At 43.3% G+C, this 144,179-nt stretch overlaps 2 protein-coding genes across 2 annotated transcripts in view; one reads left to right on the forward strand and one right to left on the reverse strand.

Moving 5' to 3' along the window:
• Nucleotides 1-4,270: 4,270 nt before the first annotated feature.
• On the forward strand, nucleotides 4,271-73,435 carry psap (prosaposin). Its single transcript, XM_072282385.1, has 14 exons — nucleotides 4,271-4,378; nucleotides 18,732-18,865; nucleotides 29,072-29,146; nucleotides 31,394-31,519; nucleotides 34,486-34,662; nucleotides 40,935-41,075; nucleotides 42,522-42,578; nucleotides 49,596-49,691; nucleotides 56,933-57,028; nucleotides 57,181-57,364; nucleotides 63,005-63,174; nucleotides 69,464-69,544; nucleotides 70,137-70,244; nucleotides 72,925-73,435. The coding sequence occupies exons 1-14, from the start codon at nucleotides 4,339-4,341 to the stop codon at nucleotides 72,958-72,960; spliced, it is 1,521 nt and encodes a 506-aa protein (XP_072138486.1). The 5' UTR covers nucleotides 4,271-4,338; the 3' UTR covers nucleotides 72,961-73,435.
• Nucleotides 73,436-92,913: 19,478 nt separating this feature from the next.
• Nucleotides 92,914-144,179, reverse strand: part of LOC140212016 (tetraspanin-14-like) — a 56,893-nt gene continuing 5,627 nt past the window's right edge. The window contains exons 2-8 of the mRNA XM_072282377.1: nucleotides 126,476-126,526; nucleotides 125,573-125,716; nucleotides 120,047-120,217; nucleotides 115,856-115,981; nucleotides 108,868-108,918; nucleotides 108,161-108,280; nucleotides 92,914-94,140 (exon numbers count right to left, since the gene is read on the reverse strand). Of these exons, the coding sequence (XP_072138478.1) occupies nucleotides 94,069-94,140; nucleotides 108,161-108,280; nucleotides 108,868-108,918; nucleotides 115,856-115,981; nucleotides 120,047-120,217; nucleotides 125,573-125,716; nucleotides 126,476-126,526 (735 nt within the window). The 3' untranslated portion in view covers nucleotides 92,914-94,068. The remainder of the gene's footprint in view (nucleotides 94,141-108,160; nucleotides 108,281-108,867; nucleotides 108,919-115,855; nucleotides 115,982-120,046; nucleotides 120,218-125,572; nucleotides 125,717-126,475; nucleotides 126,527-144,179) is intronic.

The raw sequence follows: 144,179 nt of genomic DNA on the forward strand, positions 1-144,179 counted from the left end.
AAAAATGGTACAAACCGTGCAGTTTAAATATAAAATAACAAGGTAATATGATAGTATACTAATTTTCCATACATATCAATAAAGAGAAGAAAAAACCCAAAAAAACCCCACTGTGCAACTAATCTAAAAAGCAAAGCAAAGCAATGGGCTAACTAGGTATCAAGTAGACTTAAACAACTTAAAACAATCATGTCCTCAAACCCGACCTCCATTAAAAACAGTTAAAGAGCAAGAAGGGAATGTAAATATGGGCAAAGAGAGAAAAAAAAATTACATTAAATGAAAATGTTAAATAAAAGATCTCCAGGTCTGTTCAAATTTAACTGAAGTATCATAAAGATTACTTCTGATTTTCTCCAAATTTAAACATAGTATCGTCTGAGAAAACCAAAAGAACGTAGTTGGGGCATTAATCTCCTTCCAATGTTGTAAAATACATCTTTTCGCCATTAAAGTAAGAAATGCAATCATTCTATGGGCTGAAGGGGAAAGATTACTGGAAATTTTGGGTAATCCAAAGATAGCAGTAATAGGATGGGGAGAAATATCTGTATTCAATACCTTTGAGATAATATTAAAAATGTCTTTCCAAAAAGTTTCCAAAGTAGGACAGGACCAAAATATATGAGTTAAGGAAGCTATCTCCCCATGACATCTGTCACAAAGAAGGTTAATATGAGAATAAAAATGAGCTAATTTATCTTTAGACATATGTGCTCTATGAACAACTTTAAATTGAATTAGGGAATGTTTGGAACAGATAGAGGAAGTATTGACTAGTTGTAAAATACGCGCCCAGTCATCCGGCGAGATAGTAAAGCCCAATTCCTTTTCCCAATCTGACCTAATCTTATTGAATGGAGCTTTCCTAAGTTTCATGATAGTATTATAAATAATAGCCATTACACCTTTCTGACATGGGTTAAGGTTAATTATAGTATCTAAAATATATGTAGGGGGTAATGTTGGAAGGGAAGAAAGTATGGTACTTAGGAAATTTCTAACATGGAGATATCTAAAAAAATGTATTCTTGGTACGTTATATTTGTTAGATAGTTGTTCAAAAGACATAAGGGAGCCATCTAAAAATAAATCCAAAAACCGTGATATACCATTAGTCTTCCAAATTTGAAAGGCGTGGTCTGTAGAAGAGGGGGGAAAGAATATGTTACCTAAAATAGGAATCGCAAGCCCAAATTGGTTAAGATTGAAAAATTTTCGGAATTGAAACCAAATACGTAAGGTATATTTAACTATCGGGTTACAAACCTGTTTATGGTATTTCAAATCGAAAGGAAGAGAAGAACCTAAAATGGAGCCAAGTGCATAACCTTGAGCAGATTATAATTCCAATACTACCCATTTAGGAATGGATAGTGTATCTTGGTCAAGTAACCAAAATTTCATGTGTCGAATATTAATTGCCCAATAATAGAATCTAAAATTAGGTAATGCCAAACCTCCATCTCTCTTAGCTTTCTGTAGATGTATTCTACCCAGTCTCGGGTTTTTATTTTGCCAAATAAATGAAGAAATTTTAGAGTCAACTTTGTCAAAAAAGGATTTTGGAACAAAAATCGGTAATGCCTGAAATACATATAAATATTTTGGCAGAATAAACATCTTAACAGCATTAATATGACCCATCAAAGTTAAATAAAGTGGAGACCATTTAAATGAAAGTTGTGTAATGTGATCAATTAAGGGTAGGAAATTAGTCTTAAATAAATCCTTATGTTTACAGGTAATTTTAATCCCAAGATATGAAAAATGATTATTAACCAATTTAAATGGGAGGTTCTCATTAGAAATTCTCATAAATCCCTTCCAGCAAACTCTTCGTGGTCTTGGTGACTATCATCCAGTAGCACATAGATCCACTGTGATGAAATGCTTTTGAGAGGTTGGCGATTAAGCATATCAACTTCCGCCTGAGGAACGAATTGGATCCACTCAAATTTGCCTACCAACACAACAGGTCAACAGCAGATGCTATTTCATTGGTACTCCACTGAGCTCTGGAGTATCTGGACAGTGAAGATGCATGCATCAGGATGCTCTTCATCGACCGCAGCTCTGCATACAATACTATCAACCCCTCATAGCTAATCAATAAACTTCAATACCTCCCTGTGCAACTGGATCTTAGATTTAATTTCAGATCAGTCAGTTCGGATTGGCACATTTCCTCCACAATTACCATCAGCACAGATGCACCACAAGGCTGTGGGTTTAGCCCCCTGTTCTACTCATGACAGTGAGGGTACGTAGAGCACCAATGCCACACTTAAGTTTGCTGACAACACCATGATTGTGGGCCAAATCAAAGGTGGTGATGAATCAGCGTATGGAAGGGAGACTGAGAATCTAGCTGAATGATGCCACAACAACCACCTCTCACTCAATGTCAACAAAACCAAAGGGTTGACTATTTACTACAGGAGGAGGAAAACAGAGGTCCATGAGCCAGTCCTCATCAGGGGATCAGAGGTGGAGAGCGTCAGAAACTTTAAATTCCTCGACGTTATCATTTCAGAGGATCTGGTCCGGCAGGTAACTTCCATTATGTAGACAACACAGCAATGCCTCTACTTTCTTAGAAGTTTGTTCAGATTCAGCATCTCACCTAAAACTCTGACAAACGTTTATAGATGTTCAGTGGAGTGTATACTGACTGGTTGCATCATGGCCTGGTATGAGTACACCAATGCCCTTGAACAGAAAGAAACAACAAAAAAGTAGCGATACAGCCCAGTCCATCATAGGTAAAGCCCTCCCCACCATTGAGCACATCTACAAGGTGGGTTGTCGCAGGAATACAGCATCTATCATTGAGGACCTCCATCATCCAGGCCATGCTCTCTTCTCACTGCTGTTTTCAGGAAGAAGGTATGGAAGTCTCAAGTCCACGCCACCAGATTCAGGAAATTATTCCCCGTCAACTATCAGGCTTGAACCAGTGGGGATAACTTCACTCACCCCAACACTGAACTGATTCCACAACCTATGGACTCACTTTTAAGGACTTTTGCTTGTTTGGTTGTTTGTCTATCTCTGTCATTTGTCATTTTTCATTGATTCTATTGTGTTTCTTTCCATTTACTATGAATGCCTGCAAGAAATGAACCTCATGGTTGTATATGGTGACATATATGCACTTGGATAATAAATTTACTTGGAACTTTGATCTTCTGGTTGTTTTTCAGACTGGAGTCCTGTTAATACAGAATGGAATTAACACAGAATAGAATCAGAATGGATTATGAAAGGAGGATCACTTTTGACCAATCTACTGGAGTTACCCAAGGACGGGATTCCAATAGATGAAAGGGATTTGGATTTGGAGGCCCATTTGAATTTTTGTGAGGCTTTCAAATTGGTCCTCCACAGCATGTTGGTCAAGAAGGTTAGAGCATGTGGACTTGGAAGTAATGCACTGAGAATAATTGAGAATTGGTTGTTGGACAGAAAACAAAGAGTGGGAGCAAACAGATTCTTCTCAGGTTGGAGAAACAGGAGACTGCAGATGTTGAAATTGGAAGAAAAACCATTTTGCTGGGGGAAGTCTGAGGGTTAGGCAGTATATGTGGGGGAAAAGAATTGTTGGTATTTTGTGAAAGGGTCTGTAGTAAGACAACCTCCTTATAGCTAACTATTATAACTATTAGTAGCTATATCAGTGGCATGACTGAGAGGAACAAATTACACCAAACTGACACTAAACTTCAATGGAGGAAGATGTAAAGAGGCTCTAGGTGGGTGTATAATATGAGTGAGTGAGGACCCGCCAACTGTAGTTGTAACAGGAATGGTGTGGTCAATTTATGAGCATTCGTGCATTAAGATAGCAATACCACAGTTAGCAGCAAATGTTGAAAAGATGTCCGGAATTCTCCCTAGATCACTGGAATATTTGAATAAGTACATATATTTTTGAAAGCTCAGGCTACAAGGGAACTGGCACAGAGGGATAGATGAGGTCCGGGACAGAGCAATCATGCCACAGTGAGTGGTGGGGCGGAGTTTACTTCTGCCCCCTTTTTCTTATTCTCTGCGGTTCCTACAGTTCTGCTGACCGAAGCAATGTGGAATCAGCAGTCCCCGTCTCCCAAAAATACCCACCTACCTGCCCCTTTGTGAGTGAGTTTGCAATTCCCAGAATAGGCCACCTTGATCCCACGGAAGTGAAAGAAGGGAGGGTAAAGAGAGTCTACTCCGGGGAGCGGGACGGCCCGCTCCGCCTGCACTGGGAGGCGGGTCTGTGGGCGGTCTGCCCCGCCGGAAGGGGCGCTGCCGTGGCTCAGCTGATCATCACACTATCGGGACTCGGGCGGAGAGATGGCGGCGCTTCTGATTGCAGTCCTCTGTCTTGGCGCAGGTCAGAGTGGGAATGGAAATCGAGACCGCGGAATTGGATCGGGATCGGGATCGGGAGTGGGTGGGGGTGCAGGGAGACCGGAGTGGGTAGTGGGAGTAGGGACCGGGGCGATGCGGGTGCGTGATCGGTGGAACTGGGGCAAAACCCTTCGCCGCGTCACCCTGAGGGCGAAGCTCCTGGTCGCTGTTGCCGCAGTGGAGGAACAGCGATAATGACGGGCCCACCGGTCGCTCGCTTGCTCCCCCGCTCCCCACCCTCCTTCCCGGCAGCTGCTCTGCCGCAGTGTGTGGCCTTCCCGAATGGTTCTCCTAAACTCCACCTGCCGCTGGTTCACGGCGCTCATCCGCCCGTTTCCCACTCCCTGCCCACTTCTCCCAATACTTGTTGATTCGGCTCAAGTGATTTTGCTGGATTTCGGCCGTATGAGTGACCTATCTCGGTCTGCTTGCTCATGCCACCTCGTAGGAAGCAATTGGTTTGTCTGCCGGTGTTGCCGAGAGCAAGCGCGAATGTGTTCAGTTCTGTTGGCAAGCTGGCACCTCAGCATTTTACATGTATACAAAGGAATTGAGTGAGGACAGTAACGGTGGAGGTTGTTAAAGTCACTGATTAATGAGTTCTGAGGAGACTAGAATGGGATGGCTCAGTGAGTGACGAGTAAATGGAGAGTAACGTGAGGAAGTGTGAACACAAAATAACCTGCAGATGCTGGGGTCAAAGCAACACTCACAACACGCCGGAGGAACTCAGCAGGTCGGGCAGCATCCGTGGAAAAGATCGGTCGACCAATCTTTTCCACGGATGCTGCCGGACCTGCTGAGTTCCTCCAGCGTGTTGTCAGTGAGGAAGTGTGAACTGTCCTTGACTGGAAAAGTGGGAATCCAAATGCTGAGAAATTGGTGAAGCATTTGGGTGTCTATTTGCATGATCTATTTGGATACCAACACTGTTATTGTAGGGGATTGAATACAAAGCTATTACTTAAATTGCACAGGATATTTGTTGGACCACATTTTGAGTCCTGATGTACAGTTTCCTTATGTTAGGAAGGATATTAATAGATATTGGATGTTGTCCAAAGAAGGTTTGCTAAATTTAAACTGATTTGCTGTTTATTGAACAGGAAATGAGGGAGTGGATATGGGGCATTATAATAGAATTATTAAGAACCACTTGAACCTCCTCAGATGGTCCTGAAGATCAAAGATGACAGGGTTCCACTCTAATTCTGTGATTGTGAGATAGCTGATGAGATCAGAATCACAAACTACCACAAATGGCGATGATGACAGTGTGGGAGATGATAGGCTTCTTCTGCCATTTATTGACCATTTATGCTCCAATAAAAACATACCCCAGGCACTGCTCTATTTTGAGCAGTCTTGGGTCAAGGATTCTCATGTTGGTGAAGATGCTTCATTTTCTCAAGGATACTTTGAGAACATCCTTGAATAGATTCTTCTGTCCTCGTGTTAAGATCTTCCTGTGACAGAGTCAGCCGTAGGATCATAGAGCACGAAAACAGGCCCTTTCCTAAATACGTAGCTGTCCAAATGTCTCTTAAATGGGGTTAATCGACCTGTCTCAGCTACTTTCTCCAGCATCTCCTTCCATATACTGATAACCCACGGAGTGAAAAGGTTGCCCCTCAAGTTCCTGTCAAGTCCTTATTACACCTATGCCTTCTAATTATTGATTTCCCAACCCTAGAAAAAAGACTGTTCACGTTGACCCTCAAGATTTTCTACAACTTGATAAACCACTCATCCTTCTCCAACACTCCACTGAGAAAAGTCCCAATCTAAACAAGCTATCCCCATAACTCATTCCCTTGCATCCCACCGTCATCCTTGCAATCTCCTCTGCTCTCTTTTCAGCTGAATGGTATCTTTCCTATAGCAGGAACACTAATGTGGCCTCACCAATGTTTAATACAACTGCAACATAACATCCCAGCTTCTATACTCAATATCCTGACTGATTAAGGTCATTATGCTGGAAGCCTTCAAAAGCCTTACTCCCTACTATGTCTACCTGCGATGTCACGTTCAGGGAACACCTCGGTCCCCCTGTTCTACAACACTCTTCAGGGATGTACCATTCACTGTGAAAGTCTGACCTCCTTTGTCTTCACAAACTACAACATTTATCTGAATTTAATTCAATTTGTCATTCATTGCCCCATATACCCAGTTGACCAAGATCCCTCTGTAGATCTTGAGAACCATCATCATTGTCAATGCCACTGCTATGCCATGTGCAAATTTACCACATCTTTGATATAGATGACAAACGATAGGCCTGGCACCAAAACCATGGAACACTCCAGACTAAAAAAAAATTATGTAACACTATCACACTCTTCTTCCAGCCATGTAGCCATTTGTCAATCCAGTTAGCTAGCTCTCCTTAGAGGCCATGTGATCTTACAGCAGCCTATCATGCATGGTGTTATTAAAGGCCTTACCGAAATCCATATGACAACATCTACTGCTCTGCACCCCCCCCACCCCCCCCCATCAACCACTATGGTTACTTCTTCAAAAAAGCTCAGTGAAGTTCATGACATACGATTTCGTAACCATAAAGCCATGCTGACTATTCTGATCAACTTCTGCCTTTCCAAATGGTTGTAGTCTAATAATTTAGCTACCACAGATGTAAGGCTTACTGGTCTATAGTTCCCAGGTCCCTTCTTACATAAGAACACATTAGCTTTCTATGGCGTTCTTGGATGTACCTGATAAGGCCCTGGAGATTTACTTACCTTCATACCTTTTAAGACATCCAGCACCTCCTCTGCTGTAATGCAAATTATACCCTAGACATTCCCAATAACTCTTTAAAGTTTTCATATCCTTCTCATTATTTAAAAAAAGGAGAAATATTCATCCAGGACCTTGCCCACCTCCTATGGCTCCACACATAAATGTCCTCGTCTCTCTAATTGTTCTTTTTCACTGAATATACATAAAATCCTTTGGATCTACCTTAATCTTTGCCAAAGTAATCTCATGCACCCTTTCACCTTTCTGATTTCCTCCTTCCACCTGCATCAATTATATTCCTCAGGAATTCACTAGATCCCAGTTGCCTAACCTATCGTTCTCTCTCTCCCTCCCCTATCCTAGCCTCCATCTACATGCCATTCTCTCCCCCTCCCTCAACTCTCCCTTACCCTCCTCCCTCACCCTGACCCCTTTCTCATCTCTCCCCTCTTCAGCCATCCCCACTGTCCCACCTACCTCTCCTCTCCACATGATCTACCACACCTACACTTCCCCCACCCCATCTCGCTACCCACCCCCTCCTCTCCAGCTCTACCCTCTTGCAACCCCGGTTCCACCCTCCCACGCCCCCGGCTTCCCCTTCTCCCCTCACCCCTCTCCCTCCCTCTCCCCTCTCCCTCCCTCCCCCCTCCCCCCCTCTCCCTCCCCCTCCCCCCCCTCTCCCTCCCCCTCCCCCCCCTCCCTCCGCCTCCCCCCTCTCCCTCCCTCCCCCCCTCCCCCTCCCCCTCTCCCTCTCTCCCCCTCCCCCTCTCCCTCCCTCCCTCCCCCCTCTCCCTCCCTCCCTCCCCCTCTCCCTCCCTCCCCCTCTCACTCTCTCCCTCCCCCCTCTCACTCTCTCCCTCCCTCCCCCCTCTCACTCTCTCCCTCCCTCCCCCCTCTCACTCTCTCCCTCCCTCCCTCCCCCCTCTTCCTCCCTCCCTCCCTCCCCCCTCTTCCTCCCTCCCTCCCGCTCTCCCTCCCTCCCTCCCCCCCTCTCCCTCCCCCCCTCTCCCTCCCCCCTCCCCCTCCTCTCCCTCCCCCCTCCCCCTCCTCTCCCTCCCCCTCCCTCTCCCTCCCCCTCCCTCTCCCTCCTCTCCCTCCCTCCCCCTCTCCCTCCTCTCCCTCCCTCCCCCTCTCCCTCCTCTCCCTCCCTCCCCCTCTCCCTCCTCTCCCTCTCCCTCCCTCTCCCTCCCTCCCCCTCTCCCTCCTCTCCCTCTCCCTCCTCTCCCTCCCCCTCTCCCTCCTCTCCCTCCCCCTCTCCCTCCTCTCCCTCCCCCTCTCCCTCCCCTTCCCCCTCCCCCCTTCCCCCCCTTCCCCCTCCCTCCCCTTCCCCCTCCCCCTCCCTCCCCTTCCCCCTCCCCCTCCCTCCCCTTCCCCCTCCCCCCTCCCTCCCCTTCCCCCTCCCCCCTCCCTCCCCTTCCCCCTCCCTCCCCTTCCCCCTCCCTCCCCTTCCCCCTCCCCCTCCCTCCCCTTCCCCCTCCCCTCCCTCCCCTTCCCCCTCCCCTTCCCCCTCCCCCTCCCTCCCCCCCTCCCCCCCTCCCCCTCCCCCTCCCCTCCCCCTCCCCCCTCCCCCTCCCCCTCCCCCTCCCCCTCCCCTCTCCCCCTCCCCCTCCCCTCTCCCCCTCCCCTCTCCCCCTCCCCTCTCCCCCTCCCCTCTCCCCCTCCCCTCTCCCCCTCCCCTCTCCCCCTCTCCCCCTCTCCCCCTCTCCTCCTCCCCCCTCCCCTCCTCCCCCCTCCCCTCCCTCTCCTCCCCCCTCCCCTCCCTCTCCTCCTCCCCCCTCCCCTCCCTCTCCTCCTCCCCCCTCCCCCTCCCTCTCCTCCTCCCCCCTCCCCTCCCTCTCCTCCTCCCCCCTCCCCTCCCTCTCCTCCTCCCCCCCCTCCCTCTCCTCCTCCCCCCCTCCCTCTCCTCCTCCCCTCCTCCCCTCTCCTCTCCTCCTCTCCCCTCTCCTCTCCTCCTCTCCTCCTCTCTCCTCTCCTCCTCTCCTCCTCTCCTCCTCCCCATCCCCCCCTCCTCCCCATCCCCCTCTCCCCCCTCTCCCCCTTTCCCCCCTCTCTCCCTCCCTCTCTCCCCCCCTCTCAGATTGAAATGCTTAAAATAGCCAAGTCAACAATTTCAGTTCCAATCTGAAACTACTGCATCAGCAATTGCTCCACATCCATAACTAAATTTATCAACCACTGGTGATCTCTAACACCTTATACTTGTTTGGTGGCGCAATTGCTTAAAACTTAAAATGCTGAGAGAGTGTGTGTGAGTGTGCAAGATAGAGGGGGAAAGGGAGAAGTGGGGAGGGGGGAGGAGGGGGGAGGGGGGAACCTCTCTGAAATGCTTAAAATAGCCAAGTCAACAATTTCAGTTCCAGAGAGGTTGGAGAGAGTTTCAAAACTCTTGCAAGTAGATTAAATCCCGAACTATATGTAATCCTGCCACATGATGTTGGATGCTGCTTTGTCTAATCATGTGAATGTGCGGTCACCACCATGTGACTGATTTTCAGAGTGCGAGCTAGTTCCAGTTTTCTGTTCCAAATTCTTGTAATTGTTCTTTGTGCTGAATCAGCATGGTACAAGTAAATCATTCATTGTGTGGGTTTAAGCATTATGTGTAAGCTTTTCACAGGCCTTTCCCAACATTTCATATTTACTAAATCATTTTAAGGATGCTAGTGGAGGATGCACTGTGAAAGCATGCTGAATTCTATTCACTAGGGTTGGAAATTTTTCCCTTGTTCCCACCACTGTCTCTAGCAACATATTACAGATTACATCCACACTCTGTTTTGGGGTGAGGGCAAGAAACCTTTCCCCTCAAAGCTGCTTCTCACCTTAAACCTATATGCTCTTTGTTTTTGATATCCCTACCAAGGAAACATTTTCTACCTTAGCCCATGTATACCTCTTATAATTTTATATTTCCTTATCAGACCATCCCTAAACCTCCTTCACTCAAGGGAAAATACACCTCAGTCTATCTAATCTCTCCCCATAACCAATGCACTACCGTGGCTAATTTCCTCTGCACTTTCTCCAGTGTAATCACATCCTTCCACAAGTGGGGTGACCGAAACTATGCACAGTACTCCAAATGTGGTTTAACCAGCGATTCTTAAAGTTCCCATAAAACGCAGGAGCAGAATTAGGCCATTCAGCCCATTGAGTCTGCTCCACCATTCAAACATGGCTGATTTATTTTCGCTCTCAAACACACTTTCCTGCCTTCTCCACATAATCCTTGATGCCCTTACTAAACAAGAACCTATCAATCTTTAAAAATACTCAACTGTTTGGCCTCCACAGCCTCTGCAGCATTGAATGCCACAGATTCACTGCCCTTTGCCTAGAGAAATTTTTCCCCATCTAAAATGACGTCCTTTGATTCTGAAGCAGTGCCCTCTGGCCCTAGACTCTCCCACTGTTAGAAACATCTTCTCCAAGTCTGTTCTATCTAGGCCCCCCCACCCCATTTTTAAACTCTAGTGAGTATAGACCCAGAGCTGTCAAACACTCATTAACCCTTTTATTTCTGGGGTCATTCTTGAAACTACCTCTGGATCCTTTCCAATGGTAGCACATCCCTTCTGAGATAGGGGGTCAAAAGTACTCAAAATACTCCAAATGTAGTCTGACCAATGCCTTATAAAACCTTGGCAGTACACCCTTGTTTTTATATTGTAGCGAACATTTCTTATGGCTTCCTTACTACAAACTTAACCTGCAAGTTGGACTTAAGGGAATCTTGCACTAGAGTTCCCAAGTACTTCTGCACATATGATTTCTGAATTTGCTCCCTATTTGGAAATTCGCGTCCACCTTTATTCCTTCTACATGAGTACCCTTTTTCCCTACGTTGTATTCCATCTGCAACTTTTTTTGCCCATTCTCGTAACCTGTCCAAATCCTTCTGCAGACTCCCTGCTTTCTCAAGAAGACTTGCCCCTCCACCTATTCTTTTCCAACATAACATCCCAACTTTATATTGGATAACCCAACCTATGAAGGCAACATACCATATCCTGCCTGATTGCATTGTCAGCATCAGGGAACTGTGGACTTGAAGCCTAAACTCCCCCTGTTCATCAAAATAGTGTTAACGGTAGGACATTAAGGAATATGCCCTATCTTTATGAATTCCCGGAACACACCACTTTGCATTATTTGAGATTAAATTCCTTTTGTGAGTACACTGCCAATCTGATCTTTGTCCTACTATATCTTTAGACAACATTTCTCGCAATCCACAACACCAACTGTTGTGTCATTTTCAAACTTATCAATCATACCTCATACATTCACATCTAAATTATTAATGCGCACACACACACTCACTCACTCACTCCTGTGCCTAATAGAGAGTGACCACTGAGAGTGCATGTTTGTGATCTGCTGCTGCTGTGGATGCTCTTCTGCACACCACTATTGTGTGCATTTGTTGGTCAGCATTGACCATGGATTTTGTTCCTAGCTGTCTATATGATATGCAACCAGTACACGAGCAAAAGTGGTAGGATATGGAGAGCAAACTACTGCTCATGCAGCAGGCTCCCCTGATGAATCCAAAGGAACGGCAGAGACCAATACAGTTTGACATCAGAGGTGTCACAGGAGTTGCCAGTCAGCATAGAACTCAATATAGGATTGCCTTAGGGACTCCAGTTTCAGATTTTTCCTCAGAATTTACTCCCAAAGCCTTCCCCATGACTGGGTATAGCCACAAGGCAGCAGAGGATGAGATCAGAGTTTTCCTCCTCCAAGATGAGTTGCCAACAACAGATAACAAGCCCCATCTGTCCGAAGTGACTGATTTTAAGGTGCCAGCAACTTGCCTTTGCCCCTTCTCCTGTCAGTAGAAATAGTTCTGCCGGGCTTAGTAACTAAACCACACATGAAAGCCAGGAGCTGGGCTTAGTTGTTAGAAGCTATTGGAGATGCACTCCATTGGAAGCATTTAATAAGTAGTGGGAGCTCATCCCCACTGTTTCCCCTGGCTGTTGTAACCCATCGTTATTTGAGTTACTGTCACTTTCTTGTCAGCTTGAACCAGTATGGTCATTATTAACAAAGTATTTTTTACCCATAGAACTGCCACTCACTGGGTATTGTTTTGGTTTTTGCTTCATTCTCTGTGAACTCCACAAACTGTTGTGTGTGAAAATCCCAGATAAGCAGTTTCTGAGATACTCAAACCACCCCATCTGACACTAACAATTATTCATCTGTCAAACTCATTTAGATCACATTTCTCACCCATTCTGATGTTTGGCCTGAACAACAGCTGAACCTCTTGACCATGTCTGCATGCTTTTATGCATTGAGTTGTATTGGTGTACCTAATAAAGTGGCCACTGAGTGAGGGTGAGGGTGTGTGTGTTATATATAACATCAAAAGTCCCTGCACTGATCCCTGTGGTACATCACAGGTCATAGGATTCCAATGAGAAAAACCTCCTTTCAACAATGCCTTATCTTATCAGGTCAATTTTGAATCCGGTAAGCTAGCTCACCTTGGACCACAGAGTCCTTAATTGTCTGGACCAGCCTACCATGCGAGATCTTGTCAACTATCTTACCAAAGTCCTTTTTGACAATGTTTTCTGCCCTGCCTTCATTTATGTTCTTAGTTACTGGTCAAATCAAAGTATATTTATTATCAAAGTATTTATACATGATACAACCATGAGATATGTCTCATTACAGGTGGCCACAAAACAAAGAACCCATTAAAAAAAAAGACCGTTAAACGTCCAATGTGCAGGAAGAGAGAAAAAGATCATGCAAACAATAAATGCAAGCAAAAAGTGTTCTGAGCTGAGTCCACAAAGACAGTCCATCCACAGAGCCAAGTAAACGTTGCAGAGTAGCGAGGTGAACAAGCCTTCCCCTCGCCTCGGGCCCCAGCACCCTGACCTGGCACCCAAATGGTTGACCAAACATCAGGTTCAGTCGCTTCAATACGTTCTGGGGCTTGGACCCTGACACCTTGGTTTGACCTGTAATGACCTTTCCAATTCAGCCCAGCGCTGAAATCAGTTCAAGTAGGGTTAAACTCACCTCAACATGTCTTTTACAGTTAGGGTTGCCAACTTTCTCACTCCTAAATAAGGGACAAAAGTAGCAGTCAAATCCCGAGACACTTGTGTTTACCCCAGGAAAGATTACCATGACCATGAAGCCTTCTGTGGGCACCTGTGTGCGCATGCGTGATGTGCTCATGCGCGTATGTGCCGATTTTTTTCCCTGCAAATCAGTTTTGCCTTCATCTTCCCGACTACACTGTACATATATTATTTCTACTTTATACAGGCTGTGTATTAATCGTATCATTCCTGCTTTTACTATATGTTAGTGTTATTTATTTTCGGTTTTATGTGTTATTTGGTATGATTTGTTAGGTTATTTTTTGGGTCTGGGAATGCTCAAAAATTTTCCCATATGAATTAATGATAATTGCTTCTTCACTTTACGCCATTTCAGCACGAAAGGTTTTATAGGAACGCTCTACCTTAGCAGGGGAAATATGGGACAAACCAATTTAGCCCAATATATGGGATGTCCCGGCAAATATGGGACAGTTGGCAACCCTATGTTCAAGTTCAACAGTGCGTGACAGGGAATGAGGAAAGGTGCAGCTGGCTCATCTTGTTTCCTCACGGCCGGATAGCACATGCTTTGCGGCCCGGTGGTTGGAGACCGCTGCTCTAGTAGCACTAGGTACTTACTGTCTTAAGCATTCCTTTGGATGCACTTAACAAATTACAGCCCACCAAGGCAATCCTGGTAATGTTGGAAAATTTTATCTTTGCTCCTGCTGACTGTTGTATCATTTAACAAGTATTTGGATAGGTACACAGAGGAGCAGAGCTCGGAGAATAATGGCTGAATGCAGAAAATTGAGAATAGCTGGGTGGGCATCTTGTTTGGCATGGATTCATTGGGGTGAAGGGCCTGTATCAGTGCTGTATTGCTCTGTTACTCTACCATGATTGGGAAGCCTGTAATATAACGCAGCACAGTGACCACTAGTGTCTTATTCCTAATTTCTCATATGGTCTCACTCTGCATTTCCTGACTAAGTATTATGTGCTGTTCTGATTACCCTGTTGTAAGAGAGATCTGCAGAGAGCACAGAAGAGTTTGCAAAATGCTGTCTGAGGGCATGACCTGTTAGGAAAGGTTGGACAAACTTGGGTTGTTCTTCCTGAAACGTCGGAGACTTTAAGGAGATCTGATCGAGGTTATTAATATTATGAGAGGTATAGATATAGTGGAGACAGAATTTTTTCCCCGTGCAGAAGTGTACCAGAGGTCGTGCTTGTAAGATCGGGGTGGGGGGGGGGTGCAGTTTAAAGGTGACTGAGGGGCAGGTTTTAAGCAGAGAGCAGTAGGAGCCTGGAATAGGTTACTTGGGTGGTAAGTGAGAGCAAGTAGTTTGCTGGAGTTTAAGAGGCTTTGAGATGGACACATAAATACGAAGGGAATAGAGGTATATCGATGATGCACAGGAGGAGAACATTTAGTATAAATTTGCATCAAGATCGGCACAACATCATGAGTCAAATAGCCCATCCAGTTCTGAGTACTGCCATTATGTTTTCTCTATTAAGTAGGACAACAAACCCAATCCCCCGCATCCCCTTTCCATTATTTCTGTGAATGTAGCAATATCTTAAGTCCAAGTGGTGATCCGTACTCTGCGCTCATTTAGTTTACCTGTGGGACTTCTTGCATTAAAGTAAATGCAGTGGAACTTTTCTGCTCTCCCTAACCTGCATCTGCTGCTCTGCCCACTAGATTTGCTTGATATATCCTCTTTGTTTCAGCCGGTGCACAGCCACAATGCTTCCCGCTCAATGGCTGGGTTGGTTTAAACCAGTGGCTCCCAAATTTTTTGTGCTACTGCCCCTTTGGCTCCCAGACCAGACCAGCAGCCCTCTCCCTTTCCCGCCATTACATAAAAACTATGAAACTCTAAAGAATTTTCATTTTTGATGGAAAATGAAAGAAAATAAGAACTGCAAATTCAAAGCAGTGATAAATAATTGCAAAAATTGTTCAAGTCTACTCAAAACTACAATTATTTGTCATCAACTTTAGAGCATACGTGAGTACTCCAGCTATTGACTTCTTCACCTTTCAATGAGAGGGAAGAGCTTGGTGCAGTGATATACAGGCTGAATGTCACTCAGGAGTTTCGGATCCCCATGTTTTATAATTTGCAGCCTGTTCCGTTGCTTTAAAGGAAATTGGGTGACTGCACTGAAACCGCACTCCACTAAATGTGATGTCGGAAAGGCAATAAAGAACATCTTGACCTTTTTCCACAGCACAGGATATCATTCAGAGATTTCTTTCTGCAACCAAAAGTCTTGTTGTGATTTTTTTTGCACCTTGGCTTCAGCTCAATCATTTTGCTGTGAGATCAGTTCTTCTTCCAACTTTATTGTTAATTCCTTATTACAAGTATTCAGGAATGGATTTATTACCCACTCTGTAATTTGGATCGAGAGAAGATCCTGAAATCTCTCTGACATGCAGCTCACCCAGGTGGGCACACTATACTTGTAGATCGTCATCTGGTATTCTTTCTTTTTCTTCTAACTCAGAGAGGCTTGGAAACTGGAAAAGGTCACGATGGCCAATGTTGCACTTAAACTTGGATAGAAATGTGGAGCTGACTGATTTGGCTTTGAAAACATTCACATATTTCCTTGAAATTGAAGATTGATTTCATTAACCTTTGCAAATAATTCTGACAAATAAGCAATGTAATGTCTAATATTCTTCAGTTGATTACTGAATGAAGCATTTGAGATTTTATTTAAATGTGATGTCGGATAAAATTATTTAATTTTATCGCTGTTCATAAAAGCTGTTATTGATGCCCATAAAAGCATTGATAACTTCCTTCGAGAGACATCTGATTTCTGTGTGCAATAGCAAGTGTTCAAATTATTCATCATTCCCAATACAAAGCTCTTAAAATAGTCGAGAATTGACTGCATGGGATTTGATTTTATATACTGCTGTGGTAACAGTACTTAATGATTTGTGCAGCCCATCACTTGGGTGTTTTGTGACAAGATATCTGTGAATTACATAATGAATGGTATATACGTTAGGTACAGCTTTTTTCAAGAAAATAATAACCCCACATTGATGTCCTGTCATTGATAGTGCCCCATCTGTTACAGAAGCAAGAATGTTAGTGAGTAGAATGCCCTTCTCTTTGGAAAACTTGCTCAACAACCCGAAAAATTGACTCTCCCTTCATATCTTTTTCTAGTCCCCCTGCAAATAACAACTCTTGAACCATGCTTTCATCACTTATGAAGCGGACATAACCAAGAAGCAAAGTTTTGTTTCCTGGCAAAGTTGGCACACCCAAATGCAGAGCAAATTCTGTTGTCCTAAATAAGTTACACAACGTGTCTTTCACATTCTTAAACATTTCATCTATTTGTCTTTGAACAGAGTTGTCGCTGAGCGGGATCGATTTAATTGTTTGGTCTGGTGACATGCAAAACTATACTCAGAACCTCCCTTACTGCTGGCAGAATTAGTTCTTTTCCAACTGAATGGGCTTTCCATATATGGCAATGAGCAAGAAAATGTATGAAACACGCAAAACATCACTGTTTTGTTGTGAAGTGCTGGCAAGCATGTTTTGAAGTGATTTCCGTTTCTGAAAGTTTTCACAAAGTGACTGAAAATAAGCCAAGTTCTTGTTTGCTTTATTTTGTTTCCTGTGTTCGCTTCGAATGTTCAAGGAGTCTGAGCTGCTTCACTGCCTCATTTGAAAAGACTTTTTTACACAACAGGCACATTAGTTGCTTGGTGCTCGAATAAATTCATATTTCAGATACTCCACACTACACTATCTACACTTAGTTTTGTTTTGCCTATTTCTGCCATTTTCATTATGAATTAATGACCACAGTCAATCACTTATTGTTCAAGTCCAACCTCAAGTGCTGCAATCAATAAAGGGGAAAGTTATGACAGCTCAGGCAAAACCTGACTCTGCCTGAAGGTACATAAAGTGGACAGCGATATTCCTGTTGGGCCAAGTGTTAGAGAAATGTGGTCTAGACTATTTGAAAGGGCAGATTCTGAACCCATTGAACACCATACTCTAATTAACAGAAAATGTGTCACTGTGTGATTAGAGTATGGAAATTGTATTAACTAATGCTGTACTACAGTAGTGAATAGCAGTGTTACACAGGCTGGGCCCGGAAATAACACGATTTGTTCAGTCCAGATATCTCATGATATGCCAAATATAGATGTGTCACATTACTTTTCAACAACTATAAAACACTTCGAGCATAGTCTGAAGATAATGGTGGGTTAGCAATAGGGGAGGTGATTACATGATCATTGTTATCAATTATGAGGCCCTAATGATCAAATGTTTATAATAAGTAATTCATTTCCTAAATTAAGCCTGTTATCCCTCAACTGCACCATCCTCGCTACAGAGCACCCCCTCACCGCCCCCTTTATCTTTCTTACTCCCTAAAAACTCCCACTACCCCTGGGGGCAGGGGTGAGATCGCTGAGTTTGGGATCTACTGGTTTAAACCTTATCGAGCAGAGTGAAAAAAACACCTTGCCAGGATATTGGTCCCTTCCAATTTACCTGCAACCCCTCCTTGTACAAGTGCTACCAATCCCAGAAGCAATACCAATGATACAAGTATCTAAAGCTCTCCCTCCTGAGCCTGGGCTTTCTACCCCCATTTTCATACTTTCTACCCTCAATAGCACATGATTAGAGTAATTGTGAAGACTGAGACATCCTGCTGTTTTATAAAACCTACCCAACTCTCTTGAGGCATTGCCTCCTCTAAATACTACCAATGGTGGGGACGGATGTTTCCATGATGTATTGGGCAGAGTCCACTACACTCTGCAGCTTCTTACTTGCCAGCAGGTTCAAATTGCTGTGCCAGACCATGATGCGACTGGTTAGGATACTTTGTAAAATACATCTGAGCAAGTTTGATGACCTGGCTTCAATTCCGCTGCCATCTGTAAAGAGTTTGTATGTTCTCCCCTTGAATGCGTAGGTTTCCTCCAGGTGCTCCGGTTCCCTACCACGTTCCAAAGACGCATAATTTAGTAGTTTAATTGGTCACATGGGTATAATTGGGAAGGGCTCATTGAGCAGAAGGGCCTGTTACCATGCAGTATGTACAAAAAAAATTCATGTATAACTTATGTTCTTTGTGTGGTTTGAGTCTACATATCAGTGATGCTGCCCCAAACAAGTTTTTCGTTCTTACCGTATCTCACTATACTTGTGTATGAGACAATATACTTAACTTGAAAGTGAGTGAAAAATTCAGGAAAATTATCACAAGGACTGTTGTAGTTGTAGGCTGATAAGAGGGCCGCATATACTTCATCCTAGGATCTTAAAGCAAGTGTCCAGTGAGGTGATTGATGCATTGGTTTTAATTTTACAACATTCCTCAGTTTCAGAAGGTTTCATTGGATTAAAACTTCCACACCTCAAGCTTTGAAAATGTTAGACTGAACACTGATTACAAAATGAACTCCAAATTATTTTTTTCCCTTGGCAGCTGTGGCCAAACCTTTCTCAGGACAGGAACGATGTGTGGAAGGGCCACCATTTTGGTGTCAGGATATAAAAACTGCTTCAGAGTGTGGAGCTGTAAAGCACTGTCAGCAGAATGTTTGGAGACAACCAACTGCGGTAAGTTGATGAGAAAATTTGCTGCTGTTACCTTATCAGTCACAAGTTTTGCATGCTGTTTGATCATGTGCTTTAATCAACAATATTGTTAATTAATAAATGGTTCTGGTGAAATTTGTTTTCAGTTAATGATGGTATCAACTAATAAATTAGTCTGCAGTGTATCTGTTGATCTAGATTCGAAAGACCTCTGCCTAATCAGAAATCTGTACTGGGACAAACTGCCGCTGTAAGGATAGATGGAGAATTGAGTCAGTTTACGAAAATCAAGAGAAGTGTTAGACAAGGGTGTGTTTTCTCCCCTGATTTATTTAGTGTGTACAGTGAAACAATATTACAAAAAGTAAGAGACATCTTGGGAATCAAAGTTGGCAGTGAAAACATCAATAATTTCAGATATGCAGATGACACTGTGTTAATTGCAAGTACAGAGGAAGAACTACAAAACTTAACTGATATAATTGTTGAAGAAAGTGCAAAAATGGGTCTATTTGTCATCTGCAAAAAGACAGAATATATGGTGATATGCAAAAAGAAGGAGAATCCTATCTGCAGGCTGAGAATAAACGGGGAAGACATAAAACAAGCAAAGAACTTTTGCTACTTAGGAAGCTGGGTGACATCAGATGGCAGGTGCGACTTGGACATCAAAAGAAGGATAGGGATGGCAAAAGACACCTTTATGAGAATGAAGAGTATACTGACCAATACTAAACTAGGCATGACAACCAGCCTCAGAGCACTGAAATGTTATGTTTATCCAGTTATGTTATATGGCTCAGAATGTTGGACAATATCTAGTAACATGAGGAAACGAATTGTAGCAGCAGAGATGTGGTTTTTGAGGAGGATGCAAAGAATATCATGGATGAAACGAATATCTAATGAGGATGTCATCAACAGAGCAAACACAAAAAGAGAAATAATGTATGATATCATGAAAAGGCAACGTGACTTCATTGGACATGTGATTAGGAAAGAGGAGTTAGAATGCATGTTAATTATGGGAAAGATTGAAGGGAATAAAGCAAGAGGAAGACAAAGACAAATGATGATGGAGATAGCAGCCAGAGAATTGGAAATGAATACCAATGAATTGATCCACTTGACCCGAAACAGGAGTGTGTGGGCCGTGGCAGTCAAAGGTCAAACTAGGCATGGCACCTGATGATAATGATGATGTATCTGTTGTCAATTTAGATAATAATCAAAAGCTGGAGTAATTAGAGATCTGTTGCAAAATATTGACTATTTTCCTATAATTTGCTTGAAGTGGTGTTGAATGATTTGTCACATCACAAATGGATTGCAAAATGCAATATAATAATGATTTTCTCAAGTAATTCCTTGTCTAAATGTGCCAGGTGGCCTCACAATGGAATAGTTGGTCTATTGGAATATCTGGAATTTTGTGTTTTCCTTACCCTTAAAGTTCAAAGTAAATTTATTATCAAAGCACATTTATGTCACCATATACAACCCTGAGATTCGTTTTCTTGCAGCCATACACAGTAAATCCAAGGAATACAATAGAATAAGAGAAAGACCATACCCGTCACAACGGACAAACAACCTTTTGATTCAAGAGCTTGATGATTGAGGGGTGATAACTGTTCCTGTGTAAAACTTGAGGCTCCTGTACCTTCTTTCAGATGGCAGTAGTGAGAAGAGAGCATGGCTTGTGTGGTGGGTGTCCTTGATGGTGAATGCTTTTATCTTGCGACAGCTGTGTGTAGATGTGCTCAATGGTGGGGAGGGCTTTACCCGTGACAGACTGGCCTGCATCCACTACTTATTGTAGGATTTTCCATTCGAGGCCTTTGGTGTTTCCATACCAGGCCAAGATGCAACCCGTTAATATACTCTCCGGCACATGTCTATAGAAGTTTGTCAAAGTTTTAGATATCAACCCAAATCTTTGCACCTTCTAAGGAAGTAGCAGCACTTTCTTCGTAATGGCACTTACGTGTTGGGCCCAGGACAGATCCCCTGAAATGACAATACTGAAGAATTTAAAGTGGCTGACCCTCTCCTTTCCTCTTCGCCCAATGAGGACTGGCTCATGGACCTCTGGTTTCCTCTTCCTGATATCAATAATCTTGGTCTTGCTGACATTAAGTGAGAGGTTGTTATGGCACCACTCAGCCAGATTTTGCAGTGCATTGTATATCACAGGTGGTGTAATGTGTGACGTTGTGGAGGTGAACGGATGAGCCCAGTGATGATAGCATTATGAAATCTTAAACTCAACTTGCAATAACACAGAGGTTGCTTGTAGACTCGTTCACTTTCAAGCCATTCAAAAGTAGAGCAATAATGTTTGTCGTATGGATAGAAGACAGTGCCGTCAGTTTTCCTCATAGTTAGGGCATGTTTACTCATCCTCTGCTACATGTCAGGTAGTGGAAGAACAGAGCTGGATGAAGTGAAGTTAGGAGACATTACCCTGCTCATGGAAAAATTCATTTTTTCCGATGTTGCTTCATAAATCAGGTGAATTGATCATGGAGATCAAGGACATGGCAGACCAATTGAATAACTACTTTGGTTCTGTCTTCACTAAGGAGGACATAAATAATCTTCCGGAAATAGTAGGGGACCGAGGGTCTAGTGAGTTGGAGGAACTGAGGGAAATACATGTTAGTAGGGGAGTGGTGTTAGGTAAATTGAAGGGATTGAAGGCTGATAAATCCCCTGGGCCAGATGGTCTGCATCCCAGAGTGCTTAAGGAAGTAGCCCAAGAAATAGTGGATGCATTAGTGATAATTTTTCAAAACTCTTTAGATTCTGGATTAGTTCCTGAGGATTGGAGGGTAGCTAATGTAACCCCACTTTTTAAAAAAGGAGGGAGAGAGAAACCGGGGAATTATAGAGCAGTAAGCCTGATATCGATGGTGGGGAAAATGCTAGAGTCAGTTATCAAGGATGTGATAACAGCACATTTGGAAAGCGGTGAAATCATCAGACGAAGTCAGCATGGATTTGTGAAAGGAAAATCATGTCTGACGAATCTCATAGAATTTTTTGAGGATGTAACTAGTAATGTGGATAGGGGACAACCAGTGGATGTGATATATTTGGATTTTCAAAAGGCTTTTGACAAGGTCCCACACAGGAGATAAGTGTGCAAACTTAAAGCACATGATATTGGGGGTATAGTATTGATGTGGATAGAGAATTGGTTGGCAGACAGGAAGCAAAGAGTGGGAATAAACGGGACCTTTTCAGAATGGCAGGCACTGACTAGTGGGGTACCGCAAGGCTCAGTGCTGGGACCCCAATTGTTTACAATATATATTAATTAATGACTTAGATGAGGGAATTAGATGCAGCATCTCCAAGTTTGCGGATGACACGAAGCTGGGCGGCAGTGTTAGCTGTGAGGAGGATGCTAAGTGGATGCAGGGTGACTTGGATAGGTTAGGTGAGTGGGCAAATTCATGGCAGATGCAATTTAATGTAGATAAATGTGAGGTTATCCACTTTGGTGGCAAGAACAGGAAAACAGATTATTATCTGAATGGTGGTCGATTAGGAAAAGGGGAGGTGCAACGAGACCTGGGTGTCATTGTACACCAGTCATTGAAAGTGGGCATGCAGGTACAGCAGGCGGTGAATGGTATGCTGGCATTCATAGCAAGAGGATTTGAGTACAGGAGCAGGAAGGTACTATTGCAGTTGTACAAGGCCTTGGTGAGACCACATCTGGAGTATTGTGTGCAGTTTTGGTCCCCTAATCTGAGGAAAGACATTCTTGCCATAGAGGGAGTACAAAGAAGGTTCACCAGATTGATTCCTGGGATGGCAGGACTTTCATATGATGAAAGACTGGATCGACTAGGCTTATACTCTCTGGAATTTAGAAGATTGAGGGGAGATCTGATTGAAACGTATAAAATTCTAAAGGGATTGGACAGGCTAGATGCAGGAAGATTGTTCCCGATGTTGGGGAAGTCCAGAACGAGGGGTCACAGTTTGAGGATAAAGGGGAAGCCTTTTAGGACTGAGATTAGGAAAAACTTCTTCACACAGAGTGGTGAATCTGTGGAATTCTCTGCCACAGGAAACAGTTGAGGCCAGTTCATTGGCTATATTTAAGAGGGAGTTAGATATGGCCCTTGTGGCTAAAGGGATCAGGGGGTATGGAGAGAACGCAGGTACAGGGTTCTGAGTTGGATGATCAGCCATGAGCGTACTGAATGGCAGTGCAGGCTCGAAGGGCCGAATGGCCTACTCCTGCACCTATTTTCTATGTTTCTATAAAAAAATGAAAAATGAAAGGGTCTTAAGGAGAAACCCTTCTGAGGTACCAACAATAATGGTACCTGAATGGTAAAAGAGGGGTTGTTGTTGGTGACTTAGTTGCTAAGGTGAGGAAGAACCTTTCTGCAACCTTCAACAAAATATCTGCCAAAATCAGGTTGTTTCTGTGAAAAATTGAGGCAGGAGTCCACGAGGACAATGTGGTGCCTTTCTGTGAAGCCCTGTCAGCTGAGTGACCGGAAAGCTGCATTGAGGAACTTCGTCATTTGAATGATACGTGTCTATCATCAGTTTCTCAGCATGTCAGAATCACATGCTAGCTTCCTTGAGAGGTTCCCCAGGGTGTTGCTTAGACAGGGGTGCATTAGCTATAAGGAGAAGTTGCATACACTTGGATTATTTTCTCTGGAACATTGGATACTGCAACCTGATAGAAGTTTCTAGAAATATGAGAGGGTAGATAGTGAGAATTTTTTCCCAAGATGGAACTGTCAAATACTAGATGGCATAGCTTTAGGGTTGGGAGGAAGGTTTTTAAAGGATGTTTACGAAGCAAGTTGATAGTTGCCAGGAATGCACATATAACCGCAATGTTTAAGAGGTGTTTAGACATGCACATGAACAGGCGGGGAATAGAGGGATACAGGTCCAGTACAGGCAGAGGGGATTATTTGCCTTCAGGGCTGGCACAGACTCTGTGAGCCAAAGAGTCTGTGCTGTACTGTTCAATCATCACTTGGTCGGCCAAATCAAATTGGCAAGTATAGCCTTGAGATATATTCATCACTATTTGAAATGGTTCCATGGATCAAATCATTTCGGAACCAACCAATGTTGTAACTACTTTAGATTTGAATTTTGTAGTAAAAATAGATTAATTAGCGACAGATGACAGAATTTCAAATTCACTTTGAGGGTGAATAACAGAGGTCTGAAACTAATGTCCTAAACTTGAAGAAATTGCAATAGAATGAGAGCACAGTTGGTTGAACTTGGTTGGGTAGATAGATTCAGAGGTAACACACTGGAACAGCAGTGGCAGGCATTTAAAAGATATTTGTGGTCAGAATAAGATTAGCATGCCTTTATTAAATGATGGAGCAGGTTTGAACAACTTATCAAGAAAGATTTTGACTGAAACACGGGATTTTTTTTCCCATGGCAATGGACTTTAAAACTAGAGTGTGCCAGTCTAAGGTGAGAAGAGAGAAATTTAAAAGAAATCTGAGGAGTAAATTTTTCATACAGAGTGTTAATGAATATTTGGAAGGAGCTGCCAGAGAAGATAGAAGGTAGCAATTACTATACAAAGTTTAAAAGGCATTTGGATAGTAAAGTAGTAGAGGGATCTGGCCCGAAGCTGAGCAAATGGGATTGGAATAGACAGACATCAGTGTGCTTACAATTCTGTGAGGATTTTACTGAAATTATCTATCATGTTTAAACTGAATATAATTTTGTGTTGTGTTTGATCAAGCCTTATCATGGGAATGTTGCTTATATAAGGTCGGCATGTGTTCACTGAGAAGCCTACCATCATTTCAGGGTAATAGCAGATATGCCAAGAATATAAGGTAGCATCAACAACAATCTGCAATTAAATATTACAGTAGCTCATTTATATTAGGTGATATAATGGCCTGTATTCTGAAGAAACTGTTTAATTCGGGATTCAAGATTGTTTTCTGTCATTTCCAGTGTAAAGGAGATTAAAATAATTGTTACTCGGGATCTGATGCAGCACAAAAAAAAACAATAAGATAAAGAACATAATAATAAAAAACAATAAATATAAATGCATAAGACAGCTTATATACATAGATTGTATGTCCAGAGCAATCTGATCCTATTGCCTTTGTCTCTGTAATCCAAAACCAAGTTAATTTTAAACTGAGCTATAAAACTTAATTTGGTATAACCAGCTCCTGTTGGCAAACTTAAAATGAACAGTTATGTAATAGTTCTCATTTTACCTAGAAGCACTTTCTCAATTGGACTGAAGAAATTCTGAAAGTGTGTTACATTATGGAAACAGTTCCTTCGATCTAACTCGTCAGTGCTGTCTGTGTTGTCTAGCAAGCTAGCCCCATCTGTCTTCATAAGGGATGTAGCTTTCTAAACTTCTGTTACCCATGTACTTATCTTTTAGACATTTCTAATGTGCCCGACTCAACCACTGGTTCTGGCAGCTCATTCCAAATATGCAACACTCTTTTGCATGAAGAAGTTGCTATGAATGTCCCTTCTAAATTTTTCACCTCTGATCTTAAACCTATGCCCTCTTGTTTTTAGCAGCTCATCTCTATGAAAAAGACAATGTGCTTTCACTCTGTCTATGCTCGTCATGGTCCCATTAGGTCACCCCTTAATCTCCTACGTCCCAGGGACTACATGCAACATTCTGGTAAACCTTCTCTGCACTTAACAGGTAGTAACAGATTGACCAAAACTGTACACAGTACTCCATGAGGCCTTACCAATGTCTCATATAAAATAACATAATTTACCAGCACTACTCAATAACCTGACTAATGAAGGCCAGCGTAACAAGCATCTTCATCATCCGGTCTACCTGTGTGATGCCACTTTCAACGAACTATGTACTTGCACTCCTAATTCCTTCTGCTCCATAACACACACCAAGTTCCGAGCATTCATTGCGTTAAGTCCTATCCTGGTTTGAGCTCCCAAAATACACTACATCACATTTAGGGAGGTTAAGACAGAGTTGCGGTATGCAGATATGAGTTCAGTGGGGCAGGAACAAGTTGAAGCAATGTGCATTCCTGGACAAGGGAGTTTTACTTCATTCCTCTCCCTTCTGCTTTCACCTATCACCGTGTGTTTATCTCTCCCCTTCCCCCACCTTTTGAATCTGCTCCCATCTTTTTTTCCCCAGTCCTGCCGAAGGGTCTCGGCCCTAAACGTCGATTGTACTTTTTTCCATAGATGCTGCCTAGCCTACTGAGTTCCTTCAGCATTTTGTGTGTGTTGCTTAGATTTCCAGCATCTGCCAATTTCCCTTTGATCTAATTCCTCATGTTTATCTAGATGGAATGCCACTTGCCAATCTTCAGCCCACATACCAAGCTGATTTAGATTTCCCCTGTAATGTAACATAACTTTTGACACTATCTACAATAACATCTATAATATTGTCATCTGCAAACTTAAGAATGGTGCTTTTTACCTTTTCATCCAAATTATTTATATAAATTACAAGAAACAGATGTCGCAGCACCGACCCTGGTTGCACACCATAAAATACAAGCCTCCAGTCTGAGTAACAGCCCTCAACCATCACCCACTGCTTCCTACCATTGGGCCAATTATCAATCCCGTCTGCTTTCTCCTATAAACATGTCTCCTGCTATCAGCAATATTTCTTCGAAATATTTCTCTTTTCATTGGAAAATTATTGGCTGTGACTAAGTTCAAGGCAATTCATTTTGCATTCTTACAAGTGTTAAGCTGCTGTGTCAGCAGGCTTAATGGTGCTGTGCCTCAGAAAGGTTTGGGCAGCCTTGAGAGATCTGTAAATGACTAACCATGAAAGAAATTGACGTTGCTCCAGACTGAGGTCTTTGTGCCAATATGCCCCAAATCATCTTGGAACCATTTTTTTAAGAAAGAAGAAACTACCACAGTCATTGCATTTGTGTCACCTGTGGGAAACCGATTCTGTGATAGAGCAACTTTTACACCTCTCGGGCTAGTAAAATTCTAATTATTTGTAGTAACTTCAATACAAACGGAAAAAGTAATTTTAACATTAAATATTTGGGCATCTTTTTTTTAAACTAAGTGGTGGGAGTCTGAAAGGTGATGCCAGTGGTAGAGGCAAATGCCATAAAGGCTCTTGGATAACTACGTAAATATGCAGAGAGTTGAGGAGATGGACCATGTGTAGGCAGAATGGATTAGGTACCATTAGCTTAATTAGTTCAGTATAAAATGGTGGACTGAAGGGCCTGTTTCTGTGCTGTCCCACTCTCTGTCCTTCTATGTTGTATGAGAAATGTATGACCTTAGTTATAACTCAAATTACCAGTGAAAATTATGCTCTCCAAGTTTCACTCTTTAAAATTTCAAAGTAAATTGAACTACTTACGGGCAAGTGAAATTGAGTGAAGTTATCTTCTCTGGCTGAAGACCCTGATGGATGAAGGGTAATAACTGTTCCTGAACCTGGTGGTGTGAGTCCTGGGGCTCCTTAACTTCTTCCTGATGGCAGCAGTGAGAAGGGACCCTGATGACGGATGCTACTTTCCAGCAACAATGTTCCATGTAGATGTGCTCAGTGATGGGGAGGGCTTTACCCATGGTGGACTAGGCCTTATCCACTATTTTTTGTAGGACTTTCCTTTCAAGGACATTGGTATTTCCATATCAGGCTGTGATGCAGCTAGTCAATATACTGTCCACCACACAAAATTTTGGATGTCATGCTGAATCTTCACAAACTTCTAAATAAGTGTCGAGGTGTTGCTGTGCTTTCATAATCCCTCATAATGATCACCTAACCATTTATTCTGCTGTATACATTAGTCCAACTAGTCTCATACCTGGTAACTGAAGTCTTACAGTCCTGCCAAAAGACATTGCAAGACTGTACTGTACCTATGCATTGTTTTCAGTTCCATCCTGTTATTAGGTATCCAAAACTGGCACTATTCTAGCAGCTACCAGAGATGAATTGGCCTTGTGAGATTGTTGCTTTTACTGATCACCATCTATACTGAATATTTTTCTATAAACAGTCACTGTCTCATGAGTCTCTTATAATCAATTTTACCCAATCTATTATAACTGGGATGATCAAAGCAGATCTTGACTCTACAGTAAATTGCGGTCTGAAATTAAATTTCTACTCCTCATTCTCTAAAGTAAGCCCATTATGTCTGCTTGAACAAGCTAATAGGATAATATGTCTGGAAATGTTGAAAATTACTTGTAGTTGGGCTTCTCTGGAAGGACCAAAACATAGTTAGAGATTTAATATGGCTAGCATTGTGGGTCTTCAAGTGGGAAGTGTAAAGGTTGATGTTGGAAGTATGAAATTAAATAGTTATTGCTAACCTTTTTGGTGCGGTGAACGCACTGAGGATAGGATGACAGGAGACTTTGACAGAGAATGGGTTTGTGGTAGGTAGGTGCTGCATTTTTTTTTACTTTGAATCGTTATGTGCCAGTTACCCACAGCAATTACCTGTACCAGCTTGGCTAACTGATAAGAGCTTGAAGGCGTTGGAAACTTTAGATCATGGTAAAGAATTCGGAGTGTTGTCTACAGGTACCAGGGTAGTGGAGCAGTGATTGCATGCTGTGGTCAACCAGAAGTCAGCTGGTGGGGCTGGAGGAACGCAGATGATGAACACCTAATACAATCTGTTGCAAAAGCTTGTGCCATGGATAGCAACTCCCTGAAACATGTCAGTGGCATTTATATGCACAATTGTCCTAATGGCAGTAACCTCTCTGATGGAGAATTTGATTCTTCAATGACTAATACAACTGGAGTAGAAAATATATGCAATCCACCACATAAAGTTTTGATATTAGATGCAAGGTCATATGCAGCAGCTGTAGCTAACAGGGCAAAGGGTGGTGGAAAAAAAAACAAAAAAAAAATGGAGCTTAGAAAAATAGAGGGCCATGGGTAAGCCTAGTAATTTCTAGGGTAGGGACATGTTTGGCACAACTTTGTGGGCCCAAGGGCCTGTATTGTTCTGTAGGTTTTCTATGTTTCTATGTATTACCTTTTAGAACAATTTCATACAGAAGTATAAACTCATTAATCTGGTTCTGAAAGCCATTTCTAATTCTGTATTTAATCTCTTGGTGATTTTGCTTTGTGTCTCTGTTCTGGAATGTGGAATTAAATGTCTAAAAAAGATCTTTTCTGGGACTTACTGGTACATAACTGTAATTATTTCTTTTCAGAAAAGTGCCGCTTGTGATCTGTGCAAGGATGTTATGACTGTGTTGGGAGATCTTCTGAAGGACAACACTACTGAGGTACTTGTATGGGATTGTTCTGCACATAGTTCCTCTTTTAGAAGGGCAGCTCGATTTAAAAGTAGATGAGGTGAGGAACGTCGACTCAGACCATGAGAGGCCTGCGTTGGGCATTTTCATGCCTTGCAAGGTGCAGATTGGAAGTCTATGTGGGGCGCCACTCCTCGCACAGACTAGAGCAATGTGTGATTAAGTGCCTTGCTCAAGGACACAAACACGCTGCCACAGCTGAGGCTCGAACTAGTGACCTTGAGGTAACTAGACGAATGCCTTAACCATTTGGCCACGTGCCCAACACTAGATGAGGTGACTCAAGACATAATGCCCCCATATCAAGATCTTTTTGATACTTAAAAACCACTGGCACCAGAAGCAAATTGTACTTTCTGACGCATATCCACTGAGGCCAGATTCCTTGCCAGGTTATGTGCATCCACGACAAAACTGTTGTGCTGCAAGAAGGAATTTCTTGCATGAATCCATCAAACATAAATGTGATCTTGGGCAAACAATTTGATATGATGAAAGCAATTGAGTAATTGATTATTGACCAGGGTACCAAGAATAGATCACTCCTCTTTTCTGCAAAGGTAGTGGCATGTCACCTTTTACATCCAGGTGAGGGAGCCACCTTCATTGCTTTTGGTAATCTCAGTTTAATGTGCTCTCAATCCACATTCAAACAGGGAGTACGATTGGAATTTTACTCCAATAACAGTACACTGCAGAGCTTTCCACTTCATGGAACTTGAGATTTTTCAGGTGACGAAGGTTATTGATAAAGATGGAACTATCGATGTTGTCTACATGAAAAAATAAAGCATTTGACAAGGTCCCTTATCGTTGGCTCATCCAGAAAATTAAGGTGAATAGGGTCCATGATAACATAGCTGTTTGCTTTCAGAATCAACTTGCCTATAGAAAGCATGGGGTAGTGTTCAATGGATCTTATTCTGGCTGGTAATCTGTAACTAGTAATGTTCTGCAGGGATCCATACCAGAAGCTCTGCCATTTGTGATTGTAGAAAAGACTTGGATGAAATGTGTTAGTAAGTTGGCTGAAGACACAGAGATTGGTGGTGTTGTATATAGATCAGTTGCAGATATGGGTAGAGAAATGGTACATGGAATTTTATCCAGCCAAATGTTCAGTGTTGCAGTTTTGCAGACCAGATGCAAAGGGGAAAGTACAAATTTAATGCTAGGACTCTTGATGCACAGGGGGATTTGGGGGTCAAAGTCAATAGCTCAGTGCAAATGGCAGCACAAGTTGATAGGGTGGTGAAGCAGGCATGGGGCATGATGACCATTATTAGTCAAGGCATTGAGTTCAAAAGTCAGGAAATTATGTAGCAACTTTATAAAACTCTGTTTAGGCTGCATCTGGAATATTGTATTCAGTTCAGGGTGCTCCATTACAGAAGAAGGATGTAAAGGCTTTGGAGAGGGTGCAGAAGAGGTTTACCAGAATGTTGCTGAGTTTGGAGGGCATCTGCTATAAGGAGACATTAGACTAGGTTATTTTCTTTAGAGCAGTGGAGACTGAGGAGCGGCCTGATATAAAAAGGATCTAGTGCTTTCCTGGAACAAAAGCCATTGGCACGTCGTGATAGTTTTGTGCCATCGAAGTCATTACAAATGTCGAGCCAATGGATTTTGGGACTGTCTGGTGAAGGAAGCCATTGAAAACTAAAGGAAAAGAATTTTAACAAAGACAGAAGTCTCGCTCTAAGTACGAACTGGAATTCAATTGTAAACCAGATTGGACAGCGGAAACTTGATTGGATGAGGATAACCAATCAGGAGGGATGGACGATGGGGCTAGGTATACCTGCAAACTAGGCATGCCCAAGCATCATCCCTGATGAAAATGGCGGAGATTGTCAGCAAAACATCAGTGATGATCGGTACCTGTACCTGATTGGAAACCCGAGAAGAGTTTATTCAGCCTGATAGAAGTTTATAAAATTTTAAGAGGCATAGATAGATAGGCAGCTGATATCTTGCTCTCAGAATCGATGTGGATTCAGAGGGGATGTGCATGGGAGGGATAAGTTCAAAGGGATGTGCAGGGCAATTTTTGGTGGTAGATGTCTGGAATGTACTGCCAGAGCATATAGAGATATGTATGATAATGTATTTAAAAGGCTCTTAAACACATGACTGTGCAGAGAATGGAGGGATATGGACATTATGCAGGCAGAAGGAATTGAAGGTTTGGTTTAATGTGCCCGTTTTATCTTCCAGTCGGAAGTGCGAAGTTACCTTGCCAAAGCCTGTGGCATGATTCCAGATGCACCCATGAAAACACGTTGCAATGAATTAGTAGATGACTATTTACCAATCATCTTGGATATCCTCAATGAAGAACTGGTAATGCAAGCTTTTGTTTTTGTTTAGAATTTGAATTAAACGGTCCATGATTGAAATGAAAACTCTCTCTGTTCTGGTTAGCCTTCATCTTCTTCCCACTCTACTCAATCAACTTGAAAATGAGAAGGAAACTTCTTTCTCTCACACCAAGTAATGTGGATGCATATAGGGCAAGCTACCAGACAGAGCACATTGATAAGTAACGTGGATGCATGTAGGGCAAGCTACCAGACAGAGCACATTGATAAGTAACGTGGATGCATGTAGGGCAAGCTACCAGACAGAGCACATTGATAAGTAATGTGGATGCATGTAGAACAAGCTACCAGACAGAGCACGTTGATAAGTAATGTGGATGCATATAGAACAAGCTACCAGACAGAGCACGTTGATAAGTAATGTGGATGCATATAGAACAAGCTACCAGACAGAGCACGTTGATAAGTAATGTGGATGCATGTAGGGCAAGCTACCAGACAGAGCACGTTGATAAGTAATGTGGATGCATATAGAACAAGCTACCAGACAGAGCACGTTGATAAGTAATGTGGATGCATATAGAACAAGCTACCAGACAGAGCACGTTGATAAGTAATGTGGATGCATGTAGGGCAAGCTACCAGACAGAGCACATTGATAAGCAGAATCTGAATCGGGTTTATTATCACCACCATGTGATGTGAAATTTGTTAACTTAGGAGCAACAGTTCAATGCAATACATAATATAGAAAAATAATAATAAAAAAGTAAATCTTATTTTGTGTACTTTATACAGTATATGTATATTGAATAGATTAAAAATCGTGCAAAAAACAGAAATGCTATATACTTTTTAAAAAACTGAGGTAGCGTCCAAGAGTTCAATGTCCATTTAGGAATCGGATGGCAGAGAGGCAGAAGCTATTCCTGGATCGCTGAGTGTGTGCCTTCCGGCTTCTATACCTCCTACCTGATAGTAACAGTGTATTTGTTGACATACCAAATCTCTTCAAACTCCTAATAAAGTATAGCCGCTGTCTTGCCTTCTTTATAACTGCATCAATACGTTGGGACCAGGTTAGATCCTCAAAAGTCTTGATACCTAGGAACCTGAAACTGCTCACTCTCTTGACTTCCAATCCCTCTGTGAGGATTGGTTTGTGTTCCTTTGTCTTACCCTTCCTGAAGTCCACAATCAGCTCTTTCATCTTAGTGATGTTGAGTGGCAGGTTGTTGCTGCAACACCATTCCACTAGTTGGCATATCTCACTCCTGTACGCCCTCTCGTCACCACCTGCAATTCTACCAACAATGGTGGTATCGTCAGCAAATTTATAGATGGTATTTGAGCTATGCCTAGCCACACAGTCATGGGTATAGAGAGAGTAGAGCAGTGGGCTAAGCACACACCCCTGAGGTGCGCCAGTGTTGATCATCAGTGAGGAGGAGATGTTATCACCAATCTGCACAGATTGTGGTCTTCCGGTTAGAAAGCCAAGGATCCAATTGCAGAGGGAGGTACAGAGGTCCAGGTTCTGCAACTTCTTAATCAGGATTGTGGGAACGATGGTGTTAAATGCTGAGCTATAGCTGAGCATACGTAACCTGAGTAGATGGATCTTTCAATGATGGCATCAGTTGGTAACTAATGCACAGTCATTATAGGGACAAAGTCCTGTCATTACATCAACAACCCTCCAGTGAGGTACTACAAATGTGCTAAATGGGAATGAATCAGAACAGATCAGTCAGTTCAAAACTGGACATTTACAATTTTCTGTAAACCATTGGCAGCAGCAGAAAGAAGCATAGTCTCTAACCTCGTGGATTGTCTAACGGAAAGTGGGGGCTCTATTAATATCGCCATCTCTAAAGGTGACGTCCCTAATGTCAATGCTACAGAAAGGCTGAAACATCTGCAACCACTTCTCAGGTTCCTCGTAGCAGTGGCCTTGTCTTAACCATTTTCATCTGCTTCATAAAAGGCTTTCCATTACAAGGTCAGGTGGCGATGTTCAATTCTGCACACAACTCATTAGCAAATGAAGCAGCACATGCCCGTGTATATGAAAACAAAAACCCAGTCAACATTAAGGCATGGGTTGATAAGTGACAAGAGACATTTGCCCTCCTGCTCTTGATATTGTGGCATTTCAGTTACTGAATCAAAGCACTCAACAGGATTCAGGACCAAGCTTCCAATTTCACGGACTCCATCCATGACTCTAAATATTAATTCCCCCTATCACTGGAGGACAGAGTGTATATCTATAAAGTGAACTGCATTTACTCTTTCAGGCCAGTTTGATGTCACCTCCAACCCTTTATCATCTGCCACCAAGAAAGATGTGGATGGCGTACATGAGCTTCACTTCTGCAGGTTCCCCTTCGAGTCACTTACCAAGTTGACTTGGAAATATATTGCCAGTTGTTTTCTCATGATTTGGTCTAAATCCTGGAACCCTTTGCCCAACAATAACTCTCTAGAACAGAGGTTCCCAGACTTTTTTATGCCATCAAGCCTTACCATTAACCAAGGTGTGTGTGCACCTCAGGTTAGGAACCCTTGCTTTAGGACTACTTTCACCAGAAGGACTACAGTGTTTCAAAAAGATGACTCCCTTCCATCTCTCTAAGCACCATTTGGAGTTGTCAATAAATTGTGGCCTTGCCAGCAAAAGCCAGATCCCAAAATGATTTGAGAAAAATGCCAAATAAGGTGCAAAAAGATAGGGTTAGATGAGCTTCATTAGAAACACTGGTATTAACTATTGAGCTATTGACCAAAAGTCTTTCTATGGTAACATTTTATAACAGAAGTTATAATCTGTGGTTAATAATGTAGCCTATATTTCAGCTGATTTGTAAGTAGTGGGATTTTTTGGAACTCTATCCCAGAACCTTGAAGGATAATCTTGTGCAGTTGCCTGTTTGTTTAAAAAAATGCAGACCCACTGTTGTATATCTCATATTTCTTCTTTAATAGGAAAATCCCGAAGTCGTTTGCACTGCTTTACACTTGTGTCAGACGCTCCAAGCAACACTTAATGGAAAGGATATTATCTCCAATGAAATTCCAGAGGTGGACATGTCCAAAATAGTCTCTCCTTTCATTGCAAATGTTCCTCTACTACTTTACCCGCAGCAGACTGTCAAACCAAAGGTAATCAGCACTGAAGCATTAATGTAGGTTCAATTCATTTGTTTTGAGTAAGAAATAAGCCGCTTCCCTCCTACACTGTTCCATTGAAACCCAGTGCAAACTTGTGGAGGAGCACCACAGAGGTGATGCAAGCTGCTGATAATCAGATGTTTATTCATCTCTTTACACTTACTGCAGGGCTTCCTTTTGTTAACTCAATGCTTTTGTCAATCGTGTTTTTACCCAGTTCCATAACCCTTATTGTCAATAGACTTCTCCTTTTGTCTAGCTCACACAGGTAGAACATACAACAGTACAGTACAGAACAGTCAGTTTGGCCTGTAATTCCCGTGCTGACTTAGATGCCATCTGCTTGTATGTGGTCTATATTCCTTCATTCCCTGCCTGTTCATTCATGTACCTGCTTAAATACCTTTGAATCGTTACTATCCTATCTGCTTTCACCAGCTCCCCTGACAGTGTGTTCCAGGAACTTACTGTTCTGTGCTTTTATAAATAAACCTGACTACCAAATCTCCATTGAAATTTATTTTTCTCATTTTAAGCCCATGTCTTAGTATTTGACATTTCACCCTGACGCGGAGGGTGGGAAAAGACTCCCATTGAAACTCCATCACCAGGCTATTCCCAATCCAAGGTCAAGTATGCTCCCTTTTCTGGTTGTGTTACCTGCATATTGTGTCAAGAAACCCACCTGGATGCACCTAATAAATTCTGCTCCGTCTAAGATCTGTAGGACCGAGGGAGTCCTTGATAATGTTCAGGAAATTAAAGTCACCCACTACAACAATCCTGTTGCTTTTGCATCTTTCCATAATACCTATTTATCTGTCCTCCATTTCCTGCTTTCCAGAATGACCTTTGCAAGTGCTGCTGTGACTTCCTTCCTTATTAGGTGTCCAATTCCCGCCCTCTTTTTTTGTGTCTAAAATATGGAACCTGAATTGCCAGTCCTGTCTTCTCATCAAGTTCCTGATGGCTACAACATCAAAGATACTTGCACTAATCCTGTTCCTAAGTTAATCTGCCTTACCTGTAATACTCTGTCCATTGAAATAAATACAACGTAGCCCACTGTGTTCATTAACTGCTACTGCTTATACTTCCTTTCACACCTTACTTGACCTAGCCTTTACCTTACCTCAATCTGTCCTCTTACTGATCTTCTGATCTGGTTTCCAACCCCTCTGCCACACTAGTTTAAACCTTTTCAAGTAACATTGGCAAACTTCTCTGTGAATATATAGGTGCCTTACCAGTTTAAGTGCAATCTCTACTTCCTGTACAGGCCCCACCTACTTTTGAAGAGAGACCAATGATCCATATACCGGAAGCTATCCTCCTGCACCAGCTCATCAGCAACGCATTGAACTATACTGTCTTCATAGTTCTTGCCCCACTAGCACATGAAACAAAGAGTAACCCTGAGATAACACTAGATTCTTAAATTTCTTCCTAACTTTCTTTTCAGGACCTCATTTTCCTTCTTGCTTATGTCATTTATAACATGATTCCTGGCCTCACACTTAATTCAGCGCAAGGTTGTGGGCCGAAGTACCTGGAGTTGTATTGTTTATTTACTGGAGCATAGTGGCTGCAGTGTGTATCATCTACAAAATGCACTGCCCAAACTATTCAAAGTGCAGCTTACAAAACTGCAGCTTCTGCCAACAGGATGAGAATGCCACCACCTACAGGTTCATCTCCCAAGTTGCACGCCATCCATATTTGGAATTTCTCCTCCACCGTCATTTCTATACCCTGGAACTTCCTCCCTGGTGGCGACGTAGAAGATCTTAAGAGGTTTAAAGAAAGCAGATCACTGATACTTTTTGGCAATTGCAGATGAACAGAAAACATGACCTTGCCAGTGATATCCAAAGAGAGGGGAAAAATAAATAAAGGTACCACCGTCATCTTTTGAGGCTGTGATCTTGGCTGCTGAAACCCCAGCCTTGGAACCATGGTCTCGATTCACCAATTTCCAAAAGCAGGTTCCATTGCACAGTTGAAACTGTGAACTAAGGCCTAGAGGACCTGCCTTCTCAAGAACAAGCCTGCAGTCTCAAGGCTGCTACACCAACCAGTATCCCTTGATTCCTTTTGTATCCTAACATTCATTGATCTTGATCTTAAACTCATGACAGAGCCTCTGCAGCCAATGTGGCTCCTAACCTTATTGCTTGTTAGTTGCATATGTGAATCTCATCATCTCAGTTCAAAAGCCCATTGCTGTATTGGTGATAAATAAAGAGGAAATGTTCAGCCAGTCTGGAACCATGTGTGGAGAGGGGAACTATTCATATTTCAGTTAATCTTTCATTCTGATAATCTTTCATCTCCCACTCTTAGAGAGTCAGTCCGTTCCCTCTTAACAATATAGCAATCTACCAGTTCAAGCACATTTTTAAGATGATAGCTGATAGTACTTTTTGTGTTGCTGAACTAAGGAAATAGGCTTTTCTAGAAAACATAATTAGACCATAGACAGAAGCAGATTTGGGCCACCGGGCTCACTGGGTCTGCTCTGCCATTTGATCCTGGCTGATTTATTATCCCTCTCAACTCCATTCTGCATTCTCCCTGTAACCCTTGATGCCGTAAATAATCAAGAATCTATTTAAACATACCCAATGGACTCCACAGATTCACCACTGTCTGGCTCAAGAAATTCCTCCTCATCTTTGTTCTAAAGCGACATCCTTGTATTCTAAGGCAGTGCCATCTGTCCTAGACTCGCCCACTGAAGGAAACATCCTCTCAAAGTCTGCTCCATCTAGGCTCTTCAATGTTTGATAGGTTTCGGTGAGATCTCCCCTAATTCTTTTAAACTCCAGAGCCATCAAATGCTCTTCATAAGTTAACCCTTTCATTCCTGGGGTCATTCACAGAAACCTCTAGGTCCTCTTTGCCTTCCTTATTACTGACTCAACCTACATGTTAGCCTTTAGGGGATCCTGCATGAGGATTCAAGATTCAAAATTGTTTCAGCAATGCACACAAAATGCTGGTGAACGCAGCAGGCCAGGCAGCATCTATAGGAAGAGGTACAGTCGATATTTCAGGCCGAGACCCTTCATCAGGGCTAAGTGAAAGAAGGGATAGTAAGAAATTTGAAAGGGGGAGGGGGAGATCCAAAATGATAGGAGAAGACAGGAGGGGGAGGGACGGAGCTAAGAGCTGGAAAGTTGATTGGCAAAAGGGATACAAGGCTGGAGAAGGGAGAGGATCATGGGACAGGAGGTCCGGGAAGAAAGACAAGGGGGGGGGGGGACCCAGAGGATGGGCAAGAGGTATATTCAGAGGGACAGAGGGAGAAAAAGGAGAGCGAGAGAAAGAATGTGTGCATAAAAATAAGTAACAGATGGGGTACGAGGGGGAAGTGGGGCCTTAGCGGAAGTTAGAGAAGTCGATGTTCATGCCATCAGGTTGGAGGCTACCCAGACGGAATATAAGGTGTTGTTCCTCCAACCTGAGCGTGGCTTCATTTTGACAGAGGAGGCCGTGGATGGGCATATCGGAATGGTATGTGGAAATAAAATATGTGGCCACTGGCAGATCCTGCTTTCTCTGGTGGACAGTGCGTAGGTGTTCAGCGAAACGGTTTCCCAGTCTGTGTCAGGTTCTCACCAATATATAGAAGGCCGACCGGGAGCACCGGACGCAGTATATAACTTCTCTTCAAAATTGTTTATTGACATTCATCAGTATGCAAGTACAAAAGAGAACAAAATGATTGCTACTCTGGTACCAATGCAGCATTAAATAAAACACAAACATAAAGGATACAATAAAATAAATATAACTACTTAAGATTAGTTTATATACATAGACTGATTCTGTGCTCATAAATTGACACCAGGTATAGGAGTATCTGGACATAAGATGATGCTTGCACTTGTGACCTTTGAATTTGCTCCCCATTTAGAAAAAAGTCTATGCCTTTATTCCTTCTACCAAAGTGCATGACTATACACTTCTGTACACAATATTCATTCTGCCACTTCTTTGCCTATTCTCACCTGTCCAAGATAAAGTCATCAATTCTGTTGGCCAGATCATTGACATATAAAATGAAAAGATGCTGTTTCAACACTGACCCCTGCGGAACACCACTAGTCACCAGTAGCCAACCAGAAAAGGCCCTCTTTATTCCTATTCCTTGCCTCTTGCCAGTCAGTCAATATTATGAACATACTAGTATCTTTCCTGTAATACCATGGGCTCTTGTTAGCAGCCTCATGTATGGCATCTTGTCAAAGACCTTGTGAAAATTTAGCTTCCCAGTACTTTTTGCTCTCTTATATGCCCTCTTTTTTGCTTTTACTTGCCAGTAATACTGCTTTGTCCATCTTGTACATTAATTTTCCAAAAAATTTTAAACAGATTTGTCAGTCAAGATTTCCCCTGAACAAAACTATGCTAACTTCAGCTTATTTTCTTGTGTGTCTCCAAGTACCCTGAAAACTCATCCTTAATAGTGGACTCTCTAACATCTAGCTAATCACTAAAGTCAGGATGAGCGGCCTATAATTTCCTGTCTTTTGCCTCCCACCTTTCTTAAAGAGTAGAGTGACATTTGCAATTCTCCAGTTCTATGGAACCATTCCAGTATCTAGTGATTCTTATCTATCTTCAGACCTTTCGGCTTTCCAAGCACCTTCTCATTAGTAATAGGAACTACACTCACTTCTGCTCCCTAATAGTGTCAAAATTCTAGCATACTGCTGGTGCCTTCCATAGTGAAGACTGACACAAAATACTTATTGAGTTAATTGGCCATTTCTATGTCTCTTACCCCCCCCCACCCCCATTACTACCTCTCCAGCATCATTTTTCAGCAGTCTGATATCCATTCTCGCCTCTCTTTTACTCTTTATATATCTGAAAAACCTTTTGGTATCCTCTTCTCTATTATTGGCAAGCATATTTCTTTTCACTCCCTATTGCTTTTTTAGTTGCCTTCAGTTAGTTTTTAAATGTTTCCCAACCCTCTAGCTTCCCACAATTTTTTGCTATATTATGTGCCTTCTCTTGTTTTTATGCTGTCCTTGACTTCCCTGGTTGGCCATGGTTGCATCATTCTCCTTTTAGAATGCATCTTCATCTTTGGAATGTATCTATCCGGCAGCATCCAAATTGCTGTCAGAAATCCTTGCTATTAGCTGTTCTGCAGTCATCACTGCTAGTGTCCTCGTACAAACAACTTCGGTCAGCCTCTCTCTCATGCCTCTGGTTCTCATTACTCCATTGTAATACCGGTACTTCAGATTTTAGCTTCTCCTTCTCAAACAGCAGGGTGAATTCTATGTTGTTATGATCACTGCCTCCTGAGGAATCCTTTACTTTATGTCCCCTAATCAAATCTGGTTCAATACACAATACCCAATCCAGATCTGCTTTTTCCCTAGTGAGCTCAACCACAAGCTGCTGTAAAAAGCCTTTTCTTAGGTATTCTACAAATTCCGTCCTTTGGGATCCAGCACAAACCTGATTTTCCCAATCTGCCTGCACTTTGAAGACTTAAAGAGTGTTTAATGTCATTTCCAGTACACAAATGTTAGAAGAAAACTAAATAATTGTTACTCTAGATCCAATACAGCACAAAAGAAAGCACAATAAGACTTCCGGTTAAGATGGCACTACCGAATGTATGCGACAGCTCACTGGTAGTCCATGAGCAATGTGGGTGGGATCCTTCATGGTGTTCCTGGTGCCGGTGATATATTGGACTGTTTTGACTACCCATTGTAGAGCTTTCCTATCCGCCACAGTGCAGCTTCTGTGCCATGCAGTGATGCAGCTTGTTAGGGTGCCCTCTACTATGCATCTACAGAAGGATATGAGTATGTGTATAGTCCAGCTCTCTTCTGCCTCCTGAGAAAGTAGAGACATTGATGAGTTTTGCTGATTGTGTAGGATGTGTTCTGGAACCATAAGAGGTTGTGCGAGATGTACACCCCCAGGAGTTTGAAGCTGCTTGCAGTTTCCGCTGCTACGCTGACAATGTAAAGAGATGTATGGGTGGGCGAGTTCCCCTGAAGTTGGTAACCATCTTCCTTTGTGTAGTTGTCATTGAGGAAGAGGTTATTTGCCTGGCAACATGACCATCATAACATTACCTTTTTTACATGCCTTTTCTATCTCCCATTGTAATTTGTGCTCTTCAGTTCTGATCATTTTCATTGATGGTGTCAGTAATCTGCAATTATAATGGGTCACATGTTTTAATTTCCTCTGATTTGTATCTCATTTTGGTCAATTACTTCCAGAGCAATGATGACGTCTGTCTCAACTGTAATCAGTTCATCAGCAATATTCAAACTACTATGAAAGAGAATGTGGACTTCCAGAATGAACTCATTACTCACATAAAGAAACAGTGTAACATGGGACCTGGTTTAACAGAACTGGTGAGTATCTGGGCATGTCTGTTCATGGCTATCATTGCATTTGTCAAGTACATAGCTGCAGAGATTAGTTGCCTTTGTTACACACTCAGTTCAGTATAGTTCTGTGTATTCTTCATACAATATTCTTTCATTAAAAGTGTAACAGTATATCTGAAGGTATCATGCTTATTGTAACTGAGTATAATTGAATCTGTTTCATGCACAATTCAGTAACATTGGTTATATCGTAGGAACAAATACTACCATTGGGCCAATCACTCACGGCTGAGCATCATTGCACGTAGCACATTATAATTGTGTTTCATTATTTTTTATGCACAGCTTCATATCTATGAGTGTGTTACACACAGCCAGAATTCCTCAGTTCCTTAATACTCCCAATGGTTCTACCATTCATTCTGTGATCTTCTAATCTGCATCGCTTCAGCAATATTAAATTTCGTCTGCCATTCATACCGATTCATTATCGTTTTGTAACCTGAGGCTACTCAATTTACTATCAACAACACCACCATTTTACATGTCATCTGCATATTTAATAATACATTGCATTTCCTAAATTTGCACCCAAATCCAACTATTTATTACAAGCATTGAAGGTCCCAGCACCATTCCCCTCCTCAGGAAACACAAGTCACAGACTTCCATGAATAAAATAAGCTTCTATCTTCAGCCCATTTTGGATCAAAATACTCTCTTGCCCAAGGACCTGTTCTGTCAAATCTTTAGGGTATTATCAAGCACTCTTCTGAAATCCATGGGAACTACATGAAAGCTGGTGACTTTAATGGGGATATCCTTCATGGGCATAAAGTTTTCAATTGCAACATATAGTTTCAAGTTAGAAAGTAAACAGGACATCTTGAGTGGAGACCTGTTTTCTATTGAGGTCCATTACTTTAAGCCGACTAGACTAGCATATGTATGAAAAGGCAGGGAAACTACAGCATTTTTTTTATTCTACGGCGCTGTTTAGAAAGTAGCTGCAATTGACTATTAGGTGGCCTGTAATGTTTCGCAGTAAAGTGATTTCCCACCCCTCTCCTCTACCTCCTTGTTTCTAAATTCTACCTATGTGTCATCATTTGAAGAACCTTCTAAGAAATCCTCCTTCACTACCATTATCTTATATCTTTGCCTTTAATGATTCCAACCAAGGATTTGCTTGTGTTTCAGAATAACTAAAGCAGTATTTTGTCCAGGGTAAATTCCAGGTCCATTAAATTACAATTTCACTTTGATTAACATTATCCCTTATTCATGTCATTATCTGGTATAAACTTCTTACAAATGGCCCTTCCATCTGCAACCCCTCCTAAATGTTGGTCCTTATTATAACCTTGTGAAAGAATTCTAATTCCATTCAGCTATATCTCCTTGTCCGGAAGTCCCTGATTAAACGCAAATGTATTGCAATGTCCTAACCGTATTAACTTGTGATTTCAGTGTGAGAAGTACATCGCCTTGCAAGGGCCACAAATGGCTGAGATATTAATGCAGAGAGTGAGTATTAAAACGTGTTGAAAGTATTGTATTACCTGACACGCTTGTACATGTTTAATTGCAGCTACAGAACCTGGGACATTAAGTTCAACAAACTGAGGTTTAAAAAGTGGTATCGGTAATAGGAATCATGAAATTAATGGTCTTTTGAAAGATTGTAGTTAGTTTTTGAAGTCTGTCAGGGAAAGAAATCTTCCAGCCCTGCCCTGCCCTGCTTGACCTAAGTATGACTAAACAGAAATGAGATTGACTCTTTGTCATCTTCTGTTTATTTTTCATGTCAAACTTCATTCCAGCATAATAAAAATAAACAGTGATTCAAGTCTTCCAAATGCTGGAAGTCCTTAATAAAATCAGAAAATGTTAGGGCAGCCTATCAGAGAGCAGCCATAGACAAACATAATTGGTGTTGCTAGTTGATCTTTCATTACAACCAAATATTTTTCCCACAAATTCTGACTAATGTGCTGAGGAAAAAGTCAAAGTGGAGCTTTATTATCATCTGCACAGGTATGTACAAGGGGACTTAGGAGTCCTTGTACAAGACTCCCAGAAGGTTAATTTGCAGGTTAAGTCTGTGATAAAGAAGGCAAATGCAATGTTGGCATTTATTTCAAGGGAATGGAATATAAAAGTATGGAGATAATTCTGAGGCTTTATAAGACTCTAGTCAGGCCACTCTTAGAGTATTGTCAACAGCTTTGGCCCCATATCTCAGAAAGAGTATGGTGTAATTGGAGAGAATCCAGAGGAGTTTCACAAGGATGATTCCAGGAATGAAGGCGGCAGGGGTGGGTGGGCGGCTGGTGGTCTCATTGAAACCTACCAGATGTTGAAATGACTAGATAGGGTGAATGTGGAGAGGATGTTTCCTATTGTGGGGTATCCACAACTAGAGGAGACAGCCTGAAAATGAGGGTCAACCTTTTAGAACAGAGGTAAAGAGGATTTTTTTTTTAGCCAGAGAGTAGTGAATCTGTGGAATGCTCTACACAGACTGTAGTGGAGGCCAAGGTAGAAGTTGATAGTTCCTGATCAGTTGGGGCATCAAAGGATATGGTGAGAATGCAGGTGTATCTGTGTGAGTGGGATCTGGGATCGGCCATGATGGAATGGCAGAGCAGGCTCGATGGGCTGAATGGCATTCTGCTCCTATGCCTTATAGTCTTATATACAGTGATATGTAAATGTTCGGGTACCCCTGGTCAAAATTTCTGTTACTGTGAATAGCTAAGTGAGAAAAAGATGAACTGATTTCCAAAAGGCATAAAGTTAAAGATGACACATTTCTTTAATATTTTAAGCAAGAAAACTTTTTTATTTCCATCTTTTACAGTTTCAAAATAACAAAAAAGGAAAAGGGCCCGAAGCAAAAGTTCGGGCACCCTGCATGGTCAGTACTTAGTAACGTCCCCTTTGGTAAGTATCACAGCTTGTAAACGCTTTCGGTAGCCAGCTAAGAGTCTTTCAATTCTTGTTTGGGGGATTTTCGCCCATTCTTCCTTGCAAAAGTCTCCTAGTTCTGTGAGATTCTTGGGCCGTCTTGCATGCAGTGCTCTTTTGAGGTCTATCCACAGATACTCGTTGATGTTTAGGTCAAGGGACTGTGATGGCCATGGCAAAACCTTCAGCTTGCGCCTCTTGAGGTAGTCCACTGTGGATTTTGAGGTGTGTCTAGGGTCATTATCATGTTGAAGAAACCATCCTCTTTTCATCTTCGGCTTTTTTACAGATGGTGTGATGTTTGCTTCCAGAATTTGCCGGTGTTTAATTGAATTCATTCTTCCCTCTACCAGTGAAATGTTCCCCGTGCCACTGGCTGCAACACAAGCCCAAAGCATGATCGATCCACCCCCGTGCTTAACAGTTAGAGAGGTGTTCTTTTCATGAAATTCTGCACCCATTTTTTCTCCAAACATATCTTTGCTCATTGCGGCCAAAAAGTTCTGTTTTAACTTCATCAGTCCACAGGACTTGTTTCCAAAATGCATCAGGATTGTTTTGATATTCCTTTGAACTTTTTGAATAGAACTTTTTGGCCGATCATGCTTTGGGCTTTTTAATCCACAATGGACTACCTCAAGAGGCGCAAGCTGAAGATTTTGCCATGGCCCTCACAGTCCACTGACGTAAACATCGAGAATCTGTGGATAGACCTCAAAAGAGCACTGCATGCAAGACGGCCCAAGAATCTCACAGAACTAGGAGCCTTTTGTGAGGAAGAATGGGTGAAAATCCCCCAAACAAGAATTGAAAGACTCTTAGCTGGCTACAGAAAGCGTTTACAAGCTGTGATACTTGCCAAAGAGGGTGTTACTAAGTACTGACCATGCAGGGTGCCCAAACTTTTGCTTCAGGCCCTTTTACTTTTTTGTTATTTTGAAACTGTAAAAGATGGAAATAAAAAAGTTTTCTTGCTTAATATATTAAAGAAATGTGTCATCTATAGCTTTATGCCTTTTGGAAATCAGTTCCTCTTTTACTCGCATAGCTATTCACGGTAACAGAAATTTTGACCAGGGGTGCCCAAACTTTTGCATGCCACTGTATGCATATGTGCAATGAAAAACTTATTTGCAGCAGCATTACAGGCACTTACCATTAGTGACACAATATTTATAGGAAAAAACAGGAAAAAAAAGTCTACTGTAGTGCAAAGTGGTACGTGTTCTCAGTATGACTACTATGTCCATAATATATCACACAAAATGTTAGATGAACTCAGTAGGTCAGCCAGCATCTATGCAGGGTAATAAACAGTTGATGTTTTGGGCTGATACGCTTCATCAGGACTATTAAAGGAAGGGAGCAGAAGTCAGAAAAAGAAATTGAGTGGAGGGGTGTGGAGTATGAACTGGCAGGTGATAGTTGAGAACAGATGAGGGGGAAGGTGGGTAGGTTTCGTAATTAGTTTGAGAGTGCTTGAGAGAGTCTTTCTCAGTTTCCATATCCCTTATCTTACATCCATATTATTCCTGTTCTGTAGACTTTTGTTTCTTCATCTGCATTACAACTATTTATAATTTGGATTATAAATAACTAACATAAATGTTTTTTTTTGGTCCTTTTCTAATTCTTAGGCTCATCCAGATTAGTTCTATTTCTATAGCATGGCCTGTTGAGTCAAGACTAGCTGTTAATGCTGTGCAGTATTTATTAATGACGCACCCCAACGCTTTTTCCATAAGACCATAAGACAAAGGAGCAGAAGTAGGCCATTCGGCCCATCGAGTCTGCTCCGCCATTTTATCATGAGCTGATCCATTTTCTCCTATTTAGTCCCACTCCCCCGCCTTCTCACCATAACCTTTGATGCCCTGGCTACTCAGATACCTATCAATCTCTGCCTTAAATACACCCAATGACTTGGCCTCCACTGCTGCCCGTGGCAACAAATTCCATAGATTCACCACCCCCTGACTAAAAATATTTCTTCGCATTTCTGTTCTGAATGGGCGCCCTTCAATCCTTAACTTGTTCTTCCTAAATCCTAAATACTAAATGTGTGAGCGTTCAGCTCCCAGATTTGGTTACCATATTGTGATGGTAGTTGGCTCATTCTCATGTGGATAGGAAGGGTTTTGAGGGATATCAGCCAGACATGTATGCTCATGCAAAGGATGAGTTTGGTTAGCACCATGGTTGTGTATGTTCAAATGAACCAAAGGCTGTCTACCTTTGTTTGCTTCTGTTTGTGCAGTTTAGCTTTCAAATAATGATAAATATCTTTATTTTCATCTTTTTAATGTTTCTATCATACTTTTATCCCATTGGTTGCTTGCCTTTGATTTTCTCTACCTATTTATTTTTCGCACTGCTTTTCTAATATCCATATTCTTTCTCTTTCCAAAATTCCCTTTAAGCTTCATGTCATCCTACCAAACTAGCTTAAAGCCTCTGCAATAGCCCCAAAACAATCTTAACCTGAGGTGTGACTCATACAACTCACAAAGGCACTGGAGGGACTGACCAGTCCAGGTAAAGGGTCCTAACCCTAAAGGTCAGCTGTCCACTGGCCTCCATAGATGCGGCTTGACCTGGTGAGCTCCTGCATTGCCTTTGTGTGTTGCTCTAGATCTGTGTTGTCTGCAATCTCATATCTTTGTAACTCATCCAGTTTGTTTAATCCTTTCTGCTTCAGATATGGTTCACGTGTCTCAAATCTGAATACTTCCTTCCTACTAGATCTGTCCAGCCATATTTTCAGTGTGTGCCCTCCTCTGATTTCTGCTCTTCTTGGAATTACTGTCGATGCTATACACTGAGAGTAGTACTTTTTGTGGTCTTGATCCATATTCTTCCAAGCTTCCTAAAACTGCTCTCAGGACCTCATCGTTTTCTATATCCATGTCGTTGGTACCATTGTGAACAGTAGCCAGGATGTAGGATATAACTTCCAATGGGAAATAGAAAAGGCATGTAGTAAGGGCAATGTTCGGATAATAATAGGGGATTGCAATATGCAGGTAGGTTGGAAAAATCCAGTTGATACTGGATTCCAAAGGGTTGCCTACAAGGTGGCTTTTAGTTGTTGAGCCCAGTAGGAGAAAGGCAAATCTGGATTGGGTGTTTTGTAATGAACCAGATTTGATTAGGGAGACAGTGCTTTTAATATGATAGAATTTACCCTACAGTTTGAGAGGGAGAAGATAAAGTCAAATATGTCAATATTACAGTAGAGTAAAGGGAATTACAGAGAGAGGAGCTGGCCAAAGTTTATTGGAAAGGGACACTATTAGGGATGATGTAGAACTGCAGTGGCTGGAATTTCTGTGGGCAATTCGGAAGGTGCAGGATAGATAGATCTCAAAAATGAAGAAGTATTCTAAAGCGAGGATGAGGCACCCATGGGAAGTGAAAGACAGCATATAAGAAAGGTAAATTAGAGGATTGGGAAGCTTTTTAAAAAGCAATGGAAAGCAACTAAAATTACATTAGGAGAGAAAAGATTAAATATGAAGGTAAGCCAGCCAAAGTATCAAAGAGGATACCAAAAGTTTTTCAGATATATAAAGAGTAAAAGGGAGCTAAGAGTGGATATCGGTCTGCGGGAAAATGATGCTAGAGATAGTAATGGGGGACAAAGAAATGGCAGACGAACTTAATAATTACCTTGTATCTGTCTTCACTGTGGAAGACTCTAGCAGAATGCCAAAAAGTCAAGAGTGTCAGGGGGCAAAAGTGAGTGTAGTTGCTATTACTAAGAAAAGATGCTTAGGAAGCTGAAACATCTGAAGGAAGAAGAGTCACCTGAACCAGATGGACTACATCCCAGGGTTTGAAAGAGAACTGAAGAGATTGTGAAGGCTTTGAAAATGATCTTCAAAGTATCACAAGATTCTGCAATGGTTCCGGAGCACTGGAAAATTGAAAATGTTACTCCACTCTTTAAGAAGGGAAGGAGGCAGAAGAAAAGAAATTATAGGCCAAGTTCACCTGACTTCAGTGTTTGAAAGATGTTGGAGTCCACTATAAAGGATGAGATTTTGGGATACTTGGAAGTGCATGACAAAGTAGGCCAAAAGCAGGATGGTTTCCTTAAGGGGAAACATTGCCTGACAAACCTGTTGGAATTCTTTGAGAAAATAACAGGCAGGATAGACAAAAGACTCAGTGGATGTTATGTATGTAGATTTTCAGAAGGCTTTTAACAAGGTGCCAAACGTTCAAGAATAGAAATCTTCTGTTACCTCAGAATTTTCCCAATAACTTCCTTAGTTGCTAATTGGCCTGTAATTGCCGGAAATATTTCTGTTGCCTGTCTTGAATAAAGGATCCACATATGCTGACCTCCGGTTATCTTGCATCTCACCTCTGGCTAGAAAAGATTTCACAACAAATCTTTTAGAATCTAAAATTTAGGGCCTCTGCAATCTCCCATAGTAGTTTGGAATTTTTGGGATTTACTGTTTTTAATGGTGACTTGTGGACACTGCCCAGGTTGTATAGGTCTCCAGACGTGGTTTTGGTGAACCATAAATCTACACCCTTCCCTCCAGTGGCAACTTCTCATTCACATACTCATCCAATCTATCCTCCATTTTGTATGCCACTACTGTTCTCCCATTTTCCTTTTGACCATTCTGTGCAGCCGAGCCACTTGTACACCCATTTATCCTGGCCATCACCCTCACTGGTATCCATTGGTGAGCCAGATGGATTCGGGTGACTCCTGGAATTACCTGCCTGCATACTGTTTTTGCTACTGTTTGATCACCCTTCTTAAATGTGCTGTCCATGAAGTTTTGGGTCTAATAATCATGCCTCGGTGACTCCAGCTATCGCTTCTGCTCAGAAGTCGCACTGCTGCAGCTGGAAGTACATCTACTCATGAGGAGGTCTGGGTCACTGAAACCGTCAGCTTTTCATCTGCATGTTCTACTCAGCCGTACTACCCTGTCATTCCTTAACTTCACAGCTTATTTATAACACATAAATTCAATGTGATAAGTATTCCACAGCTCTAGCTCTAACTATCAGTGTTTGTTGGTCACTTCTACATTATATAACCATATAACAATTACAGCACGGAACAGGTCATCTCGGCCCTTCTAGTCCGTGCCGAACTCTTACTCTCACCTAGTCCCACTGACCTGCACTTAGCCCATAACCCTCCATTCCTTTCCTGTCGGGGGGGGGGCGGACGGGAGGCATCGGTGCTGAGGGAGCATTGGGTGCCTCGGCACCTTGATTGGTGTGCTGAGGGGAGCGTGAACAGGAAGGCAACTGTCGAACCTATCGAAGAATTAGGTTAACTCATTAGCCCGTTCAAGGCTGCATTTCCAAGCTCTACAGCTAGGCTGATTGAAGCCAGTGATGTTTTTCATCTCCCAAGAGCTACTCTGCCCAAGCACACATCCCTACAACTATGACTTTAAAGCAGCTGGTGGTTTTATAACTTTGATAGCTTTAGACCCAAGGGCCTTTCCCTTTGTTTTTCAAATATTGTTTGGATTTAAATTTGTTTTAAAGTAATTTTTAAGGAGTTGTATTTATGTTTTTTTTTCTTTCTTCCAGAGTGCAGAAGAGATTTGTACTGCAACTAGATTCTGTGACAAAGCAACCACAGTTCCAATGCAGGTCCTTCAGGAACCTATTGTTCACCCTGTGCAGGTGAGGCATCATTCCTATAATTACGAGTCAAAGAAGTAGCTATAAATAATTTCTACCATGCCCAGATACCCCATCAACCTTCTGAATCATTAGCAAAGGGTTAGGTGCAAAAGCAAGAAGTTAGGATGATCCATAGCAAATTGGTAGTTTGATTCATATTTTAGCAAGGATAAAATGGCTTATGGGGATGCAATGCCAAGGAAGAGATGAAATGGAACTGGTCACTGACTGCTTCTGGACTCTGGTCCAATTTCATTCCTTTGTGCTTCATCAAAACTATCGAGTACTCTTCTCCTGTTCAGTGTTTTTGTTACTTAGTAGCAAGTGTAAGTAAAGTTATTGAATTTCTCATTGGATCTATTCATGATTCTTTTATATTTAAGGTCTTTGGTTTTGAACTCTGTTGTAGGTGGAAACATTGCCACATCCACCTTACAAAAAGACTTCCTGAGCTGATTTTCAAATGGAAGGTCCTACACAATATTTCATGATATTTATCTGTGGTTGTACAATATCATCTTTGAAAATAATTTACCAAAATAATACTTTATTTATATGGAGAGTCTGGAAAAGCTGAGATTCTTTTCTGTAAAGCAGAGAACTAATGCTAAAGGGTGATGTTTTAGACTGTAAGAGTGCAAGACATTGGAGCAGAAGTAGGCCATTCAGCCCATGGAATCTGCTCCACCATTCCATCATGGCTGATTTATTATCCCTCTCACCCCATTCTCCTGTTTTTTCCCCATATCCTTTGATGCCATTACTAATCAAGAACCTATTAACCTCCAGTTTAAATATACTGAATGACTTGGCCTCCACAACCATCTGTGGCAATGAATTCCACAGATTCACCAGCCTCTAGATAAAGAAATTCCTCCTTATCTCTTTTCTAAAGGAATTTTCTTCTATTCTGGGGCTGTGCCCTCTGGTCCTAGCCTCCCCCACTATAGGAAACATCCTCTTCACATCTACTGTATCTGGGCCTTTCAATATTTGATATGTTTCAATGAGTTCCCTCCATACTCCTAAACTTGAGAAAATATAGCCCAGAGCCATCAAATGCTCATCATACATTAACCCTTTCATCCCCAGAATCATTCTCGTGAACTTCCTCTGGACCCTCCCTTTTCTTAGATCAGGGATCCCCAACCTTTTTTGCACTGCGGACCGGTTTAATATTGACAATATTCTTGCGGACCGGCCGACCAGGAGGGGGCTGGGGGTTAGGGTTGCCAACGGACAAGAGTAGCAGTCAAATACGTCATGTTTACCCAAAAGACTACAATGACCATGAAGCCTTGCGTGGGCACCAGTGCGCATGCGTGTACCTGCCGATTTTCTTCTGCAAATCGTTTTTGGCGATTCTGTTCGGGGGGGGGGGTGCGGGTGTGTTAATTACGACCGGAATGTAGGTGATAAGTGGCTAATATGCTCAATTTCGTTTCTAAATGGGTTTATCTAACGAATTTAATATTAAACACACAGTGCATATTTTCCTCGTATGAATATAATGATAAGTCAATTATCAGGGGAGGACAGGGGAGCTTGAAGTAAGTGTTGAAAAAACTTCCAGTAGAAGTGGTAGAGGCAGGTTCGATATTATCATTTAAAGTAAAATTGGATAGGTGTATGGACAGGAAAGGAATGGAGGGTTATGGGCTGAGTGCAGGTCGGTGGGACTAGGTGAGAGTAGCGTTCGGCACGGACTAGAAGGGGCGAAATCGCCTATTTCCGTGCTGTAATTGTTATATGGTTAGATAGGTCACTTATAAGTTAATAGCATCATAATATTTTAATTAACATTTGAATATTAAACACACAGCCAATATTTTCCTCGTATGAACATATAAAATCATTGCAACACACCAATATCGCTGAATCAGTAGGAGCCCTGGGCTTGTTTCCCTGCAACAAGACGGTCCTATCGAGGGGTGATGGGAGACAGCGATACTCGAAGGGGGTTCCTTATGTCCAGTCTATTCCGCAATTTAGTTTTCGTTGCATTCATTGCAGAAAACTCCGCTTCGCAGAAAAATGTTGGAAATGAAAGCAATGTTTTCAGTGCTTTCATGGCTATCTCAAGATATATTTATCCTTGACTTTGATCCAGAATGCCGGCAGAGATGTTATGTACTTTTCAGCCTGCCGTCATTTGCAAGCTCAAGGAGTTGATCTCCTTCCCGCGCTGACATGGATGACGTGCGGGTAATGCCTCGCATGCGTAATGGCTCAACAGTGGGTGACAGGGAATGAGGAAAGGTGCAGCTGACTCATATCGCCAAATCATATCGTTTCCTCGCGGCCCAGTAGCATATGCTTTGTGGCCCAGTGGTTGGGGACCGCTGTCTTAGATAAGTGACCCAATACTGCTCACAATAGTCCAAGTGTGGTCTGACCAATCCCTTATAAAGCCTCAGCATAGCATCCTTGCATTTATATTCTAGTCCTCTCAATGAATGCTTACATTGCATTTTCCTTCCTCACCACTAACCCAATCTGCAGGTTAACTTTTAGAGAATCCTGCACGAGGACTGGCAAGTTCCCCTGCACTTCTGATTTCTGAATTTTCGCCCCTTTTTGTAAATAGTGATGTCTTTATTCCTTCTGCCAAGTGTTTCAATGGTAGGCAAATTGCAGTGGATTGAGGTTTTTTGGAAAGTTGGAGTTGATGCATGCCATGATATTTGTTACCAATGTAATAAATATCATATTGGTTAAAAAAAAAGGTCTGCAAATATCCCTGTCAACTGATCTGCACCAGGATCTAAGGACATAGCCAGGGTTGGTGCTTTCCTCAGGTTCATTCACCGAAAGACCGATCTTGCATCAGTGATGGTGACTGTAGATTTAGTTGCACTGGAGACTGTCAGCATGGGTGGTGATATAGCTGTTCCCTTCTGTTCAAAATGTGCACAGAACGTAAGAGATTTGCTGTTGGTAGCAATGCTGTCCGACTTCCTTTTGTAACCTATTATTGTATGCCACAGCTGGTGGCTGGACTGCTGCTAGATTTTAGACTGGTGCTGTCTGTTAGCATCCCTGATAGCTTTACAGAGGTCATATCTTGATTTCTTACAAAAGTCAAGGTCACCTGATTTAAATGCTGCAGACCAAGACTTGAAAAGTGAGTTGATCTTCCTGTTCCTACATGGTTTCTGGCTTGCAAACACCTGGACTGGACACTTTGATACACAGTTCTGCAACACACTTGCTGATAAAGTCTGAGATGGAAGTGACATACTCATCCAGGCTGGCAGCTGAATGTTTGATTAAGTTGATACCAACTTGAAACAGTCACATAGAATCTCAACTGTTTCCACAGACAAGGGCTGTGTGACTTTGTGTTCTGAATTCTACAGTTTCAGTTTCTGTTTAATCACGTCAAAAGTTGAGTCACATTCAGATGTGTAAATACAAGCAGGCATTCAGAACTTTGAAAACCAATATCCAGATAAGTCATCTTAATTAACCATAGCAGAGTACTTACTTGAAAATATGTACACCCGCCCAGAATGCTGGATGTCTATTGCACTCTGAACTGAATCTAAATGCTGGATTTCTTTCAGAATTTTACTTCACAGAAGTTAAACTTCATGACTTTAATGGTGGTCATCCCCACTCAATATTTAAACGTTGAACTAAATTGCATGTTAATCCCTGACTTTCAAACAGCACAATGTTAATGCAACTATGATAAATATGCTAGTTTGTGTAGGCGGCTTGAACTTAACCCTGGACCTTGCATATTTTTCATATCACAAATTTTTCTTCATGTGTCTGAGCAGTGCTAATTTTAATCTCCTTAATCCTATGATTATCTACTTTATGCGGAACATTCCTCAACTATTCAGTTCCAAGAGCAACTTAATATTTGTCACTTTATCTTTACTGGGCAAGCCAATTTCAAACAGATTATTTTCTAATTTTGCAGCCATTGTTCCCATTTCTGAATCAGAGTATATTATCACTGGTTTATGATGAGAAATATGTTATTTTGTGGCAGCAGTAGTGTACAGAGATAGAAGAAGAAGAAGAAAGCCCTTAACTCCAAGTGGAGTCATTGGGACGCCGTCGTGACGGCATTTTTTTTTTTAAGCAGGCTTTCTTATTTTTATGAAGCCAAGTTGCTAGTTCAACACTCAACCCAGCACGGATGGAGCAAGGGAGCCGGCTGGATTCGAACTCGGGAGCCTTCACTCCGAAGTCCGGCGCTGATGCCACTACGCCACCAACCAGCAGTGTGCAGAGATAAGATTACTATAAATTTCAAAATGCAAAAAAGAAGCAGGGGGTAGTGTTCATTGCTTCATTGTCCATTTAAAAATCTGGACAGTCCTTGAATATCTTTGGTGTTCATGTGCTTTTTTATATTACTGACTTAAGATTCAAAATATGTTGAAAATCTCAAATGAAAACCGAAAATGCTGGGAACTCTCAGCAAGTTGGCAGTATTTATAGAGCAATAACAAATTGTTTCTGATTGATGTCCATTCAGAAGTACGAATAGTTAAAAAAAAATCAAATACCATTTCAGCAATGAGTAAGGAGATGGGGCAGAGAACAAAGGGAATATCTACAAAAAGTTAGTGATTGAATAGCACAAAGGATGTTGACATTTTGACATTCAGGATGAGGTAATAAATAGGATTAGACATTGGCTTAGAGGGAGAAACCTGAGGGTGGTAGTAGATGGTTGCCTGTGACTGGAGGCTGGTGACTAGCGGTGTGCCACAGGTATCAGTGCCTTGTCTGTTGTTGTTTGTTTTCTATATCAACAATTTAGATGATAATGTTGTAAACTGGATCAGCAAATTTGCAGATCACACCAAGATTAGGGTAGTGGACAGGGACGAAGGTTCAAAGGTCAAATTTAATGTCAGAGAAACATACAATATACATCCTGAAATGCTTTTTCTTTGCAAACATTCACAAAAACAGAGAAGTGCCCCAAAGAATGAACGACAGTTAAACGTGAGAACCCCAAATTTTGCCCCCCCCCAGCTCCCCCCCGCGTGTAAGCAGCCGCAAGCAACAATACCCCCTCCCCTCACTGGCAAAACAAAAAGCGCACCCACTACCGAGCACAAGCGTGAGCTAAGCGATAGCAAAGGCTATGAAAACTTAACAGCGAGATCTGGACCAGCTGGAAAAACGGGCTGAAAAATGGCAGGTGGAATTTAATGCTGACAGGTGTGAGATGTTGCACTTTGGGTGGAGAAACCAGGTTAGGACTTGCACAGTGAGCAGTAGGTCACTGAAGAGTGCTGTAGAACAGAGGGATCTGGGAATACAGGATTGTAATTCCTTGTAAGTGCTATCACAGGTAGATAGGGTCATAAAGAGTACTTTTGGCACATTGACCTTCATAAATTAAAGTAATGAGTACAAAAGTTGAGATGTTATGTTGAAGTTGTATAGGATATTGTTGAGGTCTAATTTGGATTTCTGTCTGCAATTCTGGTCACCTATGTACAGGAAAGATATCAATGAGATTGAAGGAGTCCAGAGAAAATTTACAAGCATGTTGTTGGGACTTGAGGTCCTAAGAAAGGCTGATTAAGCCAGGACTTTACTCCCTAGAGCTTAGGAGAATGAGGAGAGAATCGGTGGAGAATGAGGAGAGAATCAGTGGAGAATGAGGAGAGAATCGGTGGAGAATGAGGAGAGAATCGGTGGAGATTACAAATTTATGAGGGGGATAGATACAAGCAGGCTTATTCCATTGAAGTTCAGCAAGACTAGAACTAAAGGTCATGTTTAAGGGTGAAAGATGAAAAATTTAAGGGGAACATGAGGGGGGACGACTTCACTCAGAGTGTGGAATGAGCTGCCGGTGGAAGAGGTGGGTTTGATTATAATATTTAAGAGAAATTTAGATCGGTTCATTGATGAGAGGGGTATTGAGTGCTATGGTCTGGGTGCCGATCGATTAGACTAGGCAGGTTAATAGTTCAACACAGAATGAATGGGCCAAAGGGCCTGTTTCTGTGCAGTAGTGTTCTAATTAGTAAATTGCTGGGCCAGTTACTATTCACTTGGCTCTGCTTAAAATTTTTCTTCTGGTGTTTGTCAGAGAACACTGGATATTCGATGATAATAACAGGAAATACTATATGTAGTTTAGAGCTTTCATGACTATTCATGTGAGTTATTACTTTCAGTGATGAATTTAGTTGAGTCTAATTATAGTTGACATACTGATGAAACTAGAGCTGAGTGAATCAATGTCAAAACAACTAAGTACAAGCCAGATATAAAATATTTGTCACTGTCAGGGCAGCAACATAGAGAGTAAAGTATGTTTATTTTCCTCTCCATGATCTTCTATGAATATAAAGAATTTTTGTTATCTATGAGGTACAATAATGATACTACTTAGAAATGATGTTATCTTTAATTGTCTTTTAAAGATTAATAGTAATTTTTGAACAATAATTTCTAAGATGCCTCATTTAGTTCAGTCTGTTATACTTTTAATAACAGTAAAAAAAAATATAAATAATCACCTTTTCTTTAAAAAGAAAGTCCATAATTATTGTTAATAATTCATTAATCAATGATAACCTCCGCTTAAAATTACGATGGTGTGTGAAAGAATATTTTACAAGATCATAGCCAACTTAGACACATGCTTTCCAAAAGGTTTTCCATTCCTGGGCTCGGGTTTGACACGCCTTTATGTGGCAATGGTTGTTGGGCCATAGTTACACAGCACAGAAATGGGCCCTTTGGCTCACCGTATCCAAGATTACCTTTGTGGAATCTACACTAATCCATTTTCCCATCTTCTTCCATGCCCTGGTATTTTGTGTGTCTGACTAAATGACTCTTAAACATGTATTTGTCTCCTTTGGCAGTGAGTTCCAGATATCAACCACACTGTTTACTTTTAAAACTTAAAAAAAAGTACCCCTCAGATCCACTGTAAAACTGCATCTTCTCATCTTAAACCTCTGCCCTCTTATTTTTGATACCCCTACCCTGGAAGAAAGATTTTTACCATCTTACTTATCTACACCTTTCATCATCTTGTACACTTTTATCCGATCAACCTGCCACATCCTTTTCTCTAGGGAAAACAAACCCAGCCTGTCCAACCTCTCCTCGTAATCCCATTGAATCTCCCTTGCATTCTCTCCACTGCAATCATGTCTTTAGCTTTGCTACCCTACTGTGTGAAATGCACAGTAATTCAAAATCTTTGATTATTTCTTCACGTTGTGTTTTTTGTTTATCTTTAGAAGAATGAAGGGCTGGAAGCAGGATCACCTGGCTGTGCAATCTGTGAATTTGCCATGACTGAAATCAAGAAACTTCTCCAGGAGAATACAACTGAGGTGAGATAGAAACCCAGACCAGGATGTGAGAATAGCAACAGTTTCTCACTTGGATTTAGTTGGCAGTTGGGAATGGTGAAGCATAGGGAAATCTCACTGCAGGTTAGATGATTCCTCATGCTGGTTAATTGATGGCATGTTTCTCACCGCAGGAGGCGATCACTGATGCTCTGATAAAAGTATGCTCCGTTCTGCCAGTCACTGTTAAAAGTGAATGCGAAGACTTTGTCAATGTTTACGGGAAAGCTGTGGAGGAACTTCTTTTGCAGGAATTGGACCCTGCTCTTGTATGCAGAGCCGTTGGTCTGTGCAAGCAGGCGGAAGAGACAGCTCTGGGTATGTGGAATTTCTTTTTTGGGGTTGTGATTTGGTGGTAGTTCAGTCAGTAATCATATAGTTGTAGTTCTACATCCTTAATAGAATAGAGTTCATTGTGGCAATTGCAAAGGTCAAACTCAAGTAATCCAATCAGCCTGGAATTAAAGTTGGTTTCATTGTGAAGCTATCAGGTTGCCATGAAACCCCATTCGATTCATTATGTCCTTCAGGTAATGGATTCTGCTATTCTTATTCATTATAGTCTTTATGGATCTGCAGACTGGTTGATGACGAAGACCCTTAACTATTTTCTCCATCACAGAGCCGTAGCTACAGCACGAAACAACTCTACCATGCTGACCAGGTTGCTTTACTAAGCTAGTCCCAATTACGTTTATCCGGTGCTTAACTTCTGGTAAGATGGCGGCATGCCCAGACCCTCCAGCCTAGTCCCTCACTCTAACAGGAACACATTGCCCTGAACGGCCATCTCACTTTCAAAAGCTTCTCACTTGCCAAAGGTCCATTTACCTGCAAACAACCTCTCCTAAACAGCCTTTGCACAAATCTGTCTAATGTCATCAAAACTGGCTTGCCTCCACTTTGGTCTTTAACTGTGGACCAGTCCTATCTTTTTTCCATAACTACAGTACTATGCAAAAGTCTTAAGCACATGTTAAAACAAAATGCTGTAAAGTGAAGATGCTGCCAAAAATAATGAAAAGTTTCTAAATATCAAAAAAAATGCTAGTAAATGCTAGAGCAGTAAACCGTAAATACTAAATCAAATCAATATTTGATGTGACCATCCTGTGCCTTTAAAACTGTATCAATTCTCTTATGTACACTGTCATGCAGTTTGTTAAGAAAATGAGCTGGTAGGTTGCTCCAAGTACTTTGGAGAACCTGACACTTTTCTTCTGCAGACTATCGCTGTCTCGCTTGCTTCTATCTCTCGAGGTAATCCTAGGCAGCCTTGATGATGTTGAGATCAGGGCTTTGTTGAGGCCATACCATCTTTTGTTGAAATCCTTGTTCTTTATGACCTTGGCCGTGTGTTTCGTGTCATTCTCCTGCTGCAGATAGAAGATGGGGCAGATCAAACGCCTCCCTGATGGCATTGCATGGTGGATGAGAATCTGCTTGTACTTCTCAGCATTGAGAATTCCATTAATTCAGACCAGATCGACTCCATTTGCAGAAATAAACCTCAAGCCTGCAGGGAACCTCCGCTATGCTTTACTGTTGGCTGCAGACACACATTTATGCAGTGCTTTCCAACCCTTTTGCAGACAAACTACTTCCTGTTAGAGCCAAAAATTTTGACTCATCAGTCCAGAGCACTTGTGGCCACTGTTTAACTCCCCAGTCCTTGTGATTTTGTGTGTAGGTGCATCACTTGGCTTTGCTCCCACTTCGGAAGAATGGCTTTTTGGCAGCAACTCTTCCGTGAAGACCTCTTCTGACAAGACTTCTCTGAGCTGTGGAGGGGTGTACTTGGGTTCCAGTAGTTTCTGAGTTCTGCGCTGAGTTGGATTTCTTCTGATAGGGGCATCGGTTTGATGTAGCTCTCATCTGCTGCACTCACTCTCCGTGGCCAACCACTGTGTTTCTGGTCCTCAACCTTACTGTTTGTTGCTTTCTGCTTCTTCAAAAGAGCTCAGACAGCACATCTTGAAACTTCAGTCTGCTGCAAAATTTCTGCTTGGGAGCGACCTTGCTGATGCAGGATGACTACCTTGTGTCTTGTTGCTATGCTCACTCTTGCCATGGTGTAAGAATTGAGGATTAGAAGATTAAACTGTCACATCTGCCACACCCTCACCTTTTAGTTTGACTGTCCCTCACCTGGCTTGATTCCTCTATACCTGTTTCGATTTCAGTTAATGAATTTAGTTCATTCAACTCGTTATGTCACTGATCATTAGCACCTGTTTGTTATCTTCTTTTAATCATGCACTGGGCTACATACCTACAAGGTAATCAAGTTTTTATTTGAAAAAAATGATCCATTACCCTAATACGAGGAAATCTGCTATCCACGGCCTCCTCTACTGTAAAGGTGAAGCCACACTCAGGTTGCAGGAACAACACCTTATATTCCATCTGGGTAGCCTCCAAACTGATGGCATTGACATTGACTTCTCAAACTTCTGCTAATGCCCCACCTCCCCCTCATACTCCATCCGTGATTTATTTATATACACACGTTCTTTTTCTCCCTCTGTCCCCCTCACTATACCCCTTGCCCATCCTCTGTTTCCCCCCCTCCCCCTTTTCCTTCTCCCTGGGCCTCCTGTCCCATGATCCTCTCATATCCTTTTTGCCAATCACCTGTCCAGCTCTTGGCTCCATCCCTCCCCCTCCTGTCTTCTCCTATCATTTCGGATCTCCCTCTCCCCCTCCCCCTCCCACTTTCAAATCTCTTACTAGCTCTTCTTTCAGTTAGTCCTGACGAAGGGTCTCAGCCCAAATCGTTAACTGTACCTCTTCCTAGAGATGCTGCCTGGCCTGCTATGTTCACCAGCAACTTTTATGTCCATTACCCTAATATGTTACTTTCTTTTAACAAAATACAATAATTTTGCTGTAACATTTAATTTTTTTGGAATAGATGTTTGGAAATCTCAAATTTGCTCCTTTCTACTGACACATGAATACAGAAGACAAAAAAAAAGCAACTAAAACTAAATGTATATAAAAAATCTGGGGTGCCTAAGACTTTTGCACAGTACTGTTTTTAGAATGGATAGTACAGTGATCACTGTTCCAGAGAGGTCTCACATTGATGCCTGTGTCACTTGCCCTGCTTCATTTCTCAACAGCAGCTCTATTGTTGCATCCACATACTACTTGTGAAAATCTAAAAAAAAATTTGCTCCATACAAGTCCATAACACAATGACAGCCCCGGTCAATACTAGGGAAATTAAGGTCGCATATTATTCTGACTTTTGTTATTGTATTTATTATTGTATAATGCTATTCTGACATTTGACTCTGACCTCCTGTACATTTGTTCCTCTTAATTCCCACTGACAATTGGGGTGGACAGTGCTATAGTATCGTATCAGAGTGAGCAATTCCACTCATTCCTGAGTCCCATCCTTGTAGCCTTATTGGATAATCCATCAGGAATATCATCTCCAAGTACTACCGTTCTTTCGTAATCAGAAGAGCAACTCCTCACATCTCTATCACACCTGTTGCATCTGTACTCTGGAGCATTGAGCTGCCAGTGCCATCCATCCCTTAATCATGTTCAGGGCAATTCCAATAATCCATTACCTGGCTATTCCGAAGCCGTGACATATTGGGAATTTGGTTCACCAGTTGCCAATTTCAGCACTCCCTTTAACACAATGAAACTTTGATTCCTGTTCCCTCTCTTGTTGGGGCCTTTGATAAATAATATTTATCTTAGGAGTGAATTAAAATTGGTATTAATATTTGATATCCAGTGATCTGGAAAATCTGCATGTCCAGTGTCACCAAATGCCAGATTAACAGAGTTTAACTGTAAATGGTGACGTCAGTAAGGTACGTCAGTGAATGAATGGGGGAAAATGATTTGTGTTCAAGTAGCTTTCAGTAGCCAGAAGTTGTGGTTCTCATTAGTACCAATGCAGGAAGGGTGTCGAGATCCAGAAGAGTGAGTTCAGAGAGTTAGGAGTTAAGTTAAAGGGCAGGATCTCCAAGGTGGTGATTTCAGCTCTGTTACCCATACCACATGCTAGTGAGGCTAGAAAAGGTGGATAATACAGTTTTAACATGTGACTTAGGAGATGGTGCGGGATGGAGAGCTTCAGAGTTTTGGATCATTGGTCTCTCTCCCAGGGAAGCAGATTCTGTACAAGCAGATGGTATGCTCATTCTGCTGTAGGGGGCTTAATCTATAGTATGCCAGCACTACTAGTGGAGTGGTTGCGAGGAAAAAATATGGTGATCCTGCATACAAAGACAAATCAAAAGGTTGAGCATGGTGGGACTAATGTTCTGAGTTGTGTATATTTTAATGCGAGGAGTATTGTAGGTAAGGCTGATGATCATAGAGCATGGATCAATTCATGGAATTATGATATTGTAACCATTAGTCAGACTTGGTTGTGGGAGGACCAGGACTGGCAGCTTAATCTTTTGGGGTTCTGTTGTTTTAGGCATGATGGAGGGAGAGGTTTTAAAGGGGAAGGAGTGACATTATTAGTCAGGGAAAAATATCATTTCAGTGCTTAGACAGAACAGAATGGAGGGCTTGTCTACTGAGGCTATGTGAGTAGGACCATGGAATAAGAAAGGGATGACCACGTTAAGGGATTATACTATCGACCAGCCAATAGTCAACAGGATTTAGTGCAGCAAATTTTTAGAGAAATAGCAGGCAGTTGCTATTTCACCTACTGAAATAAGGTTGTGATAGTAGGGATTCTAACTTTCCACGTATTGTCTGAAGCTCCCATATTGTAAAAGGACTGAATGAGATAGAAGCAACAGACAAAACGCTGCAGGAACTCAGCAGGCCAGGCAGTATCGATGGAAAAAGAGTACAGTTGACGTTTCGAGCCAAGACCCTTCAGCAGGACTGATGAGGAGTAGAGTTAAAAGGTGGGGGGAGGGCAGGGAGAAACACAAGGTGATAGATGAAACTGGGAGGGGGTATGAGTGGTCACACTCAGGTTGGAGGAATAACACCTTGTATTCCATCTCGGTATCCTTCAACCCAATGACATGAACATTGATTTCTTGAACTTCTGGTAATGATCCCCATCCTCTTTTCCTGCTCTCATCTTATCTCGTTACCTGCCCATCATCTCTGTCTGGTGCTTCTCCCCCCTTTTCTTTCTTCCATAGCCTACTGTCCTCTCCCTTCTCCAACCCTGTATCTCTTTTACAAATCAACTTCCCAGCTCATTACTTCTACCTTTTAGCTCTGCTCCTCATCTCTTCTTCTTTCTTTCTCCTGCTGAAAGGTCTCGGCCTGAAACGTTGACTATACTCTTTTCCATAGATGTTTAATCAATAAGTAGAGGTCCTAACTAAAGAGACCATAAGGCATAAGACCAGAATTAAGCCAATTGGCCCATTGATTCTGCTCTACCAATATAGCTGATATTTTATCCTCCTCACCCCTTTCTCCTTCTTTTTCCCCATAACATTTGACGCCATGACTCACCAAGAACCTATAAACCTCTGCTTTAAATATACCCACTGACTTAGCTTCCACGTTCGTTCTGTGGCAATAAATCCCACAGATTCACCAGCCAGTGGCTTGTGAAATTCCTCCTCAACTCTGTTCTAAATGGACGTCCTTCTATTCTGAGGCTGTGCTGTCCTAATCTCCACCACTGCAAGAAACATCCTTTCTATGTCAACTCTGTCGTTTCACTATTCAATAGGTTTCAATGAGATCACTTAACCTGAGTGATTCCAGCATTTTTTGTTTCTGCTGAATCTTGCCAGCTGGATTCTTGCAGCTCCAACCATTTTTATCATTTCTCTGTTGCAAATTAATTTGTTTTGTCAGGATCCACAGCAAAATTAGACACTGAGGCTGCCAAGTTAATCATAGGATACTCTGTTGTGTGATAACTCTTCTTGCGTTTTTGATGGCACCGTCTCCAGTAATGTGCTCAGTTTGTGTTCCGCTATGTAATCCTTTCAGGCTCTCAGAAAGCCAAACCAGAACAACTGCAATCAGGCGCTTTGTGTAAAATCTGCAAGACTATGGTACAAATGTTGGATACTTTGCTGGAAAAGAAAAGGACAGTGGAAGAGATCGAGGCTGCGCTGGACAAAGTCTGTTCCTTGCTCCCAGAACCGATGCAGGATGAGGTAACACACAAGCAAGGTTCCTAGTTTTACAGACTAAGCAAAAAAATTACAGGGTCCTAGGCATCATGGAGCAAACAGTGGCCTCCAGCACCATGCATTTTTTGAGGGAGAGTGGAGACATGTTCTTCAGGGACATGATGTGATTGTATGAATGAGCAGATGGGGCTACTTCAGGGTGGGTTGAGAATCCAATCTTCCAATGGTAGCAACCCACTAATAACCAGCATTTTTTTTCTGGGGGGTTCTTGGAGTACCAACTAGGAGATGAGCCAGTTTCCAACTCTGCATACCGCCCCTCCAATTCCGTTCTGATATAGATCAGTACAGCACACAGACTGGTCTTTTGCCACACAATGCCTGTGCCAACCATGATGCCACTTTAAAACTGTACGTCTCTCTGCACATGCTGTGTATACTTCCATTAATTTTATTTAGGGATACAGCATGGTAACAGGCTCTTCGAGCCAACAGTCCACACTGCCCAATTACATCCATGTACCCAATTAACCTACTAGCCCATGTGTCTTTGACATGTGGGAGGAAGTCGGAGCACCCGAAGGAAATTCACGCAGTCACAGGAGAGTGTACAAACTCCATAGAAGCAGCAATGGAATTGAACATGGATTTGTCGCATAATAGCATTACCCTAACCACTACGCACCCTGTCAGTCTAAAATGTAAGATCTCAAATGGTGCTGTTGTATTTGCTTTTTACCACTTCCCCAGTAGTGCACACTTGACTCCTACCACTCAGTGTGTTTTGAAAAACAAGAGGGTAGCAGAGTGATAGGGCTTTGGCTCAACGGGCTTGGGCAGTAACGGGATGAGACGAGGTAGGTTTACCTGTGTTAATTGCGGAAAGGAAGTATGTGTGTGAGGCCGGTGTTCTGTGCCCGGTGTCAGATGTGGGAAGTCCTGGAGTCTCCCAGCCTCCCGGATGGCCATATCTGCACCCAGTGTGTTGAGCTGCAGCTCCTAAGGGACCGCGTTAGGGAACTGGAGTTGCAGCTCGACGATCTTCGTCTGGTCAGGGAGAGCGAGGAGGTGATAGAAAGGAGTTATAGACAGGTGGTCACACCGGGGCCACGGGAGACAGACAAGTGGGTAACAGTCAGGAGAGGGAAGGGGAAGAGTCAGGTACTAGAGACTACCCCTGTGGCTGTCCCCCTGAATAATAAGTACTCCTGTTTGAGTACTGTTGGGGGGGGGTGGGGGACAGCCTACCTGGGGGAAGCAACAGTGGCCGTGCCTCTGCCTGTGGCTCAAAAGGGTAGGAAAAGGAAGTGAAAAGTAGTAGTGATAGGGGACTCTATAGTTAGGGGATCAAACAGGCAATTCTGTGGACGCAGAAACAGGCAATTTCTGTGGTCTGGGATGTTTCAGATCGTGTCCACGATATCCTGCAGTGGGAGGGAGGACAGCCAGAGGTAGTGGTACATATTGGTACCAACGACATAGGTAGGAAAAGGGAAGAGGTCCTGAAAACAGACTACAGGGAGTTAGGAAGGAAGTTGAGAAGCAGGACCGCAAAGGTAGTAATCTCGGGATTACTGCCTGTGCCACATGACAGTCAGTATAGGAATAGAATGAAGTGGAGGATAATTGTGTGGCTGAGGGATTGGAGCGGGGGGCAGGAATTCAGATTTCTGGATCATTGGGACCTCTTCGGGGCAGGTGTGACCTGCACAAAAAGGACGGGTTGCACTTGAATCCCAGGGGGAACAATATCCTGGCGGGGAGGTTTGCTAAGGCTACTGGAGAGAGTTTAAACTAGAATTGTTGGTGGGTGAGAACCGAACTGAAGAGACTGGGGAAGGGGGCGGTTGGCTCACAAATAGAGAAAGCTTGGAGACAGTGTGTGAGGGAGGATAGGCAGGTGATAGAGAAGGGACGCGCTCAGACCGACGGGTTGAGATGTGTCTATTTTAACGCAAAGAGTATTGTGAACAAAGCGGATGAGCTTAGAGCGTGGATCAATACTTGGAGCCATTACAGAGACTTGGATGGCTCAGGGACAGGAATGGTTACTTCAAATGCCGGTTTTTAGATGATTCAGAAAGGACAGAGAGGGAGGCAAAAGAGGTGGGGTCGTGGCACTATCGATCAGAGATAGTGTCACGGCTGCAGAAAAGGTGGACGTCATGGAGGGATTGTCTACGGAGTCTCCGTGGGCAGATGTTAGGAACAGGAAGGGGCCAATAACTCTACTGGGTGTTCTTTATAGGCCGCCCAATAGTAACAGGGATATCGAGGAGCAGATAGGGAAACAGATCCTGGAAAGGTATAATAATAACAGAGTTGTCGTGGTGGGAGATTTTAATTTCCCAAATATCGATTGGCATCTCCGTAGAGCAAGGAGTTTAGATGGGGTGGAGTTTGTTAGGTGTATTCAGGAAGGTTTCTTGACACAATATGTATATAAGTCTACGAGAGGAGAGACTGTACCTGATGTGGTATTGGGAAATGAACCTGGTCAGGTGTCAGGTCTCTCAGTGGGAGAGCATTTAAGAGATAGTGATCATAATTCTATCTCCTTTACAAAAGCATTGGAGAGAGATAGGAACAGACAAGTTAGAAAAGCGTTTAATTGGAGTAAGGGGAATTATGAGGCTGTCAGGCAAGAACTTGGAAGCTTAAATTGGAAACAGATGTTCTCAGGGAAAGGTACGGAAGAAATACAGCAAATGTTCAGGGGATATTTGTGTGGAGTTCTGCATAGGTACGTTCCAATGAGACAGGGACTTCATGGTAGGGTACAGGAACCATGGTGTACAAAGGCTGTAGTAAATCTAGACAAGAAGAAAAGAAAAGCTTTCGAAAGGTTCAGAGAGCTAGGTAATGTTAGAGATCTAGAAGATCATAAGGCTAACAGGAAGGAGCTTAAGAAAGAAATTGGAAGAGCCAGAAGGGGCAATGAGAAGGCCTTGGTGGGCAGGATTAAGGAAGACCCCAAAGCATTCTACAAGTATGTGAAGAGCAAGAGGATAAGACGTGAAAGAATAGGACCAATGAAGTGTGACAGTGGGAAAGTGTGTATGGAACTGGAGGAAATAGCAGAGGTACTTAATGACTACTTCAGTATTCACTATGGAAAAGGATCTTGGTGATTGTAGTGATGACTTGCAGCGGACTGAAAAGCTTGAGCATGTAGATGTTAAGAAAGAGGATGTGCTGGAGCTTTTGGAAAGCATTAAGTTGGATAAGTTGCCGGGACAGAAGAGATGTACTCCAGGCTACTGTGGGAGGCAAGGGAGGAGATTACTGAGCCTCTGGCAATGATCTTTGCATCATCAATGGGGACAGAAGAGGTTCTGGAGGATTGGAGGGTTGCGGATGTTGTCCCCTCATTCAAGAAAGGGAGCAGAGAGAGCAGGAAATTATAGACCAGTGAGTCTTACTTCAGTGGTTGGTAAGTTGATGGAGAAGATCATGAGAGGCAGGATTTATGAACATTTGGAGAGGTATAATATGATTAGGAATAGTCAGCATGGCTTTGTCAAGGGCAGGTCGTGCCTTATGAGCCTGATTGAATTTTTGAGGATGTGACTAAACACATTGATGAAGGAAGGGCAGTAGATGTAGTGTATATAGATTTCAGCAAGGCATTTGATAAGGTACCTACCCCATGCAAGGCTTTTTGAGAAAGTAAGGAAGCATGGGATCCAAGGAGACATTGCTTTGTGGATCCAGAACCGGCTTGGCCACAGAATGCAAAGAGTGGTTGTAGATGGGAAAATATTCTGCATGGAGGTCGGTGACCAGTGGTGTGCCTCAGGGATCTGTTCTGGGACCCTTACTCTTCGTGATTTTTATAAATGACCTGGATGAGGAAGTGGAAGGATGGGTTAGTAAGTTTGCTGGTGACACAAAGGTTGGGGGTGTTGTGGATAGTGTGGAGGGCTGTCAGAGGTTACAGCGGGACATTGATAGGATGCAAAACTGGGCTGAGAAGTGGCAGATGGAGTTCAACCCAGATAAGTGTGGAGTGGTTCATTTTGGTAAGTCAAATATGATGGCACAATATAATAGGATATAGTAAGACTTTTGGCAGTATGGAGGATCAGAGGGATCTTAGGGTCTGAGTCCATAGGATGCTCAAAGCAGCTGTGCAGGTTGACTCTGTGGTTAAGAAGGCATATGGTGTATTGGCCTTCATCAATCGTGGAATTGAATTTAGGAGCCGAGAGGTAATGTTGCAGCTATATAGGACCCTGGTCAGACCCCACTTGGAGCTCAGTTCTGGTCATCTCACTACAGGAAGGATGTGGAAACCATAGAAAGGGTGCAGAGGAGATTTACAGGGATATTGCCTGGATTGGGGAGCATGCCTTATGAAAACAGGTTGAGTGAACTCGGCCATTTCTCCTTGGAGCGAAGGAGGATGAGAGGTGACCTGATAGAGATGTATAAGATGATGAGAGGCATTGATCGTGTGGATAGTCAGAGGCTTTTTCCCAGGGCTGAAATGGCTGCCACAAGAGGGCACAGTTTTAAGGTGCTTGGGAGTAAGTACAGAGGAGATGTCAGGGATAAGTTTTTTTTTGCAGAGAGTGGTGAGTGTGGAATGGGCTGCCAGCAACGGTGGTGGAGGCGGATACTGTAGGGTCTTTTAAGAGACTTTTGGATAGGTACATGGAGCTTAGAAAAATAGAGGGCTGTAGGTAACCCTAGTAATTTTTAAGGTAGGGACATGTTGGGCACAACTTTGTGGGCCGAAGGGCCTGTATCGCACTGTAGGTTTTCTATGTTTCTATGACTTCTTTCATAAATCTTTTAAATCATTCTCCCTACTTACTCTCACCTTAAACCCTTTTGTATTTGGCTCCTAGCGCAGGAAAGACTATAGCATCCATGCCTCTCTTAATTTTTAAAATTTCTGTCAAGTGACCTGGCAGCCTCTGACACTCCAGAGAAAAGAATCCAAATTTAGTCAACCTCTTTTTATTCAGTATTGTTTAATGGTCATTTCCAGTACACAAATATAAAGAAGAGTAAAATAATTGTTACTCGAGATCCGATACACACAAAAAAAGCACAATAAGATAAAGAACATGATAATAATAACACAATAAATATAAATACATAAGATGGCTTATATGCATTGATTATTTGTATGTCCATAGAGTGACGCGAGGTACAGGAGTGTCTGGACGTAAGAAAATGATAAAATAGTGGTGGCGGTGATGTGAAGCAGTGGGTTAGTAGTTGGAGGTAATATAAGTTAATCAGCCTTACTGCTTGGGAAAAATAACGAATATGCAATCCAGGCAACCTCCCCACGAATCTCTTCTGCACCCTCACCAAAGGTTCCACATCTTTCCAATAATGTGGCAACCAGAACTACACACAGCACTCCAAATGTGACCTTACCAAAGCTTTTTTACATGGCTTCCTGACTTTTATAAGCAGTGTCCTGACCAATGATGCCTTCTTCACCAGCACTTGGACCACTTTCAGGAAGCTATGGACTTGCATCCAAACATCCTTCTGTACATCAGTGCTTTTAAGGGCCCTGCCATTAACTGTATATTTTTCCCTTACCTCCCAGAATTTATCACCTTGTACTTGTATAGGCTAAACTCCATATGATATTTCTCTGTGCATATCTCTAACTGATCTATATCCTTCTGTATCCTTTGACAACTTATCTCATTGCCCACAACTGTTGCCAATTACTTGTGTCTTCTGCAAATACTCAAGAGACCCCAGCGCTGATCCTTGTGGAACACCACTGATTATATACCTCCAGTGGTTTTGTTTTTTTAACATCCTGCCTAACTCCCTGAGTTCTCTTTGCAGGGCCTCATCTCCCTGCCTGCCGTTAGTATCCTGCCACTAGTATCCTCATCTCCCTGCCCCCTTGTCATTAGTATCAATGTGGCTGCTTACCCATTCCTTTCAAAATCTCCGGTGCCTGCTTAGAAACATCTTTAATTCTGGCAACATGCCTTCCTGGATCTTTGCTGGGGCCTCAGAAGCCCCTGACTAAAGAGTCCCTATCATTATTGCTCTCCTAACCTTTGACCAATGGTGCTGTACAACAGAGGCAGCGTTGGTGCTACTGATCTGTTGCTGCTGTTGTTTTTCCCTGAGAGGTCAACCCCCTCACCCCCACCCTGTGCACTACCTGCTCGCCTGTCCTGGCAGTCAGCCATGTATAGCTGCACCTCCCTGAATTTGTACATGACGCTCGCTGCCTCCTATATGTTATCAAGGAATTTGGAACTGTAAGTACACTCTGAAGTGTCTAAATGATTACTAATTATATGTAACTACTTTTGTGTTGTAGTGTGATGATCTAATAGCTCAGTATGGAGCAATTTTAATTCAAGTCCTGCTGCAGAGTTTGGATCCAGACTTTGTCTGCAAAGTGAGTATGATTTGCTTTCTGCCGACGATCACAATTAATTTCTCGTGCACATTTGTGTGTTAACTGAACCTTGTCTGGTGTTTCAACTGCGGTAACCTATAGGCACCATATGAAATGCTACATGTTTAGCTTATCTTAGCTGCCTCACCTGGCGTTCACAGGAATGTCCCTGATCTCCGCAATACTTTATCAGCCTGTACCGTCAGCTACCTTCTGATCCAGCCAGGACTTCTATCAACATTTGACTGGGAACAAAATTCATTTCCTCAGAATTGTAGAGCACTAAATGGGTTCTTTCATCCGTGCCAGCTATAATGCCTCTCTTATTTCCCAACATTTGTCATGTATCCCTGTACACCTTTTCTATTGAAGGTCCAAGTTCCTTTTGAGTTTACTGTAAGCAGCACAATCAGGGCAGGGAGTGGCTCCTAACAGGAGATAAACTGAACTACATCAATAGCTCTAAATTCAGCAAACAGTTCAATTAGAGAACAAAGCAGAGTTTTACAATGGCTTTAACAGCACTGCAGCTTTTAGAAATCTCTGGGATGAAATGATTTGCCTAATAATTTCATCCCCCTTTCACAAACAGAATATCGGAGCTTGCACAGAAGCAAAAGAACATCTCTTAGGAGCAAATAAATGTATCTGGGGCCCATCCTATTGGTGTAAGAATATGGAAACTGCAAACCAGTGCAATGTAAGTACCCACATACTACCAGTATAGGAAAAGCTTCTACGCATTTGGGTGTGCTTTGGACATATTGAAGTTAAATTATACTGACTTCCCAGTGGTTCAAAGGGTTTTAAGTCTGTGTTGTGAGCATGATGATTTTCCTGTAAACTCCTGTACAAATTAGCGGCTTTCCAGTCTGTCACTGCTGCTGAGAGGTATGCCCTAAACAGGACTGAATTTCCTCTTATATATCTTCCCATGGTGTTGAAGGGTGGTTAGAGATCGAAACTTACGACCACAGATCATAACAACATAAGGGAATAGGTTATTTGGCCCTTCCAGTTTGCTCTGTCATTCAATAATTATACTTAATTATTCAAACCAAGTAGCTTTTAGAAGGTTTCTTATCATATTAGGGTCATAAGTAATAGGAGCAGAATTAGACCATTTGGCCCATTGAGTCTGCCCTGCCATTTCAGCATGGCTGACGTATTATCCCTCTCAACCCAATTCTCCTGCCTTCTCCCCGTAACCTTCACCTTAAATATACCCAATAACTTGGCCTAAACAGCCGTCCGTGGCAGTTAATTCTACAAATTTACTATCCTCTGGCAAAAGATATTCCTCCTTATTCTCTGTTCTAAGTGGATGTCCCTCTATTCTGAAGCTGTGCCTTTTGGTCCTAGACTCACCCACAAGAGGAAACATCCTGTTCACTTCCATTCTATCTAGACCTTTTAATATCTAAGACCGTAAGATATAGGAGCAAAATTAGGCCACTTGGCCCATCGAGTCTGCTTTGCCATTTTTATCATGAATGATCCACTTTCCCTCTCAGCCCTCAGCCCCCATCTCCTGCCTTCTCCCCATATCCCTTCATTCCCCTCTATTCTGAAGCTGTGTCCTTTTGTCTTAGACTCACCTATCATAGGAAACTTCCTCTCCCTATCCATTTTATCAAGGCCTTTCAGCATTTGATGTTTCAATGAAGTCACTCCTCATTCTTCTGAATTCCAGTGAGTACAGGCCCAGAGCCATCAAACGCTGTTCATATGACAAGCCCTTCAATCCCGGAACCATTTTCGTGAACCTCCTCTGGACCTTCTCCAATGCCAGCACAGCCTTTCATAGACAGGGGGCCCAAAACTGCTCACAATATTCCAAAGTGTGATCTTACCACTGTCTTATAAAGCCTCAGCATTGCGTACTTGCTTTTACATTCTAGTCCCCTAGCATTGCATTTGCCTTCTTTACCACCAACTCAACCTGCAAGTTAACCTTTAGGAAATCCTGCATGAGGACACCCAAGTCCCTTTGCATCTTTGATTATGGAATTTTCTCCCCTTTTAGTAGATAGTCTACACCTTTATTCCTTCTGCCAAGGTGCATAACCATACACTTCCCTTCACTATATTCCATCTGCCACTTCTTTGCTTATTTTCCCAGTCAGAGTCCCTAGGCCACTTCACATCTGACTTGTGGAAGTACGATTTTACACAAGTTCTCCATTAACATTTAAAAGAATTCTTTGACAGTATTTTTAAAATATAATACTGGATGTAACACATGTTCCATTAGTTTGATTATGGCTTTCATTAGAAGGCATTCCTTGAAATGGAAAAATTTGCAGTAAGTGTACGCAGAGCAATATGAAGTGTGTATAGCTCTAGAAAACAGGCTTTTTGATTTAAGGAAGAATTAATTCATGGGCAATTCTTGGGACTAGCACCTTCACGTAGCTTTTGCATTTAGTTCCCTCAATTATTAATATGTTGTGAATCCAACAAACCCCACATTGGTTAGAGGGGATAAGAGGAGGATCTTCTTCACTCAGAGAATGGTAAGTAATTAGAATACACAGCTGGAGAATGAGGTGGAAGCTGGGTTCCTGACTGCCTTTAACAAGTGTCCAGATGCACACTTGAATTGCCATGCTGTAGAAAACTATGGGCCAACTCCTAGGAGATGGGATTAATACAGTAGGGTTCCCATTAGCCGGTGATAAAATGAGTTTAAAGGGCCTGTTTCAATTCTGCACTTGACTTAGAAAGTCATAGAGTAATACAACAAAGAAATAGGCCCTTCAGCCCAACTCATCTATGCTGACAAAGTTGCCTACCTAAACTAATTCCACTTGCCTACGTCTTCTAAACGTTGTGATTGTACGCACCTCCACCACGTCATTCGATAGACACATCACTCTCTTTGTGGAATAAGTTACCAATGAGCTCCCCTTTTATTTCCTTCCCTGCTCATTTTAAACTTGTACCCTCTAGTTTTAGACCTCAATACCTCTTATGATTTTATAAACTTCGATAAGGTCGCCCCTCAACTGTTGGGAAAACTTAATAGAGTCATCTTTAAAATGACGGATCAGATAGTCCTACCTCTCTGAACAATCAAAAGCAAACTATTGGCATCCTGCATGTGCACTGACACCTGTCCTTGCTCTTCCTTTGGGCTTCACCCTATTTTCCTCATTGTTAAAGCCATGGCAAATAGTTTCTTCAATATGTTGCTGCCCTCAAGCATTGACCAACGAACTACTCAAGTCTCTAAAAAAAAAATCCTCTGAAAGAGACTGAAGGGTCGCTGAAAATACCTGCCCAGAAATTTGGTGGCTTCACAACCATGTAAGTTGTCATGTGAACCATCTTTAATCACTGAACATTTCTGATGGTTATTTTTCCCATCTTTCTGACAGGCGGTTGAACACTGCAAGCGTCATATCTGGAACTGAAAGGGATGAATTGCTGGATAAACGCAGTGATGATTTTAAACAAATTTTTTCAGTTTAGTTTGCAATATATGCTTGAGCATTACGTAGAAATATGTTTGTTGTAACAATCTCAAAGTTTGCTTAATCCATGTTTCTCTCTGGTGAATGGTTGTATCTGTGAGGTCTATCTGACTTCGAACATTAGTTATGTATTGCACTGCAGGAGATGGAGGAATAAAGTTAATTCCTCACCTGGGCTTGAGTCTACAGGAGAAGCTACAGCAAAGGTTGTCCCTCAGCTGTAAGAATTAATGTAAACATTTTTGGTGTTCAATTCAGGTAATGCTAATAATGAAGTGACTGCTGGATTTTGCTTCAATTAATACGCAAGTACTGTAGTCTGAAGGACCTAATGTTTGCTAATCATTAGTTTGTTGTAAAATATTTGATAAATATGTACAAATCGGTTTGTCAATAAATCCTGTTTTAATTTTCATGTTTGTGCTCACTTTCTTTGAGCTCCAATTTACTCTAATTATTCAATGAAAGTACATATTTTACTAATTATTTAACTTCATGCACAGTACGTTCCTTTGGTAGGTTTAAATAATCAATGTGCATCAATATCAAGCCCTTTATGTCTTTGCAAGTAATAATTAAACATTTGATTTCAAAATGTAGATCAAGAATGTGGATAACATTGTTGGACTCCAGATTGTTGGTTACCTTAATTTCTTTTCCTGCTTTTCTGTTTACTCTCTCTGCTTAAAATATTTGAGCATTGTGTCCAGGCACTTTTTATTATGTGAGGACTAGGGCCTGTTGTATTTCAGTCTTTGTTTTCCCGTGTTATATCTTGGGTTCTATTTTCTGTTTTGTCCTCTGGCTACTGTGCTCTGCCTAGTCCAGGGTCACTGCTTGTCTCAAATTTCCTTTCTAGTTCCCATTTTGTGCTGCTACTGTCTCACTATTCTGAAATATCATTGCTGCCCACATTGCTGTCCCATTCCGTGTAATCCCTACATTCTGCTCATGTTATTAGTCCAAGCATATGTTAAGCACCTCCAATCCATCTTCCAAAAGTGAAACTTCCGATAGCTAAACATTTTAATTTCATTTCCCATTACCATTCCAACATATTGGTCCATGGTCTCCTCTTGTGTCAAGATTAGGCCACCCACAAGGTGGAGGGGAAGCACCTTGTATTCCGTTTGGACATGAATATCGATTACTCCTTCTGGTAAAAACAATTTTCCCTACCCTTCACCTCTTCTCGTCCCCACTCTGGTCTTTTACCTCTTCTCACCTGCCTATCACCTCTTCCTTCCCTTGCTCCTATGGTCTACTCTGCTGTCGTTATCAGATTCCTTCCTCTCCAGCCCTTTATCTTTCCTGCCCACTTGGCCTATCACCTTCTAGCTCTCCTCCTTATATTCCCCCCACCCTTTTATTCTGGCATCATCTCCCTTCCTTTCCAGTGCTGAAGAAGGGTCTCGGACAAAAATGTCAACTGCTATTCATTTCCATAGATGCTACCTGACCTGCTGAGTTCCTGTGGCATTTTGTGTGTATTGCTCATGTTATTTGATGTGTTTGAAGTCTTCCACTTGTTTAGCATGTTGGCTACCCTAGTCTCTGTGGCAGAGAATTGCAAGATTCACCACCCTCTATGTGAAGAAGTTTCTCCTCTCAATCTTAAATGCCTTAGCTCATGTCCTGATACAGAAAAGCCCAGTTCTGGATACATTGGAGGGGAGACCTTCGCCCCACGTCCAATCTGCCAAGCCCTGCCAAAGTGAGTTCTCCTTTCATTCTCACAAACTCTGAAGGAATACAGGCCTAGTTGCTCCAGTCACGTACATCAGTCTGGTGAACCTTTGTTGCTCTCCCTCAATGACAAGTATATCACAGGTCAGGCAACCTCTCTTCAAGCAACACTTACGATGTGGTCTCACCAAAGTCATGGACTCAGAACCTCTTGCACTGAAGATCAAAATACCATTTGCCTTCTTAACTTCTTCCTGCGTCTGCATATTTGCTTTCAGTGACTGGAATACGAGGTCTCCCATATTCCCTAGTGTATCACCATCTCCCAATCCATCACTATTGATGTACTGCATTACTCCACCAGGTTCTGGTTTTCTTCCCCAAGTGGATAAATTCTGATTCAGACATCCTGTATAAAATCTGCCATTATTTCCTAATTCACTCAGCTTAATCTAAATAGTCAGAAATCTTTTACGTCTCCTTATAACTTGCAACCACCTGTTTTCAGGTCACTAGCAAACTATTTTTGGATTTAGTTCCCCATCCAAATCATTCCCTTTGGAGGATAGCTGAACCCAGGGACTCATTCTTATGGTAGCCCACGTGTCTCTCCCTGCCATCCTGAGAAAGATCTGTGTATTCCTACTTTTTTCCAATTAACCTAATTTCAGATCATGCTAGTATAATGCCATAATCTCTTGAACTCAGTTTTGTACACCTAGATCTTAGAAACATAGAAAACCTACAGCATAATACAGGCCCTTCAGCCCACAAAGCTGTGCTGAACATGTCCTTACCTTAGAAATTACCTACGGTTACCCATAGCCCTCTATTTTTCTAAGCTCCATGTACCTGTCCAGGAGTTTCTTAAAAGACCGTATCGTATCTGCCTCCACCACTGCTGCCCGGCAGCCCATTCCACGCACTCACCGTTCTCTGTGTTAAAAAAAAAAACAACTTACCCCTGACATCTCCCCTGTACCTACTTCCAAGCACCTTAAAACTGTGCCTTCTCATGCTAGCCACTTCAGCCCTGGGAAAAAGCCTCTGAATATCCACATGATCAATGCCTCTCATCATCTTATACACCTCTATCAGGTCACCTCTCATCCTCCGTCATTCCAAGGAGAAAAGGCTGAGTTCACTCAGCCTATTCTCATAAGGCATGCTCCCCAATCCAGGCAACATCCTTGTAAATCTTCTCTGCACCCTTTCTATGGTTTCCACATCTTGTGCAGGACTTTGTCAAAGGCTTACTTAATAAGTCAAATACGCACATCTAATAGATCTCATCTATCCAGTTAATTCCTCCTCTTAAAAACATCAATAAGTCAGTCACATTTCATTTTCTGAAATCAAAGTCACCTTTGTCTAATCCCATTTATATTTTCTTAAGTGTCCTGTTACCTTCGTCATAACAGACTCCAGTATTTTCCCTGCTTCTGACAGAGACTAACCACATTGTAGTTACCTTTTAAAAGGAAAAAACAAGGTTACCTTTGCCACACTTCCACTTGCAGGAACCTTTCTTTATAATGTTGGGTGATATATCCACTCTTTCCATGGCTCCCTTTGGGATGCAAGTTGGTCTGCACAGTTAGAGGTATGATACTGACAACTGGTCAAAGGTATATCTTGACTATTCCAACTCCCGTTTGCAAGACAAGGTACTTGCAAAAACTTGTTCAATGTTCTAGCTGTCAAGACACAAGGTATCTCACACTTGTTCTGAGTCCCTTACTCATGGCTCGTCCTTTATGAATGTTGGTCTAAGGCTCTCAAACTATCCTGAGGATTGATCAGCAGTTGGATCCTGTCTCCAGGACCCATTTTCCTCCTATTCTCTAGTGAGAAGATATCATGTTGGATCAGACCCAGCCTGGATCACCATTTTTCTGTCTTTGTCCCATAAGCTCTAGAATGTTGGTTGTTACACTTGTAGCTCCAATTTCCACTTCAGTAACTGTGCAGCATCCTACCTGTTGGTTCTAGGCCAAGTAAGTATGTTTGTACACAAGTGCACAAAATTTATTTCTCCCTCTTCTTCTGACAAAGATCTCACACAGGTTTGATGACAAGTCTCAGCTCACAGGTGTTTTACCGTCATTCAGGTCCATAGTTACCTCTTGTTACTCTGTCTTAGACTGGATCTCACCTTGCTTGTTCTTTCCCCCACTATAACTAGACAGCCAATGGCGTATTCGCTTTTATCTCATGCCAGGTTCATTCATGTTAGTACCTCTAGAAGTTGTTATAAAGTTGTCTTACTGATATTTTCTTAGCATTCTCAGGGAACTTAATGTACCATAAGGCACCTTTATGCCACAGCCTTCGACTGTTAATTCAGGCAAAAGACACTGTCTTCTTTTGTCTGTGATTATTTGAACCCTTTGCCTCCTCCAATGCGGATTTTTCAGCTTTCCCATTAATTTCTCCAAGAGTATCTATTTATTGATTCTTCCTTTAATTTATCTTTTTTAAGTGGCTACATTGCACAAAAACATATGCTTATTCCCAACACCTGTTCTGTAGCTGATAAATTAGTGACTCTTGTTATCACCCAGATGCTTCTGAAGTCAGAGTAATATACCACGGTTTATTGGTTCATTATTGTCACATGTACATCCATGCACATAATTACATCACATCTGTGTGCTGAGGTCGTAGAGGGAAAAAGGAAAAGCGTTCCCTCCCCACTGATCTCCCTCCTGGCTCCTATCTCTGCAAGCATGACAAATGCCACACCAGACTCTAGACGACCTCCTCCTTCACCATTCAGGGCCCCAAACAGTCCTTTCTGGTGAGGCTTGCAATTCTTTCAGGGTCATCTATTGTATCCAGTGCTCCCGGTATGACATCTGCTGCATCAGTGAGACCCAGTACAGATTCAGAGACCATGCCATTAAGCACCTTCACTCTGCCTCAAAATGCATGATCTGGTGGCTACCCATTTCAATTCCGCTTTCCATTCCCATTCTGACATACCTGTCCGTGGCTTCGTCTGCTACCACAATGAGGCCAAGCTCAGGTTGGAGGAGTAACACAACATATTCCATCTGGGTAGCAGCCAACTGGAAATCAATGCATTAACATTGGTTTTAATAACTTATGGTAATTTCTCTTCCCCTCCCTCCTACTCTCTTTTTCCATCCCCCATTTTGGTTCGCCTCTCACCCCTTTCCCTCACGTGACAGTCACCTCCCTTTTTGTTCCCCTCCACCCCATCAGATTGCTTCTTCAGCCCTTCACCTCTTCCATCTACCCCCTCCCAGCTTCTTACTTCGTTCTTCTCCCTCAACCCACCCACCTTCCCACTCCCCCAGTCTCCCCCATCATCTTTTTCTGCCCCCTATCCTTTCCAGTCCCATTAAAGGGTCTTGGCCCAAAATGTAGATTATTTATTCCCCTCCATAGATGCTGCCTCACTTGCTGAGTTCCTGGAATTTGCCTGTGTTGCAGAATAAAGTGTTACAGTTACAGGGACAGTGCAGTGCAGGCAGACAATAAGGTGCAAGAGCTCTAACCAGGTTCAGAGTCCACTGTATCATACTAACCAGGTTAAGAGTACATCTTATCAAATTAACCAGGTTAAAAGTCCACCGTATCATACTAGGGAACTGCTCAGTAGTGTGATAACAGCAGTATAGAAGCAGTCCGTTCAGCCTGATGCTTTCAAGCTTTTACATCTTCTACCTGATAGGAGGTGGGAGAAGAGACAATGACCAGGGTGGGCGAGATATTTGATTAGGGTGGCCGTTTTATCAAGGTAGCGAGAAGCGCGGACAAAGGCCATGGAGGGGTGTGCTGGTTTTCGTGATGTGCTGAGCTGTGTCCACAACTACAATTTATTGCATTCAGGGGCAGAGCAGTGGCCATACCAATCTGTGATGCATCCAGATTGAATGCTTTCTACAGTGCGTTGATAAAAAAAATTGATGAGGGTCAAAGGTGACAGGCCAAATTTCTATATTCTGACTCATTGTTATTTGAGATTTGGCCCACTACAGTGGTATCACCTGTAAACTTGTAGATAGAGTTAGAACAGGGCATTTGTGAATGAATAGGGAGCTGAGTATGCAGCCTTGTGGGATTACAGCATTAAGGATAACCATGGTGGAGATATTGCTGTCTATCCCTACTGATTGTGGTCTGTTGGTCAGGAAGTCAAGGATCCAGGGAGGAGATTCGCCTGAAGTCTAGGAGTTTGGAGATGAGTTTACTTGGAATTACCGTATTGAAGGTGGAGCTGTAAGCAATAAACAATAGTCTAACATGGACGTCTTCACCGTCCAGATGCTCCAGAGATAGAGACGAGTGTTCGGCCCAGAGATGGCATCTGCTGCAGACCACTTTACTAGGTAGACCAATTGCAGCAGGTTGTGGTTGTCAGGGAGACTGAAGCTGATGCCCAGCACCAGCCTCTTGAAGCTCTTCATGGCGGTGAATGTCAGACCCAAAAGGTTGTAGTCATTAAGGCACATTATTTTTCTAAAGTACAAGGGTTATAGTGGTCTTCCTAAAGAAGGTTGGATCCTCATATTGAAGCAGGGAGAGGTTAAATTGTCTGGAAATACAGTACCTATTGCAGTGGGTCTGCACAGAACCGGCCAGGAACACCAGCTGGGCCAGATGCTTTTTACAAGTTCACTCTCCAGAAGACTGATCTTAGGCCTGCAGTGGTGACTTTGGATTCAGGTGCATTGGAGGCTACAGAGACACTCCAGTCCCCATCTGTTCAAAATCTATATGTCTACTGACTCGTATTCAAATGTTTTGCTTATTTCCCCACATTGTGAAGTCAAAGCTTGATTTAATCATCTTTCTGCATGGCTTGAGATTGAGATTTAAAAAGCAAGCAGGGTTTGTCAGAACTTTTTGCAGAGGTTGAGAACATTTGGGTTATTAGGCACTTGGCAAGGACCAATACAAATAAGTTAGGTTTAAATAGAGCAACTTTTGTGGAAATTGCCATTTCTGGAATGGGCCAAGATTAGAGTACGGAACTGGGGCTTTGGTGAGAAGAGGCAGAAGCTTGCAAAGTTTCTAGTAAGTTTTGTTCTTTTTTATTGCATAGTTTATATTTATACTTTATTGTCGCCAAACAATTGATACTAGAACATACAATCATCACAGCGATATTTGATTCTGCACTTTCTGCTCCCTGGATTACAAATATTAAATATAAAAATATTAAAAATAGTAAAAATTAGTAAATATTAAAAATTAAATTATAAATCATAAATAGAAAATAGAAAAATGGAAAGTAAGGTAGTGCAAAAAAACCGAGAGGCAGGTCCGGATATTTGGAGGGTACAGTCCAGATACAGGTCAGGATCCGTTCAGCAGTCTCATCACAGTTGGAAAGAAGCTGTTCCCAAATCCGGCCACGAGTCTTTAAGCTCCTGAGCCTTCTCCCGGAGGGAAGAGGGATAAAAGTGTGTTGGCTGCGTGGGTCGTGTCCTTGATTATCCTGGCAGCACTGCTCTGACAGCATGTGGTGTAAAGTGAGTCCAAGAGAGTTAGAGCAATGGGAGTGACTGTAGGACAATGATGTGCTCCTCTTCCAGTATGCGGGATGACAGGGAGACCTCTTGTATCTCTGACGGATGACTACACCAGCAAGAAGTGCATCTAGCTGTAGCTTCTTATAGACCATATTAAAGAAATGGACCTGAAGCTGGATGAACTCAGGATCATTCGGGAGACAGAGGAATTGACTGACAGAAGTAATATCTTCGAGAGGGAAGGAGGTTGGGTACATGGTGTACCTGGTGCTGTTCCCCCCAATAACAAGTATATTGTTTTGGATTCTAATGGGGAGGGACAACCTGGCAAAGAAAAGCCACAGCTCTCAGGTCTCTGGGACTGAGTCTGGCTCTGTGACTCAGAAGAGAAGTGGAGAGAAGAGGTGAACAGTAGTGATAAGGGATTCATTAATTAGGGGAACAGATAGGAGGTTCTGTGGATGAAAACAACTCTCCCGGATAGCGAATTGGATCCTAGGTTCCAGGGTCAGTGACAGCTCAAATCGAGTCCATAGCATTCTTAAGAGGGAGGGCAAACAGCTGGAGGTCATGGTCCACATCAGTACCAATGACATAGGCAGGAAGGGTGATGAGGTCCTGCAAAGTAAGTTCAGGAAATTAGGTGCGAAGTTAAAGGACAGGGCCTCCAGAATGGTGATCTCAGGATTGCTGCCCATGCCCTGTGCTAGTGAGGCCAGAAGTAGGAAGATCATATAACTTGACAGGAGATGGTGTAGGAGGAGAGGTTTCAGATTTTTGGATCATTGGGCCCTCTTCCAGAAAAGGTGGGACTTGTACAAACAGGACGGTGTGCACTTAAACCGAAGAGGTGAAGGTCAATATTCTTGCGGAAAGGTTTGCAAATGCTGCCCCAGATGGTTTAAACTGTAGTTGTGAGGAGAACCAGAATGCCAGGGCAACTAGTGGAGTGGTTGCGGGAAAAGTAGATATTAGCTTACATACAAAGACACAAGAACTGAAATTTTGAGCATGGTGGGACTAATATTCTGAGTTGCATCTATTTCAATGCAAAGGCAGAGGAGCTTAGAGCATGGATCAGTATATGGAATTGAGATATTGTAGCCATTAGTGAGACCTGGCTGCAGTTGGGGCAGAAATGGCAGCTCAGTGTTTGGGGTTCCATTGTTAGAAGGCAAGGAAGGAGGAGATAAAATGCCATGGCAGTGCTGAGACAGAAAAGACTGGAGGGCTTGTCTACAGAGGCTATATGAGCAGAACTGAGGAATAATAAAGGGATGACCATATAAATGGGATGTTATAGACCTCCCAATAGACAGTGGGATTTAGAGGAACAAACTTGTAGCAAACAGTTGCAAGAAAAAAAAGTTAGCAATTTTAACTTGCTACATATTGACTGGGACTCATACTATAAAAGGACTGTGTGGGATAGAGTTTGTCAAACATGTTCAGGAAAGTTTCCTTAATCAATAAATAAAGGTCCCAACTAGAGAGAATGAGTTACTGAAGCTCCTTATAGGAAATAAGACAGGACAGGTGACAGAAGTGTGTGTATGGAAACACTTTAGATCCAGTGATCATAATTCCATTGGTTTCAAGATAATTATGGAGAAAGATAGGACCAGTCTTTGGGTTGACAGGCCAGTTTTGATGGTATCAGAAAGGATCTGGCTGGTCTGGATTGGGATGGGTTATTTTCAGGCAGAGGGATGCTTGATAAGTGAGAGGTCTTCAAAATGATATTGAGTACGAAGTCTATATGTTCCTGTTAGAATAAAAGGCAAGGCTAATAGGTATAGGGAAATTTGGTTTTAAGGGGATATTGAGGTCCTGGTTAAGAAGTTGGAGGTGCAGACCGGGTACAGGAAGCAAGGTACAAATGAGGCAATTGAGGAATATAAGAAATGCAAGGGAACATTTTAGAAGGAAATCAGGAGGGCTAAAAGAAGGGATGAGGTTTATGTGGCAGACAAGGTGAGTGAGAATATCAAAGGCTTCTACAAATATATTAAGAGCAAAAAGACAAAATTTTCCACTTGAAGATCATAAACTCAGGAGATTCTGCAGATTCAGGAAATCCAAAGTAACACACAAAATGCTGGAGGAATTCGGCAGGTCTGACAGTTTCTATGGAGAGAAATAGAGTCAACGTTTTGGGCGAGATCCTTTCTCAGGACTTGAGAGGAAGGGAGATTAAGCCAGAATGAGAAGGTGTGGGAAGGGGGAATACAAGCTGGAAGGTGATTGGTGAAAGCAGGTGAGGAGGAAAGTCGGTATGAGGGAGGGAGGGATGAAGTGAGAAGCTGGTAGGTGATAGGTGGGAAAGGTAAAGGGTTGAAGATCAGCATGGTCATCAATGCATAGAACCAAAAGAGGTGGGGGAGATCTTAAATGGATTTTCTTTTTGCATCTGTGCTTACTCAGGAGATGGTCACAGAGTCTGTAGAACTGGAGCAAGATAGTAGTGAGGTCATGGACCGTATCCAGATTACAGAAGAAGAGGTGCTTGCTATCTTGAGGCAAATTATGGTGGAATAATCCCCAGAGCATGACAAGGTGTCCCCTTGGGCTTTATGAAGCTAGAGCAGAAATTGCAGGGGTCCTGGCAAAGACATTTCAAAAATCCTTAGCCGTGGGTGAAGAGCCAGAGGACTGGAGCATGGCTAATGTTCCTCTGTTCAAGAAACGTTCGAAGAACAAGCAAGAAATTATAGGCCAGTGAGCCTAATGTCAGTAGTGGGTAAATTATTGGAAGATATTATAAGGAACTGTAAGTAAACATAAGTACTTGAAGTGGCAGGGCCTGATTAGGGATGGTCAACATGACTTTGTACATCCTCAAACAAGAGAAAATCTGCAGATGCTGGAGATCAAAGTAATACACACAAAATGCTGGAGGAACTCACGAGGCCAGGCAGCATCTGTGGAAAATGTAAACCGTCAACATTTCGGGCCAAGACCCTTCATCAAGACATGTTAGGTTATGTCCGTAAGACCATAAGACCCAGGACCAGAATTAGGCCATTCAGCCCATTGAGTCTGCTCCGCCATTCCATCATGGCTGATCCCAGATCCCACTCAACCAATGTTATAGAGTTTTTCAAGAAGGTTGCCATGAAAGTCGAAGGAAAGGCTTTTGACAAAGTCCAGTTTGGGAGGCTGGTACAGAACATTCAGCTGCTTGGCATCCAGAATGAAGCAGTAAATAGAATTCAACACTGTATTAGAGAGAGCAGTAGTAGTAGATGGATGCCTCTCTGACTGGAGGCCTGTGACTACTGGTGTTCCACAAGGATCGGAGCTGGCTCCGTGACTGCTTGACATCTATATCAATGATCAGGATAATAATGTGGTAAACTGAATCAGCAAATTTGTGGATGACACCAAGATAGCGGACAGCGAGGAAGACTAAGCTTGCAGCAGGATCTGCACCATCTGGGAAAATGAGCTGTAAAATGGCACATGCAGACAAGAGTGAGCTGTTGCACTATAGGAGGACGGACCAGGGTAGAACTTGCACAATGAATGGTAGGGCACTAGGGAGTGTATCACAACCGAGACCTTGGAATACAGATCCATAATTCCTTAAAAGTAGTGTCACAGATAGATAGAATCATAATGTGAGCTTTTGGTACATTGGCTTTCATAAATCAAAGTATTGAGTACTGGAGGCGGGTTGGTATGTTGAGGTTGTATAAGATGGTGAGGCCAAATTTGGAATATTGTGTGCAGTTCTGGTCACGTACTTACAGGAAAGATACTTACAGCCCTCCGGTGAAAAATGATATTGTATCTGTTAAATAGGGGCCGTTGACAATTCTGATTTGATGGAAATGGACGTGAAAGCACAGAGGAACATCTGGAAAAATTTCTGAAACGCCAGTTCACTGCTGTTGTTACTGCATGATCGGGACTCTTTCGGAGGGAAGGCCTCAAAATCCCCGGCTTTGCCTGCTGTTGGCCACCGAGATGGAGGTCGAATCGTTTGGATAGAGATGGCACTCAGTACTCGGTGTCGGAGAGCTGATCAGAGCTCGAAGTTTTCGGATGACTCAGAGTCGGACCATGGTCGGGTATGGCAGGGAGAGTTTTTCTTCCTTCTCCCGTCTGCGTGAGATGTGGGACATTTGAGAGACTTCGAACTTTTACTGTGCTCATGGACTTCTTCATCAAGTTATGGTATTGTTGCACTGTTGTAACTATATGTTATAATCACATGGTTTTGTTAGTTTTTCAGTCTTGGTCTGTCCTGTGTTTTGTGATATCACACCGGAGGAAATATTGTATCATTTTTTAATGCATGCATTACTAAATGACAATAAGAGAGGACTGCATGTCTTCAAAATCTTCATAATCTAATAAGATGGACAGAGTACAGAGAAAATCTACAAGGATGTTGCCCATACTTGAGAATAATAGAGAAATGTTGAATAAGTTAGGACTTCATTTCCTGAAGTGTAAGAGAATGAAAGGAAATTTGATAGGGTATACAAAATTATGAGGGGTATAGATAGGGTTAATGCAAGGAAGCTTTTTCCATTGAGGTTGGGTGGGACTAGAATGAGAGGTCATAGGAACCTAAATTGGAACTTCTTCACTCAGAGGGTGGTGTGAGTGTGAAACGAACCACCGGCAGAAGAGGTGGATGCAGGTTCACTTGCAATATTTAAGAGAAGTTTGGATGGATATTTAGGGCTATGGTCCAGGTGTGGTTCAAAGGGAATAACAGATCAGTACAGACTCGATGGGCCGAGTATTTGCTCCCATGCTATATTAGTCTATGAGATAAATTTATCGGCACTGAAACATGTGGCTGCATAAGTCACTGGTGAAGCTACACTTGAAGTACTGTGTACAGCTTTTGTAACCCTGCTGTAGGAAAGATTTCATTAACCTGGAAAGAGTGCAGAAAAGTTTTACGACTACTGTATGTTGCCAGCACTAGAGGGCCTGAGGCATAGGGAGAGGTTTGCTAGGACAGGTCTTTATTCGTAGCAGAATAAGGAGTGACCTTACGGAAGTGTTGAAAATTATGAGAAGCATAGATGAGGTGAACAATAACAGTCTTTTCCCCAGGGTAGGGGAGTCCAAAATGTGGGGTGGGTTTATGGTGACAGGGAAAGATTGTGGAAGGGAACTTCAATCACAAAAGGTTGATTTGCAGGTACAGCAGGCTGTCAAGAAGGCAAATGGAATGTTGGCCTACATTGCTAGAGGGATTGAATTTAAGAGCAGGAAGATTGTGCTGCAACTGTACAGGGTACTGGTGAGGCCACATCTGGAGTACCGCGTGCAGTTCTGGTCTCCTTACTTGAGGAAGGATATACTGGCTTTGGAGGAGGTTCACCAGGTTGATTCCAGAGACGAGGGGGCTAGACTATGAGGAGAAATTGATTCACCTGGGATTGTACTCACTGGAATTCAGAAGGTTGAGAGGAGATCTTACGGAAACATATAAAATTATAAAAGGGATAAATAAGATAGAAGCAGGAAAGTTTGTTTCCACTGGTAGGTGAAACTGGAACTAGGGGACATAGGGGGAGTAAATTTAGGATGGTGATGAGGAACTGCTGTTCCCAAAGAGTGGTGAATCTGTGGAATTCTCTGCCCAATGATGCAGTGGAGACTACCTCAGTAAATATATTTAAGACAAGGTTGGATAGATTTTTGCGTAGTGGGGGAATTAAAGGTTATGGGGAAAAGGTAGGTAGGTGGAGATGAGTCCATGGTCAGATTAACCACGATCTTATTGAATGGCAGAACAGGCTTGACAGGCCATATGGCCAACTCCTGCTCCTATTTCTTATGTCTGATGAACATTTTGTTGCAGATGGTGGAGAAGGAATGAGTTGTGAGAATAAGTAGTTGATTCAATCATGATAGTATCCTTAAGGAAGAACTTAGTACATGGAGGGGCGGGGGTTAAGGGGATATGGGCTGATTACAGAAAATGAAAATAGCTGGGTGGACTCTGTGGTCAGCATGGTCTGGTTGGGCTGAAGGGCCTTTATCTGTGCTACAACTCTAATGTGTTACCTTCATCAGCAAGATGATACCGAGCCTGTTAGAGCATGTAAACTTGCCACAACTAGTGACTGGTCTGGGACTCAATTTGGCCTGGTATTACCTCTTAGCAACCCTGATAGTTTTATGGACGTCGATAATCAATTTCTTATAAAAGTCAGGGTCACCTGATTTGAATGCCACAGCCCTGGACTTCAGTAGGGAGTGGATCTCTCAGTTCATCTATGGTTTCCAGTTTGGGAACACCAGGATTGTCCTCTTTGGCACAGAGCCCTCAAAACGTTTGTTGATAAAGTCCATGATGGTACTCATAATCTCCCAGCTCTGCTTTGAACATGGCCCACTCTACTGACCCAAAGTGCCTCTACTTCCTCAGAGCAGCACTGCACGGCTCTCTGTACTGGATGCTCATGTTGCTGCTTCTGTTTGTATGCAGGGAGAAGGAGCACAGCCTGTCGTCTCGTGTAACAAACTGTGTGGGGGAGTGGGGGGTTATGACTCACTAGGGAAGTGTGAAACACCCCAGTTTTCTTGGCTGCGTAAGTCTAGGAAAGACAACCTTGGGCCCCGCCAAACTTTAGAGATTGCGGTGCACTGGATCCCACCCCAAACCTTGGTTTGTGTGGATGCTGTGTCATTTTCTACCCTGTTACAAATTAATGCCGCGAAATAACAGACAGTGTACTGCATATGATTAAAGGAATTATATTTATGAATTGTAACTGAAGAGTTAGTAAAGAATAACAAAAAGAAAAGGGCCCATCCTAATTAAACTATCAAATGTGCACACGTTGGGGTTCATCTTGAACTTCTCTGTCACTCACTCGTTGGGTCCTCGGTCAGCAGGAATGCCTACACCACCTTCCAAACGTCGTTTGCAATCCATCTTGAACAAACGGGTCTCCGACTAGATCATATGCTATGACCAATTCTCCCCAGCATCTTCTCTCTTCATCTCCTCTCAAACAAAAGCCCAAGACCAACCTTATTGTCCCTCACTGAGAAAAACCTCCTGCTAATTGGATGGCACACATTCCACATCATCCCTTATCTTCAGCCAAGCAGGTTGAAAGCAGAACAGACTGCTCTTACAGAGCATCTAAATGAAATACCTACAGCATAACAGTAAAGATGTGAACCAGGGCATTGCATGTATTTGACAGTTGTGCAGCAATGGTCAACAGTGTTTGGGTCGCTGGAGGGACAGGAGATATGTTGGTGGTATTTTGTAACACACTCTTGAAGTTGGCATGCTAGAAGTTACAGGCAATGATAAAGAAGCCTCAGGTATCCTTTTTCAAGTTAAATTTTGATTCACTGGCTGAGCCATAGGAGGCCACATTGAACTCCAAACGCCACTTCTCTATACACATTTCCAATTGGACTGTATCCCACCCTTTGTGGTGGATGGGTGTTATTCTGTTGGAGGTCTGTGACCAGTGGTGTTCTGCAGAGATTAGTGCTGGGACCTCTGTTACGTGATGTAAATGACTTGAATGAATATGTAGGTATTCTGATTAGTAAACTTGCAGGTGACACAAATACTGATAGATTTGTGGATAGTGAGGAAGGTTGTCAAATGATTCAGCAGGATATAAGAAATGTGGACAGAGAATGGCAGATGGAGTTTAATGTGGACAAGTATGAGATGTTGCACTTTGGGAGGTCAAATATAAGGGGTAAGTAAATGGCTTTGGAGCACTGATGTACAGGGATATCTTGAGGTGCATGTCCTTAGATTCCTTAAAGTGGCCACACAAGTAGTTAGGATAGTCCGAGTGATGTGTGGTTTCCTTGCCTTGAATAGAAAAGTTGGTAGGTCATGCTGCAGCTTCACAAAACTTTTGATTTAGTTTTGAGTTTTGAGTGGATGTAGTGTACATGGATTTCAGTAAGGCATTTGATAAGGTTCCCCATGCAAGGCTCATTCAGAAAGTAATGAGGCATGGGATCCAAGGAGACCTTGCTTTGTGGATCCAGAATTGGCTTGCCAATAGACAATAGACAATAGGTGCAAGAGTAGGCCACTCGGCCCTTCGAGCCAGCACTGCCATTCACTGATCATGGCTGATCATCCACAATCAGTATCCAGTTCCTGTCTTATCCCCATAACCTTTAATTCTGCTATCTTTAAGAGCTCTATTCATCTCCTTTTTGAAAGCCTCCAGAGACTTGGCCTCCACAGCCTTCTGGGGCAGAGCATTCCATATATCCACCACTCTCTAGGTGAAAAAGTTTTTCCTCAACTCCGTTCTAAATGGCCTACCCCTAATTCTTAAACTGTGGCCTCTGGTTCTGGACTCACCCATCAGCGAGAACATGCTTCCTGCCTGCAGTGTGTGCAATCCCTTAATAATCTTATATGTTTCAATATGATCCCCTCTCAGCCTTCTAAATTCCAGAGTATACAAGCCCAGTCACTCCAATCTTTCAACATATGACAGTCCCACCATCCCGGGAATTAACCTTGTGAATCTACGCTACACTCCCTCAATAGCAAGAATGTCCTTCCCCAAATTTGGAGACCAAAACTGCACACAGTATTCCAGGTGTGGTCTCACCAGGGCCCTGTACAGCTGCAGAAGGACCTCTTTGCTCTTATAATCAATTCCCCTTGTTATGAAGGCCAGCATGCCATTAGCTTTCTTCACTGCCTGCTGTACTTGCATGCTTGCTTTCATTGACTGATGTACAAGAACACCAAGATCTCGTTGTGCTTCCCCTTTTCCTAACTTGACTCCATTTACATAATAATCTGCCTTCCCGTTCTTACCACCAAAGTGGATAACCTCACATTTATCCACATGAAACTGCATCTGCCATGCATCTGCCCACTCACCTAGCCTGTCCAAGTCACCCTGCATTCTCATAACATCCTCCTCACATTTCACACTGCCACCCAGCTTTGTGTCATCAGCAAATTTGCTAATGTTACTTTTAATTCCCTCATCTAAATCATTAATATATATTGTAAACAGCTGCGGTCCCAACACCGAACTCTGCAGTACCCCACTGGTCACCACCTGCCATTCCAAAAGGGGCCCGTTAATCGCTACTCTTTGTTTTCTGTCAGCCAGCCAATTTTCAATCCATGTCAGTACTCTGCCCCCAATACCATGTGTCCTAATTTTGCCCACTAATCTCCTATGTGTACTTTATCAAAGGCTTTCTGAAAGTCTAGGCACACTACATCCACTGGCTCTCCCTTGTCCATTTTCATAGTTACATCCTCAAAAAATTCCAGAAGATTAGTCAGGCATGATTTCCCCTTCGTAAATCCATGCTGACTCGGACCAATCCTGTTACTACTAACCAGATGTGTCGTAATTTCATCTTTTATAATTGACTCCAGCATCTTTCCCACCACCGACGTCAGACTAACCGGTCTATAATTCCCTGTTTTCTCTCTTCCTCCCTTCTTGAAGAGAGGGACAACATTAGCCACCCTCCAATCCACAGGAACTGATCCTGAATCTATAGAACATTGGAAGATGATTACCAATGCGTCCACGATTTCTAAAGCCACCTCCTTAAGTACCCTGGGATGCAGACCATCAGGTCCCGGGGACTTATCAGCCTTCAGACCCAACAGCCTATCCAACACCATTTCCTGCCTAATATATCATCCATTACCCTAGGTCCTTTGGCCACTGTTACATCTGGGAAATTGTTTGTATCTTCCCTAGTGAAGACAGATCCAAAGCACCTGTTCAACTCGTCTGCCATTTCCTTGTTCCCCATAATAAATTCACCCGCTTCTGTCTGTCTTCAAGGGCTCAATTTTGGTCTTAACTATTTTTTTCCTTTTCACATACCTAAAGAAGCTTTTACTATCCTTCTTTATATTCTTGGCTAGTTTACCTTCGTACCTCATTTTTTCTCCGCGTATTGCCTTTTTAGTTACCTTGCTCTTTAAAAGTTTCCCAATCCTCCGGCTTCCCACTCGTCCTTGCTATGCTATGCTTCTTCTCTTTTATTTTTATACTGTCCATTACTTCCCTTGTCAGCCACGACCTCCCCTTACTCCCCTTAGGATCTTTCTTCCTCTTTGGAACAAACTGATCCTGCACCTTCCGCATTGTTCCCAGAAACACTTGCCATTGCTGTTCCACTGTCATCCCTGCTAGGGTATTGTTCCATTGAACTTTGGCCAGCTCCTCCCTCATAGCACCATAGTTCCCTTTGTTCAACTCTAATACTGACACTTCCGAGTTTCCCTTCTCCCTCTCAAATTGTAGATTAAAACTTATCATATTATGGTCACTACCTCCTAATGGTTCCTTTACCTTGAGGTCCCTGATCAAATCTGGTTCATTGCACAACACTAAATCTAGAAATGTGTTCTCTCTGGTAGACTCCAGTACAAGCTGTTCTAAGAATCCATCTTGGAATCCATCTTGAATCCATCTTGGGAACGGGATCCATTCTTGGGGTCCAGTACCAGCCTGATTCCTCCAGTCTACCTGCATGTTGAAGTCCCCCATAACAACTGTAGCATTACCTTTGCGACATGCCAATTTTAACTCTTGATTCAACTTACACCCTACATCCAGACTACAGAAGACAAAGTGTGGTTGTAGGTGGTTTGTGTTCTGCACGGAGGATGGTGACCAGTGGTGTTCTGGGACCCCTCCTCTTTGTGATTTTTATAGATGACCTGAGTGAGGAAGTTGAAGAGTGGGTTAGAAAGTTTGCTGATGACACAAAAGTTGGGGGCATTGCAGATAGTCTGGAGGGTTGTCAGAGGTTATAGTGCCACAGTGATAGGATGCAAAACTGGGCTGAGAAGTGGCAGATGGAGTTCAACCTAGATAAGTGTGAAGTGGTTCATTTCGGTAGGTCAAATTTGAAGACAGAATATACTATTAATTGTAAGACTCTTGGCAGTGTGGAGGATCAGTGTTGGGGTCCATTCCATAGGACACTCTAAGCTGCTGTGCAGGTTGTCAGTGTTGTTAAGAAGGCGTATGGTGTGTTGGCATTCATCAACCGTGGGATTGAGTTCAAGAGCTGTGAGGTAATGTTACAGCTATATAAGACCTTGGTCAGACCCCACTTGGAGTATTGTGATCAGTTCTGCTCACTTCACTACAGGAAGGATGTGGATACTATAGAGAGAGTGCAGAGGAGATTTGCAAAGATGTTGCCTGGATTGGAGAGCATATCTTATGAGAATAGGTTGAATGAACTTGGCCTTTATCTCCTTGGAGTGACAGGGGATGAGGGGTGACCCGATAGAGGTGTATAAGATGACGAGCGGCATTTATCATGTGGATAGCCAGAGGCTTTATCCCAGGGCTGAAATGGCTAACATGAGGGGCCATAGTTTTAAGATGCTTGGAAGTAGGGATGTCAGAGATAAGTTTTTTCCACACAGAGGAGAGTGCTGGGTGCGTGGAATGCACTGCCAGCAAAGGTGGTAGAGGTGAATACAATAGGGTATTTTAAGAGACTTAGATAGGTACATGGAGCTTAGAAAAATAGAGGGCTATGAGGTGGATAAATTCTAGGGAGTTTCTGGAGTATGTTTACATGGTTGGCACAACATTGTGGGCCGAAGGGCCTGTAATGTGCTGTAGATTTCTATGTTCTAATCGATCACATTTAGAGAATTGTGGTGGCTTAGGGGAAGTTGCAGCAGAGGTGTATTACAATGCTGCCTGGACTTGAGGGCAAATGGACAAACTTGGGGTTGATTTCACTGGTGATTCAAAGGCTGACCGGAGACGGTTAGACATTTATAAAATTATGAGAAACATAGAAAAGGTAGAGGGTCACGGTTGTTTTTTGTCTTGGCGTCATGGTTGACACAGGCATCCCGTTCCTGTGACCTATTTTTGTCATACTTGTTTTATATTCTGCGTGTATGCACACGTGCAATGTGGTAAGCAGGTAGCGTGCCTATGACTGCACTGCATGCAGCGTTTGTGCAGGGAATGCGGTTGCATGCATGGCAACATGGTGCGTTTATCGTGGATGCGGAAACGCATTTTGCGTGCATGCAGTGAGTGGGGGGATGTGTCTAAGAGTACACACCGTGTGTATGTGAGTGTGAGCATATGAGCGCGCGCGCTATGCGCAGTGACTGCGAATATGTAGCGATTGCGTGTGCGTGTGAACAGGGAATGTGCACACCCAAGTGTGTGTGAGCGCGCTGTGCCGTGGGCGGAAACCTGCAGACTTTATGTGATCTCAATCACATAACAGAGAGGTTGCTTGTTGACGAAGAAGGGGACGCAATTACTCATTGAAACAATGAATATGGTTAAACGGTTCTCAGGGTGACTGCTGCAGAAATCAGTCAGAGTCAGGTAAATAGCATTTTAACTGTCGCTGAGGCACCTTGGAAGAGAGACGTTCACCCTTCACCCCAACTGAAGCAAACCTTATCAGAGACCGAGTCTCCCCCCAGCTCTCAGTGCTAAACGCTGGAGATATGCAGCAGCATCGGCCGGAAACGCTGCCTTGCGAATGCCGCCGAGAGGCTCCTGTTAACAGGCCATCATCCCCCGGGATAGCAGCGGCAGGAAACATTCCGCAGCTGAATACAGTGAACAGTCCCAGCAGCATCAAATTCCTCACTCCCGGCACAGCGTGCGCACCGCTAAGGCGGGGCTTTGCGGACCTGCAATCGGTGCGGATTTTGCCAGTCCAGAACGCCCACTACTCATTCCAATGTTCTGTTTTGCTTTAATAATATTTTATTTTTTTAAAAAAACAAGGCTGATAAAGCTGAAGCTTTCCATTACAATTTGAAAGCTTTCAGCACGAGGATACACACAAACGCTAAGCTTGTTTAATATAATTTCTTAAAACACTTAAAATATTCAGATATTAAACCGACCAAGAAGTTCTGCTAGAATGAAACTCTTTGTAAGATCAGATGTAAAAACTCTTCCCGCTGTACCTCCACGGGATGATTCCCGAATCCATCGGCATTACACTGCAAAGGGCACGCTCACTCTTTCCCTCCGACCTTAACAGCTTTGTTGATTCTCACATTATCAACAGACTTTGTGTAACAGCCCACATACAAGAGAGAGCCGCCCTCCACCAGCAGCTCATGGTGAAATCCTCCCCTGTTTGTCTGTTGTGGGAGCTAACGTGAGCCGTATCACTAAAGTCACATTGCAGAGACCAGTACTGAATTCACTGATGCTGGGGGAATAATATCACTTGCTCCATCTTGTCAGCTGTTCCCGACTGTTTATACATCGCACAGTAGTGCTCATCCGCGCAGGCGGTTACTGATTCTTGGAGTAATTGAGTATTTTTGAGTACTGGTGACCCTTGGTTTTCCAGACTTGCCCAATGTTCAACGTCTGATAATATGTGGTTTGTACAAACGTGACCTCTCAAATATCTGCAAATTGCAGTAAGGCACAAGGTGATTAATGAACACACACTCCGACTACAGTGAATAGTTTTTTTAAAAAATAGTTTGGAGTAGTCTTTGGGGTACTGCAAGCTTGTATCTTTGGGGGGGGGAACGCCGATGCTTTTTTTGCTGGTGGGGGCGTCGTTGCTTTACTGCTGCTTGTGCGTAGGAGGGGGGAGCTGGGAGGACTTTGGGCGTTATAACATTTACCTGTCATTCATTCTTTAGGGCATTCCTGTTTTCGTGAATGTTTGCGAAGAAAAAGCATTTCACGATGTATATTGTATACATTTCTCTGACATTAAATGTATCAATTGAAACCTATTGAATGCACAATAGAACCATCCAAAACCTCAGTAAGGCAATAAAGTGACGCCCACATCTTCCTTTGGCACAAAAAAATACTTGGTTTGCAAAGTTGAGCCGTTCCTGGATCCTGTTGGTTTCTGTGTGGCCTCAGTAACGCCATCCAGCCTTTATCGCTTTGATTTCACTGATCAGCGATCGCGCAAGGTAAATCGAAAACATCTGGAAGAAAGAGAGTGAATTAACAGCGCACTTTGTACTTTAAAAGCAAAGCAGGCAGCCGCAGGACGCGAGCACAGTGGACTCGGCGGGTGCAAAGCTGCAACCCTGCCAAACCGAAGCGAAGCGAACGCCCGAACCATCCAGTTCTTGCTCAAAGCTGTACTGGGTCCTAGCACAACGGTTCAAAACATCGGCTGTGTATCGAGAGGTCAAACCAGCGCCGCTTCTACATCACCGCCTGGAATGGTGGTGAGGGGTCGGGGGAGCAGGGCTACCGCACAGGATCGAAGTAAACTGCAGGAAGTTGTAAAATTAGTCAGCTCCATCCTGAGCACTAGCCTCCATAGTATCCGAGACGCTTTCAAGGAGCGATGCCTCTGAAAGGCAGCGTCCATCATTAAGGATCCCCACCACCCAGGGCATGCCCTCTTCTCACTGTTACCATCAAGTGGAGGTACAGAAGCCTGAAGGCACACACTCAGCGATTCAGCAACAGCCCCTCTCCCTCTGCCATCCGGTTACTAAATGGACATTGAACCCATGAATATCACTGCTTTTAATTTATGTTTTTACACCACTTATTTTAATCTAGCTATTTATTATACATGTATACACTTACTATAACTCAGCTTTTTTCCATATTTATCTTGTATTGCATTGTACTGCTACCGCAAAGTTAACAAATTTCACGACATACGCCGGTGATGTTAAGCCCGATTCTGATTCTGACTATAACCCGCTGTGCAGAGCACAAGGCCGGTGCTGGTGATCCCAATACAGCCTCTGGCTGTTGACAAACTCGGGAAGCGCAGCAGCAGCAGGCACACAGAGCAGGGGTTTGTTATTTTAATAATCAGCATTTCAGAATCAGGTTTACTATCACTGTTTTGTATGACACGAAACTTTTTATAACAGCACAAAAATATCAAATCACCATAAATTACAAAATAAGTAAATAGTGAAAAAAAATGAATAACGAAGTATGGATCGTTCAATTAATAAACCAGTGCAGCCCTTAATTTGTAGAAGTGTGAACGTTGGGAAGTGTGATCAATTGGAAAAGAAATATGACTTATAGCATTTATGTCTCTCTGGAGCAGAGCTTCAGCAGTTATCTGCATGGATACATGGTCTGCGCAGCACAGGCATCTACCCCAGGCCAGGCCTGGTTCTGACCGACAGGCAGCTTAATTTCACACATTTCCCAAACCCCGGGGCCCAGTTAAAACTCTCCGTGGCTCGCCTCTCCAATGGCTGCTGGCGCTATACTTTCCACTGATCTTTTTTTTTCCTCTGAAATTGCACCAAAGCAGGATGCTGCACACGGCCAGCGTTTCCTTGTCGTTCAAGACAATTTATGTGTTTCGCTCAGATTAATGGTTTTCTTTTCAAATCTGCCACAACATTCTATTTCAATCATGCAATCACAGCATTTAAAGGTAGTTTGGACTGTCTCTAGGGAAGGTATAGAGGGCTAAGAAATTAATGCAGGCAAACGGGATTAGTGTAGAGCAGAATCTCAGTCGGCGTGGACAAAGTGGGCAGCGCCCTGTGTTTCTGTGCTCCACCATTCAACATTCCACGAAATCCCCGCCTAGCCTCCTACCCCAACTATAAATCTCTACACCAATTTCTAGGGTTTTTTTTAGGGGAAAGGTTTCCTGTTATCCTATGAAGTCCAGCCTCAGCCTCCTCCAGAACAAACCGAACCCTCCTGAACATGGTGGGGGTGGGGGGAACTGTCCATTCTGGTAATGAACTCTGCTTGTTTTGTTTCCTCTCTTTTCTTGAAGTGGGACACCTGATTTGGCTGGAAGTTTGTGACTAGTGGTGTTCCGCAGGAATCAGTACTGGCACCGCTGCCGTTTGTGAGACCTCTATACAAATGGCTCGGAATAAAAGATAGATACAAAGGTTGGTGGTGTTGTGAATAGAGTAGAAAACTGTCAAATGGCTCAGCAGGATATACAATACCGTACAAAAGTCTTGGGCATATATGGCGTCATCCCCCTTCCTTTCCAGTTCTAAAGGAAACGTCGACTATTTGTTCATTTCCATGGAGGTTGCTTGACCTGCTGAGTTCCTCTGATGCTTCCTGCTGTCTCCCCTCTCCATTCCCCTTTTCCCAACTATGATTTCCCTCTCTCTGCCCCCTTTCCACTCGCAGTCCACAATAGAAATCAGAATCAGGTTTATCATCACTCACATATGAAATATTTTTCTTTTTTGTGGTGGCAGTACAGTGCAATAAGTAAATATATATCTGAAACTTTGGCACAATACTGTAAATCAGTTGCAGATATGGGTAAAAATGGCAGATAGAGTTTTATTACAATTGTGAGGTGTTGCACTCTAGCAGATCAAATATGAAAGGACAGTGTAGAGTTAATTGCAGAACCCTTAATCTTTGGTCCTTGTCAGTAACTTCCTGAAAGTGACTACAGAGGTTGATAGGGTGGTAAAGAAGGCACATGGCATGCTTGCCTTTGTTAGTGGAAGAAGTTAAGTTCAAGAGTCAAGAAACTGTGCTGCAGTTTTATAAGAATCTGGTTTGGCTGCATCCGGAGCATTGCATTCAGTTCTGGTCATCCAGGTGCAGAAGAGGTTTAGTGGGATGCCACCTGCATTAGATGGCATGTACTAGGAGGACAGGCTCGACAAACTTGGGTTGTTTCCTTAGAAGCCGTAGGCTGAAGGAAGACCTGGTGGAAGTTTATAAAATGATGAAAGGCATGGCTGGAGTAGACAGCCAGCATCTTTTTCCAAGGGTTGAAATGTCTAATACTAGAGGGCATACATTTTAAGCGAGAGTTCAAAGGACATGTGAGAGGCAAGTCTTTTTTTTAAACTCAGAGTTCTGGGTGCCTGGATGCACTGCCAGGAGTGGTGGTAGAGGGAGGTATAATGCGGCTGTTTAAGAGGCTCTAACATAGACACCGGTGTGCAGAGAATGGAGGGATGTCGATCAGGCAGAAGAGTGATGTAATTAGACATCCTTAACTGATTTGTTTCAGCACAACATGATGGTCCCAAGGGCCTGTTCCTGCACTGTACTATCCACATTCCATGCCAGCCTGACCTGCCAGGGATGTCTCCCCGCTCTGCATTTCAGAACTCCCACATTCTTTTACATATTCTCACTCTCTCACTGCTCCCATTCGCTCACTGACCAGATAACCTTATTTAATTGTTTATCCCCCATTGTTACCCAGGTTTTGCCTCATCAGAGACCCACCTCCCCCACACTGCCTGAAGCCAATGAATTTCTTTTGCCTCCTCCCAAACAAGAGAAAATCTGCAGATGCTGGAAATCCAAGCAACACGCACAAAATGCTGGAGGAACTCAGCAGGCCAGGCAGCATCTATGGGAAAGAGTAAACGGTTGACATTTCGGGCCGAGACACTTCATCAGGAGTTCTGCCGAAGGGTCTCGGTCCGAAACATCAACTGACTGAAAGCGTGAAGGAACTAGAAATAGATTTGGATATACTCAAGATCACCCAGATACTGAGAGCATCACAGATAAAAGTTTTAGTGAGGTGGTCACATCTATAGTATGGCAGCCGGTAGCTGGGTTAAGGAAAGGAGAGGGGAATAGGCAGGCCTTGGGTGGTTCTGCTGTGGCCCTTCCCCTCACTAACCGGTACTGTATACCTACATGGATACTATTTGGAGGTGGGGGGGCTGACCTTTCAGGGGATAGAAGCAGCAGTCAGGACTCTGGCATTGTGACCAGCTGTGAGGCTCTGAAGGGTGCAGTTACTTGGGGCGATAGGAATAGGGGACTCAACAGTGAGGAGTCAGACAGGAGATTCTGTGGCTGCCAGTGAGACACCAGGACAGTGTGCTGTCTCCCTGGTGCCAGAGTTTACAAAGTCTCTGAGGGTACAGTGTATATGGAGTGATCTTCCAGAGGAAATGGTTGAATTACGCACAAATAACAACATCTAAAAGTACTTGGACAGCAGGGGTTTAGAAGGATATGGGCCAAACACAGGATCAGAATCAGGTTTAATATCAGCAGCATACATCATGAAATTCTGTTGTTTTGTGGCAGCAGTACATTGCAATACATAATAATGGAAAAAACTATGAATTACAATAAGGAATATATAAAAAATTAAATTATATATGTAGTGCAAAACAAGAGCATAAAAGAAAAAGAATAGATAGTGTACATGGGTTCATTGTCCATTCAGAAATCTGGTTCTGGAGGGGAAGAAACTGTTCCTAAAACATTGAATGTATCTTCAGGCTCCTGTACCTACTCCTTGAAGGTAGTGATGACCAGGGGGCATGTCCTGGGTGATGGGGTCCTTCATGATGCATACTGCCTTCCAAAGGCATCACTTTTTGAAGCTGGTGCCCATGATGGAGCTGGCTGAGTTTGCAACTTTCTGCAGCTTTTTTTCCGATCCTGTGCAGTTGCCCCTCCATACCAGATGGTGATGCAACCAGTTCGAATGCTCTCCATGGTACATCAGTAGAAATTTGCAAGTTTCTGGTGACATACCAAGTCTCCTCAATCTCCTAATGAAATATAGCCACTGTTGTGTCTTCTTTTTTTAATGGCATCAATATATCATAGATGGATAGATGGTCAGAGATGTTGGTACACAGGAACTTGGAACTGCTCACCCTTCCCACCACTGATCCCTCAATGAGGACTGGTGTGTGTTCCCTCAACCTCCTCTTCCTGAAGTCCACAATCAGTTCCTTACTCTTATTGACATTGAGTACAAGGTTGTCTTTGTGACAACCCTCAACCAGCTGATTTATCTCGCTCCTGTACTCCTCCATGCCACCATCTGAAATTTTGCCAACAATAGTTATGCAATCAGCAAACTTATAGATGGCTTTAGAACTCTGCCTAACCACACAGGTCATGGGTGTAGAGTAGAGCAGTGGACTAAGCATACATCCTTGAGGTGTGCCAGTGTTGAGAGTCATTGAGGAGGAGATGTTATTTCTGATCCGCACTGACTGTGGTCTCCCGATGAGGAATGCTAGGATCCAGTTGCAGAGGGAGGTAGGGAGGTACAGAGGCCCAGAGTTTGGAGCTTGTTGATTAATACCGAGGCTGTGACGATGATGAATGCTGAGCTCTGTCAATAGCAGCCTGATGTAGATATTGCTATTGTGCAGGTGTTCCAAGGCCGAGTGGACAGTGAGTGAGATTGCATCCACTGTACACCTATTGTGGCGATAGGCAAATTGCAGCAGGTCCAGGGGTCCAGGTCCTTGCTTAATTCCAGCCATGGCCAACTTCTTAAAGTACTTTATCACGGTCGGTGTGAGTGCAACTGTGTGATGGTCAATGAGGCAACTCATCCTGCTCTTCTCGGGCACTAGATTGTTGCCCTTTTAAAGCAGATGAGAACCTCTGACCGCAGCAAAGAGAAATTAAAGATGTCCTTAAAAGCCCTGCCAGTTGGTTGGCGCAGGATTTCGGTGCCCTTCCAGGTACGCCATCAGGCCCTGAAGCCTTGTGAGGGCCCACCCTCCTGATAGACGATCTGACGTCAGCTCCAGGACAGGGATCACAGGGTCACCAGATGCCGCAGGGATTGCTCAGGTGTAGTTTTACTTTCCATTTCAAAGCGTGCTTAAAAGGCCGTGAGCTCATCTGAGAGTGGAGCATCACGGCCATTCCTGATGTTAGGATTTACCTTGTAGGAAGGAATGGCCTGCAAACCCTGTCAGAGCTGACCTTCATCTAATTCAGTCTCTAACTTCAATTGGGGTTGTTTTTTTCACCCTTAAGATAGCCTTCCTGAGACGGTAGATGGACTTCTTGTATGGGTCAGCAGTCTTGAATGCCACAGATCGAGCCCTCGGCAGATCATCAATCAACCATGGCTTTGGTTTGGGTATGACCGGCATGTTCTCAAAGGCACACTCTCATCCACACAGGTCTTGATGAAGTGATGTAGTCATTCAGATTTGAAGATAAATCCCTGAACCAATAGGGTACAGTTTTAAAGTGCTTGGAAGTAGGTACAGAGGGGATGTTAGGGGTAAGTTTTTTTTTAAATGCAGAGAGTGGTGAGTGTGTGGAATGGGCTGCCAGCAACTGTGGTGGAGCCGGATACAATAGGGTCTTTTAAGAGGCTCCTGGATTGGTACATGGAGCTCAGAAAAATAGAGGGCTATGGGTAACCCTAGGTAATTTCTAAAGTAAGTACATATCCGACACAGCATTGTGGGCCGAAGGGCCTGTATTGTGCTGTAGGTTTTCTATGTTTCTAATATTATCCAGTCCATTGATTCACAACAGTCCTGTAAGCACTCCTCCATCTCCTTTGACCATACCTTCTTGGTCCTCACCATTGATGCTGCAGTCTTTAGTCTCTGCTTGTATGATAAAAGTAGAAGTTACAACCAGGTGAATGGACTTTACAAAGTCCGGGCATGGGATTGCATGGTAAATGTTCTTGAAGGTGGTATAAGAGTGGCAAAGATTACTGGCTCCTCTGGTTCTACAGGTGATATGTGGGTGGTAGTTGTTCAGAAACTTCTTCAAACTGGCCTGGTTGAAATGCCCCCAACAATGGTAGGTTTCGTGACTGCTGATCATGGTGTTCAGCTTCTCCAGCATCTGCCTGACATTATCCAGGGGTGGAATGTGCACCACTACCAGGATGACAGCAGAAAACTCCCTCAGCAGATAAAAAGGATGACACTTGCTCACTATACATTCCAGGTCGGGTGAGCGGGATTGAGACAGAACAGCCACATCTGTGTACCATGATGAGTTAATCATGAAGCATACTCCTCCTTCTCTGCCTCTAAAAGACTCAGCTGCCCTGTCTTTGCAGTGAACGGTGAAGTCCCCAGGCTGCAGTGCGACAACTGAAATGGCAGGGATGAGCCATGTTTACGTGAAGCAATGTACACAGTAGCCTCTGATGTTCCTCTGGTACTGCAATCTTCCTCTGAGGTGTTCAATTTTATTTTCCAGAGACTCTACATTCACTAGTAGGAACATTGCAACTGGATTTCTAAGGACTCTGCCTTTCAATTGTACTGCAGCCCAACATGTTTTCCTATGGATATGGGACAAACTCTGATACACAATGGTAGGCATGATCCTCTTGGGCCAAAAGGCCTGTTTCCATGATGTATTTCTCTTTCACTGCAAATTCTCCATCATGAGTGAAATTTTTCCCCGTTTCACCCTGTCAACAACTATACCTCCATCCCTACCCTTAATCACCATATCCCCTGTCCTACTGTCGATGACTGTAACCCCGGCATTCCTCTCCTCAGCCAGAGGAAGCTTCCTCCCTATGTACAGCTTATAAAATGTCCTAAGAATTTTATAGACTTCAACAATACCCAGGCAGGGTTCCAGGCAAAATATGTTCCGTCTACTAGCACCATCAGCCTTCTGTAAGCAAGCAAATTCTAAATCCATACAGTCATATTCTCTGCATCCCATGCCTCTCGACTTCCTCAGTAACCCTCCAGGAAACCATGAACACATTGACTGAGGAATGTGTCATAGAGGAAACAGAGAGCACAAGTGTTGCTGAGGCAGGAAAGGGGAGGAGTTCTCCAACTGACATTGCATCAGGTGCTGGAATGGATGCCAACAAAACCACCTCTAGGTAGAGCGTGGGACTTCAAAACTCTCCTATTGGTTACAAGCAACAACCTTACCCAGCTAGCTGGAAGATCCACATCAGAATAGCTGGGGAAATTATATTGTGGCTATCATCTTGCGTATCCTGGAGCAGACCAAGAATAAAGCCACGCTTGTATTTCAGGTAAGTACATAAGGAGGCGTGAGAGAGTATCACGGAAGGCACCCCACATCCAGCTATCCATGCCACTGTTACAGGCTACACACCCATCGGGATAAGACTGAAAAGATTTCATAGCAAAGGAATATATTGGTAAATGTTAGGAGAGTGTGGATTTACCTGTTTTAACAAGGGTAAGCTAGCTATTGGCTCCTGCTCTAACAAAAACACAACTATTGTATGCAGTAGGGAAACATTATGCTGTTAAAGCTTGCCTTCAGTATCAGAAAGGAAAACATTGCCTTTGATAACGTATTGATGCAAGGTTGGTCTCACCCCCACCCCTTACTATAATAGATCCAGTGATTACACCCCTTAGTATAATGGATCCAGTGATTACACCCCTTAGTATAATAGATCCAGTGATTACACCCCTTAGTATAATGGATCCAGTGATTACACCCCTTAGTATAATGGATCCAGTGATTACACCAGGATCCGAGGAAGATGTGACCATTATCCTGAATGTCAGAACAGAGGACTGGGATGAGGATTCTTGGAAACTTGTAACCTCCGAATTGCCTCCCATTCCACACTTGGAAACTGATTTAGATAGGTTACTTATCCGTTAGGAACAGGTGATAGATGAATTGATCCATAGGAAGGACAAAGCCTGGGAAATTGAGAAGGAGTAGACAAGAATCTCAGGAGGCAGAGTTGGTGGAGCCTATTTTGGAACATTCAGATACATCCCTGGTTTAGGATCCCTTCCCACCCCACTGTAAACACCTAGACATTACGTTCTATCATAATAGTGCTTGTAATTTTAGTTTCTTGTCCTAAGCAAGAAGTTGCAGCATCAGAGTGCTTGTGTTGTTGTTTATTAACCATCTGTAACCTTCATTATGATAATCCCTCTGCTTAAATATCTGTGTTATAATTGACTTCTGTTTAATATAATGCTTTATTCTTTTCTTTTTTTTATTGCTATAATTTACTTGTCAGAAATCAAGGATACGGAGGGAACTAAATTTTCCAGTAGCCATACTTGATTCTTCTTTGTTATGTATGTGACAAAAGAACCAGTTATCAGAAGATTGATGCCGATAAGAGGACAATGGGGGAACATGCAAGGAGCTAATAAGAGAGAGACGAGAGAGATTACTGAAAGGAGACACAGTTCCGAGTATTGTCAGAGACTGGTGGCTTTGAACCCTGAACTGTTTGAAGTTTGATGGACAGGCGATACCCCAGCAGGGGGATAAAAAGGGACAGGTTCGCTAAGGCAACAGACACACGACTCCACGAGGTAACGAGACCCTGGAAGCGGTGTGCCCCCACAAGTTAGTAGGAGTTTTTGGAGGTCTGATCGCGGGACCAGCCATAGACGCACAGGGTAGAAAGGTATGGGTCGGCAGGAACCTGGTGTGTGTGTCCGCCCTTGCCTGGGTGCCGGGTTCACTGCAGAAGAACAATCGTATCTGGAACGGAGGGGTCACAGTCGGTGACCTCAGAAGACATTACAAAGGGCTCGCCCGAAAGCTAACTGCGAGGAATATCGAAGGTCTGTTTGGAATCCGATTTGCATATTTATTCGTTCTCTCTCTTCTCCCTGCCCCAACAGCACAATAGCGATTATTGCAAACTGAACTGAACTAAATTGAACTGAACTTTGCGTCACTTGAAACTGATCATTTACCCCTAGACTGCGATAGAGCTTGATTGATCCTATTATCCTAGTTCTGTGTACATGTGTGTTTTATCATTGCTAAACTGTTGCATTTATATCCTTCTGATTAGAGTACTGTGTTACTTATTTCTTTAATAAAACTCTCTTAGTTCCAGTAATCCAGACTCCAACTAAGTGGTCCATTTCTGCTGGTTTGGCAACCCAGTTACGGGCTACGTAACATAAGTGGGGTTCTCGTCCGCGATTTCGAACGCTAAATTTGGGACGGGGTAAATTGATTAGGCTAAAATTCCCGAAAGAAAGAAAAGGCAAACAGCAGAAATGGAGATTGAGGAATTTCTAAAGGCGCCAACCTTGGAGGCATTAGAGGATGCCAGGAAAGCGGAATTGGCAGCTGTGGCCAAACAGTTGAATTTTGTTAAGGGGAAGTCGACAATGAGGAGAGAGGAGATAGACAGAGCTATCGTAGAGCATTATGTGTCTAAAGGTGCCAAGGGGAGCTGGAGGTGGTGTCTATTGGAAAACCTGGTGGAGATGCAGTACAGGTGCAGCTTGAAAACTTGAGACTCGAGCACGAGTTCCGGGTACGGCAGCTAGAACACGAAGAGAAACAGTTAGAATGACAACGAGAAGAGAGAGAGAGACAGTTAGAACGGCGAGAGAGAGAGAGGCAGTTGCAGCGAGAAGAGAAACAGAGGGAAAGGGAATTCGAGCCGGAGAGGTTAAAGATAAGGGCAGAGCAGGGGCCCATGCCGAACCAAGGTGGAGGGTTCAGGGCGACCCAGGAGGTTAGGCTAGTTCTCCCATTTGACGATACCGATGTGGATCGGTACTTTCTCCATTTCGAAAAAGTTGCTGCAAGTCAGGACTGGCCGAGGGATAAGTGGGCTGTTTTGCTTCAGAGTGTACTTAAAGGAAAAGCCCAACAAGCTTACTCGGCTTTGTCCGCGGCAGATGCCCAGAGGTATGAGATGGTGAAAGAGGCCATCCTCAGGATTTATGAGTTGGTCCCGGAGGCATACCGGCAGAGGTTCCGGAATGCGAGGAAGCACGTATTTAGAGTTTGCCCGTGAGATGCAGACATATTGTGAGCTTTGGTGCGCCTCGAAGGGGGTAAATGGGGATTATGACAGACTGCTACAGCTGATCCTGATTGAGCAGTTTAAAGGTTGTGTCCCTGAAGGTATGAGACCCTACCTAGATGAGAAAGAGGCAGCCACGTTAGCCGCAACTACTAAGTTAGCGGATGAGTATGTGTTGACACATAAAACAAAGTTTACCCCGAGTAAAGGCTACCAGAAGGGTAGTCAGGATGGCGGGGAGAGTCCGCCAGAAAAGTCAGAAAGTAAGCCGGGGACTAGTGAGAAGGATAAGGTAGACCGGGAGCAGTCTGGTAGGAAGTCTCCTGGGGTCGTATGTTATAATTGTGGGAAAGCCGGACACTTTGCGTCCAGGTGCTTTGCCCCAAAGAAGGAGCCGGAAAAGGGAAAGGCGGCGTTTCCGACTGGCTGTATTGAGCTGGTAAACCAACTGCTAGGAGAGGAGAGGGCTAGCAAAGTTCAGCAAAGTTCTATCTATCCCCCTCATAATTTTAAATACCTCTATCAAGTCCCCCCTCAACCTTCTACATTCCAAAGAATGTTCAACCTTTCTCTGTAACTTAGGTGATGAAACCCAGGTAACATTCTAGTAAGCCTTGTCTGTACTCTCTCTATTTTGTTGACATCTTTCCTATAATTCAGTGACCAAAACTGTACACAATACCCCAAATTTGGCCTCACCAATGCCTTGTACAATTTCAAGATAACATCCCAACTCCTATACTCAATGCTCTGATTTATAAAGGCCAGCATACCAAAAGCTTTCTTCACCATCCTATCCACATGCGATTCCACCTTCAGGGAACTATGCACCATTATTCTTAGATCCCTCTGTTCTAATGCATTCTTCAATGTGCTACCATTTACCATATATGTCCTATTTTGATTAGTCCTACAAAAATGTAGAGGGAGTAGTTGTACACAGCCTTGAGAGCTGATAATGATGAAAAAAATGTTCTTCTGCAAAACCTGCTGTCTCTGTCTTTAGGTCATGTGCCTAGGCTGAAGGACACAAGAGATATGCTACAATTTGGTGCCATGAATGGAAAAGTACTAGGCTAGGGGTTCTGGACAATATAAGAAGGAGCTCCTTTGTGCAAACTGAAATCTTGCTTTAGGCTGGAGTTGCAACCACTTCTAAGAGACAGACAGGTAGTCTTTATATAATCTTTAAAAAGTTGCTCCTAATAATCTTGAACATGTGGATTATACTTCTTTTGTTTGTGAATACCTCTTGCCTCTGAATCAGGAAGGAACAAGGAATAATTTTAGAATACAGTGGGTTCTGGTTAATTGGGCCATCAGTTAATTGAGGCAGGTGCTTATTTGGGACAACTCTTAAAGAACAAAAACTAATTCAGAAAATAGCCTGGATTCCCTTCATTGATTTGGAACACTTTGCCACTTAACTGGGACTAATCCAGCTTAGGAAACATACTCCCCACAACCACTCTTTCTGGGCCTTTCAATATTTGATAGGTTGCAATGAAATCCCCCCCATTCTTCAAAACTCCCATGAGTACAAGCCCAGAGCCATCAAATACTCCTCATACGTTAATCCTTTCATTCTTGGAGTCACTTTTGTGAACCTCCTCTGGACCCTCTCCAATGCCAGCACATCTTTTCTTAGGGGCCCAAAACTGTACACAATACTGCAAGTAGAGTCTGACCAATGCCTTATAAAGCCTCAGCATCACCTCCTTGTTGCATCTATTGCATGTGCAGTATTCAAAAAGCGGTGGATCTTTGTTACTGATAGTTGGAGAGAAATAAGCTGGAAGAAAATTTAGAACTGTTTTGCTCACTGTGGTTTCAAACATTCAAGCCCGGAGATGCCCGAAACAGCTGGGAGTAAAAATGAAATGATTTCACTACTTCAAGTTAGGAACTAAGAAGAGTTTGATGGTATCGACAATGAAAATGAAGATTTAGGGGATGCAATGGTTGAAAGCATTGTATGAAAGCAGTCCAATACCTAGACTAGGTGACTGCATTGATTTTGTTCATTTACAGTCAAAAGAACATGGCAGTGTACTCTTGATGAATTCCTCTATTGGTAACTATTAGGAACTAATACACAGTTTTATAGCACTGTAGTAGTATTGGTAGTGTCAAATCTGTTCTGATTTTCATTTAAATACATAATTTGTTACACAGTTTGTCTTTTTTAATATATTTTTTAAACTATTTCCATGAAATTTTGGCTATTTGGGGCAGCTGTTAATTGGTCCAAAATGTGCTGGTCCTGAGGTGTCCCTATTCACTGGAGTCTACTGTATCCTCCCTCCAAGAAGACCACAACCTTCTCATAGGGTTTGGAGGCTTACACACCTCAATGGCCTGGAGAGCTCTGTTGGCAGGAGTCAGGGCTTTATGCTTTGGCTCTTGGTAGGATCAGCCATGCCAAACAGGTCAAAGGGTAGAGGCCAGACTAAGAGTGGTCCACCGGTCCTCCAGTCCTCCAGGTTCAAGAGTGCAGTTGAGGGCTATCAACTGTGACTGGTCAAACAAAACTGTTACAGAAACATCAATAAAGAATCCTTCTACATCTAATTGCAACGGTATTCCCGAGTCTCTACCCGGAGCTTGCATGACTGACAGTAGTGAAAACAGAGGTATTGGCACGATGAAGGAAGCCCTGAACGCTGCCTGAGATGGGTGACCTTCATTGCTGCCCTAAACTCCAGTGGTGTAACAGGCAGTAGGTAGGTAATGTATCCTCATTACGCATCCTTCCCCACCATTGGTAGTATTTACAAGGAGGCACTGCCTCAAAAAGGCAACATTCATCAAAGTTCCTCAAAATCTACCGTTGGTTAGGAGGCGTAGATGCTTTGAGTCCCACGTTACCACGATCAAGAACAGCAACTTCCCTTCAATCATTTTGTTATTGAACCAACTATCACAACACCTAAACACTGAAGTTCAGCAACATTATACCCACTTTAATCACTTAGCATTAAAACTGGCTTTTCCTTCTTGTAAAAATCATGTATAATTAATATTCAATTTATATTTTTCTTGTAAATTCTACTTAATTAATGCAATGTGTCTGCAATACTACTGCAAGCAGTTTTTCATTGTGGCTGTGCATACATGTACTTTTTGATATGACAATAAACTCAATTGCAGCGAATGGTTAAAAGACAGGTTAAAAAGCTTCTTTCCCTCTGCTAGCTGATTTCTTAATGGACAATGAACCCATGAACCTCATTACTTTTAATAATCTCTGTTTTTACACTACTTATTTTAATTTAACTATTTAATGTACATATTTATACTGTAATTATTTTTTTCTACATTTATCATATAGTGCAATGTACTGCGGCCGCAAAGTTACCAAACTTCACGAGTTATGCTGGTGATATTAAACCTGATTCTGAAAATGGTTCCTCTGAGAGGCTCCTGGAAGTGTGTGTCACTGGCCACAAATCTTTTTGTACCATGACTGTGTGTGTGATGTGGCATCAGGAGGGTGCTCTCACCTGCAGGGAGGCAATGACCAGCAAAGACCCGGCGACAAAGTAGATGTTCCTGGGCAACCAGTCCTCGAATGCTTGGACACAACCCTTTGTGTAGATGGTCTGATCATACTCCGCCTTATTCTTCAAAAGGGAGAGAGATTTATTGCAGTCATTCTCCTCTCTCGACACACCAACCCCCCAAGTACTCCCAAAGAAACCCCTTCATTTGTCAGAACAAAACTTAAAACAACGCAGACTCTTATCTTGTACCAGCTCTAAACGTAACTGCGTCTCCACCTGGAGCACAGGTCAGAATGTCAGATTCTGCCTCCAGCCAAGTATTGGAGCAACTCTCGAGGTTCTCCCTTCCCTCTCTGCGCGCGCCCCCCCCCCCCCGACGATCTCCAGCAGCCTGCCCCACTTCCACTCAGTGTCAGCCCAACTCCTGCCTCAGCCCAGAAGGCAGTCACCATCAGCAAGGGACCAACATGCCATGATGAGGACCGGGTGGAAGAAAGGGAACCAAGGCAGGGGTGGTGGACATAGCTAGCCTGGAGCCCAATGTTTGCCGTGGTCCGGGAGATCAGTGCTAAATCAGCTCACTGTCACACTGGCCATACAGCAACCAGGCGGGTCAAAAAGCTGCTGAAACTTATCACAGTTTCAAAGGCACTGGCAGCAAGCCCACAATCCCAAGAAATCACAATAGTCAGAGTAAATATTAATACCTTATTCTTGGATCGGATGTCGTATCCACACTGGGTGTTCACAACGTTTTGCTGCAAAACAAAAGCCACAGCAACACTTAACATGCGAACACGACAGCAACCTTCCCCCTCACCATCAGAGTGGGGTGTTCACTGGTGACTGCACAATGCCCAGTCCTGTCTGCTGCACCTCCTCAGTAATCAGAAGGCCATAAGGTATAGGAGCAGAATTAGGCCATTTGGCCCATTGAGTCGGCTCTGCCATTTCATTAATGAAGCAGTTCACCCTTCACGCAACAGCTTTCAGGCAGGAAGTGAAGGGGAGGTTAAACCTCAGTTGAGGAAGGTGGGTCTGGACAATCGTGAAGGTTCCCAGGCCATTCCTTCCCAGTGCACTGCCACCTCAGGCGAGTATATCCTACAAGATGGACCGGAAGTATTGTGTGCGACTCTAGCTGTGAGCTACGATTCTTTTACTGAATATGCCAGGCTGTTACTTGACAATTTCATGCTATCTGACGAAATTAACCTAATGTCCCCCGTCAGCATGGTGAAATTTGATCAGCCTCTGGAGTTTCCATGCACAGCTCGAGATTACGTGTCTGGTCACGACGCTGTTGCTCCCTTCAGCTACTTGTAAAGCTAAGCTCAAGACATTAATAGATGATGCTAATGTGAACTTGCTGGGCTCAGGTCCATACTTATTAAAAAAATGTGACAATTCTCCTGTTTCAAAAATGCTGTGGAACCCCTGTGGTTGGCTGGATGAGTGTAGCTCCAACAACTTGCACGGCACAGGTGAGTTGACACTTCACCTGCAATTCCTTTGCGGTCATCTACTGTATCTGGTGCTCCCGGTGTGGCCTCCTCTACGTCAGTGAGACCCATTGTAGATCAGAGCACTGCTTCACTGAGTACCTCTGCTCCATTCACCACCAAAGGCAAGATTTCCCGGAGGCTGCCATTTCAGTTTGAGCTGCCATTCTCAATCTGACCAGTCAGGCCTCTGCTGCCACAACGAGACTGGAGGAACAACCCCTCATATTCCCATCAGGATTGCCTCAAACATAGTGGTATGTACATCAATTTTCCTAACTCCTGGCAATTTCTTCCCCCTCCCCCTTTCTTTTTCTATTTCCCTATTTTAACCCTCTCATCCCTTCTCTACATGTCACCTCTTCCCTCTGGTTCCCCTCCTCCTTCCCATTCTTCCATGGTCCACAGCCCCCTCCTATCAGATTCTTTCCTCTTCAGCTCTTTACCTCTTCCGCCTGTCAACTCCCAGCTTCTTCCTTATTCCCCCTCCCCACTCCCACCCACCTTCCCCCTTCCCTTACCTGGTCTCACTAGCCGGCTTGTACTCCTTCCCTTCTCACGACCCTCTTGCTCTAGCTTCTGCCACCTTCCTTTCCAGACCTGATGAAGGGCCGCGGCTGAAATGTTGACTGTTTATTCCTCTCCATAGATGCTGCCTGACCTGCTGAGTTACTCTACCATTTTGTGTGTGTGGTTCCAGATTTCCAGCATTTGCAGAACCTCTTGTGTATCAGCTTTATGAGACTGTAAGCTGAAGTCTGGAGGGGAATTGCTGGACTGGTACTTATTTTTGGAAAAAAGGGGAAATTTAATTTAAACCTGTTTTCCTTATCAGAGGACTCCAGAAAAAGGAGGATTGTATGATAGGAAGGAGGAGCAGAGGGGAGATTAATTATCCTTTTTACGCAGGAACGCTGCCTGAAAGGTATTGGAATTTAGAGGTACCTGGGGTTCAACTCATGTCCAAAACCACAAAGTCGGAGAGAGTTGGCAAACTGGACATTTTCTGTAACAGGGATACAATAGCTCATTAGACAACACTGTCAGAGGAGACGAGTTGGGATGAAATGCTCTTTTCCAATCTGTGTGACTCCACAACCCTCAAGATGAGAAGGTACACACACGTTCCTGCAGAGATGGTGATGCCCCTATCTGATGAAGTACACTCCCTGCGGCCCCCAGTGGCAATCCTTCCCTGGGGGCGGGTCTCCCCTCATCCAAAGGTGCTGACTCTCACGGAGATAGGGCCCCTTCCTATCCTGGGAGCACTAATCCCTGGATTTATGCAGCAAGATCTGGGAGACAACCTCTGTGGAAATTACAATCTCTGGAGGAAATTAAAGGGATAAACCTACTGTTCTTGAATACTAGTATCTTAAATAGAGGGCGGTGGAGACAACAAATGCTTTAACAATGATCCACTAAAACTCTCCTGATTCTGGAACGGGCACAGGATATTGAAAGGTGGTGACTGGGAGTATTCAGGAAAGCAGGGGAAAACAGAGAGCTGGAGACTGGTCAGCTTGCATCACTGCCAAAGAACACATATCCGTGAAAAATAGACACAGGAAAGGGCCATTCAGCCTCCTGCACTTGCTGAGACATTCCATGGCTGATTCTTTTATACGAGTTCCATCTTCCTGCTTTCCTATCCCAACCCTATTTAATATTTAAATTAACTAATGGTTAAAAATCAGTTTCTTTCTTGAACAGACTCAGCAACTGTCAGTCCCTGACTCTGCACACAGTTCATCAAATGCTCATTCACACCATTTCTACGTTATTCACTCCACATTTCCATCAGCTCCCCCAAGGTTCTACCATCCACCTGCTGACTGGGGCAACCAACAGTGGTCAGTTAGTCTATCAGCTATACGTCCACAGAAGACAGACAGACTCCCCACTGTCCAGATGTCAGGACTGAACTGTGTGACAACAGCTTTGTTTAGCACTATCACTGTCAACCACATTTCTAACACCGAGACCTTTGGTTCTGAACACCCTGGCCAAAGGAGACCACGATCCTGCCCACCCTGGAGAACCCTGGTGCAGAGAGGGCATTGCTTTGGTCCACAGCCTGACCCTCAGCTTCCCTTTGCTGCCACCCCACTCCCACCATGACCTATCTGTCTGTCCTCCTGCACAGTTACAATGACAAACAACACACCTTCTCCTGCCTGAGCACGTGCAGCCTTCCAGTCTCAATAGTGAGTTCTACAACTTCAGGTAATGTACCTTCTCTATCTGACTCAGAACCAGTCATTCCTGCATTCCTGCATCACCTCTCATGTGATATCCGCTCAGTTTTCCTTCTCAAGTCACACAGCCTGAACCCACAGTTAAACATTTCATAACCTCTATCTTCCTTTGTGTTCTTCCTCTCTCTAACCAATGCGATGAACCCATCTACAACTTATCACTGTTACAATCATGGTCTTGCCCTACCCTAGTTCCAGCCCTTCCTCCCCCACCTTCTCTGTAACTTTAAAACAAACTCAGATCCTCTCTCTCCTGATTCTGATAAAGAGTCTTTGATTTGAAATATTAACTCTCTTTTTCTTTCTATGTATTCACTCTGATCTGCCGTGTTTCCAGGATTTTCTGTTTTTAATTCAGATTTCCAATATCTACAGTTTTCTGATTTTCAGTATGGGCCCAGTCTGCTTAATCTCTCTTCCTCACACAAACCTGGAATTAATCTGCTGATCCCTTGGTGCACTCTATCTATTCTGTGTGTACTCTCCTTGACAGGGTTGTACATCCAGCTACAGGAACCACTGGATCTGCTGCCTCAGAGAACTCTGGGATGGGAAAGCCGCCGAGTCAAGTAGAGAAGGGGACAGAGAACATGAGCAGGTTATGTGAGAGATGGTGGGGGCTTGCACAGTGATGGCCACGTCCACTGTAGCAACCAGGGTGAAGTTCTGTTTCCCTTCCCTCAGCACCGACTGGCTGCTCCACTTTCCCCACCCATCCAACCAACACCAGGCCCACAACGCAGTCTCTCCACATTGCTTCTAAACCATGTGGCAGTGAGATCATTTTAACCTGGATTCCAATCAAATCCTAAATATCTTACGAAGTACTGTAAGTACTGTGAGCGTGTTAGGGCATATTCTGGAGTTAGGGTACCTAGAAAATATTAACTTCAGTAACTAATTTTCATAGCTGAATATGGATTGTGGATTGAATTCAAAATGCAGCTCATAATAGTAAACTGCAGACCAGGAACCACCCGCTTACTGGTATATGTCTGCGTATGGATGAACGCAACCCTAATGCATGAATAGAATTCAGAGACCACAGTTATTTTGGGTGTGTTGGTAGGAAGATCCAGGCATTTGAAAACTACATTTAACTCAGAAGAAGCATTATGAGGACATTGAAACTGTAGAAATTGTCCTGTGACCTTTATTCTTGAAGACACAAAAATGTGCTGGACTGTTGAGTCAGGGAGGCTGTCTCTCTCTTTCCCCTCCCCCCCCCCTCATGACTCCACAGCTTAAGTGTGGCCCAAATAAAGACTTTTATGACGTTTATATCTATCAGCTGTGTCTCCCTGGTGACCTTGTTCAGTCACAACAAGTGCTTAGACTGGAGTGCTGTAATGAACTTGCACTAGTGAGACAGCATTAGACAAGGTACCTGTGAATTATTTTCCCATATGCATCATTATTTCGTTAACAGTAGTAGACTAACTGGTCTATAGTTCCATGCGTTACTTCACTTCCTTTAGGTAACACGGACATAGACAGTCACCGTGTACAGGCAGAGTCAACATGGTCTAACACAAGGGAAGAAATGAAAACATTGCGTAAAAACAGGTAACATGCTGCCTGACCTGTTTCAGCATTGTCTGTTTAATTTCAAATTTCTAGCATCTGCAGTTTTTGATTTTCAATTTATAAAAAGAAAATGGTTTTTGACAAGCCTATTAGCTTTTTTCCCTTGAGGACTTAACCAGCGGAATGGATGAGGGAGAATCCAGTGACTTTGGTATATCAAGTTCAAATTTACAGTTATTCAACCGTACACATGTAAACCACAAAATGAAACAACGTTCCTCCGGGCCAAGGTGCACAGTACAGATAACTCACACACATCACACAAGTAATAATACCACAGGTGCATTTATAACACAAGTTAGAAGGTAAATAGTAAAGTGCTATTGACGCTTCGTACGTGATGAGATCTGGGTGGTAGCTGGCAGTTCCGTAGTCTCATGGCCTGGGGGATGAAGCTGTTTCCCAACCTAACAGCCCTAGTCCTAATGCTACAGTACCTCCTGCCTGATGGAAATTATTGGACAGATGGGCTCTGCATACACAGCGCTCCTGATAAATATTCCTCACGGCTGGAAGAGATATGCTGATGATACTCTCAGCAGACCTTGCAATCCTTTGTAGGGACTTGTGGTCAGATGCCTTGCAATTCCCCTACCAGATGGTGATGCAGCTGGTCAGGATACTCCCAATGGTGCTCCTGTAAAAATTGTTTAAAATTGTTGTGGGGGGGGGGCGGGAGTGTGCCTCACTCACCTCAATCTCCTCAGGAAGTGGAGACGCTACAGTGCTTCCTTGACAAAAGGAGTGGTTTTGAGGGACCAGGTGAGATTGTCCATTATGTGCACCACCAGGAACTTGATTGCTCCTAACTCTCTCCATGGAGGAGCCATTTGTGTGCAGTGAGAAGTGGATTTCCACAGATACTTGATTAGGGAGAAGGTTCTCAAGTACAAGCAGAGCTCGGGAGACTAGGAAGTGTCAGCTGGACAGAGGACTGTTTAAACGGTAGAAAGAGGTGGGACAGAAACTCCTTGGGGACAGTAGCTGTCAAATTAGAGTCAGGACTGGCCACTCAACTTACAGAAATGAGTGGCTGGAGAAGCTCTGCTCATAACCTCTCACGTTAAGAGTTTCTTCATGGAGTCCTGGTTTCTCAAGGTATCTTTTGTACTTTCTTTAGTCATAGAGTAATACGACAGTAAAACAGGCCCCTCAGCCCATCTAGTCCAGGCTGAACTATTATTCAGCCTAGTCCCATTGCCCTCCCCACCCCTCCCATCCATGTACTTATCCAAACTTCCTTTGAAATTCAACCTGCATCCACCACTTCCACTGGCAGCTCGTTCCACGTTCTCTCCACCCTCTGAATGAAGAAGTTCCCCCTCACGTTCCCTTAGAATACTTTTCCTTTCACTCTTTAACCTATGACCTCTAACTCTAGCATCACTCAGTCTCACTGGAAAATGCCTGCTTCTCTATACCACTAATAAAGCGACTCTCATTCTCTTACGCTTCAGGGAATAAGGTCAACCTTTCCCCCGGTTTTATTATCCAAATAACTAACATAGATGATAAACAACAATGGACCCAACACCAATCCCTGCGGCACACCACTAGTCACAGGCCTCCAGTCAGAGAAGCAACCATCTATTATCACTCTCTGTCTTCACACACAAAGACAATGTTAAATCCAATTTACTACTTCATTCTGAATGCCAAGTGACTCAACTTTCTTGACCAGCCTCTCATATAGGACTTTGTCAAAGGCCTCGCTGAAGTCCATGCAGACAGTGTCCACTGACTTTTTTCATCAACGTTCCTGGTAATCACCTCAAAAAACTCTGTAAGATTGGTTAGATATGACTGAACACACCCAAAGCCATGTTGACTATCCCTAATCAGTCCCTGTCTATCCAAATACCTCTTTATTCTGTCCCTTAGAGTACCTTCTAATAATTTATCCACTGGCCATCAGGCTCACTGGCCTATAATCTCCAAGCTTATTCTTAGAGTCTTTCTTGGACAACGAAACATCAGTTATCCTCCAGTCCTCCAGAACCTTGCCTGTGGCTAAGGTCATTTTAAATACCTTTGCCAGGGCCCCTGCAATTTCTGCATCAGCCTCCTACAAGGTTCGAGGGGAACACCTTGTCAAGCCACCTGAATTTGCCTCAAGACAGGAAGTACCTCCTCTTCTGTAATTCTGTGCCTCTCCTTTAAATGGAATGATTTCCACTACCCACTATTATTTTCAAAATCTCTGGAATCATTCTGATAAGAATAACGTTCTCCATACTGTCAAACATGCCCTGTAGTCCCCTTGTCCATCTAACTTATTCCCCTTACCTTCGCTTTGAGTCTGCTCTCTGATTGTTACAACAAGGACGATAACTGTTCCCACTACTTACTGCAGGGTCCGGCATACAGCAGGAAAAGGGAACACCACATCGTTCCCGGCTGGTATTCTCCTGAGAACAGTTGAAGTAAGGATTGTTGTCCCAGTCATTAGGACCACCAGCTCCACAACACTGCATCTGAAAGGGAATGTGACTACATTAGGGAAACATACAGGGTCCAGAGGAAATGCAGGCAGGACGGGTGAAGGTAACAGAGCAGTTAGACAGGTCAGTAAACAGACACGTAACTTCAGCTGAATGAGGATCTCATGAATCTGACATCGCCGGGAATTAGAGAATAAGACTTGAAAGAATTGGCAAGGCACAGGAAACAGAAATTGGGAAACGGGAAATGAAGTCTGTAGTTCTCAGTTGTTTTTGTGCTTCAAGTCAAGCAGTTCCGGAAGTAACAATGACAAATGAGGGCATGGTGTGAGAGGGTGTGCTATTGTGGTATGACTGAAATGCAGCTTTGAAGAACAGTCCTGGTAACAGGAGTTCAGAGAGGGTAGAGCGTTGGAGAGAGGGGTGGTGAGGGAACAGGAGGAGGTCTGAAACACTACGGAACTAAGGCAAATTAGTAAAAAACATACAAGAGGAGATATTGGGACTAAGATGTTAATAAATCCCCAGGACTCAATGATCTGCACACCAGAGATGAAAGCAATGATTCAGGAGACTTAATGCTCTGTTTATCTACTTCTAAAACTCTACATGTTGTGGAAGCAATCCTGCAAATATGACTTAATATTGAAGAAAAATGGGGAGGGGGGGAGAAAACAGGGAATCATCAGTCTTTTAGCCTAAAATCTGTGATAGGGTACATGTTGGAACCAATAAAGAAAGATGTCATAAACAAAGAGTTGGGAAGTCGATTGGTGAAAGAGATGAAGGGCCGGGGGCTGTGGTGGGGTGGGGTGGGATCTAACAGGAGAGGACTAAAGGCCATGGAAGAAAAGGAAGGGGGAAGAACACCAGAGGGAGGTGATGGGCAGGTAAGGAGATAAAGTGAGAGAGGGAAATGGGAATGGGGAATGGTGAAGGGGGGACAATTAGCAGAAGTTCAAGAAATCAGGTTGGAGGCTAGCCAGAAGGGATATAAGGTGTTGCTCCTCTAACCTGAGCATGGCCCCATTATGGCGGTATAGGAGGCCATGGACTGACATGTTGTCAGGAAAGATGTCATAACTGAATAGGATGATGGGAGGGAGCAGAATCAAGATGGATTTTTGAAAGGGGAAAGATGTGTGGCCAACACATCCACTAGTTTCCCTTCATCTATTTTACAGAACTTCTTTGAAGATGTGACCTGTAAAATAGATAACAGGGAAATAGATGATGTGTTTTCAGAAAACTTTTGATAAAATCTCATGCAAAGAGTTGTTCGACAACATTACAGTATCTGGAATTAAAGGAAACACCATAACATTTGATCTGACCTCATCAGTGCTTTGGTTACTGATTAGAATTTTGCCAGTGAGGTGAGATTGGCTACCCTTGAAAAGAAGGCAGCATTTGGGTGAGTGAGACATTAAGGTGAAGCTGAACATGATGGCATCAGAGATAGAGTCAAACCTTGCACAAAGGAAGATGGTTCTTGTTGTCAGTCATCCCAGTTTCAAGACATCGCTGCAAGGGTATTTCAGAGCAGTGCCCAGAGCCAAATTAAAAAGGCAAGGAGGAGTCATTAGGGGTGGCATGGTAGTGTAATGGTTAGCACAACGCTTTACAGTACAGGTGACCTGGGTTCAATTCCCCCTGCTGCCTGTAAGGAGTTTGTACGTTCTCCCCGTGACTGTGTGGGTTTCCTCCAGGTGCTCCAGTTCTCTCCCACCGTCCGAAGACGTACTGATTGGTACACGGAGCTTAGGAAAATAGAGGGCTAGACACTAGGGAAATTCTAAGCAGTTTCTAGAGTAGGTTATATGGTCAGCACAACATTGTGGGCTGAAGGGCCTGTAATGTGCTATAGATTTCTATGTTCTAAAAAAGAATTGAAAATATACTTGGACTAAGACGTTAACTGTCCTGTGCTATCACCAGTGGGATCATCAGTTGATCTGCCACCTGTCTTCAAGATATCTTGGAAGAAAAGGTAAAGAATAATCCTAAGGGATCCTACAAGTACATTGCAATGAAAAGAATAACTAGGGATATTGTTGATCCCCTCAGGACAAGTGTGGTGCCTGTGTATGGGTGAGGTGTTAAATGAATATTTCTCATCTGTACTTACTGTGGAGAATGTCATAGTTACTGGTGAGAACAACAGGGATGTCCTGGAACATATCAACATTATGAAAGAGGGGTATTTATGTGGCTCAACAACACACACAAAATGCTGGAGGAACTCAACAGGCCAGGCAGCGTCTAGGAAAAGAGCATCTGCAGATTTCCTCCTGCTGATGTGCCTGAAGGTGGATAAATCCCAAGAGCCCGACCAGCTGTCTCCTAGGAAGTTGTGGGAAACAAGAAAGGACATTGCTGGAGAGATTTTGTATCATTATGAGCTGCAGGTCAGGTTCCAGAAGAGGGGGGATTAATACTGTCCCTTTATTTAAGAAGGGCTGCACGGACAAGCAAGTGAATCACAGGCCGGTGAGCCTAACATCAGTAGAAGATATCATAATGGGGAGGATTCTGGTACTTATTTGCATTTAGAAAGGCAAGGACTGATTAAAGATCGTCAGCATGGCTTGGCACATGGAGAAGTCATTCTTCACAAATTTGACAGAGTATTTTTGAAGAGGAGACCAAAAGGAATATCAAGGGCAGGGCAGGAGATAATGTCAACATGGACTTTCAAAAGATCCCCCGTAGTAGACAAGCCTGGAAGTTCAGATCACACAGGACGTGGGTGAGCTGGTCAACTGGATACAATATTTGCCTGGTGGAAGAAGTCAGAGGGTGTCAATGAAGAGTAGTTATTCACACTGGAGGCCTGTGACCAGTGGTGTGCCACAGGGATCCGTGCTAGGTCCCATAGTGTTTGTCACATATATTAAGGATATAGATGAGAATTAAGGTGGTACATTTGAGATTGTAAATTAGTACATTTGAGATTGACACCTAAACTAGTAGTAGAGTGGAGAATAAGAAAGTTGTCTAAAGATTTAGATCAACTGGGAAAGTGGGCAAAGGAATAGCAGAAGGAACTTATTTCCGGTTAAGTGTGAAGTGAAGTATTTTGGGAAGTTAAACCAGGGCAGCACATACAGCAAGTGGTAGAGCCCAGGGGGGTGTTATAGAACAGGGAGACCTATAACACCTCTGTAACGTACTGAAGCACACTTTTCCTGAAGCGGCGATGCAGGTAGAGGAGGTGGTGAGGAAAATGTTCAGAATGCTTGCCTTCGTCAAAAACATTGATTAAACCACATTTGGAGTATTGTGTGTAGCTCTAGTCACCCAGCTACAGGAAGGATGTCACTGAATCGAGAGGCTGCAAAAAAGATTCACGAGGACGTTGCCAGGACGGGAGGGCTGGAGTTATAACGAGAGACTGGATACGCTGGGATCGTGTTCTCTGGAGCGCAGGAGATTGCGGGGTGACCTTTTATTGGTTTATTAAATCATGAAGGCTATAGATAGGGTGCCTGGTAACAACTTCTTTCTCCAGAGTAGTCTAAAATTAGATGGCAAAGATTCAAGATAAGAGGGGAAAGATTTATAAAGGACCTAAGGGGAGAATTCTTCGCACAGAGGGTTATAAAAACATGGAATGACCTGACAGAAGAAGTGGTGGGAGGGGATACAATTACAACATTTAAAAGACATTTCAATAAGTACATAGATAGAAAAGATTTAGAGGGATGTATGCCAAATGAAAGCAAATGGGACTTTCACCTTGGTCAGCACGGACAAACTGGGATGAAGGGCCTGTTTCATGCTGTACTCTACATCAGATTCTCTACAAATCTATAAAAGCATGTCAGGAAACCTATCTTCAGTTAACTTATTTTAGTCCACAAAAGATAAAAGCAAAATTAAACAGTGAGAGATTAGATAGTATATTTGTTCAAAGGATCCTAGGTTGTGCTTATACCAGTGAGATGGGACATGCAGGTGCAGGAATGCAAATAACCAATTGTCCTGGAGAGTTGTAGAATGATACAACGTGGAGGTGGGCCCTTCAGCCTAGCTCAACCATGCTGACAAAGGTGCGTTCCTCAGCCAGGAATGAAAGAAGAAGAATACAGTACATACGTATTTCTGAACTGCATCGATGAGGTTCTGCAGATCTATGTCATCGCGGTACACTCCAATATTGTCTCGGACAAAATTCTGCACCTGTTCCTTCACCCAGTCTTGAAACACGAAGGCGAGGATTCCAGCCACCAGCTCCAAAGTGAAGATTGCTCCAATGATTAATGAGAACTGCAAACACAATCCCCAGAATGGGCCCAGTTAGAACCAATTCCAGAGAACAATCAGCTGCTCACTGCAAACTTTATTTCTCTCCATCCTATCAATAAATTACTGATCTTTAGTCTCTTGTCTCAAACACATGAAGCTTCCCCATTTTCTCATGCCTTTGGCTCACACACTCTTGTGTGAGCAACCAAATACTGAACTATTCAACTCAACCAGCCTTTGCTCTCTCCTTCCACTGATGTTGGAGAATCAATGCCTCATTTTTAGATTGCCTTCACACTTACACTAACAATGACAGAGACCAAATTCGAAGCCTTGCTCATTTTCATCCTTCCATGAAAACACACACATATTCATTCAAATCAAATTCCTGTTGCTCTGGATGAACAAGCTGGTTTAATTCTGAGAGCCCCTGGAGGAACACTGTAGGGTAAGAGGGCAGATAAAAACCACATTTTTATAGGCATACCTCATGATGATCTCCAGAGTCAGAGCCATACAACACTACAGCACATAAACAGGCCTTAAGCCCACTTAGTCTGTGTCAAACCATTAATCTGTCTAGTCCCATCGATTTGCAACAGATCATGGCCCTCCATACCTCTCCCATCCATGTACCTATCCAAATTTCACTTAAGTGTTGAAATCAACACCACACCCACCACTTCCACTGGCTGCTCATTCCACAATCTTAGAGAAAAGATCCCCCCTCATGTTCCCCTTAAATATATCACCTTTCACCCTTTAACCCATGACCTCTAATTCTAATCTCACCCAATCTCAGTGGAAAAAACCTGCTTATATTTACCCGGTCTCTACCCCCATCCTAATTTTGTACACCTCTATCAAATCTTCCCTCAGTCTTTGACATTCTATGGAATAAAGACCAAACCTACTCAACCTCTCCCTATATCTCAGCTCCTCAAATCCTGGCAGCATCTTTGTAAATTTTCCCTGCACTCTAAAACTTACTTACATCTTTCCTGTAGGTGGATGACCAAAACCGCACATAATACTCCAAATTAAGCCACAGCATCTTACACAATTTGAACACAACATCCCAACTCCTGTACTCAATACTTTGATTTATGAAGGCCAACATGCCAAAATCATTCTTTACGACCCTAGCTACCTGTGATACCATTTTCAAGGAATTGTAGGCCCGTCTTCCCAGATCCCAATGTTTCACTGCAATCTCAATACCCTACCACTCACCATGTAAAACCTCCCCTGGTTGGTCCTCCCTAACTGAAACACCTCACACTTGTCAGCATTAGATTCCATCTGGCTTTTTTCAGCACATTTTCCCTGCTGGTGCAAATCCCTGAAGGTTTGAAAGTCTTCCTTGCCGTCCACTACACCCCCCGTCTTGGTGCCATCCACACATTTGCTGATCCAGTTTACCACATCATCATCCAGATCATTGAAGTAGATGACAAACAACAACAGACTCAGCACTAATCCCTGTGGCACAGGTCTCCGGTCAGATAGACAATCATCTACAACCACTCTCTGGCTTCTTCCGTGAAGCCATTGTCTAATCCAATTTACCATCTCAGCTTGAATGCCAAGTGACTGAACACTCTTGATCAACTTCCCCTGTGCAACCTTGTCAAAGACCTTGCTAAAGTCCATGTAGACAACATCCACTGCCTTGCCTTCATCAACTTTACTGGTAACTTCTTTGAAAAACCGATGAGATTGGTTAGACACAACTTACCACACACAAAGCCATGTTGACTATCCCCATTCAGTCCCTGTCTATCCAAATAGATCACCACTCTGTTCTTCCACAGGGCCAATTTTATCTTTTGCTATCCTTTTGCTCCTAATATATTTGTAGAAACCCTTGGGATTCTCTTTTACCTTGCCTGCTAGAGCAAACTCATATCACCTTTAATCCTCCTGATTTCATTCTTAAATGTTCTCTTGCATTTCTTTTGCACCTCAAGTACCTCATTTCTTCCTGCCTGTCTATACCTGCTAAGCACCTCCTTCTTTTTCTTAATGAAGGCCTCAATATCTCTTGAAAACCAATGTTCCATAAACCTGTTATCCTTGCCTTTTATTCTGACAGGAACTTATACTCTCTGTACTCTCAAAATTTTACTTTTGAAGGCCTCCCATTTACCAACTATACCTTTGCCAGAAAATAGCCAGTCTCAATCCACACTTGCCAGATTCATTCTGATACCATCAAAATTGGCTCTTCTCCAATTTAGAATATCAACCCATGGACCAGATCTATCCTTTTCTATAATTACATTGAAACTAATGGCATTATGATCACTAGATGCAAAGTGCTCCACTACACAAACTTCTGTCATATGCCCTGTCTCATTCCCTGATAAGAGATCTAGTATCGCACTCCCTCTAGTTTTATATACTGACTAAGGAAGCTTTCCTGAACACGTTTGACACATTTCCCAATCTAAAAACTACCTACAAAATCAAATCCAGACTTGAACTCCAAAGGCGCAGTAGGTTTCTGCTCAAATGAAATCTGTGAACAGTAGTCTAGGTTGATCAAGAGTGTTCAGTCACTTGGCATTCAAGACGAGTAGTCCAGGTGCTTTGACTAAATGGTCTGTTGCTGTGTTGTGCATCTTAGCTACATGATTATCATGCCTTACTGATGGTAATTTGCACCAGAGGCTGGTTTCTCACCACTGATAACAAGCTGTCATGCAGTGGGGTTCTCAAGTTGGATTAGATCTGGAACAGTCCACCCCAAACACTTCCATCAAGTAATCCCAAATTTCACAAACAGCTCATAACACCTCAAGACTCAGCAAGAGGATCACTCAAATAACTGAGACTCAGTCCAGAGGGAAAGTGCTTTTTTATCGCTGTCATTCAGTGATTGGATGAAGCCTAAGAAAACACCACTGAGCTTAAAGCATAAGGGAGAACAGAAGTGGTCTCCTATTCTTCATCAAGATCTTGCCTGACCTTCCAAACCCCCTAATCTCTTTGATATCCAGAAATCAGTCAATCTGTTTGGAGGGAGTAGCTGAACCTCCAAGGTACTCCTCCTTTCAGTGCTAACTGGTCACTGAACCCTGACTCTAGACTCCTGAGCTCTGCTTTTATGCTGTTGAACCCTCTCCAGTAGTGTATTTTTCCATGATATCATCTCTCATTCCTTCAGCATAGAGGCATTTATTACTCAGACCCTCCACATGACTCTCCAGGCATTCCAGGAACCAGTCTGGTGAATCTGTCCTGCACCTACAGCAGGTGCTGCATTGTGAAGATCAATGCAGGACTTATTTTCTTAACTATCATCTGCATCTATATTCTGTGACAAGTTCCACTTCCCAATTCTGTTTTCTCTGTCCTCGGCCAATAATTACTGCCCCTTTTGCAGCACCACCCACTCCCAATGCCCCCACCGCTGGCTGCTTCCAAAACCAAACACACTATCTCTTCCCTTGCCACAACCCCGAATACAACCACAAAGAATGGAACAGCAAAAATAAAAACTTCAGAAACTGGAAGTTTGAAATTAAACAGAAAATAATTGGGAACATGATGGGGGATCACGTTGTGAAACACTTCCTGTTTCTGCCTCTACAGATGTTAGCTGACCTGCTGAGTACTTCTAGCATTTTCTATTTATGTTGGCTCCCTTTCCTGAGCTTCACTCTCCTTGTTCTGCAGCAGCCCTTGTTCTGCACTGCTCCAAAGAGCACTATATGAGGTCACTCTTGCCCTCGGCCATCAGGCTCTATAATGACACACAGAAAAGTTGCTGGTGGAACGCAGCAGGCCAGGCAGCATCTCTAGGAAGAGGTACAGTCGACGTTTCAGGCCGAGACCCTTCGTCAGGACTAACTGAAAGAAGAGTTAGTAAGAGATTTGAAAGTGGGAGAGGGAGGGGGAGATCCGAAATGATAGGAGAAGACAGGAGGGAGAGGGATGAAGCTAAGAGCTGGAAGGTTGATTGGCAAAAGGGATACAAGGCTGGAGGAGGGAGAGGATCATGGGATGGGAGGCCTAGGGAAAAGGAAAGGGGGAGGGGAGCCCAGAGGATGGAGAGCAGGCAAGGAGTTATAGTGAGAGGGACAGAGGGAGAAAAAAGAGAGAGAGAAAAAAGGGGGGAATAAAATAGATAACAATAATTAATAAATAAATAAATAATAATAAATAAATAGATAGATAGATAGATAGATAAATAAGGGATGGGGTACGAAGGGGAGGTGGGGCATTACCGGAAGCTAGAGCCATCAGGTTGGAGGCTACCCAGACGGAATATAAGGTGCTGCTCCTCCAACCTGAATGTGGCTTCATCTTTATGGTAGAGGAGGCCGTGGATAGACATGTCAGAATGGGAATGGGACATGGAATTAAAATGTGTGGCCACTGGGTGATCCTGCTTTCTCTGGTGGACAGAGCATAGGTGTTCAGCGAAACGATCTCCCAGTCTGCATTGAGCCTCGCCAATATATAGAAGGCTGCACCGGGAGCACCGGACACAGTATATCACCCCAGCCGACTCACAGGTGGAGTTTCGCCTCACCTGGAAGGACTGTCTGGGGCCCTGAATGGTGGTGAGGGAGGAAGTGTAAGGGCATGTATAGCACTTCTCCTTGCCCATCCTCTGGTCTCCCCTCCTCCTTTCTTTCTCCCTAGGCCTCCCGTCCCGTGATCCTCTCCCTTCTCCAGCCTTGTATCCCTTTTGCCAATCAACTTTCCAGTTCCTAGCTCCATCCCTCCCCCTCCTGTCTTCTCCTATCATTTCGGATCTCCGTCTCCCCTTCCCACTTTCAAATTCCTTACTCACTCTTCCTTCAGTTAGTCCTGATGAAGGGTATCCGCCCGAAATGTCGACCGTACCTCTTCCTAGAGATGCTGCCTGGCCTGCTGCGTTCATCAGCAACTTTTATGTGTGTTGCTTGAAATTCCAGCATCTGCAGATTTCCTCACGTTTGAGGCTCTATGATGAGTCAACCTATAGCCCGGGAAGTGATGATCACCTCCCATTCGACAGAGATAACTTATTTTTTATTCTTTCTTACTTTTCTTCTAATTTTTGTATATCTGTGCATTTGTAATGCTACTGTGACACCATAATTTCCTTTGTGATGAATAAAGTATCTATCTAGGGCAACCCAGCCCAGTAAGGTCCTTGTTTGCACTGCTGCTGACTGTCAAATGCAAAAGCATCACCCAGGCAGTTTTCGTCAGGGGACAGAGACGGAAGTGTGGCAGGATAGAGCACGAGCAGAAGCATTAATTAAAACTGGAATCCCGTAGAGCACCATAGCAAGATCAAGGCCGTGGCGACAAGCCAACAAATGAAAGGTCGCAAAAGGTCGACACATCTTTGTTGAAACCACCGGTGCAAGGACTCACAAACTTTAGGAGGCAGATGTTCTCGCGCAGAGCTCCGATGCATCCCGCGAATCCCAGAATGAAGGTCAGGAAACCGACCACCAGGATTACCCAAACCGGATCAAATCCATTCAGCTCAGTGATAGATTGGATGTTTAACACTCCCTGTGAGTGAAAGAAAAAGACATCAGCCACAAGCCAGTCTCGTGTAAATCAGAGCTCACACCAAAGCTGAACAGTCCATTATTCGGACTACTCCTGCATCTCCCCACTCACACCCTAACTCACACTCTTCACTCACTGCAGGAGCCTCACTGACTGGCCCCAAGGAATCATTCATTACAGTAAATAGTTACACTGCGAGTTAATCAATCCTAGGTGCAGGGTAATTCAGTCTGAACAAGTTCCCACTGAATGTGAGCATTCGTCTCCTCCGTCCATCACAGCTGTAGCAGAAGGACAATGGACTGGGGTCTGAAGGGTTGGGATGAAGTGAGGAGTTCTGAAATCCACTCAAACTGAGGCAGGGGATTTCCTGCACAGGTTGCTAACTTTGTTTGGGAGGTTTCTCCCTTTGTTGAGAAGAACAGACGCGCAAGAAATGGTAATGAACTGAGGGAGTGTCAACAAGGTGCTTGATCACTTCACTAAAAGTACAGCACATTAATCTTGCCCCTTTATTATCACGAGATTGGGGGTGTTTACAAACTGTGAAGACCCCGCATCCATGCCCAACAACCCCCATAAAGTGTTGTAAATGTCCAGGCTTCACCCCGAGTTCTGGAGAATGTTCATCCGACTGAAACACAAACTCTGATTTCTCCCCCACCCCAACAGATTCTGTGCCAACTGCTGTGCTGGCAGCATTCCCCCTCAACCTCAGAGTCAAGGGAGCTGGGAGTAGTAACCCAGCAGGAGGCTTACCTTTTCATTCCAGGCCCAGAAAGTGATTGCAAGCAGCCCAGCACCAGCCAACTGCAAGAGAGAAAGAACAAGGTTGAAAGGGCAGCCAACGAAAAGAAACACCAGGCCTAAACACATTTTTCACCTAGTTTCACATCTGCTGGGTCCTTAAAATGCAGAACCACCTACTAGAGGAAAGGACTGAGGTTTCTTACAGGTAAGGGCAGGCTGGACAAATGGATGAGTAGGAAGGGAGTGTCAGATTCAAGAGCGAAAGGCAGGAGGGGCTCGGATGGAATGCACACAGGTGAGCCCAAATGTACAAAGTGCCTTGTTCAAGCTGTTTATCCAACACATTTTTGTCCTCAGATATGAAGGGCTTTGGATTCACACAGTGCAGGAGTAGACCTTTCACCCATCATGTCTGTGCTAACCATCACACACCATTCCAGGTTCCATGATTTTATCCAAACTTGGCCTGGAATTTTCTATGCTTTGGGATTCCAAGAGCTCATCTAAATACTGTGGCACTCATCTGAGTCGTTTCTTCCACTATCTCCTCCCACAGAGTGCCAGACTTCAACCACCCCTACCCCCACCCTCTGAATATAAACACTCAACATCTCTCACTATCTACCCGACCTACTGGCTCAATGCTGGCAAATAAACAAGAGTAGCTCAGCTAGACAACTTGGTTGGCAGGGATGAGCTGGCCTCTGTCCATGCTGGCACCACCCTGTCAGTCAGTGACTTCAACACCCACATCATTGTCCGATCTGTCTGTTGTTGGCTGAAACAGACCATCGAACGTGGAAGAGCCTGGCACAGGACTTGGCCCTTTGGTCCATGATGTCTGCACCCAATATGATTCTGAATTAAACTAAATCCCTTCTCTCTGTATTGGTCCCAACCCCTCCATCGTATATTTATTTCTCTATCTAAAAGCCCATGAACACCACCGTCATATCTGAGGGAAACAGAGTAAATGGAAACTCTGTACACCTTAAGTTTCTCACCAGCACTTGCTGTTCTCTAAGAAAAGGCTGATCCAATGTTCCTTTATTTCCAAAATCCCCAGCCTTCGGTATAACTTTCCACTGAACCCTTCCAGGTGCATTCTGGTGACCAGAGCTGTAGGCAATGCTCAAGCTGAGCTCAGTCCTGGTATGAGCTCCTGCACAGACATTCTTCTCCACAACTGTGGCCCTTGAATCACTTTATTGACCAGTCCTGTCACTGGTAAGACCCAAAGGCCCCAATGTTCCTCTGCATTTCCCCATATCTTTCTTTCATAGCCTTGTTTCCTACCATCTCACTTTGTGCTCCTTATTTGTTTAAGATTGCCAGTCTCATCCATCTCTATCATGGACACAACCATCCCCACCAGCAAGAAGGTCTTCAAGAGGCAACACTTTAAGAAGGTGGAATCAATCATTAAGCATCCAGGACATATCCTTTTCCTATTACTACTAACGGGGAGGAGGTACAGAAGCCTGAAGACCCACACTCAATGTTTTAGGAACAACTTCTTCCCCTCCACCATCAGATTACTGAATGGTCCATGAAAACTAACTTGCTATTCCTCTTATGCAATATTTATCTATTGTTATGGTAATTTTTAATGTCTTGCATTGTACCTGCTAATCACAAAACAATAAACCTCACAAGCGTCAGTGACAATAAATCTATTTCTGAGCAGAGGGAGTCAGTGCTACAACTGGTTGTTCACAATGTAAAAATCTTGCACAGCTCTAACATGAGCACTGGACGGTATTTTAGGTGACAGACCACTGACAGCAAAACTGGCCGCAATATCTGCCTCTCCATTGCCGATCTGGTAACCTGGCTAAAGGCCCCACCCTGCACTGGATTCACTCTCATGGCAGTGAAATGGTTAAAGCGATCTCGTCAGCTGGCCGCTCAGTGCACAGAGAGCTGCTTGGACCAGGATGTGTCAGCTCACGATGACAGCGGCCATCGTCAGGGACTGTGGCCTGCTCTATGTGTGAACAGATCGGCCAAGTCCTTCCCCTTCCTGTCTGGTATCTCCCCAGTTACACCGTTCATCTCAGCCTGGAGATTTCTCTACAGTAACAACCCACCTGTAGTGGTCACCTTCTTTACCTCACCTTGTTCCATCAGTTTCTAGCCACTCCTCTCCTGAATGCTGAGGTTTTCCCATGCCTCAGACTTACTGTTCCTCTGGGAACACAAGGAACCATTTCTGTTCCTCTAGTCCCATGTTTAGTTTCCTTTGTTAACCACAGTCAGGCCATCTTTCCTGTGGCGATTTTGATCCTAAATGAGATATATTTGTACCCAATACATTAATAATATCATGCCTGACAGGATAGATTCCTATTTTCCAAATTCATCTCGTGTTTCATACCTTCAAAGCACACTTCATTCAGTCCCTACTCTTGGATTGAACCAATCTCCAATCTTTGTAACATTCAATTACATTCCAATAACTCTTATAGCCTCTTAAAATCAATTAACCTTTACTCATTTCACAGGTAAAGTTAAAGATTAAAGTCTATCACAAGCCCTGTGGCCCATCAGGCTGGTGCTTATGCTGGTTTCTGTGGCGTTAAGTGACTGAGAGTACGAGACTCCCCACCCCCCACCGGATAAGACGCCAGTCTATCGCGAGGTTAACCCCCAGCATTTTTGCTGGTACCCATTCTCAGCTGGGTAGACTAGAGCATTGTGTGGTTAAATGCCTTGCTCAAGGACACACACGCTGCCTCGGCCGAGGCTCGAACCCATGACCTTCAGATCGCTAGTCCAATCCCCTAACCACTTGGCCACGCACCACACCATTGCACAGTACTAAGTCTTAAATCACCACGGTAATATAGGAGCAGTAGACCACTTGATCCCTCAAGACCACAATACTGTTCAAAATAATCATGGCTGATCTACCCCAGGCCTCAATTCTTCTTTTGTGTCAGATCCCCAATTCCCTGGTAGCATCTCCTTTGGACTATCTCCAGTGTTAATATTTCCATTTCTGGCCCATGAGGGGGCAAAACTGTGTGCAGTGTCCAGGTGTGGCCTCAACAACACTCAAATTGTTATAAAACTTCCCTCTTTTTAAACTCCAAAGAAAGGCTAATATGCCATTTGCCTTCCTGACTACACACTGCGTGTGAATTGTTTCAAGGACAAAAACAACATCCCTCAGTTCCATTCTCCCTATGTTCAGTAATATGTACTACTTAACTTCCTGTTCTATTATGTTTCCTTTTTCTAAAAGTAAAGCATCCAGGAACACGATTTCCAAACACGGTCACTTTGCAAACATTTACATTTTTGTTCAGAGATACAGTGCGGAACAGACTCTTCGAAGTATGCCACCCAGCAAACCCCAATTAACCCTAAACTAATCATGGGACAATTTACAATGACCAATTAACCTACCAACTGGTACGTCAGCGGACTGTGGGAGGAAACTGGAGTACCCAGAGAAAACCCATGCATTCCATGGGGAGAACGTGGTCACGTTACAGAGGATGCTGGTTTGAACCTGAACTCTGACACCCTAAGCTGTGATAGCATTGTGCTAAGTGCCATGCCACCATGATACCCTGTCAACAATAGTCATATCTCTATACTGCTTATTGGATTGTTGTCATCTACTTTCACTTGTGCCATTATGTCTGAATGCACGACAAGCAATCTTCAATCAAGTGATTTTAGTTTTTCTCTCCCCCCACCCCGCTCTCTCCCCAATTAGTCATAAAGCACAAAAGCAGGTCTTTCAGGACAACTAATCCATCCTCTCTGAGTTAGTCCCTTTTGCCTGCATTTGGCTCATATCCCTCTCCTATCCATGGACTTGTCCAAGTTCTTTTTAACTGTTGTTATTTTACTTGTCTCTACAACTTCCTCCGGCAGCTCATTCCATATACTGGCCATTCTCTGCGTGAAAAAGTTAACCCTCGGGTTCCTATTAAATCTCCCCCCTTTCAACTTAAACCTATGACCTCTGGTTCATGATTTCCCAATCCTGGGAAAAAAGATTGTATGCATGTCCCTCATAATTTTATACTCCTCCACAACATCACCCCTCTTTCCCCTACACTCCAGTGAAAACTGTCCCAATCTGCGTAAACTCTCCCTACTCAGTCCCTCAAGTTTTGATAATATCCTCATAAATCTCCTCTGCACTCTTTCCAGCTTAATAGTATCTTTCCTATAACGGTGTGACCAAAACTGAACACAATATTCCAAATGCTGCCTCAGCAACATCTTTTACAACTCAAATAATTGTATTGGTAAAATTAATTCCTCTTCAGAGCTATTTTTGTTATGAAGCTTAGTGTCCCTCCTTTAGTCATCCCACTTTCAGGCTTATTCATGCCTCTCTTAATCTTGCCACTCAGAGGGCTGTAGATCAGCATTCTGTCTGTACTTCTCACTGTCTTAGGAAAGCAGTCAGCATCATCAAAGACCCCTCTCCCCACCCTGGATATTCTTTCTTCTCCCCTCTTCCATTGGGCTAAAGATACATAAGCCTGAAAATACATACCACCAGGGTCAAGGACAGCTTTTATCCTGCTGTTGTAAGACTATTGAACAGTCCGCTAGTATCAGAATCAGATTTAATATCAATGGCATATGTTGTGAAATTTGTTGTTTTGCAGCAACAATACAGCATAAAAGCTATAAATAACAATAAATAGTGCAAAAAGAGAGCAAAAATAGTGAGGTAGTGTTCATGGGTTTGTTCCTTATCCATTCAGAAATCTGATGGCTGAGGGGAAGAAGCTGTTCCATTTCTTTGGTCTACTCAACTTGGCCTTACTGACGACTATGTTGTGTGGAGCAGAGCCACTGTCATTCCCACAGATAATACTCCTTTCTCTTTCCAACTTTCCCCGAAGCTAGATCCAGAATCCTCACCTTTCTTGTCAATATCGGTAACACACATCAAGGTTGCTCGGTGTTTTGATACATATGGTGTTTCTCTGGGTTCTCCATAGTAGTGCCCTGCACCTTAATCGTCCTCCACAGACTGGAACCCATCTGAGACAGCAGGGGTCTTGCATGTTAGTACTCTGGGAAAAGGCAGTGCTGACATTTTGGGGAAGTCACATTGTTGGGTGGTTAGAGAAGTTAACCACCGATGATTCATCTTGATCACATTTCAGACCCTTGCTTCTTCAAAAGATGCATTAGTGGCTGAGAGTGATTATCAAGACTTGTTCTAGCCAGAGACTGATGATTAGACTTTTTTTTGATCTGATACTCTCTTTCATATTGTTTGTCCCCTTAGAACTTCTCTTCTCATTGGAATGTATCTGTTTTGTGTAAACTGAGAGATCCTCTCATTTGCTTGCCCACTGACTGACCAAAGCTTTAACCTAATATGTCTGTTCACTTTCACAAGGTCCTGGAGACGTTGGCTTTGGAAATGTTCCACGGAGGGACAGATTCATGGCTCAAAGTTACTTCAGTTACACAGTCAGGCCAAAGTCCCATGTATACACTTTGGCGAAGCGTAGAATCAGGAGGTACTTCACAAAGACAGCAGACGATGAGGGCACAGAAATATTCATATATCAGCTTGCACAAGAGTAGTAGCTGTGGATAGGAATGACAGGGGTATTGGGTTTGACATTGGGTTGAAGTTCTCTCTCCTTTTGGATGTGAATAGACTGGATCATATAGAGTCAGAATCATAGAAAAGTACAACACAGAAACAGGTCCTTCGGCCCATCTAGTCCATGCCGACCACTTAAACTGCCTACTACCATTGATCTGCACTGAGACCACAGACCTCCATACCCCTACCATCCATGTACCTACCTAAACGTTGAAATCGAGCTCGCATGCACCACTTGCACTGGCAGCTCGTTCCATACTCTCACGACCCTCTGAGTGAAGAAATTTCCCCTTGTGTTCCTCTTAAACTTTTCACCTTTCACCCTTAACCCATGACCTCTATTTGTAGTCCCACCTTACCTAAGTGGGAAAAGCCTGCTTGCATTTAACCCTATCTGTTCCTCTCATAATTGTGCATATCTCTATGAAATCTGCTCTCAATTTTCTATGTTCCAAGGAATAAAATCCTCATCAATTCAGATCTTCCATATAACTCAGGTTCGCCAGTCCTTGTAAATTTTCTCTATACTTTCAATTTTATGTACACCTTTCCTGAAGTAGGTGACCAAAACTGCACACAATACTCCAAATTAGGCTTTGTCAATGTTTATGCAACTGCAACATAACATCCCACATATACAGAACACTGATTTGCCATTTATCCAAAGGGCTCAGCCTGTGATCATTTTACGGGAGACCCAAGTAACGAGTAACAAATCCTTGTCAGTGTGGCTCCCTGAAGAATTTCAATCACATAGCTGGGTGGATCACACAGAACATTCAGACGGGGAGTGTGTACGTCTTGGTGCAGAGGACTTTGAAAATGTGTAGGGCAATGAAGATTGGTCTCATACATTTTGGATCAAGCTCATTGGTGAAGCTGCTTTCCATGTGTGCTGCTCAATGTGTCATTTGCTCTGAGAACCTTTGCTGTGGGTGATACTGGGCTCAAATGATCCTCGCATAATTTCCCCCTCTCCCCACCCACCACACAGGACATGCTCCCTCCTCACTACTGCCTTCAGGAAGAAGGTACAGGAGCCTCAGGACACACTCCACCAGGGTCAGGAACAGTTACTAACCCTCAACCATCAGGCTCTTGAACCGGTGGGGATAACTTCACTCAACTTCATTTGCCCCATCATTCAAATGTTCCCACAACCAATGGACTCACTTCCAAGGACTCTTCATCTCAAGTTCTCAATATCTATTGCTTATTTATTTATTATTACTATTTCTTTCTTTTGTATTTGCACAGTTTGTTGTACTTGCACACTGCTTGAGCACCCAAGTTGGTGCGGTCTTTCATTGCTTCTGTTATGGTTATTATTCTATGGATTTATTGAGTATGTCCACAAGAAAGTGAATCTCAGGGTTGTATATGGAGTCCTATATGTACTTTGATAATGAATTTACCTTGAACTTTGAACACGCATGAGCTGCCTTCCTCTATTCCTTTCTATTGCTCTTCTCTTGCTGAGATACATGTGTACCCTTCTCTCACTGATATTTTATTTATCAAAATCTCCGAACAAGAGCTGAGCTCTTCCTGTACAGTCCACAGGATAATGTTGGCATTTTTACTCACACCTTCTACCTTACCACCACCACTCAAATTTCCCCGTTCCCTGGCCAATCACCACTTCTTTAAAGAGGTCCATCCCTGGGATAATGGCAGACTTGGTCTCTCTCAAGATTGAAAGAACAAAAGGATCTCACTAAAACTGAATAAAATTGTTACATCACTTGACTGGCTAGATGCAGGGATGAAGTTTCCATTCTTGACTGGATAACTAATCATCTGAAAATGGAAGCATTGAGAAAAGAAGGAATTTCATCTTCATCCACCACAGGCATGCTCCCTTCTCCCCCTTCCCATTGGGCAGAAGATACAAAAGCCTGAAAGCACATAGCACCAGGCTCAAGGACATCTTCTGTCCCACTGTTAGCCCATCTAGTACAATAAGACAGACACTTGGCCTCACAATCTACCTTGTTGTACCTTAATGTTTATCAGTAACCCTTTATTCTGCATTCCGTTATTATTTTTTATGTATTACTTCGATATACTGTTGATCTGTATGGACAATATTCAAGATAATTTGTTCACTGTAGCTTGGAACACTTGACAATAATGAACCAATTCTTCCACTGAGGGTGGGGGAGGGTGAATCTTTGAAATTCTCCACCTGAAACCCAAAGTCTCTGTTTAGCCACTGAATATATTCGGTGATTGGTTTTCACTCATTTAGGGAATCAGCTATTGTGGGGTTGGTGCAGAAAAGTGATGCTGAGGTAACTGTAGGGGAGCAGGAGCAAGAAGCCATGACTTTGACTTGTCTACAGGAAGCGAGCAATAACATAGTCTTACTGCTCAGAAATCAGGCCTGCAGTGAAATAATGGCTGAAACATTGCCCGGAATGAGTAAATTCAGGGGAAAAAATTCAAGTCAGAATGAAAATAAGAGGCACCCTTGCTAATTTCTACACCTCTTGAAGAAAATAAATGGAGCAGATGATAGGGCAGACTGAATCGCACCTGAGAGCTAGCACAGATGGACAGGTTAAATAGCTTGTGCACTGACATTAAGAATCAGAAATGAATCAGACCTATCAGCGTTGTTGCAGGGATCGTGTCTCCAAATCAAGCCCCATACTTCCTCCAACTGTGACCACAATCTTCACTGGGTTTAGAACACCAGCACCATGAAAGACACCATTCAGCTGCAAGCCTTCTTTTTGGATACAATGTGTAATAGCTCACACACTTTCGTCTCCTTATTCTCAAGCATCTAAATTATTTTGTTGTCATATGTCCTGTTGTTGTTGATTTCCTGAACGTTAGGGATCAGGATAGTGGACCTTCCCTTCCTGTTGTTAGACTTTATATCCGGTAGGATATAAAGTCTAATAAAGAAACCATTCACAGTTTCCACACGTTGTGGGATCCAAACTTCCAGGAGCTCCTGCCTCGGTGCAGGGTGAATCCCCAGTTCCCAGGGAGAGGGGAGGAGCGTTTGAGCTATTAGGAAAGAGGCACGCTGGAGAGGGTGCAGAATCCTGCTTCAAATTGCATCAACCATAAGGTTTCCACTGTTCTACCAAGGGAAGACTGGAGAGGCCAGAATTGTCCTGCAATAGATGGGAGACAATGAGGCAAACAAAAATATGAAGAATCTGTGAGATGAATAATTGGAAGGATTTCTCTTCATTGGATCCTAAAGACTGTGGGCGAGCTGCTCCTACTCCGGCTCACAGGTTCTGAGGTGACTGATGAGGTGGGATAGCAATTGTAGCCGCTTCTCCAGCTGGGCCAGGAGCAAGTTCTCTCTCTCTCTCTCTCTCTTTTTAACAGCTGCCTGGACCAACCATTGCTTTGAGCAGGAAATTTTTATGTGGCCTGAAAACTGCGCAGTACTATAATAAGACATCATATAATTCCAGCTGCATAGCAACAAAAGCTACGTGGGTGGGAGCATTTCCGTTACAGCGCGGCTGTGCACCCACACAGCTTAGTGGGAGCAGTGGGCAGGAGATGCCCAAGCGATGTGGCTGGATGGTTGAGTCGTGAGGTAGTGCCACCTTTCTTCTGCCCAAGGTTTCTGTGTACTCCTGATGCACAGCCCTGAGGTTCCCAACACTACCTCGTATGTTCTTATCGGCTTTGAGCAGACGCGAGCCCAAGGTTTATAGAAATCTTCTACTTATTGAAGTAGGTTTTGAGAAGATGCAGGAATCCTGTTTGCCAGGTCACTTCCTCCTGACACAGAACTTGTTTGCTCCAGGAATCTGGGAGAGGACAAGCAAGCAATATGTCCTGCTTGACAGGGCTCAGGAGAGAAAAATCGACATTGGCTTTCTTATCCTTCCAGTGATTCGGGGACATTGCAGAGACATCGGTGGGATATTTCCAGCACCTTGAAGTGGCTCCTTGTAGTTCAAGTTTCTCAAACATGTAAGAGAGCAGAGATCATCTCTGCTGTTCTGGTAGACGTTTAGCTTTGCACTAGATGTGAGGTGTTGGTCCTCAGATGACCGAAGGCTCAGCTGGTGCACCACAGGGCACGGTGAGTTCTGGTGTCTTGCCAAGGTCTGGCTTCTGAGATATGGAGAGTGGTCCACCACTGTGTGTCACTGACAGAGTGCGGTGTTGCATATCGGGTCACGTTTTAGTGGATTTTGAGCCATTTGTAGTGGGTGAGTTGACAGTTTCTTGGAGCTAGCTCCCAGTCAGTTCAAACACAGATATTATCCATGTCCTGCGACTAAGCCATTAGGTGTGGGATGACTTTAGTTCTGGGGAGTCATTGCGGGTTTAAGAGTTTCCGCATTAGCCACTGTTGTGGTCAGTTTGTTCAGGATGATGTAGCGCATAGTGGTGGAGAATATGAAAACAAGTTTCTGGGAAAGGAGTCAACCTAGTCTGACATCGGTGACACTTATAGATCTGTTGGTTGAGATCCCTTTATAGAGTAAACACAAGATAGGGTCAACACACACACAAAATGCTGGAGGAACTCAGTAAGTGCAGCAGCATCTATGGAGGGGAATGAAGAGTTGAAGCTTTGGGCTAGACCATTCATCAGGACTAGACAAGAAGGGGGCAGAAGACAGAATAAGGAGGAGGGTGAAGGGAAGGAGTTCAAACTGGCAGGTGATAAGTAAGGGGGATGAAGTAAGAAGCTGGGAGGGGATAGGTGGAAGAGGCAAAGTGCTGAAGAAGGAGGAATCTGATAGGAGAGGACAATGCACCATGGAATAAAGGGAAGGAGGTGGGGAACCAGAGGGAGGTGATGGGCAGGTCAGGAAAAGTGAAGGGTTGAGAGGGCCACCAGAATGAGGGAAAACAAAAGGGAGAGGGCACAGAGGGGAGTGATTACCAGAAGTTATAGAAATTGATGTTCATGCCATCAGGCTGGAGGCTATGCAGGGGATATATAAGGTGCTGCACCTCCAAACTGAGTCTGGCTTCATCATGGCAGGAGAGGAGGCTGTGGACAGACATGTCAAGAGTGGTAATGGGAAGTGGAACTGACATGGGAAGCCACTAGGAGGAGATCCTGGTTGTGGAGAACATCCAAAGGAGCTCGACAAAATGATCCTCCAATTTGCCTTGATAGACACCACCCTACTGATGGAGAGAAAGGCTTCAACAAATTCAAGGAGCGTAAAGTATCGTGGCTGATACTGCTCCCGTGTTGCTCGCAGTTGTTACATGGTGACCATCAGCTTCCTGGTCATCCTGAATGGGTAAAATCCACTCTGTGACTTGGAACAGGTGTGGCTGGTTGACAGGAGATGGGCGCCACACAGCTGTAATCTGCCCATCTTCAACATCTGCCTGTTGTGCAGTAAGTGTGCCTGAATTTAAAATGCTCAGCTGCTCTCTAACAGGGAGTGTGGGAGGCTGAATCAGGAATGACGATTCATGCTGATACTATCCAATCCCTCTACCTCAGGCTATTTGAAAATAGTTGGTCACACTGATCCATCATCCACCTCTTTCATGGGTTCTCCACTGAGCACTTGAGTCACCAGATGAGGCTAATTTTCCCCTGCACCGTCACTGATAACCACTACTAACACTGCTGACATTTCTCAGCTGTAACAGGCTGTTCATTGTAATGAACCCAGTCCTGACTCATCTGCTGACACAATCCCTGAATAACATCTCATCTCAGATTGAGAAGTGGCAGGAAATGTGAAAAGACTCAGCCCGTCTACCTCAACCATTAGGTAATGTATGGTTATTTGAGTTACTTTTGTCTCCCGGTCACCATGAACCAGACCAGCCTTTCTCCTCCGGTCCCTCCCATTAACAAGGAGTGTCCGCACACAGAACTGTCACACACTGGATGGTCTTTGTTTCCTCGCACCATTCTCTATAAAAATTGGAGACTATTGTGCGCGAAGATCCCAGGAGACCGGCCGTTTCTGAGGTACTGAAACCATCCTGCCTGGCACCAACAATCATTCCACGGTCAAAGTCACACAGATCATATTTCTTCCCCAGTATGATGTTTGGTCTGAACAACACTTGATCCTGCCTGTATGCTTTTATGCCTTTAGTTGTTGCCACATGATCGGCTGATTAGATCTTTGCATTATCGATCAGGAGTACAGGAGTACCTAATTAAGCAGCCAACAGTAAACAGGCAGTTAGAAGAGAGAAGATCCAAAGGAAAGCTCACACACACGGGCATCAATGCTAAACAAGTGCCAGCTCTATCACAGAAAACAACCTTCCCAACCATCGAGGACATCTTCAAGGGGCAGCATCTCAAGAAGACGGCATGTATCCCACCTGGGATGTGCCTTCTTCTTATTACAGGAGCCTGAAGACACACACTCAGCAATTCAGAAACAACACCTTCTCCTTTGCCATCAGATTTCTGAACAGTCCATCACTGGTCCATTTACTTATGTCGTAATTTATAGCAATTTCATGTACTGCTACCACAAAACAATAAATTTCACACCATATAAGACACGATAGCAAATCTGATTTGGATTGTGATCACCCCTCGTTCTCCTAACTTCCAAGAAATGGAGTCCTAGGCTGCCCAACTTCTCCTTATAACTCAGTTCCTCAAGTCCTGGCAGAATCCTCTTAAATCGTTTCTGCACTCTTTCCAGCTTAATGGCATCTTTCCTACTGTAGGGTGACCAAAGTTGAAAACAATATTCAAAGTGCAGTCTCTCCAGCATCTTGTATAACCGCAACATGCCGTTATAGCTTCTCTACTCATTGCGAAAGTACTCTTATGCTTTGACTTTCCAAAATGCAACACCTTGCAATTATCTGAATTAAATTCCATTTGCTATTTAACAGCCCATTTACCAAGCAGATGTTCACCGTCGATAGCACCACCTATTTCCGCATCATCCACAAACTTACTAACCATGACTTGTACGTTCTCATCCAAATTGTTGATGTAGATGACAAAGAACAATGGGCAGAGCCTCAATATCCCATGTCATCCGGGTTTCCTTACTCCTGCTAGCCTTGCCCTTCATTCTAACAGGAATAACCAGCTCCCAAGCTCTCAATATCTCGCTTTTATAAGCCTCCCACTTGCCAGATGTTGCTTTGCCAATTAACTTTGCAAGTTCCTGTTTAATACCATCATATTTTCCTTTGACCCAGTTTAGAACTTCTAACTATCGACCAGATCTCTCCCTTGCCATAACTAACTTAAAACTAAAATGCTCCCCCACTGACACCTCAGTCACTTGTCCTATTTCCCATTAGCCGGTTAAGCTCTGCCCGCTCCATGGTAGGGCCTTCAATATATTCCCCGAGGAAACTCTTCTGAACTCACATAACAAATTCTAATTCATCTAAGCCCTTATCACTATCAGATTCTCAGTCTATGTTAGCAAAGTTAGGATAATCTATGGCAATCCATTTTTCTTGTGTCACACTGCAGTCTTCCTACATACTTGTTCCTAATTCTCAGGCTGGTCTTAATTTTCAAAATAATTCCAGAAGACTGGGGAACTTAAAATACTCCATCCATGTCCAAATAAGACGGTCATTTTAACCTCACTGTTGTTTCTAAGAGGTTTCCCACCAAACAGAAATTGAATTTGCAGTTGCTTATACCATAGGACCAGAAGAGGAGCAGAATTAGGCTATCTGGCCCTTCAAGTCTTCTCCACCGTTCAAAATTCTGTCTAATTTGTGATGGCCAGTGTGCGCAAAAATTTTATGCTGTGCAATTTTTTTGCCCAGTGACGACAACATGTGTGCACTAAATAACTTTTTCAATGAAAATAGTATAAATAAGCCAATTCCAAAATTTGCAGACAAATCATCAAAAATTCCACGACATCAGAAACCGGAAAAGGAAATGTGATTGTGTGTATGACCGTAAAATAAACTTCACATGCCAAAGAGGTAGAGGGTGACAACCTTTTGTGCGCAGTTTAAATTCCTTTATGCATGAATATCAGACAATGTGTGCACCTTAGAGGGCACATAGCTGCCGTTTCATCATGACTGTATGAATGAATTAGGGAAAGTCAGTGCTGAGTTTCCAAAGGCCTGATATGTTAGCTAACAGTTGTGTGTTGAAAGATAGAGAGGTGAAGCAGCTTAATGCAGGATAAACATCAGTGTCCACTGAGTGTATGCTTTCAAGGAGCATTTTGTAAATTGCTGAATAATAAGCTTGTCACCAAAAGCGAAGTCTCAGTAGAATGAAAGGTCTGCAGCAGTGTAGCTGTGACGCTGGCCAAACTGCAGAAAGCAGAGTATAGTGATGAAAGGCCACTGTGGGAGTGTAGCTCTCCGGGGTTGTCATCAGGACCACACAACTTCCAAACCCAATGACACAAAACTTGGAAGTGTAGTCAATAGGAAGGCAGATGGTATCAGTCTTCAGAACGATTGAGTAAGTGTGTAGCAGATGGAATTTAACCCAGAAAAAATGTAATGTTAGGCTCTGGAGAAAAGAACGAGATTCAGCATAAGCCAGAGGGCACAATATGTTGAAGGGCAAAGTGCAGGAAAAGTTGAAAAACTGGTTTGAAAAAAAAAAGAGGATTCTGAAATTTATAAATAGAGGCATAGAGCATTAAAGTGAAGAAATCATGAAGAACCTTATCAACTTCAGTTGTACCATAATTGGAGGACTGTTTTCCACAGGAAATATGCAACAGTTTTCATGAAAGTGAAGTGAGAAATGCAAGGATGATAATGGGCTGAGGGAAGTTGGTTATGTAAACAGGGGAGCTTCTGATAGAGGTTTTTCATTTACAGAATCTGCAATGCACTGCTGAAGGGCCAATGGAGCAGATCCAAAGAGACTTTCATTGGGGAATTTTTACACGGGGCAGCGCTACGGGGGGGGGGTGGGAAGGGGTGGAGAAGGAGGAGGTGATTCTCTGCTAATTGCCAAATACCTAAATATATTGGAAAATATGTTTGATTTACTTCTTAAGCTAAAGGAAACCGAATGGGAACTAAATTCAGATGATCAAGCATGATCACACTGAATGGTGCAGCAGGAGTAAAGAGTTGAATGGCCTGACACTGCTCCAATTTTCTGTTTGTATATTCCATTCTCCCTAATTCAAAAAGCCATATTATATCCTGCTATTAACATTGCACAAGAAAAAGTCATACAGACTCACAAGCTTACTCAGCCACTCACTGATGCCTGAGCTATCTCTATAATTTAACGTAGAGCCATAGTGCAGTACAGTCCCGATTCAGCCCAATCAGTCCATACTCACCATGCTGCTTACCCAGCTAATTCTGACAACATCTTATATTCTACAATGAGCCACAGTCCCTGTGAAGAATTTACAAAATGTGAGTGTAAAAATCAGTCAGCATGGCCAGAACCTTAATCTGAGACTTTGATCTATAATTCTACACTTGCTAACACTTGAAGCTTTAGCAACACATACAAAATACTGGAGGAACTCAGCTGGTCAGGCAGCATCTATGGAAATGAATAGATAGTCGATATTTCGGGCCAAGACCCTTCTTTTCATACTTTACAAAACTCCGGCAAATGTTGGTCCATTCAGTTGAATCTTGCCTTTAGCTGTAACCATTGGATTGCAAGAATCTGACTGGTGAATGTTTGTGTACGTCTTCCAAAACTGACTTGTGCTGTCATAGGCAAAGAGACAAACACTAATACCCATTGCTAAGGGGTGGTCTCGCTGGAGAGCAGCAAGAAAAATAAACAGCAAAATGGTGATGTTCCAGGACTCGCTGTAGAAGAGTTCAAATCCCTCCACAGCAGCTGAGGAACTCTAACTCAAGAGGCTGAAATGAAAATCTGCTTTGAGTAACGATGGCCTCAGGTGCAGTGAAACGCAATTCACAGTGTCCATTAGGGAAGCCACTCCTTGCCTGGTCAGCCCAATACATGGCTTCAGGTTTTGAGGAATACAGCTGCCTGTCGTATGACAATTCAACACATATAAATTACTCTGATTAAGTGTAGTAAAAATAAATGAACACAGCGTGACGCTGGCACCAGAACCAAACAAAGACAAAAAAAAGTGAACACCAACCCTGTGCAATCCTGGTGAGAATTCTCCCCTGGGAGAGTACTCAACATTGGATATGTGAGCTCTAACCTGCTCTTATTGTCATAGTGCTTATTTAACTGGTCTAATTGAGTTTAGACAACAGACAACAGTCAATAGGTGCAGGAGTAGGCCACTCGGCCATTCGAGCCAGCACTGCCATTCACTGTGATCATGGTCGATCATCCACAATCAGTATCCAGTTCCTGCCTTATCCCCATAACCTTTGATTCCGCTATCTTTAAGAGCTCTATCCATCTCTTTCTTGAAAGCATCCAGAGACTTGGACTCCACAGCCTTCTGGGGCAGAGCATTCCATATATCCACCACTCTCTGGGTGAAAAAGTTTTTCCTCAACTCTGTTCTAAATGGCCTACCCCTTATTCTTAAACTGTGGCCTCTGGTTCTGGACTCACCCATCAGCGGGAACATGGTTCCTGCCTCCAGCGTGTCCAATCCCTGAATAATCTTATATGTTTCAATAAGATCTCCTGGTCAGTAACAGCCCCAGGGTGTTAATGGTGGGGACCTGACATTGGTAATGCCATCGAATGTCATGGGTATGTGGTTAGAATCACTCACTGGAGATGGTCATTCTCTGAAATGCGCACATCAGCTTGGGCCTGAAAATGTGGGCTCACTCCCTGCAGCCAGAGGCTGCTTTATCTGCTGAAGAGTTGAACATTGTGAAATCACCAACCGTTTGCTTCATATCTGACCTTCTGCCGGAAGGGAGATCAGTGCTGAAAGCGGGGGAGTTCCTCTGCCCAGGTTTGACAAGACTTTGTACAGTCCATAGTCAAAAACTTGCAGGGCTTTGGAGTGTATTTGATATTTCAGTAATATTATAAATAAATTGCTTAATAACACATTGTTTGCTTACATAATTCATACAGTAAGTATGTGAGTGGCGTACATCACTGCACCGCCACATCATTATGTGAGTGCCTCACTAGGTAGTTTTCTCCCTGCTCCCGTGATTTTCTTTTGATTAGTTTTTGGAGTTACAAAGCATTACAGGCACCCCCCTCCCCCAAATGTATATCTGAACTGTCATGATATCAGGGACATTAGCTGTAAGACGCGATTCTGCGAATATAACCAAGGCAAGCTGGGAGAACTGCTGGGGATCTCTCTCTCTCTCTCTCTCTCTCTCTGTTTATGCCATTAATGATGCACTGCTGACCAGGGACCTAACTGGACAACTGAGATAAACACTGCAGTTATCTGGGAGCCCTGCAGCTTGAGTAATGCTGTTTCTTCCTGCCGCTGTCTCCCGGTCAGCGGTGGAACAAACGCCCTCGCCCAGAGAAGTGCAGAATCAACAGCACCCGGACATCCACCGCGCACTGGTTTGAGACCAACATCCAGGACTTTAATCTCTCACAGCGATTGTTTACCTTGCTTGCAAGATTCACTTCCTCTTTGATATCCGTTTCAGTTAGAATGGTGTTTTTTTATCAAGAGGAGAAGCCAGAAGCTGCAAGATGCCTAGTTAGAATTAGAACAAGCTTTCATTTCCACTGAGAGAGGAGGGGGCTTTCTTAACGTGACAGTTGGGAATGTTACAGCAGCGTATTCAAGCACAGAAAGGAAACACAGTGCATGAAACAGTCAAGGTCAGTCATTGTGTTAAAGGAAGTGAACTTCTTGAAGCTGGCGCTGCCTCGATCTCTCTCTCTCTCTCACGCTCCGTGTAAATAACTCTGTTTAGGCAGAATAGCTTTTATCTTTGCTTGCATTTGATGTCACAGAAATTGCTCAAGATCGCACAGCTTCTCAAGAGAGAAAGTTGCGGAAGCTGGTCGCTGTAAATATGTGGGTTGCAATGAGGCTAGCGTTCGTCTCAGCTGATAAACAGCTTGCACACTAGCTAGACAAGCCCGTAACTGGGAGGTCAGAGGCAGTCATTCACAGCTCCACCCAATTCAATACTTTCCTCAGAGAAGCTGCCAGCATATTTTTGGATTTGGCCGGGCCACAATGTGAGCTAATGGTTTGCTGCATTCAACCAATACTTGAGAAGGATCACTGCTAAACATACCCTATAGCTATTGGCAGTCTT

Source organism: Mobula birostris, chromosome 18 (assembly GCF_030028105.1).
Source record: "Mobula birostris isolate sMobBir1 chromosome 18, sMobBir1.hap1, whole genome shotgun sequence".
In the NCBI taxonomy this organism is placed as follows: Eukaryota; Metazoa; Chordata; class Chondrichthyes; order Myliobatiformes; family Myliobatidae; genus Mobula; species Mobula birostris.

What these genes read in the sequence shown, in the direction of transcription:
- psap (XM_072282385.1), top strand. Translation starts at nt 4,339, where the DNA reads ATGGCGGCGCTTCTGATTGCAGTCCTCTGTCTTGGCGCAG. An exon ending in AGTCCTCTGTCTTGGCGCAG is followed by an intron (nt 4,379 to 18,731) that starts GTCAGAGTGGGA and finishes TTCCCTTGGCAG; the next exon opens with CTGTGGCCAAACCTTTCTCA. An exon ending in ATATCCTCAATGAAGAACTG is followed by an intron (nt 31,520 to 34,485) that starts GTAATGCAAGCT and finishes CTTCTTTAATAG; the next exon opens with GAAAATCCCGAAGTCGTTTG.